The sequence below is a fragment of the Manis javanica genome, chromosome 15, assembly GCF_040802235.1.
Source record: "Manis javanica isolate MJ-LG chromosome 15, MJ_LKY, whole genome shotgun sequence".
NCBI classification, from domain to species: Eukaryota; Metazoa; Chordata; class Mammalia; order Pholidota; family Manidae; genus Manis; species Manis javanica.
The window spans coordinates 55,228,372-55,363,703 of NC_133170.1; the positions used below are offsets into that span (position 1 = coordinate 55,228,372).

The 135,332-nt window shown below is 39.8% G+C and overlaps 1 protein-coding gene across 6 annotated transcripts; it reads left to right on the forward strand.

The window, feature by feature from the left end:
* The first annotated feature begins 24,209 nt into the window (after positions 1-24,209).
* On the forward strand, positions 24,210-119,744 carry CNOT10 (CCR4-NOT transcription complex subunit 10). Of its 6 annotated transcripts, none has more exons than XM_037008639.2 (19): positions 24,211-24,501; positions 43,017-43,111; positions 43,988-44,149; positions 48,467-48,617; positions 51,065-51,207; positions 65,650-65,736; positions 72,545-72,628; positions 74,216-74,333; positions 76,745-76,891; positions 77,891-78,093; positions 90,764-90,885; positions 92,154-92,330; positions 93,268-93,345; positions 110,897-111,010; positions 114,047-114,177; positions 114,705-114,740; positions 114,939-115,066; positions 118,260-118,335; positions 119,296-119,744. In XM_037008639.2, the coding sequence occupies exons 1-19, from the start codon at positions 24,480-24,482 to the stop codon at positions 119,445-119,447; spliced, it is 2,226 nt and encodes a 741-aa protein (XP_036864534.2). In that variant the 5' UTR covers positions 24,211-24,479; the 3' UTR covers positions 119,448-119,744. The 6 variants fall into 6 exon arrangements, 5 of the variants coding, with proteins under 5 accessions (XP_036864534.2, XP_036864532.2, XP_036864536.2 ...); XM_037008637.2 differs by having other exon boundaries at positions 24,212-24,501; positions 93,265-93,345; XM_037008641.2 differs by having other exon boundaries at positions 24,212-24,501; positions 74,240-74,333; positions 93,265-93,345.
* The last annotated feature ends 15,588 nt before the right edge of the window (positions 119,745-135,332 follow it).

Here is a 135,332-nt window from a genome sequence, read left to right on the forward strand (position 1 = left end):
CATTATACCCATGTGGAAGGGAAGCCTTTAAATATACATGTAAAAATATATATGTGTGTGACACAATAAAAAATAAATGGTCTCTACCCTTGGTTCCTGAGGGAGCTCCTACAAACCCCCATCATTTCCTCAGTGATGGGGGTGTTAGAGTATCTTTTACACAGCTCCTTCATCCCTTGGAATTCCCTGAGTGATAGGAGAGTCTTTTGTCCTAATAAGGCAACTCTTGGTAGATCTTTGGACAGCTTCAAAATCAGGACTTGTCACCAGAAACACCAAGCCAGGATTAAAAGCTTGGGACTTTCAGCTCCACTTGCTCTGTCCTCTCAGGAAGGGAAAAGGGCTGGTAATTGAGCTAATAATTGATCATGCCTACCTGATGAAGCCTCCATAAAAATCCCTAAAGTATGAGATTGGGAGAGCTTCCAGGTTGGTGAATGCATCCACATGCCAAGAGGGTGATGCATGCCAAACTCCATAGGCTGCGAGCCATCCCAGAAAATTATCAAACCTGGGGTGAGAGGTTGTGAGAACTGACTTTGTAGCCAAGTTGGACAGAAATGTGGACGACCTGGTGACTCACTACGTGTGACTGACAAGTACATCTAACTAACTCTGGGAAGTCAGTGTCAGAATTTAATTAAGTTATAGGACAGCCAGTAGTGTCTAGTGCATTGGAAAATTTGTTGGTGTGGGGAAAACACACACACACACACATTTGGTATCAGAAGTGTAAGTAGAGAAACAGTTTTTCTTTAATACATCATCCGTATATAGTAAAATCTAGAAAAATCCAAGGCTCCAGGCTTTCTCGGTCCTGGAATTATGTAGGAAGAGAACCCTCTGCTGAGGATGCCATACTGATAGCATGTAAACTTGAAGTTAATGGTATCCATTATGCTAGCATGAGGGAAGAGACTGCCTGGGAATGAGGCCAATAGGCAAGAAGACAGAGGCAAGTGATGAAGAGAGAGCCTCACCTACATCTTCTGAGCAGCTAGATCCGGTCAGCTTCACCTCTGCCCCTTTTAATTATGCGAGCTGATACAGGTCTCTTTGCTTAAGCTAATTTGAGTTGCAACCGTAAGAATCCTGAGTAATGGGGTAGTAAGTGAGGCTTGAGCCAGAGGGTCCTGAGGCTGATTGCTGCCAACTCACAGGGGCCCATTTTACATCTCTCTTCACTGACATCACATTTGGCCATGTATTTATGCCAGGGAAATTACACCTGCTACAAATCAGTTCCCTTCTCTTCTTTAGAAACTGGCTGTTAAGCATTATTCACTGGCTGTTAAGCATTATTCACACACACTACTGTCTTGAGCAAACAGGCTTCAACAGATGCCTCACCAAAAGTACCTCACTTTTCACTGCTGTCCCTGGCTTTTCTCTAAACCAGCCTGGCACTTATGTGTAGGGGAAGCTAATGCTCCATGGAGCAACCTTTAGATTAAGAGGGGACAGGACCCATGGATAAATTTCCTCTTTCATCCCCAAGTTGGACCATTTCGACATGACTTTCATAAGCCTTCTCAGAAGCTTGAGCTACCAGTCACTTTTAGTAATAGTCACCTTGATAACCATCCATGTAGTGGCTTTTCCTCCACACCTGTTTTCACCTATGTCTTCTGAATCCCATTCCCAAATAAATAATTAACACATAAGCTGTAATGGTAAGCTCTGATTTCAGGGGGACAAGGCTAAGATATCCAGCTTCCATAAATATTCTTTGTCTCCTGCTTATGGAATTAGCTTATCAAAGATACACAGTAAAGGAATAAGATTTGTGAAGATTCCTTTCAGAATTCCTTCTCTCGTATGTACATTCTCTCAAGTCTGCTCACCCCAGATCTCATTCCACTGTCATTTCTTGCAGTGTAGTCTTAGTTGAGACCATCCCAGGACAGTAAGCTATAGCCACTTTTGACAGCAGGAAGCCCTAGGCAATCACAAGTGGCACGTGACAGTCACAGTACTAAACAATGGCTATAGTGTAGGGTCCCTGAGGTGGAAGAGTCTTCACTCTGAATAATTTCAGGTAGGTACAAGCCTGGCCAATAAAATTTCATTCAGGAAGCACCTGGAAGGAGCCATTAGCTTCTATGTGACTCAAAGAACAGCCCTGGAGAATTTGGTAAACCCTTACTCTCTAGCATTCAGTCTTTTTTATTCATATATTCCTGGTGGAGAATTATAACCATAGGCTGAGCCAAGCAATTTTGGAAGCAAAATTATCACTTTTACTATGGTATTCTACTAAAAAAATTATGGTTTTCTCACCAAATAATTTTGCAATCATTGGATTTTCAAGCAATTGTTAAAGGATGGTTTTTTTAAATGGGGTACAATCATGACTCTCATACAAATGTAAAATTAGAATAAGCCAAAGATTTTATTTAATTCATTAACAAATTAGAAGACTAATAAGGTTTTATAATTGGTTTCAAAGGATGATTCAAAGAACTACGTATATATAGGCAGTCAGAAATGCTCAAAACAATTTTCAAACTGATGCAAAATTAAAAGAACACAAGGAGAGGGAATTCAACTGCATTTCCACATATCAAAATTGATTTGCATGTCTAAGGACAAGAGTCATTTGCATTCCATCATTTGTCTACAATTTGTAGACTTATAAAAGGGGGGCTCAAAGACAATGAGAAGCACAGATACTCTACAGAATTAGATGACTCAGAAGCCGTGTGTGGAGATATCTGCCTGATTTTCCTTTGAAGACACCCTATATTCAATTTGCTCTATTTCAGTGTCTTTCACGTTTTTCCCCACATTGTCTAGTTTAGCCTCCTTACTTTGCAGATAAAGAAAAGAAGGCCTACACAGCAATCAGACAACACAAAGAATTAAAAGGCTTCCAAATTGGTAAGGAAAAAGTTAAACTGTCACTATTTGTAGACAACAATATATTATACATAGAAAACCCTAAAGACTCCACCAAAAAACTATTGGAACTAATAACTGAATTCAGCAAAGTGGCAGGAAACAAAATTAATATACCAAAATCTGTTGCATTTCTATATACTAACAATGAATTGAGCATAAAGAGAAATCAGGAAAACAATTCCATTTACAATTGAATAAAAGAATAAAATACCTAGGAATAAACCTAACCAAGGAGGTGAAACACCTTAAAAACTGTAAGACGCTCATGAGAGAAATTAAAGATGACACCAATAAATGGAAATCCACCCTATGCTCATGGATAAGAAGCATTAATATAGTAAAAATGGCCATCCTGCCTAAAGCAATCTACAGATTCAATGCAATCCCTATCAAAATACCAACAGCATTCTTCAACAAACTAGGACAAATAACTCTAAAATTCATATGGAACCACAAAAGACCCTGAAGAACCAAAGCAATCCTGAGAAAGAAGAATAAAGCTGGGGGGAATTATGCTCCCTGACTTCAAGCTCTACTATCAAGCCACAGTAATAAAAACAATTTGGTACTGGCATAAGAACAGATCCATTGATCAGTGGAACAGAATAGAGAGCCCACACATATATGGCCAATTAATAAATGATAAAGGAGACATGGACATACAATGGAGAAATGACAACCTCTTCAACAACTGGTATTGGCAAAACTGGACAGCTATATGTAAGAGAATGAAACTGGATTATTGTCTAACCCCATACACAAAAATAAACTCAAAATGGATCAAAGACCTGAATGTAAGTCATGAAAACATAAAACTCTTAGAAGAAAACATACGCAAAAATCTCTTGAATAAAAACATGAGCAACTTTTTCCTGAACGCATTTCCTCAGGCAAGGGAAACAAAAACCAAAATGAACAAGTGGGACTATATCAAACAAAAAAGCTTCTGTACAGCAAAGGACACCATCAGTAGAACAAAAAGGCATCCTACAGTATGGGAGAATATATTCATAAATGACCTATCCGATAAAGGGTTGACATCTAAAATATATAAAGAGCTCATGCACCTCAACAACCAAAAACCAAATAACCTGATTAAAAAATGGGCAGAGGATCTGAACAGACACTTCTCCAAAGAGAAATTCAGATGGCCAACAGGCACATGAAAAGATGCTCCACATCACTAATCATCAGGGAAATACAAATTAAGACTACAATGAGATATCACCTCACACCAGTTAGGATGGCCAACATCCAAAAGACAAACAACAACAAATTCTGGTGAGGATGCAGAGAAAGGGGAACCCTCCTGCACTGCTGGTGGGAATGTAAATTAGTTCAACCATTATGGAAAGCAATATGGAGGTTCCTCAAGAAACCAAAAATAGAAATACCATTTCACCCAGGAATTCCACTCTTAGGAATTTACCCTAAGAATGCAGGAGCTCAGTTTGAAAAAGACATATGCACTCCTATGTTTATCGCTGCACTATTTACAGTAGCCAAGAAATAGAAGAACCTAAGTGTCCATCAGTAGATGAATGGATGAAGAAGATGTGGTACATATACACAATGGAATATTATTCAGCCATAAGAAGAAAACAAACCCTACCATTTGCAACAACATGGATGGAGCTAGAGGGTATTATGATCAGTGAAATAAGCCAGGAGGAGAAAGACAAGTGCCAAATGATTTCACTCATCTGTGGAGCATAAGAACAAAAGAAAAACTGAAGGAACAAAACAGCAGCAGAATCACAGAACTCAAGAATGGACTAACAGTTACCAAAGGGAAAGGGACTGGGAAGGGTGGGTAGAAAGGGAGGGATTAGAGGATTAAGGGGCATTATGATTAGTGCACATAATATAGGGGGGCACAGGGAAGGCAGTATAGCACAGAGAAGACAAATAGTGACTCCATGGCATCTTACTATGCTGATGGACAGTGACTGTAATGGGGTAATGTGGTGGGGACTTGATAATGGGGGGAATGTCATAACCACAATGTTGCTCATGTGAAACCTGAGCATGAGATTGTATATCAATGATACCTTAATAAAATAAAAAATAGAAAAGCAAAACAGAAGGGACAAAATACCAATAGACTCATAGACACCAAGAAGGGACTAGTGTTGACCAAAGGAGAGAAGTTGGGGAAGGTATGTGGGAAAGGAAAAAGGGATTAAGGGGCACTATTATTCCAATTACAATATAGGTAGGTCATGGGGACAGTAGTACAGCACTGATAATGTAATTAATGATTGTATAACATCTTGGTATGTTGAAAACAGTGACTGTAATGGAGGGGGTGAGGTTTGACAATATGAGTAAATGTCGAACCACTGTGTTGTGTATTTGAAACCATCATAAGATTGTGTATCAATGATACTTTAATAAAAAGAAAAAGAAAAGAAAAGGAAGGCCAAGATGGAAATAGCAGTCATATCTGCCACAAAGTAAAACAATCATGTCAGAAGCTCATTGCACTTGCTTCTCCAGGACTGTGCTGGACCTTCACTTCCGACTTTCACTGCACTGTGTTCCTTCATTTCCATGTGGACTGTCACTCCTCCCATTGACCTGTTGCTTTTTATTTCCCAATATCAGTTTGCCAGCCTCCTTCTTACCCTGGGTCAGGGTGACAGTCTAGTTTGCCTGGTGAATTCACAGAGCTAACGTCAGCCACTATCATTTGATTTGCCAAACTCTGAATAAAGTCAGAGCATTTTGTTGTTTCTTCATTGTGTGTACAAATTTCTATGTACAGATAAACCTGAGGTTTGTGATCAGAAAGCCAGAATTGTTTTTAATCCCACAAACCACAAGTAGGTTAACTCTAAGTATCTTTTTGTACCTCCCTGGTTTTTCACTTTCCCTTTTCTCTCAAAATAATCAAACAGAATACAAGCTAATGTGGGGATTCCCACACTAGTTAGCCAGGCAGCTCTCTCTCACTAAAACTAACCCTGCCTGTCTATCCCTTCTCTGCACTTTCCCGATTTTAAAACCCTGTGCATCCTATAATACTGTCCAGGGCAAAGTCCTTCACAGAGTGATCAGTGTATGGTACAGAGGCCTTGACACATACTGTGGGCTGAAAATGCTTTGAATTCAAAATGTTAGGGACGTGAAATAGAGCAAAGCGTCATGACAGGAAATCACATAGCAAGCCTTGTAACTTGCAGGTGCGCCAGGACAAGATGTAGGGGCAGTGGGTCAGATTTCCCAGCATTTCTGCAGTGAAGCAAGGCCCAACTCACACGGGGCTTGTGAAATGTGGCTTATGAAATCACCAAAGGACATTAAACAGTGGTAAAAGCCAGTGCAATCAAAGTTATCCACAAGAGAAGACATCTTGGTTTACTTCCGTCTGCATTACTTGCTATGAATAGTGTGGCTCTGGCCTCCTTTTACACCTAAAGAGAAGGATCTGTGGTCCTACCATTCTTCCTTCTGTTTTATTGAGAAATGAAAGGACAAAGGTGGAAGGCAGACTCCCAGCTGGCAAGAGTTCTGTGACTAACCCGTCTGGATTGAGCAGGAGACACATGAGATTGGCCTGCTCAGGGACATCTAGTACTCCAGATAGAAATAAGTCACAGAAGTCTTCTCTGCAGAAAGACAGTGGCTAATCCATAGTAGACATTCAACAGATACAGAGAGAGTACATAGAGGAGGAACAGAGACCACAACCAGTCTCACTGTATGATTACTTGTTTCTGTCATTCAGCCAAGGTCTTTAAACTCACACTGGAACCATACCCACTCACAATGTGTAAATTTGACACTCTAGAGGGAGGTATTATTATGATCAGATCACACATTATCAAAGAAAGAGGTCTTAAAATGCCTACCCTAAATGTAGTATTATTTGTGATAGGGTACCACCTAGTGGTCAATGGGAAATTTACGTTTTCAAGTTACCTCGTGTTTTCACTTCATTTCTTAGTAAGCAGTCACAAAGTCTAAACTGGCCTTGTGACAAGAGCCATGCATGTGTGTAGACAACTAGGGAACCATACACGGCATTTCCAGAGCCAATTCTGAGACCCCATAGGCTGAAGTCTTGGGACAGGGATAGCATTGGCTGTTGAAATAAGCAAAAGTTATGAAAGGCATTTCCTGAGATGGATGGTGAAAGGTGGTTCTAGATTTTGACCTGAGATGCCTGCAGCTAGGCCATTCATCTGCTCTGAGGACCTGCAGCAGGATCCAGAGACTCCAGGGTCCTAGATCCCCAGCTCTGAGCTCAGGAACGTTTTGGACCAGACTATATTTACCTGAGGTTGGGGTGTGTGGTAAATGAAGACTATCTGTGTTGAGGGGTTGCATAGCGCCCAGTAGCATTAGTACAGTGCATTGTTTAATGCAGGTGGGATGAGAGTTGCCTCGCGTGCACACATTCAGACTGATCTGTACACACAGAAGGCTGGGCCTAGGAGGGGCAGATGAGCTTCCTGGAGGCCCTGGCTTACTCAGATGTTTCCATCTGCAGCTCAGTCCCACCACCAGCACGCACACACACCTACCATGAGATTTTTTAGGTTCCAACACCAGCACTTCACTCTATCAGAAAGAGTGCTGCTGATCCACCTGCTGTTGCTGACTCTGCTCATTTCCTTCTGGATCCCTTAGGTTTGTAAAACCTGTTTGATTTACCCAATGCGGTAACTGGGTTTGGCTTTCCTTCAGCTGGAGCCAACTACTGACATTCATCAGTATAGCCAACAGGCAGTGGTTGGGAAGTGAGGCTCCTCCAGGATGCCTGTGAGCCTTAGACAGAGCTCCTCTCTGTCCTAGGTCAGGGAACTTCTTAACTATCACTGATAGTACAGGATAATACACTCATCGTTCATTTAAAACTGTTGCTTCACCTTACCTCCTAATTTGCAGTGGCCCAGCAGTCCTAAACACAAAAGGAGCTTGAAACAACTCACAGTTCAGATTTACAGGTACATACCTGCCTAATGAACTGGGAGTCTCCAAACGAGGCTGGACTGGAGTAAGAGACAGCAGGCACTGGAAAGAAAAATGACCATAAGAGAAATACCCCATTTTGTTTAGTAAAGAGTGTCTGCATTTGGCTTCTCTTCCATCAGCAGCTTCTGTTGACATGTGTCTGCACAGCTGTCATGTGATGGAAGAGAAGTTACATGTATAAAAATGTTGGTTTTAACACTGTTTGAAATTGCAAAAAATTGGAAAATATCTCAATGATCATTGTGCAGGACTGCCTATATAAATCGAGACACATCCATACCATGGGATACTAGGTAGTCACTAAGGAAAAGGTAGAGAAAACAACAACAGGACAAAAATATATGACAAATAATGGTTTTCAAAACAATGGACATCAAATGATAAATTAAAGTATCACTCATATACAATCTTGTGAAGGTTTCACATGAACATGGTTTCAATATTCATCCATATTATCAAGTCCTCACCCCTCCATTGCAGTCATTGTCTATCAGCATAGTAAGATGCTATAGAGTCATTACTTGTCTTTGTGCTGTACTGCCTTCCCCGTGACCTAACTATATTGTGTGTGCTAATTATAATGCCTCTTAATCCTCTAATCCCTCCCTCCCCAACCCCTTTCCTTTGGTAACCGCTAGTCCCTTCTTGGAGTCTGTGAGTCTGCTGCTGTTTTGCTCCTTCAGTTTTGCTTTGTTGTTATACTCCACAAGTGAGTGAAGTCATTTGGTACTTGTCTTTCTCTACCTGGCTTAATTCACTGAGCATAATACCCTTTAGCTCCATCCATGTTGGTGCAAATGGGATGATTTCTTTTCTTTTTGTGGCTGGATAATATCCCATTGTGTATATGTATCACCTCTTCTTTATCCATTCAATTACTGATGGACACTTAGGTTGCTTCCATTTCTTGGCTATTATAAATAGTGCAACGATAAACATAGGGGTGTATATGTTTTTCCAAATCAAGTGTCTCGTTTTCTTCAGGTAAATTCCTAGGAATAGAATTAGTGGGTCAAACAGTACTTCTGTTTTTAGTTTTTTGAGGAACCTCCATATTGCTTTCCACAATGGTTGAACCAATTTACTTTCCCACCGGCAGTGTTACAGAACCACAATAATGCTTCACATGCCCTTTACATTCCTCCAAAATAAACAAGTCATTCAGACTAATGAGGATGTGGAGGAAATCTAAGAGGGATTTCCTGATAAGACGTCAGAATTAGATGAAACTGAGTGAAAAATAGGTGGGAACTTTCTGAACTATTTTTCTAACTTTTCTGTAAGTCTAAAATTGGTTAAAAAATAAACAGTTTTTTTTTAAAGGTGTGGTTCTTTAAATGTCAGTAGAAGATTTGATGTAAAAAATGAACAATGTATCTTGGTGGGAATACTTTATTATATCCAGCAGTCGTTACTAAACATACTTTATACTTTTTTAAAGTGAAAGGAGTTAAAATTGTTACCCTATGTTTTACTAAGAAACATGTCAAGAGTTCAGCTAAATTAATCCATGTTATTGCTGCCTTGGCATCCACTTTGTTTAGCCATGTAGCCTGCGGGGGTCTTGCTCCTAGCCCCTCAGGCAAGCATATGCCCCATCTAAAGCCTTGCAGAGTCACAAGCAAATGTCAGTTCCTGATCTGACTCCCCAAACAGCCCTTGTGATCAACAATCTCCCCTGCTTCTCAGGCCTTCCTCTCATGCACCCTTTAACTAAAACCCTGGGGAGCTTCCTGGAACCCCTACTCTTTTGGGTTTGAATTTGAATTCCTGGCCTTAGTCCAGGAACCCCAGAGCACACCAGCCACAGAGCCTAACAAATGCCTGTGTGCCCTGGGTCCTGTTGGCCCCTCTGCCTGCACCCTGCCTTGACCTCCCCACATGGTCCCTTGGAACATGCCAGGTGCTTCCTCCATTACTGTGAGTAACACACTTCCCTATTTCAATTTCTCTCATGGTCTTTTGTTGAACTGCAGCCCACCATCCATCATCCACATTCTGTGTTTCTGAAACAAATGTTAATGTAACAAAGTTATAACAAAAACATGTTCTACATTTCTAGAATAAAGGAACGGAACTAAAGAAACAAGGGATGTAATACGAGAAGTCAGGATGGAGGAGATGGCCTTCCACAAGCAGCACAAAGACACTGTGGGGCCACTCATCAGTGAAACTGGAGAAAATTATTTTTTAAAAAACATTCAAAATCTCTAGAAATGGTCTCAAAGACATATAGCAAACAAGGAAACGTTTGCTCTAAAAAGTCTATTAAAATTCAGGAAGAACACTGAGTCTGGTAATTGAGCTGAGATGCACTCCCTTTCTTCCCCAACCCAGCTCAGCAAGATGAACAATCAAGACGGTGCAGCCAAGAACACAGGACTCCCTCCCCTCCAGGCTCCCATTGTCAGAAGGCCGTCTTCCCAAGCAGAGCAGGACACCAGCTTTTCTCATCCTGTTCCCATCAACCTGTTGCCAAAGCTAAGGTCCTGTGAGTGTGGGGGCTCTTTCCTTCTGCCCAGACCCCACTCATGGGCCTGAGGCTCCTACTTTGGACATGGTGCCACTGACAGTCTGGGGCTCTGATTGCCCTGCCTTAGCTCATCAGCAGGTGGTTCCATGCCAGGAGAGGCAAGCCAGGAAGACCTGAGGCTGCTTCCAACCCCCTCTCTACTGAGTACTCAATTCCCATCGCAGGTATGCCACTCAGATAGAAGGCCACTCTCCTCACCCTCAGCTTCAGAGTTAAGGCTCAGAGATTTTGCCTGAGGGAAGAGGCAGGCTGAAAAACAGATAGCTCTCTCTTTCTAAAAGTACTTACTTCATCAGCAGCCCGCTGTGGGGAAGTTCAAGACTGCAGGCTCTCTAAAAAATCATGGAGGTTGTGGTAAAAGGCAATTGGGAGGAGGCTGGCATATTCATTGGATGTATAGGCTAAAGTGTTCATGGATTAGAAGACTTAATATTGTTAAGATGGCAATACTTCCAAATCTATAGATCACAAATTGTTCTATAGATTCAATGCAATCTCTATCAGAATCCCAGCTGACTTATGTGTAGAAATTGACAAACTAATTCTAAAATGCATATGCAGTTATAGGAGACCCTGAAGAGCCAAAAACAATCTTGAAAAAGAACAAATTTGGAGGACGTACACTTCTCATTTGAAAATGTACTATAAGGTAATGGTGATGAAGACAGTATGGTCTCAGCTTAAGATTAAACATCAGTGGAATAGAATTGAGAGCCCAGAAACGAATCCATGTGTCCATAGTCCACTGATTTTTGACAAGAGTGCCAAGACCATTCAATGAGGAAACAATAGTCTTTTCAACAATCGTGCTGAGACAACTGGATATCCACATGGAGAAGAATGATGTTGAAACCTTACCTCTTACCATACACAAAAATTAACTCAAAATGGACCAAAGACCTAAATGTAAGACCTAAAATTATAAAACTTTTAGATGAAAACAAAGATATATCTTCATAACTTTGGATTTGGCAATGTATTCTTAGGCATGACACCAAAAACAAGAGCAAAAAGAAAAAAATGAATAAACTTCATCAAAATTAAAAACTTTTGAAACAACATGCATGGACTGTGAAAGCATTTTGCTGGAAGTGAAGTAAATCAGAAAGAAAAAGGCAAATACTGAATGATCTTACTTATATGTGAAGTCTAAAAAAAAATGTAATTCACAAATACAGAGAAAAGATTGGTGGTTTCCAGAGGGTTGAAGGTTAGGCAAAATAGGTGAAGGTGGTCAAAAGGTACAAACTTCCAGTAAAAAAATAAGTCATGGGTATGTAATGTACTGTATGGTATCTATAGTTAATAATACGATATTGTATATTTGATGTAACTAGACTTATTGTGGTGACCTTTCACAATATATACAAATATCAGATCATTATGTCACATATCTGAAAGTAATATATGTCAATTATATCTCAATTTTTTAAATTGTAAAACTTTTGTACTTCAAAAGACACTATCAGAAAAGTGAAAACAGCCACAGTATAGGAGCAAATATTTGCAAACCCTATATTTAATAAAAGGCTTGTATCCGGAATATATAAAGAACTCATAAATCAATAATACAAAGACAACATAATCAAAAAATGGGCAAAGGATCTTAATACACATTTCTCCAAGGAAGATATACAAATGGTCAATAAACATATTAAAAGATGCTCAACATCATCTTTTAGTCATCAGACACATGACAATCAAAGCCACAAGATGTAAAATAACAGATATAACAAGTGTTAACAATGATATGGAAAAATTAGAACCCTCCTACACTGTTGGAGGTAGTGTAAAATGGTGCAGCTACTTTGAATGCAGCTTGCAAGTTCCTGAAAAGATTAAACATCTGAGTTTGGCTCAGCAATTCCACTCCTAGATATATACATATGAAAACATATGTCCATATAAACACTTGTACATTAATGTTCATAGAAATATTATTCTAATAGCCAAAAATGGAAACAATCCAAATGGCCATCACTTGATCAATTAGTAAACAAAACATGACATTTATATACAGTGGAAATACCAGTCAGCCATGAAAAATAACAAGGTACTGATACAAGCTACAACATGGATGGATCTTGAAAACATGCTAAGTGAAAAAAGCCAGTCACAAAAGGCACACATTGTATGATTCTTTATATATGATATGTCTAGGATAAACAAATCCTTAAATGGTCAACGTGAGACAGAAAACACATGAGTGATAGCCAGGGACTGGGGTTTGAGAGGAATGGGGAATAACAGGTACAGGATTTCTTTTGGAGGTGATGAAAATGTTCGAAATTAAATAGTGGTGATGGTTGTTCAATTTAGTTAATCTACCAAAACCCCCCAAACTGTACACTTTGAGTGGGCAAATTATATGGTATATGAATTACATGCCAATATAGCTATTTTTGAAAAAGGAAGCAAGGATGTGCAAAGAGACTTGTGAACATGAGAGTCTAAAACACATACAAAGCAATCACAGCTAAATTAGGAGATTAAAAGCATGGTGGAATTATAGTAACAGACAACCACGGAGGTTGCATGCTCCCATGGGCACACATGGAATAATTTTAATTTCAAAAAGATTAAGGACTTCAGTTGATTAAAACATACTGAGTATATAAAAAGCCATGAATTCAGAATAATTTTTTAGAAAGGAAATAGTCCTGGAGATTTCTGGGACCTTAACCTATTCTTCTGAAAATTGCTAATTATAGGGGAAGAACTAAATGTTCGTCCTGTCTTTCTGATATAAACGGGATTTAAGTGTAATCAAACTTCCCTGTGGATAAGGAAAAGTTTTTCAGTACACAAGAATTGGGTCTACGACAGGGTAAGGCGAGAAAGGTGCCTAGGGTATGAAGTTCAAGGAGGCACTCACCCAGACCTGATTCTACTTAATAAATGCAAGATATCCAAGTTAGAAAACTGTCTCAACCATCAGTGAAATAAATAATTCAGGCAATGGTCATTAATGCTTCTAAAACCACCAAGAGAAAGGCTGATAGGAAAGGTATAAAACCAGGCTGTCACTATCTGAACCCAGGGATCAATCTTCACATCACAAAAAGTGAGACAACCATCATTATGTGCCTCCTGATGGGGATGCAGAAAACACACAGCACATGTAGGAAGGATTCTCAGGGGAGAAAAATTGAGTTATAATATAATAAAACCTCTAAAACTGACCTCTGATCCACAGAAATATTGAGCATAAAGGATGCAGTCCACAAGGAAGCAATAACCAGATCTAAAAGGAGGAATCTCCTATTGGACTCCAAATTTCATCAACAAGTCAATGAAGAGAAAAATAAAAGGGGAGGGGACTGTTACAGATTAAGAGAAACATAAACTTAAAAGACTTATAAGAAACATAAGAGACATAACAACCAAATAAAATGGATATTATGTGATCCTGATTCCAAAGAGAAATTACAAAAAGAATTTTTTTAGACAATAGAGGAAATTTGAGTATGGCTTGGTAATTGAATGATATTAAGGAATTATTTTGAATTTTGTCAGATGTGATAATGGCATTGTGGTTATGCAAGAAAGTATTTGGATATTTCTCTTTGAGTTACATACTGAAGTGTTTAGAAGTGAATGATATGTCTAGGATTTGATTTAAAATACTCCAGCAATGAAACAAAACAAGGGGGATGGAGAAGATGAAACAAGTATGTGGTGAAATAAAGCTGGGGGTGGACACATGGGGTTTGTTATATTTTCTAGTTTTGAGTATGTTTGGAAAGTTTAACAACAAAAAAACCAAAAAATATGGTTCACAAGTTATTCAGTAAATCCCACTTTGTATTACATATCCTAGAGAAACTCTTGTAATTGTGCACATGCTCTAGAGTAAGCTCTACAGCTGTGTTTGTAAAATGAAAACTGAAAATTATTTCAATGTCAATAGAAAAAGGGATAAGTAAATAGAGGTAAAGTGATAAGGGGTTGTCTGTCAGCAGCCATTCCCCATTCCTCCCGGTTAATAAAATCCTGATTTTATGTATCCTTCATGGAAATGCTTTGTGGATGCACCGCAAAGAATCCAAGGGATATGCTGGAATCTCCCTCTTTTTTTTTTTGCCAGTAGTTGATCCAATGGTGGGCAGGCAACTAACTTCATCAAAGAGAACTAGTGGGAGATTCTGATGACAGTCTTCTAGCAAAGATTCATTGTAGTTCATTGATTCTAGGATATACAGTCTTCCTTTCATTTCTGAAATTGGCAGGCTTCCCACAGTTGATAGCATCTCACAACCACGGTCCATCAGATGGCTGTTGTGGTGTGTTTGTCATTCCCTGTGTGTGAACTCCATCTGGAAACCTACCATCTGTGACATCTTCTGGTAAAATCCAGAAAGTACCAGAATTGAAACCTGCAGAATGGGCCTTCATGGGACAACAGGCACAATCTGTGAAAAGCCCCTTCCTTGCTGGTGCTCCTCATGGCACAGAGGGTGACATCTTGGGGGGAAACACAGACATGGAAGGTCCTGAATCAAACAGTGATTTAGAGTTAGAACTCTGGTGGAAAGCAACCTGAAAGTACCTTAATCAGTTCATTTCATTTCTGTTTTTCCATTTTGTCTACTCAAGAATAATATGTAATTTTTATGTTTAAGTCTAAAAGAGCTATTTTAAAAAGTATAAAGTACAAATTCTAAGGGATAAGAAAGTATTAAATCAGTTTAATTGTTGAAAAAAATTTTAGTAGTAAAAAAAGGGGAAAAAAGGGTACCTTACAATTGATGGCACCTTGGGTTTGATGAAATGTGATACCTATCTGTTAGAGGATAAGGCGAGAAAAGGAAAATTCTTTGCCATTTTCCTCCCCTTCCTGCTTTGGATACTGTTAGGCACAGGCATGATGCTTAGACCTGTGGCATTTATCTTGGGACCATGAAGGGAAGACAAAAAGAGTGGAAGGGATGCCAAATTGCGTCCTGACGTTGCGGATTCACTGATCTAGCAGTGCAACATTTCCTGTCACTAAGATAATTAATGCCTATCTTATTTATGAGACTTCTACTTAGAAATCCTCCTACAAAAGTATACCTAAGAGGTAATCATTTAGTGGAACATTGAACAGTGGTTAAAGTAAACTATATATATAACTGAAGTATGTATTATGAACATTTTATATATTTTTAGATTACATATAAATACATGTTTTATAAAAATATCTATTATAAATATGTATTTCCATCTCAAAAATATAATGGTGAGGGGGAAAAGAGCAAGTTTCAGAATAATACTGTCTGTGATATTTATAATTTGTTGTGTGAATAATATGGTGTGAATAAAACTTTCCGCCAGAGTTCTAATATTCACTGTCTGTGAATAATAATTTGTTGTTTATATGCTTTAAACATGGGTTAGAAGGATACATATCATCTTCAGAAGAGTGGATACCTAAGGGAAATGCAGCCAGGAAGGGCATATTAACTGGACTCATCTGTACCAGTAATGATTTACATACTTTTCAGAAGAAATATCCAAAGCAAATGTGACAAACATTGACATTTGTTCAATCTGAGTTGTTAATAAACTGATATTTTGTACTCTTTTTTGTGCTTTGCAATATCTCATAGTGATAATAATAAAAATATTATCAGCCATGCGATAATACAGGATAATACAATTGTCCTGTATTGATAGTTGAAATAGTCTTCTCAAATTCGTGTTTTAGAGGATAAATAAAGTATGTTTAAAGTGCATGTGATTTTTTTCTTCACTTGTAAACTAGGAATGTCCATAGGAGATGGAGTCAACGAGTCATTGAAAAGCCCTGCACCTTGGCCCTTTGACATAAAATAAGTCTCCTAAAAGCACTAAATGTAATTGTGAAAATCCTGTGTATACTATAAGACTTCTAGCAACAATGTCTTGTATTTGCATAGCAGAGGTTTAGAAATAATGATAAAGACACAAATCTAAGTGCCAACAAACTTTGTAGGCCATCTTAGAAGGAATAAAAAATCCCTTCCAAGAGGGTTTGGGATGAGAGAGAGATTCTTTGAGTTAATGTTTTTCTCTAAGTCTTTAGTCAAAAGATTTATATTGGTCAAGGTCTAACTAGGAAAATAGAAGCCTCTCTATTTTCTATTTATACAGCGAATTGGATGAAGGTGCCGAGAAACCAGACAAGGGAGTGAGGGAATACAGACCTCCGCAAGAGCAGCTCGCCACTACCCCCGTCTGCGGTAGGAGTAAGGGGCGGAAGGAAGGAGGTGTTTCTGGAGTCCGAGGGCTGGGGTCACTGAGCAGAGCCAGAACCACCCTGAGCCTGCTGAGGGATGAAGCCTTTGCCAGACAGACTACCTAGAGTGGAGAAGGGAGGGGAGAATTTCTCTGGCTTCTCCTTCCCTTTTGCCTTCTAATTTCCCAATGGCGCCTCCCGTTGGGCCAGAAGCCAGCTGACAGGGGAGCCTGGGAAACACGGCCTGTGGGAGTCAGCCCTGTGATGTAGAGCAGAGCACATCAATGGCAAAAAATGAGATCTGCGAGCAGAGAGGATCCATCCCACTAATTATAACCTTAATTAATTATAGTTAGGTTTCCTTACTTCTCATTTTATTTTAAAAATTGTCCTCAACTTCCGTATTCCTAGAGTTGCTAGATTTAATGGGGCTGAGGGAGGGGACACAGAATGCTAGTTGAATCTGAATCTCAGACAAACAATGCAATATTTTAAAGATACTTATAACAAGAAAGTATTATTTATCTGAAATTCTAAATTAACTGGGCAGCCTGTATTAAAAGTTGTACCTTATATACCTTATATACTGTATACCAGGTATAACATTAAATGAGACTTACTTTAAAAACAAAACTAACTAGTACACCCAACTACACATAAAACTTGCCCTAATGTGTACCTCTATTAAAGAGCAGGAGAGAGGTCTCTGCAGAACTGGGTGATGTCACTGTGCTCTGAACGTTCTAGTGACATTCATTGCCTTTGGATATAGAGCCAGACATAGGGTAGAGCAAGTGAGGCACTCGCGTTGAGTGCTTTAATCCAGTAAACAAGATAAATAATATTTTAAGACAATATTCTTTAAAATAAAAATTAATGCAAAATGTCCACAAAGAACAAACTATCAAAAATTTTAATACAATGGAATCAGTAACAGCACTCTGCTAAGACATATTAGAACCTAAGGAGAAAGAAAAATCAGTAACACTGATCTTTTATTAAAAATGTTGATAAAGTGCTCATCATGAACTTTTGGTAGTAATATCTGATTTTTTTAAATACTGCCTTAAAGTATTATTGATCTTGATTGATGAATTTTTTGGCACTTCCTTAAATTTTTGCACCTGAGGTGAGTGCCCAGTACTTTTTGGATCCATTTCAGGTCACACAGAATTGCCCAGGTTTGGGTCAAACAGGTACTGTCATGCTTTAAGTTAGCAAATAGTTTTGCCCTAGAAGCTTGAGGGCACACCCAATAGGTAAAAAGTGGAGCCGAGACAAGGGCTTGATGTCTATGTAGAGGTCACTGCTTTGGCAAAACGGGCAGAAATTTGTTCTTTTACACCTTTGTAGTATTTCTTGGTAATTATGTATTCACTGTGATGAATCAGTATTAGAATAATTTGTAGTTTCCATCCAAACCTTGATGGGACTAAGAACACCTCGATTTAACCCTTTGGATCCTAAAACAAGTCACATCTAGAGTCCAAGAACTCTTTTCAAATTCCAGTTCTGACACATACTATCTGAGCAAGTTGATTTACTTCTTGGAGCCTCAGTTTCCTCATCCATAAAATGGGTTTGAATATCCATATCACAAGGATGTTGAGGATAAAAAGAGATAATCATTGTAAACCCTCGTTATGAAACTGTAAAAGACCATATAAAAATTAGGATCAACACCCCAATGTGCTGAGGAATTACCATTATCTTAAAGTCGTTTTGCACTCATAGGTATTGGAGTGTTTACTAAGCATCAATATAATGATGATATTTAAAAACAGTACTTGGAGATTACAGTTGGGGTGATGGAAAGGGGATTCATACCAAGAGATTGTTCCCAAGTAATAGAAGATTTGAACGTTGTCAGTTCAGTCTTTGGCAATCAGGAAAAACTTCTTGAGAAAATATGTTCTTGTATCCTGAGGAGATGGCATTAGCTACAAAGGAGGGTGCCTGTAAGGTGGAGGCTGAAGAGGGATGATAGGCAGATCATAAGAGCCTTAAAAGTCATTTTAAGGAGTTTGGACTTGGTGTTAAAAGCAACGAATTACTTTTAATGGATGTAAACATGATCTAGTAACATTATATCTTTTTCGAGCTAAATGAAGGCATTCTGGAGGAAGAGAGATGAGATGACAAGGGGCCTATGACTCTAGTCTCAGAGATGATAGTGACTTGGAATTAGAGTGGAAGTGGGAATGGAAGGATCCATCATATTAAGAAGGTAGAATCCACAGACCTTGGTTAATGGGTTGAACCAGACAGGGAATGAAGAACTGAGAGATGGTGTTTCAGTTATCTATTGCTACATAATAAAGCATCCTGAAATTTAGTGTTTAAAAGAACAACTTGTATAGCCACATGCAAAAGAATGAAGTTGAACGCCTAATAGCACATGTAATCATTAACTCAACATGCATCAAAGCCTTAAATATAAGAGCTTAAACCATAAAATTCTTGGAAGAAAATCACCAGTAAATCTCTGTGACCTGATTTATTGGATATGTTACCAAAAGCAAAGGTGACAAAAGAAAAAAATAGATAAATTGGACTTCATCAAAATAAAAAATGTGCTTTAAGGATATTATCAAGAAACAGAAATGGTGAAGACAACTCACAGATGGAAGAAAATATCTGCAAGTCATATGACTGATAAAATAGGACTTCTACAACTCAACAACAAAAAGACAATCTGATTTTAAAATGGTCAAAGGACTTGAATAGACATTTCTCCAAAGCAGATACACAAATGGCCAATAAGTCCATGAAGAGAGGCTCAACATCATTAGCCATCAAGGACACACAAAACAAAACCACGAGATACCATTTCACATCACACTACAATAACTATAATGAAAAAGGCAGTAACATGTTGGTGAAGATATAGAGAGACTGGAACTCTCATGCACTGCTGGTGGGAATGGAAAATGGTGCAACCACTTTGGAAAACAGCTTGGCAGTTCACCAAACAGTTAACCAAAAAGTTACCATATGAACCAGCACTTCCACACATAGGTATATATCCAAGAGAAAAGAAAACATTTGTACACCCCAAACTTTGTACATGAATGTTTATAGCAATATTATTCATAATGGCCAAACCATGGAAACACCTAAATATCCATTATTCAATAGATAAAAGGTCACATATTGGATGTTTCCATTTCTACATGTCATGTGCAGAATAGAAATCTGTAGAGACAGAAAATGGATTCATTGGTACGAGTTGGTGAAATGGGCGTAACTGCTAATGGGTATACAATGTCTTTTTGGTGTGGTGAATGTTAGGAAAGAGTATAAAACCTAAATGTGATTTATTCCCATTAGGATGTTTAAACATTTTAACAGTAAGGTATTAATAAAGGACCACATGGTGGAAGCTGCTCAGGCTGAGAGTGGGGGTGGGGAAATTGATAAGGACCTGGCAATACCTGTTTGAGTTTTTTTAAACCTACCAATAAGAATAAGACATGTAAAGGAAAGATACAACGGGCTTAGGCGACGTCCGGGGGAAGACTGTGAACCCTGTAGTACTTAGCCAATGAGGAACCAGGGGAGGGACTCGTGCACTAAGAGATAAATTATTGGCGCCAAATTCCCCAGGTGTGCCTGCCCACCAGACACCCGATCTTGCAAGACCGTCATTAAAGCCTCGCTCTGCTGTTCTCTTTGTCTGTGTCCACTTACTGAATTTGGACCAGTGAGTGTGTTTCTCACAGTGAAGATGTAAGAATTAGGTGTTGGTAATATTTGTACACTTTGTGGATATACTAAAAGCCATGGACTTGTACACTTTAAAAGACTGAATTGCATGGCATGTGAATTATATCTGTTTCTAAAAATTAGATACAAAAAAACCCTAACAGCAATGACTTGTTATTTTTCACCATTCTAGCAGCTGTCTGAGCAGTTTTTCTGCTTCACACGATATTAGCTGGAATCATGTGACTGCACTAAGCTGGCAGCTGGGCTGGGCTGACATGTTCAGGAAGGCTTTATTCTCATGTCTGGAACCTTGGTGCAGGCTATCAGCTGGGGCATCTTGGAGCCCCTTCTAGTAGGACAGCCTGGGCTTCCTTAAGCAAGGTGGCTGAGAACAAGAGAGAAGTAGAAGTCGCCATGCCTTTTAAGGGCTAAGTCCCCCAAACTGGTTCAGCATTACATTCTCTGTATTCTGTTGGTCAGAGCAGTTCCCGCTCAGACTCAAAGGGAAGAAAGAGCATCGCGTGCATACCGGGGCGGGAGGAACTATTGACAATTATCCTCAGAAACGGTCTTGCACGAGCGGCCACAGCCAGGTTGAAGTACCGTGAGCGTGTAGGAGGCAAAGTGACTCAGCACAGCTGGTGACAGAGTAGAGTCGCACCGAGATTTTCCACTTCCCACCTCTGAATTAACTCCGCTCCGACGCTGACGCCACCCCGGCTATGAACAAAGGGGCGCTGCCGATACTGAAAGGTGACCGGACGCCCAAGATGTCTTCCATGTAGGCAAATTCTAGAAACCCTTAAGCTGAAAGTATGGTTAAGATAACAGTCACTTACAAGTCTTGTGACAGGAAGGGGGGTTAACACCTGTGTCCCATCTTCCTCATCTGTGGAGTGGGGGACAAGTATGAACAAATATGACCACACGTGAGAACAGGAAAAATGGCTCTGCCAACAGCGACGCCGTGAAGGTGACTGTCTAGCTGATGGGTTTCAGCCCCAGGCAAGTTCCCTCTTGATTCGGTGAAACCAAAAAATGACAATAGAATGTTCTTGGGGTAAAAGGGTTTACACCCAGCTTTATTCTCATGGTGGCAGGTCAAGAGCTAGAATCCTGTCCGCCCGTCTGCACGCAGCAAGCTGGTCCCTGCCCCTGGGCCTCTGTGCCCCCGCAGCCGGCTCAGTCTCTGTCCTCGGCGCTGCCACCACTCCAGCCTCTGCTCTCCTGCAGCCGTGCAGCCCAGAGCACTGGGCGGAGCTCTTTATACATACTCAGTAATAACGTATTGCCTACGTGTGTGCAGTGGGCAAGCCGACCAGGGTCAGGTGAGAATCCTGACCATAGGAACTTTCACTTTCTCTACAGCGACCAAAGAAATTAAAAAAAACAATTCTGTTAGCAGAATGATCCCTATTGGACATAAACAATACTCACAGAATATGAACAGTGTTCAGAAGTTACACCATGATTGTGTTACGGACAAGACAGAAACAAAGCCTGCCATAACCACAAAAATGGGGAACACCCGTTCTTCTAACACAAGTGATGCTGCCTGTTGACCAATGACAACTCTAGATAATCCTCCTACCTCTGAGATAAAAACTAAGACAGTCACTGAATTGCCTGTTTCCTGACCACAGCCAGTCCAAGATAGCCCTCCAAGTCCCAAATTCCTCTTTAAAACCAGCACAAACCAAAATCGTATCAGCGGTTCCCTCTGACTCCCTTTTATTGAGAGCACAGCAAGATCAATAGACCCGCCAGGTATCTTTTTATATGGGCTCTGACATATTCATCAAAAGACATACTAGAATATTCATATTGGCCTTATTCAATACAGACAAAATACCCAAATACTCAACAATAAAATGAATACATAAATTATAGTACATTCACATAATGGAACATTACATAATGACAAACGACAACTTCACTCAATAACATGGGTGTATCTCATAATGTTGAGGAAAAGAATCCAGACTCTAAAGAAAAGATATTGTATGACCTATTTGTAGTTTAAAAGTTTAAACAGGTGAAACTAATCATTGGTGTTAGCTGTCAGCATAGCGATTACCTTTGTGAAGGGCTGGGCAAGGGCTTGGTATGCAGGTAATGTGTTGTCCTTTCTCTGGGTGCTAGTTATGCACAAATGCTGAGTTGATGAAAATCTAATAAACATACTTACGTTTTGTGCACTTTTCTATGTGCATGTTAACATTAATAAAAAAATTTTTTAATGGGTACCATGTTCAAGGAACATAGGCACAAACCTGAAAAGGCTCCCAATTAACGAAGCTGAAATAATTTGAGCAACAAAATAACGGTTGTATTATAACCATAATATAAAATAAATATTCATGAGTCCATACTGATATAAACGTATGATTGAAAAAGTGACTAAACGGGGGAGAAGAAACAAATCTTGCTTAGAGAAGATCATTTATGTATTTATTCCCCACTGCAGGAGGTAGAGCGTAAAACCACCCCCTCCCTCAGCCCTTGAGTGTGAGCTCCACTTAATGACTTGCTTCCAAAGAGTAGAGTGTGAGCCAGGTGATCAAGGTTAACATCAATGATAACTCATTTTGATAGTATGTATCAAATATACATACTATATTTGATACATCAAAATATATATTTGATACATCAAATATATACATCAAAATGAAGTCATTTGATGTCATGAAAATAGCAAGACTCTTCTGTGGTCTTCTAAAAACCCTTAACCCCAGTCTAACCATGAAAACATATTGGACAAACCCAAATCAAGGTACATTCTTCAAAAATCCTGACCAGTACTCTTCAAAGCTGTCAAATTCAACAAGAGCAGGGAAAGTCTAAGAAACTGCCACAATCAAGAATAGCCTAAAAAAACATGATGAATAAAGGTAATGTGGTATCCTGGACAGGATCCTAGAATGAAAGGAAAACTGGGGGAAAGTTGATGAAATGCAAAAATGTGTTGAATTTAATTAATAGTAATGCACTAATCAAGATAGTTTCTTAGGTGTGACAGATGTACCACAGTAATTCAAAGTGTTCACAACAGGGAAAACTAAGTGAGGAGCGTAAAAGAACTCTGTATTTGCAATTTTCCTGTAAATCTAAAACTATCCTGTCTTGTCAATGGGTTTCAGCCCCAGGCAAGTTCACTATGGATTCAATGTGATCAAAGAAATGACAGTAGAACGTTCTTGGGGTGAAAGGGTTATACCCAACTTTATTTCCATGGTGGCAGGTCAATTACTAAAATCTCGTTCACTCAGAGGGAGTCTGCCTGTAGCAAGCCCGTCTCTGCCTCTGGGCCTCTACCTGTGCAGTCGTCCTTTGGCCTCTTTCCTTGGCGTTGCCACCCCTCCAGTCTCTTCTCTGATCTCCCAGGGCCACCGTGTCGCCCAGAGCACTGGGTAAGGCTCTTCATATAGAGTCAATAACGACGTATTGCCCACACGTGTGTAGTGAGCTAGCCAACCAGGGCCAGGTGAGAATCCTGGCCACAGGAACCTTCTTTTTATCCACATACCCTAAAATAAAATGCTTTGTTTTGTTTTTAAAAGGGGAACTGCAACAGAGACTTCTCACAGTTGTGAGAAATATGGAGTGCACGCCAAGTGTAAGACTCAACGCTGATCACATAAATGTCAGGTGCAGTTACTGCGATTTTATGAAAAGTGCGGAGCAAGAGCTTGGACAGGAACTTGAACCCGGAATAGAGAAAACAAGCCGTCCACCACGCCCCTGCCTCCAGCCCGCGCCCAGGGCGCAAGGGCGCCCACGTCCGCCCCAGCGTGCGCGCGCACGCCGCAGAAGGTGGGGGCGGGGTGGGGACGCCGGCACGGGGCGGGGCCAGTCGCAGTTCCCACGCCGGCCGCGGCCCCCGGAAGTGGTGTGTACGGGGAAGCTGCGGGGCGGAAGCCGTGCCTGGCGGGAGGTCTTGGTGCCGCCGGGGCGTAGACGCTGCTGCAGCTGCCGGACGACTGAGTTAGCCGTCGTCACTTCCTCAGCCCGCCGTTCGCCCACTCCCCAAGCCGGAATCCAGGACCGGGAGCCGTGTGGGCATAGGCTGGTCCTCCGACGGCCGGGACAGCGGCCAACTCGGCAGCTGGAGTTGAGGTAACGCCACCCGCGGGGAAGAACCCGAGCCGAGGCGGGAAGATGGCTGCAGACAAGCCTGCAGGTGAGGCGCCCCGCGAGCCGAGACGGGGGCCCGCGCGGGGACTGGGTGGGAGCTCCCGGGCGGCTTTCACTCGGGCGTGCATTGCTCTCCCGCATCCCCTTCCTCGGGGCGCCAGTATGAGCCCTCGGGCCTCGGATCCGGTAGGTTTGTACCCAAGTGCAGCACGAAGCCGCTGCTGACCGCCTTTGCCCCGCTCTCCAGAATATCAAAGGCGTAAAAAGCTTAAATTTGTTTAGCCGCCTCACAGACTTACCGACTTTCCAGTGGGGAAGGCGGAACAAGGAAAGTTCACCCCGGAGCAGCAGCTGCCTTAATTTCCCCTGTCTCAGGCTGGGACTCCCCTGGGCTGTTTCGGCCACATCTGTCTGCCTGTGATCAACGTCTTGATGTGTCTAGCTTTGTGAACAACCACTTATTTAAATAAATATAAAATTATAGTGTCTCACTTCAGCCGGTGCTCTAATATCTTGCATTTAGAACCTGTTTTCTCTTGGTTCCTGAAAATTAATTTATCTCGATGATTTTCTTTATACATCACTGCCCCCATTCCTAGGATCTTGCCGTTAAGGAGTGTAAAATTATTTCCTGCCTACCTTTGGGACGGTCTGGCGTATGTTTTTCCTGTAAGAAATTCCTGTTCCTTGTGGCATCCACATTTTGATGGAAGAATTTAAGTGACAGGGCTTAGGAGTAATCAGCACTTAGACTTTTTGAGGTGAAATTAATTTTCTTAAAAAAAGGAAAATTTCAGTGGGCTGTAGGTTTTAGTAGGTTCTGATCAGTAACTGACAGATGAACTTGATTTGAAATTAGAGTAAGCCCATCCTGATACAGGTAAAATTAATAAAATCATTAGAGGATCTTTTCAGTAATCTGTTAAGGAGAAAAGCAACAGAGAAAAGGTTTGGAAAGTGAGTATAATAGAGTATGCCATAGATTTTAGGTAGGCTGCTCAGACTAAGCCTCTGGTGAGGTGATATTTGATCAGACAGTGGAATGAAATGAGGGAGTGAGCCATATGGAAGCAAGCCTGCCCAAGGTTGGACCAAGGGACCAACATCTTCCTTCTTAGTTTCAGACAGTGTCTGTTCCCCAGGTTTACCATCCTGACTTGTCCACACCATTCATTGCACTTGCCTTGAGTGACGTATTTAGGCCAAAAAACCCCATCCGGTTTTCAAGTTCTTACTCAGTCATAAAGCATTCTTCCATTTGTTCATTCATTCATTCACAAAGATTGCGGGCCAGGAGCCCACCTTAGATATTAAAGAAGTGGTTATGACGCACTCCCCACCTTTGAGGACCTACTATTCAGTCTGTTAGAGACAGACCTATTAAAGTGGCACTCCCATTTGGTAATATATATGTAATATGTAGATGTGTAATGTGTGTAGCAGAAGAATGAGGTCCAGAGTGTTTGGGGGACTGTTTCTTTGGTTTATAGGCCATTTTAAGACTCTCCCTGCTTAAATAATAAGGTTGAATTTGTGAAGTAGATGAGTGTTTAGTGTATGTGGCTCCCTTGAATCTCTCTGCTGCTTCTATCCATCCCCATTTCAACTGCTGTGGTTCCGGCCTTTATCTCTGAATGTGGTATATTTCACATTAAGCAACCTCCCGGCTCTGTCTCTTCCTATCCATTCTTCTCACTGCTGCCTTTTCATTTTATTTCTGAAACACGAATTAAATCATACCATTCCCATGCCTATAAACTTTCCAACACTGTACCATCTCTTGGGCATCAAATCCTCACTCCTTAATGTCATTTGTGACATTAAGAACCTTCACAATCCATTCTCAGCTGATGTTTCTATATCAACAAATCTAGCTCTTCACACCAGAAATTTCTGTCTTGGAAAGCATCACATTATTTTGTGGTAATGCCCTTCTTTCTCTTCTCTACCTGATGAACACGTCATCATTCAAAGTCGAGTTTATATGCTGCTTCATTTCTGAGCTCCCGAGGCCAGGGTCCTGGGAGGTCTTGTGTACTTGTTCTTCATTAGGGAAGAAAAAGGTCCTGAGAGAGGACTTGAGGGGGCAAGTGACCTGATCACATGGACTGAGGTAGAGCCTGGAAGCCCAGAGGCTGTCCAAGACCAACTAATTTGTGATATTAATTTATTCAGTAAATACATGCCAACTTCATGCTCTGCCAGACGTTACAAAGTCTCTGCCATCACACAGCTTGTAATGTAGTATGAGAGACAGATAAACATGTAGAAGGAAATAATTATGATTTCAGTTGTGATAAAATTGTGAAGAAAAGAAAAATGAGCAAGAGGATAGAGGATAACTGAAAGCAAGGACCCTATCTTGAAAAGATTGGTTAGAGAAGGAAAGGCTCTCTTAAAGTTAACATTTGAACAGAGACGGTAAAAGTAAAAAGCCAGACATGTGGGGGAAGAACGCTCCAAGTAGGAGGAGCAACAAATGTACACAACTCTGGGGAAAGGTTTAAAGACAGCAGGAAGACCCCCTGAATACAGGCACCAGGAAGAAAGGCACTGTTGTGTGTGTTGGTCATACTCTATCTCTGGCATCTAGAATAACAGCTGCCAAATAGGAGGCGCTCTACATATTTATAGAGTAGTGCACAAAGAAAGCATGGCAGGAGGTGAAAGCAGCATTGTGGCAGGGTCCAGCTTGTGTCAGGCCTTGTAGGCCATGGAAGAAGTTTGAATTTATTCTAACTAATGGGAAGCCACTGGGAGATTTCAGCAAGGGCATGAGTGATCTGATTTATGTTTTTACTGAGCTGGGTGAGAATTGATGAAGAGTTAGGAGCATTGAATTTGAAATCAGACTGCCTGGGTGCATCCCAGCTGTTTGTGTTGCCTTGGGCCAGTTTTAAGAAAGCTTTTTTTAAGCCTCACCTTTCCTGTGTGTAGAATGAGAATTATAGTAGTATCTGCCTCAAAGGATTCTTAAAGGGTTAAGTGAGATCATCTCAGGCCTTATTTTTTTAAATGCTTTAGGGTAGTGGTAGGATGCAGAGAAGCAGATGTGAGTAAAATTGGCAGAATTTGTGACTGACAGGGTAGAGTAGGGGAGCAGAAAGCCTTGCTCGTTGGGAAAGGTTGTTAGTTGAACCTTAAGTTTATTTGTAAAAGGGGGTCCTAATAGTTCTAATTTCTTCCTGATAGCTTTCTAATTTATTTACCTCACAAGGTTGAAGCTTGTGAGGATTGACTGAGGTAAGGTGTTACATTTTAGCACCCATCTCCAAGGAAGCAGAACTGAGTTAAGATGGTAACTTTTTATTTGGAAGGTGCAAGCCAAGGGCAGTAAAAGGAGGGAGAGAAGGAAATAAGGCAAAGGAAGATGCAGTACGGTTAACATTCCTGGCTACTAGCTGACCGTGAGCTAGTGCAAGTCACTTGCATATGGGATTTTTCTGAAGGGGTGTCAAGAGAGAGAAACCTCATTCAGAGTAGTCAATATAAGAAAGAAAGGATGATTTACCTGTCCAGCTTCCTCCTATTTCCTGTTTCCAGTTAGTCAAGACTCGTGGGGAACTAAGTTGACCTGTGCTTCTGGGTTGTGGCCACTCAGTGACCGACAGGCTAGCAGTTCTAACACCCTGAGTTCTAATCAACCAAATTGTAGTCATTTATATTTCAACCAACACTGGGTGGAGCACCAACTAAACAGAGATTGAAGGGACAGTGGAATTCACAATGTTAGTGAATTTTCTTTTAGATATTTGTAAGATATTTTATAGAGGAGATGCTGTATACTTTAAAGTACATAATGTCATTTTGTCCACTATTAGTGATACTAAATTTGATTAATTTGTTAAGGTGGTGGCAGGTACATCTTTTTCCACTTAAAATAAGAAGAAATATTTGGGTAATAATTTGGCATTATATAAACATCTGCCATTGATTATCATTGCCTTAATTAGTCATTGAGGGTTGCAAAATTTACTTTTCTTCATTCTATTACTTTCTGCATTTATTAGCTGGTATTCTATAAAGAGTAATTCTCCCATATCAACTGGGGATGAACTATGATTCTTCCCAGAAAGTCATGTTAAATGTTAAAAACTTACTTCATCCTTTCTATTTACTAGTTTCAACATTAGGAGTGACCTACATTTGATATTTGAAATTTTTTTAATGTTGGTCTTATGAGTCCAATTTAAAATGTATAATTGAGTGAGTAATTCATTTATACTTATGAACTGAAGTTAAAACCTTATATATTTATGTAATTGCATATGCATTAAAGGATACATAAGTCACTATTTTCATAAGTTTTATTTTTTAGATTCATAAACTATTTAAGTTCTCACAAAATTTTGTCTTAGCCAATTGTACTTAAATATTTTAATTATTTAAGGTAGTTAAAATTCTACATTTGAAGGTCTTTGAGGTCAAACATACATCACAGCCCTTTAAAACTCCGAAGAGAGTAAGATGTCTAAGTTGAATGTAAGATTTTGAAAACAATCTAGGCTTTTTGAACTTGTAAACATGAATAAATCAGGTATTAATATTTGAAAACTAGAGTAAGTCTCTCTTCTGTGCATAAAAACCACACTCTCAGATATGACAGTGAAAATGTATTCTGCTTGCCTGTCTTCCCCAAAGCTTGCTGATAACTCTTCATATTGTATTTCTTCTGCAGTGCTAGTCAGAGTGCTCAAGTCTGTGGTTTTGCTAGTCGCATGTTATTTCTCTGAGCTATGTAGAAATCAGCCATTATATGTAGGGTTTTGATAAGAAAGGTATACTGCTCAAGTGACAGAAAACCACATGTGAGGTGTGTGGCCTTAACTATATGGTGACTTGGTGAACCCGAATTGTTTTGCTTTGAAATAGCATCCTTTAAAAAGTCCTTCACAAGGGCATCAACACTACGTGTATCAGTAGGTTTCCCTAGGCCTTAAAGCTCCTTTTCTTCTTTAGAAAAAGTTTATTTCCTTGAACATCATTGGAGCTGTACTTTGAAAAGTGACACTTGTATGGAAGATCCTCCTCCAATCAGATTTGAATTGTTAACATTCTGTGTTGGAATGGGTCTTAACATTCTGTGTTGGAATGGGTCTGTACTTTCAGTTAACTGATTTTTTCGGTTTTGAAAAAGCAACATGTTTCTTTAGTACTTAGTTCTAACCTTAAAGCAATTGTTCGGTTCGAAATGAAGCCCGTTGGCTTAAAGGGTGTCAAGTTTTGTGCGCCTAAGAGCTCTGTACACCTAGGTCAGTCATGTTCATTAGACCAGAGTAGTCGGAAAGTCGAGCTTATGGATGAACAATCATATGCTCTTTCAGTTGGCAATGGAAACTGCTTTTGGACAAATAAAGACACATTGTGGAATTATGCACAGTCTCTTTCTGGTAAGTCAGCAGTTATAATAAATGAATGTTTTAAAAACTGATTACAAAAATAATAACCATTCCTTACAGAACACTTGAAAAGTACAGAAAGATAACAAGGAAAATTAAAATAGTAATCCCATTGGAGTGGGTTTTGGTTTCTTTTTTTTAAGTTTTATCTTGAAGTAGAAGTGTAAGTAAAGTAATGATTAACTTGTAAAAGGCTATCTATTGAGCTCAGTTCTCTGAAATGTCTGTAGAAATGGGAATTTCAGTGTCTCTCGTCAGCCTCAGAGTACTGCTTATTTGTTTATTTATCTTAAAGTTGGGTTCTCTCCTGTCCTGGAAAATTTTAGGACACTTTCACAGTTTCTTGAGGATAATGATGAAAAGTGGAAGCTTAAATTCTTCAACCCCTTGGTGAATTGTTGGGCTTCCCTTTGCCTCAGATTTATAATCCTCTTTGACAACTGGACCTAGAAGTCCCATTAAAGAATATAATCTACAGAGAGTATATTTTGAAGAAGTTACAGAAATAACTTGAGGGCAAACTAAGACATTTGGCATTTGGTTTAAAGTGATAAACTCTTAAAACACTTTCAGTTTTCTAAAACATTTTAAGTTATTTATATTCACTGTTAAAATTTTATGACAAATGTGCATGCAATTGACAATTCTTTGGTCTAAGGTAATATTTTCCTTTCTGGGGTCCTGAAATCCTGTGTCCCATTTTTAGTTTTAAGTTTTTACATTTTAAAATAATTGGTCCTTATTGTTATTTTGCACCTAAAAGTTTTGCAAAATAGATGTATCATGTAAACTGTTAAGGATAACCATTGTTATGACTTTCTAAAGAAAAGACGATTTAACAGTGTCCTTTTTTTTTTTAAATCATTTTTTATTGAAGGGTAGTTGACACACAGTATTACATTAGTTTCAGGTGTACAACACAGTGATTCAACATTTATATACATGATAATTCTAGCTACCAGCTATCACCGTACAAAGTTGTTACAATGTTTTGACTATATTCCTTATGCTATACATTACATCCCAGTTACTTATTTATTTTATAATTGGAAGTCTTAACAGTGTCCTTTTAACTGTCTCCAATAAACTGTTAGTTTTTCTTCTTCTGTATAAGGATTTAATTCTTATCTGTATGCCGAAATGGAAACGAAATATTAATTTATCTGTCTACTTTAATTATTAGAAATAACACTTGTAATAAACCCTAATACCAGGATACCTTTTTTAGTAGGGCAGATCTAAACCTTACATAAATTCACTCCAGCACAAATTATATTTTGTTCTTAGTATAAGTGGTGATTCTCAAAAGAGTATGCAATTTACTAGGGGGTTCGCAGCAATTTAAAGAGCTGTCCCATAAATGTAACTCATTGTTAATTTGTAACTTTAAAGTGCAGAAATAAGTATATATATATATATTTTTGTTGTTGTTGTTTCAATCTACAATTACATGAGGAACATTATGTTTACTAGACTCCCCCCATCACCAAGTTCCCCCCACATACCCCATTACAGTCTCTGTCCATCAGCATAGTAAGATGGTGTGGAGTCATACTTGTCTTCTCTGTGTCGTACAGACCTCCCAGTGCCCCACCTCATTATACATGCTAATCATAATGTCCCCTTTCAGCCCTGCCCGCCCTTATCCCTCCCTTCCCACCCAATCTCCCCACTCCCTTTCCCTTTGGTAACTGTTAGTCCATTCTTGGGTTCTGTGATTCTGCTGCTGTTTTGTTCCTTCAGTTTTTCTTTGTTCATATACTCCACAGATGAGTGAAATCATTTGATACTTGTCTTCACTGCCTGGCTTATTTCAGTGAACATAATACCCTCTAGCTCCATCCATGTTGTTGCAAATGGTAGTATTTGTTTTCTTATGGCTGAATAATATTCCATTGTGTATATGTACCACATCTTCTTTATCCATTCATCTACTGATGGACACTTAGGTTACTTCCAATTCTTGGCTATTGTAAATAGTGCAGCAATGAAAATAAGGGTGCATCTGTCTTTTTCAGACTGGGCTGCTGCATTCTTAGGGTAAATTCCTAGAAGTGGAATTCCTGGGTCAAATGGTATTTCTATTTTGAGCATTTTGAGGAACCTCCATACTTCTTTCCACAGTGGTTGAACTAATTTACATTCCCACCAGCAGTGTAGGAGGGTTCCCCATTCTCCCCAACCTCGCCAACATTTGTTGTTTGTCTTTTGGATGGTGGCAATCCTTACTGGTGTGAGGTGACATCTCATTGTGGTTTTAATTTGCATTTCTCTGATGACAAGTGATGTGGAGCATCTTTTCATGTGTCTGTTGGCCATCTGAATTTCTTCTTTAGAGAACTGTCTGATCAGCTCCTCTGACCATTTTTAAATTGGATTATTTGCTTTTTGTTTGTTCAGGTACATGAGCTCTTTATATATTTTGGATGTCAACCCTTTATTGGATCTGTCATTTATGAATATATTCTCCATACTGTAGGATGCCTTATTTTTCTATTGGTAGTGTCCTTTGCTGTACAGAAGCTTTTCAGCTTGATATAGTCCCACTTGTTCATTTTTGCTTTTGTTTCCCTTCCCAGGGAGATATGTTCATGAAGAAGTTGTTCATGTTTATGTCCAAGAGATTTTTGCATATGGTTTTTTCTAAGAGTTTTATGGTTTCGTGACTTACATTCAGGCCTTTGATCCATTTTGAATTTACTTTTGTTTATGGGGTTAGGCAATGATCCAGTTTCATTCTCTTACATGTAGCTGTCTAGTTTTGCCAACACCAGCTGTTGAAGAGGCTGTCATTTCCCCATTGCATGACCACGGCTCCCCTTTCATATATTAATTGGATTAATGTCTGGATTCTCTATCCTCTTCCACTGGTCTGTGGTTCTGTTCTTGTGCCAGTACCAAATTGTCTTGATTACTGTGGCTTTTAGTAGAGTTTGAAGTTGGGAAACGTAATCCCCCCTGCTTTATTGTTCCTTCTCACGATTGCTGTGGCTATTCGGGTATTTTTGTGGTTACATATGAATTTTAAAACTATTTGTTCCAGTTCATTGTAGAATGCTGTTGGTATTTTGATAGGGATTACATTGAATCTGTAGATTACTTTAGGCAGGATGGCCATTTTGACAATATTGATTCTTCCTAGCCAGAAGCATGGGATGAGTTTCCATTTGTTAGTGTCCTCTTTAATTTCTCTTAAGAGTGTCTTGTAGTTTTCAGGGTATAGGTCTTTCACTTCCTTGGTTAGGTTTATTCCTAGGTATTTTATTCTTTTTGATGCAATTGTGAATGGAATTGTTTTCCTGATTTCTCTTTCTATTGGTTCATTGTTAGTATATAGGAAAGCTACAGATTTCTGTGTGTTAATTTTGTATCCTGCAACTTTGCTGTATTCCGATATCAGTTCTAGTAGTTTTGGGGTGGAGTCTTTAGGGTTTTTTATGTACAATATCATGTCATCTGCAAATAGTGACAGTTTAACTTGTTCTTTACCAATCTGGATTCCTTGTATTTCTTTATTTTGTCTGATTGCCATGGCTAGGACCTCCAGTACTATGTTAAGTAACAGTGGGGAGAGTGGGCATCCCTGTCTAGTTCCCAATCTCAGAGGAAAAGCTTTTAGCTTCTCGCTGTTCAGTATAATGTTGGCTGTGGGTTTATGATATATATGGCCTTTATTATGTTGAGGTACTTGCCCTCTATTCCCATTTTGCTGAGAGTTTTAATCATGAATGGATGTTGAATTTTGTCAAATGCTTTTTCAGCATCTCTGGAGATGATCATGTGGTTTTTGTCTTTCTTTTTGTTGATGTGGTGGATGATGTTGATGGATTTTCGAATGTTGTACCATCCTTGCATCCCTGAGATGAATCCCACTTGATCATGATGTATGATCCTCAATGTATTTTTGAATTCGGTTTGCTAATATTTTGTTGATTATTTTTGCATCTATGTTTATCAGAGATATTGGTCTGTAATTTTCTTTATTGGTGGGGTCTTTACCTTTTCTTTTTATTAAAGTGATGCTGGCTTCATAGAATGAGTTTGGAAGTATTCTCTCCTCTTCTCTTTTTTGGAAAACTCTAAGGAGAATAGGTATTATGTCTTCTCTGTATGTCTGATAAAATTCCGAGGTAAATTCATCTGGCCCAGGGGTTTTGGTCTTGGGTAGTTTTTTGATTACCGATTCAATTTCGTTGCTGGTAATTGGTCTGTTTAGATTTTGTGTTTCTTCCTTGGTCAGTCTTGGAAGGTTGTATTTTTCTAGGAAGTTGTGCATTTGTTCTACGTTTTCCAGTTTGTTAGCATATAGATTCTCATAGTATTCTCTAATAATTCTTTGCATTTCTGTGAGGTCCGTTGTGATTTTTCCTTTCTCATTTCTGACTGTTGATGTGTGTAGATTCTTTTTTTCTCTTAATAAGTCTGGCTAGGGGTTTATCTGTTTTGTTTATTTTCTCAAAGAACCAGCTCTTGGTATCATTGGTTTTTTTCTATTGTTTTATTCTTCTCAATTTTATTTATTTCTTCTCAGATTTTTATTATGTCCCTCCTTCTGCTGACTTTGGGCCTCATTTGTTCTTCTTTTTCCAATCTCAATAGTTTTGACTTCAGACTATTCATTTGGGATTGCTCTTTCTTCTTTAAATATGCCTGGATTGCTATATACTTTCCTCTTAGAACTGCCTTTGCTGCATCCCACAGAAGTTGGGGTTTTGTGCTGTTGTTGTCATTTGTCTCCATATATTGCTTGATCTGTATTTTAATTTGGTCATTGATCCATTGATTATTTAGGAGCATGTTGTTAAACCTCCATGTGTTTGTGAGCCTGTTTGTTTTCTTTGTACAATTTATTTCTAGTTTTATACCTTTGTGGTCTGGGAAGTTGGCTGGTAGAATTTCAGTCTTTTTTATTTTACTGAGGCTCTTTTTGTGGCCTAGTATGTGGTCTATTCTGGAGAATGTTCCATGTGCACTTGAGAAGAATGTGTATCCTGCTGCTTTTGGGTGTAGAGTTCTGTAGATGTCTGTTAGGTCCATCTTTTCTAGTGTGTTGTTCAGTGCCTCTGTGTCCTTCCTGATTTTCTGCCTGGTGGATCTGTCCTTTGGAGTGAGTGGTGTGTTGAAGTCTCTTAGAATGAATGCATTGCATTCTATTTCCTCCTTTAATTCTGTTAGTATTTGTTTCATGTATTTTGGTGCTTCTGTATTGGGTGCATATATGTTTATAATGGTTATATCCTCTTGTTGGACTGCTCCCTTTATAATTATGTAGTTTCCTTCTTTATCTCTTACTTTCTTTGTTTTGAAGTCTATTTTGTCTGATACAGGTACCTCAACACCTGCTTTTTTCTCCCTGTTGTGTGCATGAAATATCTTTTTCCATCCTTTGACTTTTAGTCTGTGCATGTCTTTGGGTTTGAGATGAGTCTCTTGTAAGCAGCATATAGATGGGTCTTGCTGTTTTATCCATTCTATTACTCTGTGTCTTTTGATTGGTGCATTCAGTCCATTTACATTTAGGGTGATTATTGAAAGATATGTCCTTATTGCCATTGCAGGCTTCAGATTTGTGGTTACCAAAGATTCAAGGGTAGCTTCTTTACTATCTAATAGTCTGTTAACTCTCTTATTAAGCTATTATAAACACAGTGTGATGATTCTTTATTTCTCTCCCTTTTTATTCCTCCTCCGTTTTTTATATGTTCGGTGTTTTAATCTGTACTCTTTTGTGAGAAATAAGTATGTTTTTTAAAAATTTCTAGAATCCTTAATTGTTCAGTCAAAAAGGAAAGGAGGGAGCTAATGTTTATTTAGCATCTCCAAGCAAAGAGTTAGGTGCCCAAGGGGAGATTGGAATGAAAATGTTACTGATTGCAAGACTTGAGCTCTTTTCATTATACTGTGTTGCCTTCTCAAGAGAGGGAAGTTGCGGTCTTTATTGACTGCTGACATGTGCCAGGCCAGGGCTCCCAAAGTCAACTCTGCCGAGAACTGTTTTGTTTTTTTTTTTAAATGCTCCTGGAATACAGGTTTCTAGGCAGTTATCAAAAAATACCAACATCATGAGTACATACGGTTTAACAAATTCTCACACACCCAGAAGCCCCCTCTGTGCATCTTGCAGTCACCATATTCTTCAAGGCAACCACTTACCTGTCTTCTAAAACCTAATACTAGTTTTAGGCAAGCATTTAAAAATAAATTTAAAAAAATAAAGCATAACCCATGCTCATTGTACAAACTTAAACGAGGAATATGAAGGAAAGTAAAATCTCTTCCTCTTCCATCTCACTCCGTTGAGGAAACCACTAAGAGTTTGATGTGTATCCTTGCAAACTTTATTCTATACATATTCAAAAATACATATATATGTATATAAACATGGGGTTTGGTTGTATAAAATTGCTGGCAGTCTGTTTCTTGTATTTAACAAGGCGTTTTAGGTATTTTTCCATGTCAAAGATACAGATTCAACTTGTGTTTTGCAACTGCTAGTGTGCCGTCATATTTCTATACCATAACTTACTTAACAAATCTCCTACCTGAAGGGTATGTAAGTTACCACAGACACTCACTGTTTATGAATGATATGACAGGGAGCATCACCATGTACTTGCACATGTGTGCTTGTAGGGTAAATGCCTGCAAGTGGGGTCATTGGATCAGTCCTCAGGCATAGATAGGTATTGCCAGTTACTTTCCAGGAGGTAGTTCCAGTTTATACTCACACCCAACAGAGTTCCTCCACACTCCGCCCAAGCTGGTTATTAGAATAAATCTTTTACAACCCAATCGCTGATAATTATGTTTTAATTTTTTAAATTTATATTTATTTAGTAATGAGATTGAATTTCATTTCATACGTCATTTACTCTTCTTTCAACACGTTTCTGGTGTTTGAGGAAAACCACAAAGGACTGTGGCAGTGAGGTTGCCCTTTGTGAAAGGACCAGAAGGGAATAAGGGGACTTTGTTTATGTGTTCATAGAGAGTCACTGGGAAGGTAGTTACACTTCCCCAATGTCCAGGAAAGGTCTTGTGATGGGTGAGGCGTGGGAAGGAGCTATTAGGAAAGTCAAAACTCTGAGGCAGATGCTGGGAGAATATTCTGCTAGCTCTAGCCCCAACTCATGGCAGATCTGTGGGGAGAAGGCAAGAGTGGAAAGGAGGCAGTGAACAGAGCAGTCCTGTGACTAGCATGCTTCTTGACAACTTTCTGGCATGTAGGGAAGATAATGAGGCATTTTGACATGGTGGAAGGAGCCCAGCTTTGAGTTCAAAATTCACCTTTGCTAGTTTTTTAGTAACCTTGGCAAAGGTAGCATTAACATCTGCCTTGCAAGTTGTAATGATTAGTGGTAATTTACATGATGCTGTTAGCATAAGGGATGGCATATAACTAAATGGTTTATGTTTATCATTATTGCCAATAACAAACTGAATGTTCGCTGCTCTCGGAGAAGATAGAGAAGGGATCCAAATCTCTCTTGCTTTCCTTTGAGGGGGATTTTTGCATTAAAATAAGCAAAGGCTGCAAGGGTGGGATCCTACCACCAGTGACTGTCCAGAGCCCTGTCTCCCTGGAGACAGAAGTGGTGAGCTCCAAGGACGTGACTAGCCACAGTGAGTGGTTTGGGCATGACCTTTGAGGAGAGGATGCTGAGCAGAGGAACTGGAAAACAAATTCCTCTGTAAGGCAGCAGACTCTGACCTTGGCAGTCCTCTCCCTTAAGCCAGAGACAGCCCCCTGAAAGGGGGGATGGAAAGGAGCTGGGGACCCCTACAGACCTAAGGCTTCCCATTCCATTCCTAGGTCCTGGGCCAAGGAGAAGCTTGCCTGGGGACAGGGCAGTGTGGTATGCAAGTGATCCAGAGCACAACATTTGAGAGTTTGAGGCTGGCTCTGTAACTGACTAACTTTGTGACCTTGACCAGAGTTCTTAGGTCTCAGTGTTTCAGTCTATTCAGGCACAAAAATGAGAGGTTCCCACCCAAGAGGTACCCACTTGAAGTGCTTAGAACATACCTTACATATAGTAAGCACTCAAGAAATGTTAGCTGCTACTATTGTTGTTAATATTAGGTAGAAAATGCAAGTAGTGTAGGATGGAGAAACAAGTATCCTGAGCTAGACCCTGGCACAGTGGGTCCTTTAATGCATGGTGGGTATTTGAAAGCTGCAAGCACTTTACGTCTGGAGCCCTTTTCCCTCACACTTTCCTGCCTGGCTCTTCCTCCTCATTTAGGTCCAACCTCACCTCCCACCCACAGCCCCCTGTTATTGTCATAGCATTATTCAGATCATGTATTTGTATCCTGTCTCCTCCTCAAGGAGTCTCTGAACTTCACACATACTGGAACTGTTCAGGGTTGAGGTTATCCTCCTAGGTTCTTGTCCCTGCCGCACAAAGAATTGAAAGGCAGAGACACAGTACGGAAGCAGAGTGAAAGTTTTATTTGAATACACTCCAAGGGAGGAGTGGACCATAGTCAAGGTAAAGCGGGCTGCTTACTGTGAGGCTTCTTTTTGTGGGGTTTTTGGCAGAACAGAGAAGTCCTTGATTGACAATCTTTGGCCTTAAGGCCTGGTCTAATTGGTAAAAAAAATATATGGGCTGCCCTCTTACGGTTACTGTCCTTGTCTTCTGATATTTTCTTTATCTGGGGAGTGTTTGGACATTTCAAGTAACTCCTGGTCCTTGAAACCAACTAATTAACTCTGAATCTTTTCTGGCTCTCTGATTTTATCTGGTTAATCCTTTGAGTTGCTTTTAGTGGGCTTTACTGGCTTTATTCTCCCTCCACCCATTTATGTCTACCTCTGTGCCAAACAGAACTGTGTCTCTGTGGTTCATGTTTGCATCCCTAGCATGCACAACGATACTTGACCAGTAGCGTTCTCTCAGCTGTTTATTAATTGAATGAATGGCCTGAGTTTATTATATACAAGCCAAACTAACAAAGTTCAGAAATGCCTCCCAGTCAAGTTTATTGTGTGTCTCTGCATGGCCAAGATTAAAGGGTGAATAATGTCTTCTGGGAAACTTGATGTGATGGTGATGGTAGTAGTTGTAGGGATTATTGAGTAATTTGGCAGACAAGGTGGTCTACCATTTCCCCCCACATGGATATTCATCTTACATCGCTACCTTATTTGGAAATGAGTATTGCTTTGTGAACAGATGCATCTGTTTCTTTATTAAAAGCTTGTTTGGAGTTCCTGCATTTCTTACTTGGAAGGGACCCTAAAGCCATCCAATACAGACCTTCATTTTAGTAATTAGGGAATCTGATTATTTGCCCCAGTTCTACTTTTGTATCATCGACTTAATTTCATCAGTAGACTAGAGTCTTGTCTTTTTATTTCAATTCCAGGTACAGTTGACCTTGAACAACATGAATTTGAACTATGTGGGTCCACTTACATGAGGATTTTTATCATAAATATATTGGAAAATTTCTTGAAGATCTGTGACAGTTTGGAAAAAACATTTTCTGTAGCTTACTTTACTGTAGGAATATAGTATATAATATGTATAACATGCAAAATACATGTTCATTGACAGTTTATGTTATCAGTAAGGCTTCTAGTCAACAGTAGACTACTGGTAGTTAAGTTTTTGGAAGTCAAAAGTTTATGTGGATTTTCGACTGCATGGGGGTCAGCGCCTCCAACCTCCACATTGTTCAAGGGTTAACTTTATTGTCTCCATCTCTCTATGCTACCTCCTCCCATCTGTATGACTCTCCATTTCCATGCCACATATTGGGGACTTACTTTGCCAGATACATACCAATTATTTCACTTGTAGTCTTATTAAAGCCTCCCAATTACTCTAAAAAGGGTTTTTCTTATCCCTGCTTTGCAGCTGGGTTCAACCTTTAGAGGTCTTTGAAGTTGAGGCTGAAGCAACAATTCTATTTGACAACAATTCCCTGCAAAATACAGAATCCAAATATCATGAGACTAAAATTCTTTATACTAAGTCTTTAACAGTGACATCACCTTCACATAACTGTTTGCAGCAAATGGCATTGTATTTATGGAGTGGTCATATTTCTTTTTATTGATATTTCTATTGTTGATGCCTAGAACTTTGGTGGTGAATAAAACCAAGAAAGAGAATATTCTTTAGGAGATATTGAAACAGAAGTCATCTTTTTAAAACAAAAGGCAGATTTTTGTAATAGAACTAAAATATTAACATTAAAAATGATGGACATTCACATCACCTATAAAATATTCTTGCCATAAATGGTAAATTGTGAAAGAAAGAATCTGATATATACAGAATATAGAACATTCTACAAGGTAACTAGGTTAGACTCTTTAAAGAAATAAATAACTTGACAGTAAGCAAAACAATTTTGTACTGGCACAAGAACACCCCACAGATCAATGGAACAGAACAGAGAGCCCAGATATAAACCCACACATATATGGTCAATTAATATACTATAAAGGAGCCATGGATTTAAAATGGGGAAAAGAAAGCCTCTTCAACAACTGGTGTTGGGAAAACTGGACAGCTACATGTAAGAGAATGAAACTGGATTATTGTCTAGCTCCATACACAAAAGTAAACTCAAAATGGGTAAAGACCTGAATGTAAGTCATGAAACTATAAAACTCTTAGAAGAAAACTTAGGCAAAAATATCTTGAATATAAACATGAACAACTTTTTCCTGAACACATCTGCTTGGACAAGGGAAACAAAATAAAAAATGAGTAAGTGGGACTACATCAAACTAAAAAACTTCTGTACAGCAAAGGACACCATCAGCAGAACAAAATTCTCCCATCCTACAATATGGGAGAATATATTCATAAATGAATTATCTGTTAGGGGGTTAACATCCAAAATATACAAAGAACTCATATGCCTAAAGACCCAAAAAACAAATAACCCAGTTAAAAAATGTGCAGAGGACCTGAACAGACACTTCTCCAAAGAAATATGGATGGCCAACAGGCACGTGAAAAGGTGCTCCACATTGCTAATCATCAGGGAAATGTAAAATAAAACCACCGTGAGATATCACTTCACCCCTGTTAGTATGGTCAGCATCTGAAAGGAAAGAAACAGCAAATGCTAGCAAGGATGCTGATAAAGCGGAACCCTCCTACACTGTTGGTGGGAATGTAAATTGGTTCAACTATTGTGGAAGCAATATGGAGGTTCCTAAAAATAGAAAAACTAAAATAAGAAATAAAAGCTGAATAAAAAAAACTAAAAATAGAAATACAATTTGACACAATAATTTCACTCCTAGAAATTGACCTGAAGAAAATGAGATCCCTGATTCAAAAAGAAATATACACCCCTATGTTTATCACTGCACTATACAATAGCCAAGATATGGAAGCAGCTTAAGTGTCCATCAGTAGGTAAAGATGGATAAGAAGAGGCAGTGCATATACACAATGAAGTATTATTCAGCCATAAAAAGAAAAAATCCTGCCATTTGCAAAATGTGCCATAGACACATGGATGGGTCTAGAGGGTATTATGCCCAGTGAAATAAGCTAAAAGACAAATACCAAATAATTTCACTCATTTGTGGAATACAAAAACAAAGCAAAATAGAAGGAACAAAAATAACAGTAGACTCATAGACACTGCGAAGGGACTTGTTGCCAAAGGGGAGGGGTTAGGGAGGGTGGGTGGGGAAGGAGAAGGGGATTAAGGGCACAATTATTCGCAATCACAGTATAGGTAGGTTACGGGGGCAGTAGTACAACATGGAGAATACAGTTAATGACTCTCTAACATCTTACTATATTGATAGACAGTGACCACAGTGGAGGAGTGAAGACTTGGTCAATGTTGAACTACTGTGTTGTGTATGTGAAACCATAATAAGATTGTATATCAATGATAACTCTTTTAAAAATATTTTTAAAAGCTCAGGTCTATTTCTCTAGAACAGGGACTATGTTTTTAAATCTTTTAAATTATATTTTATGGCTACTATGTAATTTACAGTAAAAAGTTTGGAGTTGGTGAGAACTAAGAAGCATCACATTGTCTCTAGGGTGATTTCAGTTTAGGTTCCTGTCACTCTTTTGACACCAAGGCTCCAAATCCCAAGGAGAAAAAAGGTTCCTGTGAACCCCTCCCCCAAATCATCTACCACAATGTATAGACTAGTCCAGAAAGATCCACTGTGAATCAGAAGAGATAAGTTGTGCCCACAAATTTTAGGATCCTTTAGAAATCCACAAAATTTAGGATTTCTTTAGTGAAAGGAAATGTATTGAAACATTTCTCAGAGCATTGAAAGTGTTGCAACTAAGTAGTTTTAGACTTAGTTCAGCTGAGATTTTTATCTTTATTTGGGGATTTTGTTTTCAAATAAAATCTAATTTCAAAAATAGTAAATTGTAGGGAAAGAATCATTAATCTCAGAATGGACACTTAATCATGTAAAGGAAGCTTTTAAATATGTTTATCTTGGCTTTGGATTTCTAAGCATATGAAAGCATTCTTTGCCTGGAAATTAACTATGAGTTCTTATCAGTGTGGTTCCTAATTGTTAAATGTAGCTATGCTACAACTGGATTGTAAACTTCTTGAAGGCATCTTACCTTACATTTATTTTTATATTTTCTTATTGAAGTATTGTTGATATAGTCTTATGTTTCAAATTTACAACACAGTGGTTCAACAGTTACCCATATTAAATTCTCACCCCCTCTAGTGCAGTTACTATCTATCAACATAGTAAGATGTTACAGAATCATTGATTCTATTCTCCATGCTGTACTACCATCCCCAGGACCAATTTATATTGTGTAAATGTATTTGTAATCTGTGTCTCCAAAGTCTGGCATAGTTTCTTGAATATGTGGGACTTTTGTATATTGCTGGGGGCAGATCTATCTTTTAAGAGAGCTCAACATTCTCAGCCCAAGTATCCTGATGGACAGAGCTGTCATCCTTACATAAGTGATGGTGGGTTTTCTATGTGCTGTGCTATGACCAAGGGAAACATCAAGTTTTTAAAGGAATGCCTTCTACTTACAACCCTACCTAGCCATTGTAGTTGAGAGCTCTAACCTTGGCAGCTTCATTAGAAAGAAGACAATTGAAAAGAAAACCAGCAACACCTTTATTGCACAATTTTTATTTCTAAACTGTAAAACTTGTGTGTTTGCAGATCAGGGAGCTGAGAAACATGAAACAACAGGTCAGTCATCTAGAATCACTGATCAAGAGAAGGAACTGTCCACCAGTGCCTTCCAAGCTTTCACAGTAAGAAGTGGTTTCTCTTAATTTGCTCCATTTTTAGGATCTGTTAAGTGTGAATCTTTTCACAGTGGATTTTTTAATTTATAATTTTTGTTCTGTGATAAGTTTAGAGTTACGTTTAGAGAGTCAGTTTAGTTTTAAATTTTTTAAATTAGAATTTAAATATGGTGAAAAGAATGGGAGTAATTTGAGCCATTCCCAAGTTTTTGTGTTCTTATTAACAGTTTTGACTCCCAAGAGTTTAAGTCTTTTACATTTAGATCTGTAAATATGTGGATCAGTCTTTATATTTTACTACTCTGTTCTTTTTCTTGAATGTGCTTTAAAATGGAATGTCAAAGATTTATTGTCAAAACTTTTCTCTGACATTAAGTCATATGAAAGAAAATTTATTTGATTATCAGGTTGCATACATGTAAGAAGACCTTGATACTTGGGTATTCAAAGTATATTTACTAGCAATTAAAAATTGGAGTAATTAATCCTATTACCTTTCTTGGCTAGCCTCAGCGATTATACCCTGCTAGCAATACATACCAATAAAACTGTTACTTTTTATGCATTTTACATATTACATATATCTATATATGTGTACATGTGTCTTATAGATACAATATACATGTATCAACATTACAGTTTACATCTTAGGAAATAACCATCCACAATTTTTTTCTAGTTTTATTGAGATATAATTGAAATATCATAGTTTCTTAATTGACATAAACATTGCTTTATCTTGTGACTTTAATTGGTGTATTTAGAGGGAATTATATATGTCTTTTTAAAGAGTTCTTCAAATAAAGATTAGTGTAATATATTTAGAAATGAATGTATAATTTTTGAAGCTAGTATCTAATTTTGTGTTTGTTTTTGTTTTAGGGTGGAAATTATGATGCTTCCCTGCAACACCTTACCTGCTTACAAGATATAAACAAAGATGATTATAAAATAATTTTGAATAATGCAGTGGCTGAATTTTATAAAAGTAACCAAACAACAACAGATAATTTGAGACATACACTTAACCAACTGAAGAATCAGGTGATACACAAATTAATTTAACCATTAAAATACTGTGATATTCTCTAAAGTGTGGAATAAATAGTTAAGAAAAATAATACGACTTCTTGTTTGATATTGATAGTACAGTTTCTAGTATATTTGAAACATTTGTTGGTATTAATTTTATTTGCATAAAATTATCCCAGGAAATGAAAGCTATGTTATTTGAGTTTATTTTCTTTTTATTTTATTTTTTTATTAAGGTATTATTAATATACACTCTTATGAAGGTTTCCCATGAAAAAACAATGTGGTTCCTACATTCACCCATATTATCGAGTCCCCCCCATACCCCGTTGCAGTCACTGTCCATCAGTGTAGTAAGATGCCACAGATTCACTATTTGCCTTCTCAGTGCTACACTATCTTCCCTGTGAGCTCCCCACACCATGTGTACTAAACATAATACCCCTCAATCCCCTTCTCCCTCTCTCCCCTCTGCCCTCCCACACCCCTCCCCTTTGGTAACCACTAGTCCCTTCTTGGAGTCTCTGACTCTGCTGCTGTTTTGTTCCTTCAATTTTGCTTCACTGTTGTACTCCACAAATGAGGGAAATCATTTGGCACTTGAGTTTCTCTGCCTGGCTTATTTCACTGAGCATAATATCCTCCAGCTTGATCCATGTTGTTGCAGATGGTAGGATTTGTTTCGTTTTTATGGCTGAATAGTATTCCATTGTATATATGTACCACCTCTTCTTTATCCATTCATCCACTAATGGACACTTAAGTTGCTTCCATTTCTTGGCTATTGTAAATAGTGCTGCAATAAACACATGGGTGCATATGTCTTTTTAAATTTAAGAACTTTTATTCTTAGGGTAAATTCCTAGGAGTGGAATTCCCGGGTCAAATGGGTATTTCTATTTTTAGTTTTTTGAGGAACCTCCATATTGATTTCCACAATGGTTGAACTAGCTTACATTCCCACCAGCAGTGTAGGAGGGTTCCCCTTTCTCTGCATCCTCTCTAGCAGTTGTAGTTCTTAGTCTTTTTGATGCTGGCCATGCTAGCTGTTGTGAGGTCATATCTCATTGTGGTTTTTATTTGCATTTTCCTGATAATCAGTGATGTGGAGCATCTTTTCATGTGTCTGTTGACCATCTGAATTCCTTCTTTGGAGAATTGTCTCTCCATATCCTCCACCCATTTTTTAATCGGGTCATTTGCTTTTTGGGTGTTGAGGCATGTGAGTTCTTTATATGTTTTAGATATTAACCCCTTGTTGGATATGTCATTTACAAATATATTCTCCCATACTGTAGGATGCCTTTTTGTTCTGTTGATGGTGTCCTTTGCCATACAGAAGCTTTTTAGTTTGATGTACTCCCATGTGTTCATTTTTGCTTTTGTTTCCCTTGAGTTTATTTTCTATTGGGTTTTTAACTTGAACAGAATAGAATAATATACCAAATTCGAATGAGCTTTGAAGTTCTGAGAAGCAAAGTAGACTATATGAAGAAGCTTAGCTGTGGAGATATGTTCTATTTATAGCTGCAAAAATCTGATTATTAGTGATAATGCCAAATTGTTTTAGCATTTTGTGTCAGGAGGTGAGCAATTGATTAAAGAGAGGATATTCTGATTTATATATCATTTCAGACTTGTCTTGGTCATGGGTCTGCCAATAGCAGCAACATTTCTTCATCACAAGGTTAGGCCTTTGACGTTCAAGAGGACTGATAACAGTGATAATGATGATATGATCAGCTAGCAGACATTAGTGCTTACTATGTAAAAAGGCTCTGCTAAGCAGCTCATATTCAACATCTTATGTATTCTTCCCAGTAGCTCTGTGAAGTAACTACTATAACTTTTCTCATTTTACAGATGGGAAAACTGAGGTACAGATAGCTTATGTAAATTTTGCCAAAGACACTAAGCTCTTAAGTAATAAGAGCTACACTAACCCAAGTTCTGTTTGCCTCCAGGGCCTGCACTTTTGATGACTGCTTTATGCTGTAGAGGATCTTGAGACCTTTGTGCACTCCAATCTTTCGTTCATGAGTAACACTATACCATAAAATATCACCCTAAAATGTGATATAGTTAGACATAAGTGACCCCTTCAGCTCTTCACAGTTCTTTACAGGAGTGAAGTAATTTTTAAACCCTATTAAATCTGTATAATGAAAATGAGAATAATAGCCAACATTTATTAAATGCTTACTTGATTCCAAATTCTGTATTTATTGTATGCTTTATCTCTTATAGTCCTCACATTCAACTCTTAAGGTAGGTACTTGTTATCTCAATTTTAAAACTGGGGTTGAGGGAGCCTAATAATTTAAATTTATACAGCTAGAAAAGAGGGGAGCAGGATTTGAACCAAACCTTCTGACTCTTGAGTCTGCTCTTCTTATAACTACCTCTGTCTTCATAAATTTCTGTGTCATCACATTTCATCATTGCTCTAGTGTTACTAGCTATGACTTTGGGGCTCCAGTATCAAAGGAAACATGATGTTTGCTGATCACAAGTACATGCATCCTATGACTCCATGGACAGTTTTTTCCAGGGAACAGTTATTATTTGGTATTTGGGCACAGGTTCATCTTTAATACTATTTTTTAGAGTAAGTGGGTCCTGCAAACTTCGAGTAAGCCAAGAAAACTGCATTTTGAAATCCTTTCACCAGCCTTTATTCTTACGAAGGTTGGTTTAGTAACTCCTAGTGCCTTCAGCCTTACTGAGTTTACTGGAAGTTTGTACTTGTGTCTCTGGGCTTTCTCTAAAGCACACTTCTGCTCAAAGTTACATGTTCTGAGCACAGGAACACACCTTTTCAACCTATTCCACTTTAATTAATGTTTCATTTCATTTAATGACTAGTTTTTGTTCTGCTGGGAGCAATTACTAGATTATTTTGGTAAATCATAGAATATGTATCAAAGTTCACAGAAGTTGAACCATTGCTGAATCCAAATTCCTTAGTTTATCCAGCTTCCCTCTTTTTTTCTGGCTAAGAATTAACCCTTTCTAAGCTTATTCCCTCTCCATTATATAACTACCAAGACGTGTTGTCTTTCTCTGAAAGTTTTCTCCATTTAAAGTTAAGACGATTTTTAATCATTTGAAAATAGTGACTTGATAAGTGAAGATTATAGAGAACCCCCAAACTCAGAGAGATGCATGTGCTGTTAGTACCAGTTGTTAACGTTTGAACTCCCCACCCACCCCCCATAAAGCTTACCACATGGGTAACTGAAGTCTGCAGAAGTCTGATTACGGATCACTGTGTTTCATGAACCTTCCAGCTCCTTACCATTAGCCAGAGAGAGGTCATTAAGTCTATCAGTTCTACTGATTAACTTAGGGAAATGTCAGTCTTGGAATTAATTAATTAACATTGCTCAATCATTTACTGCACTCCTCAGGACAAACATTAGTTTTAATGCAAGTAGAATTTCAGTTTCGTATGTTACATGGAATTTCCAGAATTATTGCAAAACATTAAAATTTAAATGTCTCTTGCTGCATCTTACAGAAGGGAGTATACAGATAGTAGCTTTAAAATGCAAAGTTGTGATTTTTTTTCTGCTATGAGATGTGGATGTTACGGTTGTAGTAAAGCCATTAAAAGCCTATTTTCACCACTATGTGAAAAAGTATATTTTTATCATTCATTAATCTGTTTTTTTTTATTATGGGAACAAAACCTGAACAACATAGGAAAATCAGAAAATACATTTCCTAACCATATGGCATAAGGCAAGATAGCTTTTTGTGCTGGCTTCCTTATTTATAAAATGAAAATGACAAACATTTATGTCCTCAAGGAATGGTAAGGATCAAATGAAGTGGTCTCTGTAAAAGGTTTAGCATAGAGGCCTGGCACGTAGTGAAGTAGTTAGCTGTCGTTTGTTAATGCTTAAATTTTACTTCATTTTTACAAAATGGAATTAAGTTGATGGCATACTGCATGCATGGCATTCTCATGGAAAGGTCGTTTTGAGTTTTGACCACTCCCCACTTGGGCTAGAAAGTGGCAACCAACTCAGAAGCAGTAAAACGCTGAAGACATCTTCCCAGGGGCAAGGAGGAGCATCACCTTGCCTTGTGCGAGGTGCTTAATATAAAGTCCCATTAAATGTTATACTTAACAGTATTTTATTTTGAATGGAATTGTTTTTAGTATGTGAGAGTAATTAAAATTTTGAGATCCTGTTAGAAATGTAGAAAAATTCCAAGTAAGGAATGTCGGCCTCTGTTCCTGTTTATTTACGTAGATTCTTTTGCTTTGCTCTATATTTTCTTGCTGTTGTTAGAACCAAATCCCTGTTGATTGTTTTATAGGTCCATTCAGCTGCTGAAGAAATGGATGGATTAGATGATGTTGAAAACAGCACGTTGTATTACAATCAAGCAGTCATTCTTTACCATCTGCGGCAGTATACAGAGGCAATAGCAGTTGGTGAAAAACTTTATCAGTTCATAGAACCTTTTGGTATGTTATCTTTCAAGTCAAAAGTTTCCCTATGTCTCATACTTGCAAAGGAGTCTGGTACTTGTACCTAGATAACCTAAGTCAGAGAATTACATGTCAGTATTTAAAGAAAAGAAAAGCTGTGTCAGGTTTTCTTAATGGTTAGAAAAGATAAGAATTACATCACTTATACATGAATCCAGGTTTTCTTTTAGTATCTCACCTGTTCCACTATTTGAAGAAAACTGTTAGGAATGCTGTTTTTAATTGGAAAGACTTAGCAATTTTTATTTTATCTTTGCTGTTTAACCACCACAGTTGTTTAGTATGCCTGGTCCTTGAGTAGCCTACTAAGGAAGGAGTGTTCAGAGTGATAGGGGAACAGTATAGTATTTTACTTTGTCTCTTGCCTAACTGAAATGTTTGTGGGTAATCATAGTACAGAACTATGTGAGCTTTTTTGTTATCTCAATTAGCCTCCCATTATTAGCCTCCAGTAAGTGTAGGAGGAGAGGCTGGGGACGGAGGGAAAAAAAGGAGCAGATAAAGCAGCAGAGCTGGACCCAGGAAATGTTTGAAGGAGAGGGCTGCTGGCTGCCAGCCATGAGCACTCAGATTTCAGTTGTGATTCACATTTTTGTCTTTCTCACTTTGGTTACTTTCTTCTAACCAAAACACTAATGTGAATTCCTGCTTTATAAACACCTGGTTGCTGCTGTGGTCACCACGGGACAGGTGGTGGAATGTGGCAGCACTTCTCTTGTGCTTTGAGAAGAGTTTCAGGGTCATCCCGCTGACAGCTGGTTGAACAGCTGCTTACTGTGGCTGCTGGGACTCATTTTCAAGGTGCTTCTCTTTCCCTCAATCCTGAGGGCATGTGGTTGGACAAACTGGGCAGGAGAGGCATCAGCAACGAAGGACTATGTAATTAGTGACCAGTTCCTTTCTTCTGTAAAGCTAGATGTCAGAATTATATTTCCAGGATAGCACAGAGGAGGTGTTTTTCAATAAAGCTGGTGTTTAGAAATTTCTGGAACAATTCATGAAATCCTATTCATCTGTACTGTGGCTGAGTAGAATGTATTCAAATCCATTTTTCTTCTTTGAAAATTATTATTTTTTAACTTTACTCCTTGGTTCTTCATACAACATGTATTTATTGAGCATATACTATGGGCCAAACAGTGTTCTGGGATCTGAAGATGGAAGTGATTGAAACAGAGAAAAACCTTCCATCATTAAGCTAGAATGGAAGAGAGAGGAAAACAATAAGTATGTATTGTGAGGTAGTTAAATGCTATAAAGAAAAACTAAAATTGGGTAAGAGGATTGAGATTGACTGGGGATGGTATTTTTAGATAAGGAAAACCTAGGATAAGACAGTATTTGAAACAATACCTGAATGAAGAGGTGAGCCATGCAACTCTTTAGGAGGGATGCATTCCAGCCAAAGGTAAAAGTACGTGCAGAGGACCTGAGGCCAGCTTGAGTTTGGTGAGCGAGAGGACCAGCAGAAGGCCTCAGTGCCTGGGGCAGTGAAGTCAGGAGGAGCTGGGGGCAGAACAGGTAAAGCCCTGGAAGCATACAGAAGGACTTACTGCTTTACATGTGTTGTGTGACCTTTGCACATCAGCTGCATTGATTTTAGTTGTAAATGGCTTTTCCTCCAGCCACTGTGTAAGAGCAAGAATGGAATCAGAAAACTTGTTAGGAAGCTCTTAAGGGCTTTTGAAATGTTCTGTTCTTGATTATAACAAATCCTCTTTTAGACATTATTTTTTCTTGTTTTTTTGAAAGGAAAGGAAAATAGTGTTAAACCATACCAGGCTACCCTGCCTCTCTTCACTGGGCTCTCCTTTCTCTGAAACCCTTGTCTTTGTATTTTCCTCATGGTAGTTTCAGTTTTCTGATAGACTCCAATCCATACCTGGCTGCTTTTTCTATAGTCAATTTTGTCTTTTTCCCATCTCTGCCTAGAAAGGAAATCTATTTGCTAGAGTCTGAAACCTTCTTAGAGTTAGAAGTAACTTCTACTTCTGGTCCACCCCTCTGTCCTCAAGCAGGTAAAGTATTCTCCCATTTTTACAAGTCAGCTGGCTGAGGTCTAAAATTAGTTCAGTGATGTGCAGGGACCACACATCTAGTAAGTAGTTGAGCACATACTGGAACTGAGATTTCCTTCCACCTAAAGTAATACTCCTTATTTCATATGCTGGTGTTAGCAGATATTTTGCCAAAGGAGGTTTGGTCACTCGAATCTCTGAAATAAGAGGCCTTGAGGTGCCTAATAATAGAATGGTGGTGGTGGGATTGCAAAGTGCTTCCCTTCATGGTCTAGGTGGCAAACACTCATTTAAGTAAAGGCTTCGACTTGCTCTTCAGAGCTTTTGGTGGGGTGGTCTGGGATCTTTGCCTCACTTTGGATTATGACTTGTCTTTCCTTGTGTTTTTTTTTTTTCTTGCCCTAGAAGAAAAATTTGCCCAAGCAGTGTGTTTTTTGCTTGTAGACCTGTATATATTAACCTACCAAGCTGAGAAGGCTTTGCATCTTCTTGCTGTCCTAGAAAAAATGATTTCACAGGGTAACAATAACAAAAATGGGAAGAATGAGGTGAGTGTTCTGAGGTGATCAGACTAAAATTTAAAATATGATTAGTATTTGTGGTTGATATTGCAACAACTTTACTGAAATAAAATTCACTGTTCAGCATGGTGACACTAGTTAGTGATACTGTATGGCACATTTGAAAGTTGCTAAGAGGGTAAACCTTCAAGTCCTCATCACAAGAAAAATAAAATTTTGTAATTCTGTATGGTGATGGAAGTTAACCAGACTTAACCTATTTCAAAATATAAACAACTAGCAAATCATTAGGTTGTATACCTGAAACAAATACAATGTTCTATGCCAATTATACTTCAATTAAAAAGCATTTTTTAATAAGAATTTTTTGAAAATATAGAATACCTACCTTCAAGCAGCCCACAGGCTAGACAGGAAGAGAGAGATGGATGAAAATTTTGATTAATGAACTAAAGAAAAGAAAAAAATTTACATACATAAAATTTACCATTTGACACATATGGTTCAGTGGTTCTTAGTATCCTCACTGAATTATACAGCCATCGCCATTACCACTAAACTCCAGAACATTTTCATTAACCCAAAAAGAAACCCTGCCCCTCTCTCCCTTGTCCCAGGCATCACTCCCTCTCTCCCTTGCTCCAGGCCCTGGCAGCCACTAACCTACTTCCTATCTCTGTGGATCACTTCATATAAATGCAGCCATATAGCATGCAGCCTTCTGTGATTAGCCTTTTTCACTTAGTGTGATATTTTCAAAGTTTACCATGGTATACCATCTACTTCATTCCTTTTTCATGTATCTCACTCATTTTTATGGCCGAATGATATTTCATTATATTGACATGCCAAATTTTTATCCATTCATCAGTTGGTGGGCATTTGGATTGTTTTCTAAAATTTGGCTATTATAAATAATGCTGTGTAGAAGTTTTGTAGGGGGGCATATGTTTTCAGTTCTCTTGGGTATGTATTTAAGAGTGGACTCACTGGATCTTACGATAACTCTGTTTCACGTTAGGAGAAACTACCAGACTGTTTTCCAGAGTAGTTACACTATTTTATGTTCCTATCAGCAATTTAGAAGGATTCCAGTTTCTCCAATTCCTTACAATCCTTGTTATTATCTTTCTTTTTTTTTAAGTTGTAACCATCCTAATGGGTCTGAACTGGTCGTTCAAAATAATTTTGATTTCCCTAAGGACATATGTTAACATCTTTTCGTGTGTGAGATTAATTAGTTTTATAGAATGAAAGGTTCAAATTAAGACAATAAAATTCCTTAATCTGGATTAATAGGGTAGCTTTCACTGGGGAAAATTTCATCACTAAAGTTCTTCAAAAAGATTGCACATTTATGAAAACTAAGCTCACCATGTTCTGATAAGAGACTTGGTGCACATTACGAATATATCTTTGTTCTGGTGTTTTTCATTTTGTTTGTGCTTCCAGTTGTCAAAGGATGATGCTGCTTCCTTCTGTTCCTGCCCTTTTGTTAAAAAAGGAGTATTTGCAGAAACACACTATTAGTCAATACCTTTCTTTCTGTATGTATAAGTTCTTGAGGTTTAGAAATGAAGATCTAACATTACTTTTTTCAGTCTAACAGTATATAAGAGTTCGGTTACGTAATCAGCATTGTTACTAAACACTGTAGCAAAATATTTCATTTTCATATTCAGTACTTGTAACAGTTGATGAAATATAATTCACTTCAACAGATGATGTGTACTCTGCTAGGTACTTAGGTGACAAGAATGAAAACATTGCAGTTCTTCCCTTTCAAGGAACTGAGGTCTGTGGTTGGAGAAAGATTGAGCAATTTCTGTCTGTGGACTGGGAGAAAGGGCTTTAGGCAGTGTTTCCAAGAAGTTTGAATTTTTGATTTGGGCCCTGAAAGATTTCGGTAGTTTGACAAGTCAAAAGTGGAAGGATGGGGGCGGAGCCAAGATGGCGGCGTGAGTAGGACAGTGGGAATCTCCTCCCAAAAACATATATTTTTGAAAATACAACAAATACAACTAATCCGAAACGAGAGACCAGACGACACAGGACAACACCCAGAATACATCCACATGTGCGAGAGCCCAGCGCCTGGTGAAAGGGGTAAGATACAAGCCCTGGCCCGGTGGAACCCAAGCACCCCTCACCCAAGCTCCCAGCGGGAGGAGAGGAGTCGGAGCGGGGAGGGAGAGGGAGCCCAGGACTGCTGAACACCCAGCCCCAGCCATCCGGACCAGAGCACAGACACAGTGCATGCGTGTGCCCCTGGATACTAGGGAAACAGGGCAGCAAGACCTCTGAGCAGGTCCTGAAGCCGGCGCCCCTGTGACAAAGAAAAGCGAGTGCTTTTTGAAAGTCTTAAAGGGACAGGGACGCAACAGCTGGACAGAAACAACCCAGGTCACAGTCCAGAAGCTGGAAATTCCAGGGAAACCCGGGCCTACTAACCCCCTGGGCAACAGCTCTGAGACACCTCACGGAGGTAAACAGCCAAACAGTGCCCCGTCCATTACCCCTCTGGAGCGCAGCCATACCAGAGAAGCAGCCTGTGTCTGGCCACGCCCTCAGCAAGGGAGCTTGCTCCATACCGGCCGGGCAAGACACAAAGACCCAGTCTACACGCAATTGCCCAACACAAGCCACTAGGGGTTGCAGTTGTCCCAGTAAAGAAAGGCCAGTAGCAAGTGGAAAGTTTGGCTCTCCCAGCTGACAGTCAATACCACCTATCAACATGAAAAGACAAAAAAATTTGATCCAGACAAGACTAACCCAGACAGCTTCAGCATCTCCTACATCTTCCCCTGAGAAGGAACCTGGGGAGATACATTAAACCAGTCTTCCTGAAAAAGAATTCAAAACAAAAGTCATAACCATACTGATGGACTTGCAGAGAAATATGCAAGAACTAAGGAAGGAGAATACAGAAATAAAACAAGCTCTGGAACGACTTCAAAACAGAATGGATGAGATGCAAGAGACCATTAATAGACTAGAAAACAGAGAACAGGAACGCAGAGAACCTGATGCAGAGAGAGATAAAAGGATCTCCAGGAATGAAAGAATTCTAAGAGAGCAGAGTGACCAATTGAAATGGAACAATATCCGCATTATAGGGGTACCAGAAAAAGAAGAGAGAGAAAAAGGGATAGGAAGTGTCTTTGAAGAAATAATTGCTGAAAACTTCCCCAAACTAGGGGAGGAAATGGCCTCTCAGATCACAGAGGTATACAGAACTCCCATGAAAAGGGATCCAAGGAGGACAACACCAAGAAACATAATAATTAAAATGGCAAAGATCAAAGGCAAGGGCAAAGTATTAAAGGCAACCAGAAAGAAAAAAAACGTCACCTACAAAGGAAAACCCATCAGGCTATCATCAGACTGTTCAACAGAAACCCTACAGGCCAGAAGAGAATGGCATGATATACTTAATGCAATGAAACAGAAGGGCCTCGAACCAAGACTACTGTATCCAGCACGATTATAATTTAAATATGAAGGAGGGATTAAACAATTCCCAGACAAGCAGAAGTTGAGGGAATTTGCCTCCCACAAATCACCTTTACAGAGCATCTTACAGGGACTGCTCTAGATGGGAGCACTCCTAAAAAGAGCACAGAACAAAACACCCAACACATGAAGAAGGGAGGAGGAGGAATAAGAAGGGAGAGAAATAAAGAATCATCAGACCATGTTTATAATAGCTCAACAAGCGAGTTAAGTCAGACAGTAAGATAGTAAAGAAGCTAACCCTGAACCTTTGGTAACCACAAACTTAAAGCCTACAATGGCAATAAGTACATACCTTTCAATAATCACCCTAAATGCAAATGGACTGAATGCACCAATCAAAAGACACAGAGTAATAGAATGGATAAAAAAGCAAGATCCATCCATATGCTGCTTACAAGAGACTCGCCTCAAACCCAAATACATGCACAGACTTAAAGTCAAGGGATGGAAAAAGATATTTCATGCAAACAACAAAGAGAAAAAAGCAGGTGTAGCAATACTACTATCAGACAAAACAGACTTCAACATAAAGAAAGTAACTAAAGATAAAGAAGAACATTACATAATGATAAAGGGCTCAGTCCAACAAGAGGATATAACCATTATAAATATATATGCACCCAATACAGGAGCACCAACATATCTGAAACAAATACTAACAGAACCTAAGGAGGAAATAGAATGCAATGCATTCATTCTGGGAGACTTCAACACACCACTCACTCCAAAGGACACAGAGGCAATGAACAACACACTAGAACAGATGGACCTAATAGACATCTACAGAACTCTACATCTAAAAGCAACAGGACACACATTGTTCTCAAGTGCTCATGGAACATTCTCCAGAATAGAACACATACTAGGCCACAAAAAGAGCCTCAGTAAATTCCAAAAGATTGAAATCCTCCCAACCAACTTTTCAAACCACAAAGGCATAAAACTAGAAATAAACTGTACAAAGAAAGCGAAAAGGCTCACAAACACATGGAGGCTTAACAACACGCTCCTAAATAATCAATGAATCAATGACCAAATCAAAATGGAGATCCAGCAATATATGGAAACAAACGACGACAACAACACAAAGCCCCAACTACTGTGGGATATACAGCAAAAGCAGTCAAGAGGAAAGTATATAGCAATCCAGGCATTTTTAAAGAAGGAAGAACAATCCCAAATGAATGGTCTAATGTCACAATTATCGAAATTGGAAAAAGAAGAACAAATGAGGCCTAAGGTCAGCAGAAGGAGGGACATAATAAAGATCAGAGATAAAATAAATAAAATTGAGAAGAATAAAACTAGCAGAAATCAATAAAACCAAGAACTGGTTCTTTGAGAAAATAAACAAAATAGATAAGCTTCTAGCCAGACTTATTAAGAGGAAAAGAGAGTCAACACAAATAAACAGAATCAGAAACAAGAAAGGAAAAATCATGACGGGCCCCGCAGAAATACAAAGAATTATTAGAGAGTACTATGAAAACCTATATGTTAACAACCTGGGAAAACTAGGAGAAATGGACAACTTCCTAGAAAAATACAACCTTCCGAGACTGACCAAGGAAGAAACAGAAAATCTAAACAGACCAATTACCAGCAACGAAATTGAAGCGGTAATCAAAAAACAACCAAACAGAGGGGCAGAGCCAGGATGGCGGCGTGAGTAGAGCAGTGGAAATCTCCTCCCAAAAACACATAGATCTATGAAAATATAACAAAGAAAACTCTTCCTAAAATAGAGACCAGAGGACACAGGACAACATCCAGACCACATCCACACCTGCAAGAACCCAGCAACTTGTGAAGGGGGTAAGATACAAGCCCCGGCCCGGCAGGAACCGAGCGTCCCTCCCCCCGGCTCCCGGCGGGTGAAAAAAAACCGGAGCGATTTTTTTTTTTCTTGGTGAGTGCTTTTTGGAAGCCTTAAAGGGACAGGGACCCCGGTGCTAGGGAGGCAGGGCGGCGGGACCACTGAGCAGGTGCCTGGGACCGGCGCCAGAGGACAAAGAATATCGCGCGTTTTTCCCTGCAGGACCAGTGGGCGGGTGCCTGAGACCGGCGCCTGAGGACGGAGGAAATCGTGTGTTTTTCCCCTTTTTTTTTCTCTTTTTGGCGAGTGCTTTTTGAAAGCCTTAAAGGGACAGGGACCCCGGTGCTAGGGAGGCAGAGCAGCAGGACTGGTGAGCAGGTGCCTGGGACCGGTGCCTGAGGACAGAGAATATTGCGTGTTTTTCCCTGTGGGACCAGTGGGTGGGTGCCTGAGGACGGAGGAAATCGCACGTTTTTCCACTTTTTTTTTCTCTTTTTGGCGAGTGCTTTTTGGAAGCCTTAAAGGGACAGGGACCCCAATACCAGCGAAACAGGGCAGGAAGACTGGTGAGCAGGTGCCTGAGACCGGCGCCTGGGGACAAAGAAAATAGCGCATTTTTCCCAATACTAGGGAGGCAGGGTGGCGGGACCAGTGGGCGGGAGCCTGGGGCCGGCACCTGAGGACAAAGACAATCGCGTGTTTCTCCCATTTTTTTCTTTCTGACAAGTGCTTTTTGGAGGCCTTAGGGGGACACGGACCCCAGTGCCAGGGAGGGAGGGCAGCAGGGCTGGTGAGCAGGTGCGTGGGACCAGCGCCTGGGGACAGAGAGAGTCGCGCGTTTCTCCCTTTGTTTTCATGAATGTTTTTTGGAGGCCTTGGAGGGACGGGGACCCCAGTGCTAGGGAGGGAGGGCGGCAGGACTGGTGGGCAGGTGCCTGGGACCGGCGCCTGAGGACAAACGATATCGTGCGTTTTTGTTTTTCTTTGGGGCGGTTGCTTTTTGGAAACCTTGAAGGGACAGGGACCCTGGTGCTAGTCAGGCAGGGCAGCATGACGAGTAAACGGGTGCCTGGGACGGGCGCATGAGAACAAAAAAAATCGCGTTTTTTCCTTTTTTTTTTTTTTTTTCTTTCCTCTCTCATTACTGTTGTTGTTTTGGTTTAGAGAGTGCTTTTTGGAAGTCTTAAAGGAGCAGGACAGGACACACTTAGACCAGAGGCAGGTAATCTCGGGATCTCTGGGTACTCTAACCCCCTGGGCAACAGGGAGCACAGAGGCCCTTTACAGAGATAAATAGCCTCCTGGTCGCTCCCGCTCCAACGGGGCTCCACCATTTTGGAGGAGCAGCCCCAGCCAGGCCACGCCCACAGCAACAGTGGAGATAAACTCCATAGCAGCCGGGCAGGTAGCAGAAGCCCTGTCTGCGCACACTGACAAGCATAAGCCACTAGAGGTCGCTATTCTCCCAGGAGAGGAAGGCCACAAACCAACAAGAAGGGAAGCTCTTCCAGCGGTCACTCGTACCAGCTCTGCAAACTATCTCTATCACCATGAAAAGGCAAAACTACAGGCAGACAAAGATTACAGAGACAACACCTGAGAAGGAGACAGACCTAACCAGTCCTCCTGAAAAAGAATTCAAAATAAAAATCATGAACATGCTGATGGAGATGCAGAGAAAAATGCAAGAGCAATGGGGTGAGATGCAGAGAAAAATGCAAGAGCAATGAAATAAAGTCCGGAGGGAGATCACAGATGTGAGGAAGGAGATCACAGTAGGGAAACAATCCCTGAAAGGATTTATAAGCAGAATGGATAAGATGCAAGATGCCATTGAAGGAATAGAAGCCAGAGAACAGGAACGTATAGAAGCTGACATAGAGAGAGATAAAAGGATCTCCAGGAATGAAACAACACTAAGAGAACTATGTGACCAATACAAAAGGAATAATAGTATTATAGGCGAACCAGAAGAAGAAGAAAGAGGAAAAGGGATAGAAAGTCTCTTTGAAGAAATAATTGCTTGAAACTTCCCCACACTGGGGGAGGAAATAAATGAACAGACCATGGAATTACACAGAACCCCCAACAGAAAGGATCCAGGGAGGACAACACCAAGACACATAGTAATTAAAATGGCAAGGATCAAGGACAAGGAAAGAGTTTTAAAGGCAACTAGAGAGAAAAAGGTCACCTATAAAGTAAAACCCATCAGGCTAACATCAGACTTCTCGACAGAAACCCTACAGGCTAGAAGAGAATGGCATGATATCTTTAATGCAATGAAGCAGAAGGGCCTTGAACCAAGGATACTGTATCCAGCACGACTATCATTTAAATATGATGCAGGATTAAACAATTCCCAGACAAGCAAAAGCTGAGGGAATTTCCTTCCCACAAACCACCTCTACAGGGCATCCTACAGGGACTGCTCTAAATGGGAGCACCCCTAAAAAGAGCACAGAACAAAACACACAACATATGAAGAATGGAGGAGGAGGAATAAGAAGGGAGAGAAGAAAAGAATCTCCAGACAGTGTATATAACAGCTCAATAAGCGAGCTAAGTTAGGCAGTAAGATACTAAAGAGGCTAACCTTGAACCTTTGGTAACCACGAATCTAAAGCCTGCAATGGCAATAAGTACATATCTCTCAATAGTCACCCTAAATGACTTCATGCACCAATCAAAAGACACAGAGTAATAGAATGGATAAAAAAGCAAGACCCATCTATATGCTGCTTACAAGAAACTCACCTTAAACCCAAAGATAAGCAAAGATTAAAAGTCAAGGGATGGAAAAACATACTTCAGGCAAACAACAGTGAGAAGAAAGCAGGGGTTGCAGTACTAATATCAGACAAAATAGACTTCAAAACAAAGAAAGTAACAAGAGATAAAGAAGGACACTACATAATGATAAAGGGCTCAGTCCAACAAGAGGATATAACCATTCTAAATATATATGCACCCAATACAGGAGCACCAGCATATGTGAAGCAAATACTAACAGAACTAAAGAGGGAAATAGACTGCAATGCATTCATTTTAGGAGATTTCAATACACCACTCACCCCGAAGGATAGATCCACGGGGCAGAAAATAAGTAAGGACACAGAGGCACTGAACAACACCCTAGAACAGATGGACCTAATAGACATCTATAGAACTCTACATCCAAAAGCAACAGGATATACATTCTTCTCAAGTGCACATGGAACAGTCTCCAGAATAGACCACATACTAGCTCAAAAAAGGAGCCTCAGTAAACTCCAAAATATTGAAATTCTACCAACCAATTTTTCAGACCACAAAGGTATAAAAGTAGAAATAAATTCTACAAAGAAAACAAAAAGGCTCACAAACACATGGAGGCTTAACAACATGCTACTAAATAATCAATGGATCAATGAACAAATCAAAATAGAGATCAAGGAATATATAGAAACAAATGACAACAACAACACTAAGCCCCAACTTCTGTGGGACGAAGCGAAAGCAGTCTTAAGAGGAAAGTATATAGCAATCCAGGCACACTTGAAGAAGGAAGAACAATCCCAAATGAATAGTCTAACATCACAATTATCGAAACTGGAAAAAGAAGAACAAATGAGGCCTAAAGTCAGCAGAAGGAGGGACATAATAAAGATCAGAGAAGAAATAAACAAAATTGAGAAGAATAAAACAGTAGCAAAAATCAACGAAATCAAGAGCTGGTTCTTTTAGAAAATAAACAAAATAGATACGCCTCTAGCCAAACTTATTAAGAGAAAAAGAGAATCAACACAAATCAACAGAATCAGAAATGAGAATGGAAAAATCATGACAGACTCCACAGAAATACAAAGAATTATTAAAGACTACTATGAAAACCTATATGCCAACAAGCTGGAAAACCTAGAAGAAATGGACAACTTCCTAGAAAAATACAACCTCCCAAGACTGACCAAGGAAGAAACACAAAAGTTAAACAAACCAATTACGAGCAAAGAAATTGAAACGGTAATCAAAAAACTACCCAAGAACAAAACCCCGGGGCCGGACGGATTTACCTCGAAATTTTATCAGACACACAGAGAAGACATAATACTCATTCTCCTTAAAGTGTTCCAAAAAATAGAAGAAGAGGGAATACTCCCAAACTCATTCTATGAAGCCAACATCACCCTAATACCAAAACCAGGCAAAGACCCCACCAAAAAAGAAAATTACAGACCAATATCCCTGATGAATGTAGATGCAAAAATACTCAGTAAAATATTAGCAAACAGAATTCAACAGTATATCAAAAGGATCATACACCATGACCATGTGGGGTTCATCCCAGGGATGCAAGGATGGTACAACATTCAAAAATCCATCAACATCATCCGCCACATCAACAAAAAGAAAGACAAAAACCACATGATCATCTCCATAGATGCTGAAAAAGCATTTGACAAAATTCAACATCCATTCATGATAAAAACTCTCAGCAAAATGGGAATAGAGGGCAAGTACCTCAACATAATAAAGGCCATATATGATGAACCCACAGCCAGCATTATACTGAACAGCGAGAAGCTGAAAGCATTTCCTCTGAGATCGTGAACCAGACAGGTATGCCCACTCTCCCCACTGTTATTTAACATAGTACTGGAGGTCCTAGCCACGGCAATCAGACAAAACAAAGAAATACAAGGAATCCAGGTTGGTAAAGAAGAAGTTAAACTGTCACTATTTGCAGATGTTATGATACTGTACATAAAAAACCCTAAAGACTCCACTCCAAAACTACTAGAACTGATATCGGAATACAGCAAAGTTGCAGGATACAAAATTAACACACAGAAATCTGTAGCTTTCCTATACACTAACAATGAATCAATAGAAAGAGAAATCAGGAAAACAATTCCATTCACCATTGCATCAAAGAGAAATAAAATACCTAGGAATAAACCTAACCAAAGAAGTGAAAGACTTATACTCTGAAAACTACAAGTCACTCTTAAGAGAAATTAAAGGGGACACTAATAAATGGAAACTCATCCCATGCTCATGGCTAGGAAGAATTAATATCATCAAAATGGCCATCCTGCCCAAAGCAATATACAGATTTGATGCAATCCCTCTCAAATTACCAGCAACATTCTTCAATGAATTGGAACAAATAATTCAAAAATTCATATGGAAACACCAAAGACCCCGAATAGCCAAAGCAATCCTGAGAAAGAAGAATAAAGTAGGGGGGATCTCACTCCCCAACTTCAAGCTCTACTACAAAGCCATAGTAATCAAGACAATTTGGTACTGGCACAAGAACAGAGCCACAGACCAGTGGAACAGATTAGAGACTCCAGAAATTAACCCAAACATATATGGTCAATTAATATTTGATAAAGGAGCCATGGACATACAATGGCAAAATGACAGTCTCTTCAACAGACGGTGCTGGCAAAACTGGACAGCTACATGTAGGAGAATGAAACTGGACCATTGTCTAACCCCATACACAAGAGTAAATTCAAAATGGATCAAAGACCTGAATGTAAGTCATGAAACCATTAAACTCTTGGAAAAAACCATAGGCAAAAACCTCTTAGACATAAACATGAGTGACCTCTTCTTGAACATATCTCCCCGGGCAAGGAAAACAACACCAAAAATGAGCAAGTGGGACTACATTAAGCTGAAAAGCTTCTGTACAGCGAAAGACACCATCAATAGAACAAAAAGGAACCCTACAGTATGGGAGAATATATTTGAAAATGACAGATCCAATAAAGGCTTGACGTCCAGAATATATAAAGAGCTGACACGCCTCAACAAACAAAAAACAAATGACCCAATTAAAAAATGGGCAGAGGAGCTGAACAGTTCTCTAAAAAAGAAATACAGATGGCCAACAGACACATGAAAAGATGCTCCACATCACTAATTATCAGAGAAATGCAAATTAAAACTACAATGAGGTATCACCTCACACCAGTAAGGATGGCCACCATCCAAAAGACAAACAACAACAAATGCTGGCGAGGCTGTGGAGAAAGGGGAACCCTCCTACACTGCTGGTGGGAATGTAAATTAGTTCAACCATTGTGGAAAGCAGTATGGACGTTCATCAAAATGCTCAAAACAGACCTACCATTTGACCCAGGAATTCCACTCCTAGGAATTTACCCTAAGAACGCAGCAATCAAGTTTGAGAAAGACAGATGCACCCCTATGTTTATCGCAGCACTATTTACAATAGCCAAGAATTGGAAGCAACCTAAGTGTCCATCGGTAGATGAATGGATAAAGAAGATGTGGAACATATACACAATGGAATACTACTCAGCCATAAGAAGTGGAAAAATTCAACCATTTGCAGCAACATGGATGGAGCTGAAGAGTATTATGCTCAGTGAAATAAGCCAAGCGGAGAAAGAGAAATACCAAATGATTTCACTCATCTGAGGAGTATAAGAACAAACAAAAACTGAAGGAACAAAACAGCAGCGGAATTACAGAACCCAAAAATGGACTAACAGGTACCAAAGGCAAAGGACCTGGGGAGAATGGGTGGGCAGGCAGGGATAAGGGGGGGGAGAAGAAGGAGGGTATTAAGATTAGCATGCATGACGGGGAGGGAGAATGGGGAGGATGGGCTGTACAACACACAGAGGACAAGTAGTGATTCTACAACATTTTGCTAAGCTGATGGACAGCAACCGTAATGTGGTTGTTAGGGGGGACCTGATATAGAGGAGAGCATAGTAAACATAGTATTCTTCATGTAGGTGTAGATTAAAGATTTAAAAAAAAAAAAAAGAAAGAAAGAAAGGAAAGGGGGATGACTCCTTGATAGGATAAAACTATTGGTAAATCAAGGATCAATGCATGCTTTAAATATCCTTAATGTTGATCACTTAAAGGGTGTCAGATGATCAGCTATGGAGGTACTCTTTTCTGATAATATTCCTTTCTCTTAATAAAAAAAAAAAAGCAGTTCCTGTGTGCTGACCTCCATTGAGTTCTGCACAGTGGTATAGAGGGCATGTCAAAGTGTGGGCAAAGGGTCTGTTTCTTTCTATGCAGAAGATCAAGGCCTAGCTTGGCTACCCAGAAAATGAACTAAGATACGATATGAGGAGGAGCTTCCGGCATCAGCACTCTCCGGAGGACTTGTGCCAGAGGGATGATCATCAAAAAGCCTCCACAGGGATCTGGGCGATGCTGTGGTTGTGGCTGCATCCACCCCACCGTTTCCTGGACTTCCCATTGGAATGGGGAGGGAGATGTCTAGGCTTGCATGTGCATACAGTGAGACAACAAATTTGACCGAATCTGTACTCTTGGAACTCAACCAGGAGTTGGGAGGGGTGCAAGTTGTAGCACTCCAAAATCTTATGACTATAGACTATCTACGGTTAAAAGAACATATGGGATGTGAACAAATCCCAGAAATGGGCTGCTTCAATTTACTGATTTCTCTTAGACTGTTCAAGTACAGTTGGACAATATCCATCATATCATAGACAAATTTTCACAAATGCCTAGGGTGCCTAAATGGTTTTCTTGGCTCCACTGGAGATGGATGGTAATTGTAGATTTGCTTTGTTTATGTCACCGTATTCCTATTATGTTAATATGTGAGCGCAAGTTAGTTGGTAGTTTAAAACCTATACATGATTAAGGTACTCTACAAAAAGATATGTCAAAGAAATAATCAATCCTCCCATGTTTTCTTCCATATGCTACCTCTATAGCTTTCCTTCTTCCTTCCTAATTACAAACCTTAAATAGAATTCATTCCTCATATCGAATTTACTGAGTATCATAATTCCTCCAGGTGGTAAAGATACCTTGAGACAAGTGCTGGGCATAGAAGCCACAGGGCATAAATCTGAAAGAAGTAAAAAGCTAACCTTTTCAAACAATATGGCTTCTCTCTCACTTACCAACTTTACATTTCCCTGTATGGCCCCGGAAGATGACTGGTTAGCCAGAGACGGGTAAGATTCCTCAAGGGAGGAACAACCTAAGACAGGCACATTCGCAGGGGGCCATCAGGTGAGAAATTGGGAATCAACAGAAGTGAGGCTTAGAACCTCACCCCCCCTGTTTTGAGAGAAATCTTCTGCATCCGTGGATGTTTTAAGGCCCTTGTCTAGCTTGGATTAACACTTAGTCTACAGGCACACACCTGATCATTTACAATTGCTCTCTTACAGCACTAAACTATATTTTCTACCTTTATCTTGCCTCTTCCTACCACTTTAGTATCTTATTAAAAATAATAATAGAGAAATGTGGTATCCACATACAAATCAAGTATAAAAATCAAACGAATATTCATATTTGACCTGATTGTTTATAGTTCATAATGCATGATCAAAACTGAAAGTTTCTGTGATGAATGCCCTTGTACTGTTCACCGTATAGGAACTTATTCACTATGTAAGAATTTGTTCACCATGTAAGAACTTGTTCGTTATGCTTCAGAAGATTGGAAACTGATGAGAATTGGGCTTGGGGTGGATTAATGATTGTGCATTGAGCATTGAGTCCCTTATACAGAATTTTATTGTTGTTAACAACCATTTGATCAATAAATATGAGAGATGCCCTCAAAAAAATAAAAGAGGAAGGATGGAACAGGATAACTTTCCTGGCAGAGAAAGTAGCACAAAAGGTGTGAGAGTGGTGAGTTGGAGGAACTTCCTGTAATCTGAAATGAGTAATACCTGAGAAGTGTAATGGGAGGTCAAGAGAGGAGATTGATAACTCAAATGTGGGTCATATTATGGAAGATTTTGAGTACATTACCAGAAATTTAGGGTATGATGTTGGCAGTGTTTTTACCAAAAAAGGTTTTAAGATGGGAATGATATGATGTGTTCTGGGTTTTCAAAATATAATCTGAGTTTTGCCCAAGTAATATGCATGCTTTTTGAACGTGGCACTGCCATTATGCTCAACTGTGAGCTTCTCAGAGACAGAGTTTCCTATCACCCACTAGAGATTAATAAGCGTGAATCTCTGCAAGTGGGACCTGGAGTTCTGAATTTTGAAAATGTTCTCTAGGTGATTCATATTAGCTCACTTGGAAATCACGGATCTAAATTGTGGTCAAAAAATTTAACTTTGCTTAACTTTGTTTCACCACCTTGCAGACTGGTAACACCACCAACAAAGATGGATCTAACCATAAGGCAGAAAGTGGAGCTCTAATAGAAGCTGCAAAGTCAAAGATTCATCAGGTAGTGTAAACTTTACATGTAGGAATGATAAAGAATGTGATCTTTGAGAGCAGTAAACAATTCAAGACGTGTATGTTTATTTGGCTTTGAAGTATTATAGTGTAGAAGGATGTTTATCCTTCTAAATATATTTTGCTTAAGGTGATAATGCAACATCATTTCTTTTAATTACTATCTTGAGAGAAGTGACTTGGAAATGTATTAGATGATAAAATCTATTTGTAGAATTTTAAATTTGTTGTTCATTATTCATGTGCAGATAACAGTCGATAGGATTTTTTTTGGTATCATTAATCTACAATTACATGAGGAACATTATGTTTACTAAACTCCCCCTATCACCGAGTTCCCCCCACATACCCCATTGCAGTCACTGTCCATCAGTGTAGTATGATGCTGTAGAATCACTACTTGTCTTCTCTGTGTTGTGCAGCCCTCCCTGGGTCCCCCACCCCCACATCATACATGCTAATCCTAATGCCCCCTTTATTCCCTCCCCCCCTTATCCCTCCCTTCCCACCCATCCTCCCCTGTCCCTTTCCCTTTGGTAACTGTTAGTCCATTCATGCGTTCTGTGAGTCTGCTGCTGTTTTGTTCCTTCAGTTTTGTTCTTTGTTCTTATACTCCACAGATGAGTGAAATCATCTGATACTTGGCTTTCTCCACCTGGCTTATTTCAGTGAACATAATACCCTCTAGCTCCATCCATGTTGTTGCAGATGGTAGGAATTGTCTTCTTCTTATGCTGAATAATATTCCATTCTGTATATGTACCACATCTTCCTTATCCATTCATCTACTGATGGACACTTAGGTTGGCTCCATTTCTTGGCTATTATAAATAGTGCTGCGATAAACATAGGGGTGCATATGTCTTTCTCAAACTGGGCTGCCTCATTCTTAGGGTAAATTCCTAGCAGTGGAATTCCTGGGTCAAAGGTATTTCTATTTTGAGTTTTTTGAGGAATCTCCATACTGCTTTCCACAGTGGTTGAACTAATTTACATTCCCACCAGCAGTGTAGGAAGGTTCCCCTTTCTCCACATCCTTGCCAACATTTTTTGTTGTTTGTCTTTTGGATGGTTTGGATGGTGGCCATCCTTACTGGTGTGAGGTGATATCTCATTGTGGTTTTAATTTGCATTTCTCTGATGACTAGTGATGTGGAACATCTTTTCATGTGTCTGTTGGCCATCTGGATTTCTTCTTTGGAGAACTGTCTGTTCACATACTGTGCCCATTTTTTAACTGGATTATTTGCTTTTTGTTTGTTGAGGTGGTGAGCTCCTTATATTTTTTGGATGTCAACCCTTTATCGGACCTGTCATTTATGAATATATTATCCATACTGTAGGATGTCTTTTTGTTCCATTGATGGTGTCCGTTGCTGTACAGAAGCTGTTCAGCTTGATATAATCCCACTGGTTCATTTTGCTTTTGTTTCCCTTGCCTGGGGAGATATGTTCATGAAGAAGTCGCTCATGTTTATGTCTAAGAAATTTTTGCCTGTGTTTTTTTCTATGAGTTTTATGGTTTCATGACTTACATTCAGGTCTTTGATCCATTTCAAATTTACTTTTGTGTATGGAGTTAGACAATGATCCAGTTTCGTTCTGTTATATGGAGCTCTCCAGTTTTGCCAACACCAGCTGTTGAAGAGGCTGTCATTTCCCCATTGTAGGTCCATGGTTCCTTTATCGTATATTAATTGACCATATATGTTTGGGTTAATATCTGGACTCTCTTATTTTGTTCCACTGGTCTGTGGTTCTGTTCTTGTGCCAGTACCAAATTGTCTTGATTACTGTGGCTTTGTAGTAGAGCTTGAAGTTGGAAAGCAAAATCCCCTCTGCTTTATTTTACCTTCTCGGAATTACTTCAGCTATTTGGGGTCTTTTGTGGTTCCATATGAATTTTAAAACTATTTGTTCCAGTTCGTTGAAAAATGCTGTTGGTATTTTGATAGGGATTGCATTGAATCATTAGATTGCTTTATGCAGGATGGCCATTTTGACAGTATTCTTCCTAGATCAAGAGCATGGGATGAGTTTCCATCTGTTAGTGTCCTCTTTAATTTCTCTTAAGAGTGTCTTGTAGTTTTCAGGATATAGATCTTCACTTCCTTGGTTAGGTTTATTCCTAGGTATTTTATTCTTTTTGATACAATTGTGAATGGAATTTTTTCCCCCTGATTTCTCTTTCTGCTAGTTCATTGTTAGTGTATAGGAAAGCAACAGATTTCTGTGTATTAATTTTGTATTCTGCAACTTTGCTGAATTCAGATGTTTGTTCTAGTAGTTTTGGAGTGGAGTCTTTAGGGTATTTTATGTATAGTATCATGTCATCTGCAAATAGTGACAGTTTGACTTCTTCTTTACCAATCTGGATGCCTTGTATTTCTTTGTTTTGTCTGATTGCCGTGGCTAGGACCTCCAGTACTATGTTGAATAACAGTGGGGAGAGTGGGCATCCCTGTCTTGTTCCCGATCTTAGAGGAACGGCTTTCAGCTTCTCAATGTTAAGTATGATGTTGGCTGTGGGTTTGTTATATATGACCTTTATTATGTTGAGGTACTTGCCCTCTATACCCATTTTGTTGAGAGTTTTAATCATGAATGGATGTTGAATTTTGTCGAATGCTTTTTCACCATCAATGGAGATGATCATGTGGTTTTTGTCCTTCTTTTTGTTGATGTGGTGTATGATGTTGATGGATTTTCTAATGTTGTTCCATCCTTGCATCCCTGAGATGAATCCCACTTGATCATGGTGTATGATCCTCAATGTATTTTTGAATTCGGTTTGCTAATATTTTGTTGAGTATTTTTGCATCTATGTTCATCAGGTGTATTCGTCTGTAGTTTTCTTTTTTGTTGGGGTCTTTGCCTGGTTTTGGTATTAGGGTGATGTTGGCTTCATAAGATGAGTTTGGAAGTATTCCCTCCTCTCCTATTTTTTGGAAAACTTTAAGGAGAATGGGTATTATGTCTTCTGTATATGTCTGATAAAATTCAGCAGTAAGTCCATCTGGCCTGGGGGTTTTGTTCTTGGGTAGTTTTTTGATTACCTTTTCAATTTCGTTGCTGGTTATTGGTCTGTTTAGATTTTCTGTTTCTTCCTTGGTCAGTCTCGAAAGGTATTTTTCTAGGAAGTTGTCCATTTCTTCTATGCTTTCCAGTTTGTTAGCATATAGATTTTCATAGTATTCTCTAGTAATTCTTTGTATTTCTGTGGGGTCCTTCGTGATTTTTCCTTTCTCGTTTCTGATTCTGTTGATGTGTGTAGATTCTCTTTTTCTCTTAATAAGTTTGGCTAGGGGTTTATCTATTTTGTTTATTTTCTCAAAGAATAAGCTCTTGGTTTCATTGATTTTTTCTTTTGTTTTATTCTTCTCAATTTTATTTATTTCTTCTCTTATATTTATTATGTCCCTACTTCTGCTGACTTTGGGCCTCTTTCTTCTTCTTTTTCCATTTTCAATAATTGTGACTTTAGACTATTCATTTGGAGTTGTTCTTCCTTCTTTAAATATGCCTGGATTGCTATATACTTTCCTCTTAGACCTGCCTTTGCTGCATCCCACAGAAGTTGGTGCTTTGTGTTGTTGTTGTCATTTGTCTCCATATATTGCTTCATCTCTATTTTAATTTGGTCATTGATCCATTGATTATTTAGGAGCATGTTGTTAAGCCTCCATGTGTTTGTGGGCCTTCTTGCTTTCTTTGTACAACTTATTTCTAGTTCTATACCTTTGTGGTCTGAGAAGTTGATTGGTAGAATTTCAATCTTTTTTAATTTACTCAGGCTCTTTTTGTGGCCTAGTGTGTGGTCTATTCTGGAAAATGTTCCATGTGCAGTTGAGAAGAATGTGTATCCTGCTGCTTTTGGGTGTAGAGTTCTGTAGATGTCTGTTAGGTCCATCTGTTCTAGTGTGTTGTTCAGTGCCACTGTGTCCTTCCTGATTTTCTGTCTGGTGGATCTGTCCTTTGGAGTGAGTGTTGTGTTGAAGTCTCTTAGAATGCATGCATTGCATTCTGTTTCCTCCTATAATTCTGTTAGTATTTGTTTCAGATATGTTGGTGCCCCTGTATTGGGTGCATATATATTTATAATGGTTATATCCTCTTGTTAGACTGCTCCCTTTATCATTATGTTATGTCCTTCTTTATCTCTTGTTACTTTCTTTATTTTGAAGTCTATTTTGTCTGATACAAGTACTGCAACACCTGCTTTTTTCTCCCTATTGTTTGCATGAAATATCTTTTTCCATCCCTTCACTTTTAGTCTGTGTATGTCTTTGGGTTTGAGATGAGTCTCTTGTAAGCAGCATATAGATGGGTCATGCTGTTGTATCCATTCTGTTACTCTGTGTCTTTTGATTTGTGCATTCAGCCCATTTACATTTAGGGTGATTATTGAAAGATATGTACTTATTGCCATTGCAGCCTTTAGATTTGTGGTTACCTAAGGTTCAAGGGTAGCTTCTTTACTATCTAATAGTCTAAGTTAAGTCTCTTATTAAGCTATTATAAGCACAGTGTGATTATTCTTTATTTGTCTCCCTTCTTATTCTTCCTCCTCCATTCTTTATATACTAGGTGTTTTATTCTGTACTCTTGTGTTTCTTTTGACTGCTTTTGTTGATAGCTGATTTTATATTTTGTCTTTAGTTTGTATTTGGTTGGTCTGCTTTCTTTGCTGTGATTTTATTTTATCTGGTGACATCTATTTAGCCTTAGGAGTGCTTCCATCTAGAGCATTCCCTTTAAAATATTCTGTAGAGGTGGTTTGTGGGAGGCAAATTCCCTCAACTTTTGCTTGTCTGGAAATTGTTTAATCCCTCCTTCATAGTTAGATGATAATTGTGCTGGATACAGTATTCTTGGTTCAAGGCCCTTCTGTTTCATTGCATTAAATCTATCATGCCATTCTCTTGTGGCCTGTAAGGTTTCTGTTGAGAAGTCTGATTATAGCCTGATGGGTTTTCCTTTGTAGATGATCTTTTTTCTCTCTCTGGCTGCCTTTAATACTCTGTCCTTTTCTTTGATCTTTGCCGTTTTAATTATTATATGTCTTGGTGTTGTCCTCCTTGGGTCCCTTGTATTGGGAGATCTGTGGGCTTCCATTGTCTGAGAGACTACTTCCTCCACCAGTTTGGGGAAGTTTTCAGCAATTATTTCTTCAAAGACACTTTCTTTCCCTTTTTCTCTCTCTTCTTCTGGTACCCCTATAATATGAATATTGTTCTGTTGGGATTGGTCACACAGTTCTCAGTATTCTTTCATTCCTGAAGATCCTTTTATCTCTCTCTGCCTCAGCTTCTCTGTATTCCTGTTCTCTGATTTCTATTCCATTACCAGTCTGTTGTACCTCATCCAGTCTGCTCTTAAGTCCTTCCAGAGATTGTTTCATTTCTGTAATCTCCCTCCTGACTTCATCCCTTAGCTCTTGCATATTTCTCTGCAGGTCCATCAGCATGGTTATGACCTTTGTTTTGAGTTTTTTTTCAGGATGACTGGTTTTATCTATCTCCCCAGACCCTCTCTCTGGGGTTGTCTGTGTGATTTTTGACTGGACCAGATTCTTCTGCCTTTTCATGGCTATAGAGGTGGTCATAGGCAGGTGGTGCATGTGTCAGCTGGGAGAACAAAGTCCCTTTCTGCTTGCTGGTCACTTTGCCCTTCTCCGCTGCCTGTGCTGGTTACCCACACACCAGGAGCAGCCTCTGGGTAAATATTCTGAGCTGCCATGGGCAGGGCAGCCCTAGAGGGTAGCCCAGAGTCCTGCAGGGAGTGGCAGTCGCACTGTTTGTGTTCTCCTGCAAGAACGGCGCCCCTTCATGCCTTGCGCCGGCTTCCTCTCTGTGCGCCAGGCAGCTGTATGCTGGCAGCAGCCTCTGGGTCTGACCTGGGTAGCTGCGCTCTGGGAGGAGACTCTGGGCAGTTGCTATAGGCGGGTCCGCTCTCTGGCTGCCACTGTGGCAGGGCAGCGCCGGCTGGGGGGAATGAATGGCAGACTGCTTATTGCTGTAAGGAGCTTCAAAACTGCGTTTCCACCCATGGGGTTAGGGCGCCTGAAATTCCTCACAATTCCCGGCCTTCTGGGCTGAGTGTGCCAGGACGATTCCATCCAGCTGTTAAGCCCCTGTGCCTTTAAGACTTTCAAAAAGCACCTGCTTTTCTTTTGTTCCCGGGGAGCCAGCTGTGGGGACCTGCTCGCAGATTTTACTTTTCCATTTCTCTAATACCCAGTGCATCATGCAATGTGTGTCTGTGCTCCCCGTGTAGATTACTAGGGCTGGTTATTTAGCAGTCCTGTGCTTCCGCTCCCTCCCCACTCTGATTCTTTTCCTCCCACTGAAGAGCTTGGGTGGGGGGAGTGCTTGGGTCCTGCCAGGTCACGGCTTTTTATCTTACCCTTTCCGTGAGCTGCTGAGTTCTTGCAGATGTAAATGTGGCCTGGCTGTTGTACTGTATCTTCTGGTCTCTCTGTTAGGCGTAGTTGTACTTGTTGTATTTTCAAAAATATATATGGTTTTGGGAGGAGATTTCTGCCATCCTATTCATGCTGCCATCTTGAGCCTCTCTCTTCAGTTGATAGAATTTTTGCTTGGAACTTAAGTATAAATATTATTCCACCTGTTTCTAGTTTTTTAGAGTATGTTTCAAGAATATAGTAAAAATAGATTATTTAAGATAATTTTAAACTTGCTTTTGCAATTAACTGGTATAACTATGTTGTGAACAGACTAGCTTTCATTGTAAACCCACCATAGTTCTTACATATCAGTGTTTTTCCTTTGACACAGTATAAAGTAAGAGCTTATATCCAAATGAAGTCCCTGAAAGCCTGCAAAAGGGAAATCAAGTCAGTAATGAACACAGCTGGAAATGTAAGTTTCATCTTGACTTGCCTTATTTTTTTCAATCTGTAGCATTTGTGTCCTAAAACTTCCTTATTTGGATAATAGGTATTTGTCAGTTTTAAATAATTTATCTTAGTCTTTCATAGGGCATATATGCTATCAGATGGAATCCTTGATATAGAGTTGGGAAGTAGCAATCATACCATTTAATATAGTATTATATTATACTATATTATTTAATATAATATTAAATAAAAATTTAATATAGTATTTTTCTCACTTAAAATTATAACAAGCATTCCCCTTGGTAGGTAGCCTTCAAAACCAATGTTATAAATAGCTATAGTATTCTGTGAGTGGTTTCTCACAATTCACTTAAAGATTTACCGTTATGAGACACTGGGGACTTTTTTTTTTTTTTTAGATTCCTAAAGATTACCTGTCCTGTCCAGTTGTAGTCCAGACCTCCCCTCCCCCATGACCTCTGGCTTCATAGCATCTACAGTGTGTCCAGTGCTAGAGTGTTTGAGGTACAGGTCCTCCTTCCCTGCATGCGCTCCACCCCAGCCCTCCACTGATAAATAATTTTAGGGCTGTAGAGGGAAGAGAAGAATTGTGAACATTTCTTGATCCTTTTAGGAAAACTGTTAATTAAAAGTATGAAATCATAAGAGATACCATTTGTAGTAGGAGTAGTTCAGGAAAATTGATCTTGGAAATCTCAAGCAGGATCCAAATTAGCCACTTGGTCAGTACTCAAGTGTTTTTTGAGAAGAACTAACATACCCTAGACCTGAGCCGGTAGGCTTGGGACTAAGAGGGAAAGGTCTAACTAGCTGGCTAGGCATTATGAGTCTTTTTTATGATGGAAGACATAACACCTGCCTAAAGGATTCCGAAGTCACAGGGGAGAGAGCCAAACAGCAAAAGAAACCATTGTAATACAGTGTAACAGTCATACATAAATCAGGGGAAACGTCCCTGTGTCACTGCTACCTGGATGAAGCCTTGAAAGCCCTCATTTCCTCAGTGATCGGGGGCAGAGCCAAGTATAAATGAGGATTTAGAAGGAAAGCCTGTAGCTAAACTAAAGTGAATAAATGACGACACAGGATTCCACATGTCCTCCTGGGTGGATGTTCAGCCCCCAGATCTCTGCGTGCTTTTGCATTCTAAATAGAATTTAAACCGAAATAGATGGCCCTCTACTATAAGGATCCTTAGAAGTGAAAGGTGGTCTGCGCTCCAAAACAGGATCTTTGTAACAACAAGAGTAGCTCCAAAAATAAGACGTTCTGTGAGGAAATGTTTCTGTTCATAGCCAGACACAGCTTTTTTTTCATAACTGAAAAAACATTTGATTACTTGTCCTTCTTTGAGTCTTAATGAAGGTAGGTACATTTGTATCCTTAAACATAAGGGAGATCACCAGCCTCTCTAACAGGTTTCATTTTCTTAAGATTGTGAGAACAATGAAACATTAGAGAATAGTGTATTATGACCATGACTTAAGTGGCTTTTGTATGCTCTTGCACACATGCCAGCACAACAGTATGGTATGATCCCACATTGGGTATCTGAAAACAAATTATAAGTAACATATTTTCTTTACAGTCTGCACCCTCTCTGTTTCTTAAGAGCAATTTTGAGTACTTAAGAGGCAATTATCGAAAAGCTGTGAAGCTGTTAAATAGTTCAAACATTGCTGAGCATCCAGGATTCATGAAAACAGGTAAAAGAAAATTGTGAAATCTTAATTATTTTCTTCCTGGCTCTTGTTCCTTTTTTTTTGCCCCTAGACTGCTTTGAGTGTGATTTCTGCTAATTTATGTTTTTTAATGAAAATGTTTTATGATTTCTCCAGAAAATTCCTGGCATTTTATTTTATTGCTTGTTTCCATTTTAGAAGAAGCCTCACTTTACTTTTTTTTTCACTTCACATGCTCTTTCATTTTATTTCTTAATATGAGCTTAGAAATTTTGTCCAGGGCACAAGGTCCTTGAGCTTTTGCTTTGTGAAATGAGGTGGTGTTTTTACTTTTCCCTTTTGTTCCGTAAAAGCAGTGAATGATATAATTTCTTTAGACCATTGACTGTATCAAAGATATTTCTGTGAAGTTAGGAAGGTAAGTACTGTTATCTATTCTTGATTCTATTTAGAAAGTTTTAATGAATTGATATTAATAGTAAAGTAGAAAGTAAAACTTACGGCTGTCATTTAAATTCATATCATTGCTATTTTATGGGAAGGAAGGAAGATCAGTTTATTCAAGAAATGAGGTTAACCTATTGAAAATGTTTTGCGCCAAGTTTAAAATGCCAAGAATGAGTATGGTTTTTTTGGTTTAATTTTTTGTTTCTATTCGGGTACATGTGGCAGAATATACCTGCAAACTCCACTCAGTTCAGTGGAGTCATAGAGGATGGAGAAAAGAAGTTCGTTCCATTATATTTCTCTTGAGTATTTTGTTCTCAATACCCATTTTTAGTTCTGCTGAATTTTTATTTTTGGTGTTTTTATTATCACAGTTTCCTCTCAGGCCCACTAGCAGCCAAACACTGAAACAATCTCCAACTAAAACTTTATATGTTTCGTGAAAATTTTGCTTAGGATTGTCTTAACATATATTTCAGAGCTGATATTGTCAACCCCTAGAATGAGTGAGGAGTGAGGAGCAAGGCATATAGTTGGCTAATCAAGAATTATGGTAATCTAATAGGAAAGATTTTCATATGGTTGTATATTTCACATACTGATTTTTTTCATAGGTATTAATTTTGAAATCTTCAATTTGCTTCCCATATGTAAAATTTAGTTTTTGCTGCAAATAAAATATGCTTATTAGTGAAGATTTAATAGTATGTTTCTTAAATTTTTCATCGTGCCACTGCCCAGAAGCAACGTTTTAACATTTTAGTGTATTTCCTACTGTCATTTTTCCTACCTACTTTTTCTCTTTTTAAAATATTATCATTGCTTAGTTTTAAAGTACATCAGAAGCCATCCTTTCATTGTTAGTATTAAGAAACATTGAATATCCTGGTTACTAGTTTTGCCAGCGTAGTCAGGCATTTTATGTCATTGAGGAAAAAGTGGACTATTGTAAATTGTTTTGAAATGTTTGAGAAGCCATTTAGAAAAAGAAAACCAAAGCTTGAATTGCTTTCATCACGCCAAAATAAAATCCAGACAGATGAAGGGTTAAAATGTAAAAATAAAATCACAAAAGCAGCAAAAGAAAACCTAGAAGAATATTTTAATTTTGTAGTGGGGAAGCCTTGATTAAGCACTATCCAAAATCCAAGAGCTATGGAATTTAGAAAAGATTATGAAATTTGACCACATAAAAATATAAAGCTTTTTATGATTAAAAACATAAACACACACACACACACACACTCTCTCTCTCTCTCTCTCTCTGAACCAAATCACAAGACAGATTACAACCTGGCACTTGGAGGAAATATTTGAAATAGATGTGACAGGTTTCTATAACATCTCCCTAACAGGTAACGAATGGGAAAAACATCTATAACCAAATAAAAAATGGATAAAGAACAGAAAGGAGCAGTGTGCAAGATGAGAAATACAAATGCCCGACAAACAGGAGACAGATGCTCATCAGTAGTGATATTTAAAGTGTGAACTACAAGAATAATGGAGACTTAATAGTTAGCAAACAAGAGCAGGATTTTATATATTGTGTACTATATATTCTTGTTATTTTTAATTTAATATATTTTGATTGTTGCCACATATACTGGCTTCATTCTTTCCAGTTTCTACATAATGTTTTGTTGTGCAGATGCAATGCATATATATTATGTTAGTAATAAATATTTTTGTCCTTTGCATTTTTATATCATTTACCTATAATTGTTAAATATTAAATTTAAAAAAACAGGCTAACCGAATCAGTATGCAGGGTTGGTGTATCACCTTTAGTAAAATAGACTTGATAAGAAAAGGATTTCACAGAATTTTCAGGTGTTTCCTAAATTTCAGATGCCTTGTAAACTTCTCTATAGGGACTAAGTGGAATTGCATATAGGATTAACTTACACTAGATAAGCGCAGTTCCTATATGACATGCATCAACAGTAGAGTGTGTATGTGGACAAATGTTCTTGTTTTTCTCTCAGGTGAATGCTTGAGATGCATGTTCTGGAATAATCTTGGCTGCATCCATTTTGCCATGAGCAAGCACAATCTGGGAATTTTCTACTTTAAAAAGGCTCTGCAGGAGAACGACAATGTCTGTGCACAGCCCAGCGCAGGCACTGACCCAAGTAAGCCCATTGCTAGAGGGCAGTTTGCATTTTAGTACTTGAGGAAATCATGATATTAAAAAGCAAGTATCTGGTCAAAATGCATGTCATATGTACCTCCATACAGTGAACACACTGATCCTGCCACAGGTCTGACTTGGGATTTTTAGTAGATGTTGCTACTTCGAATAGCAAGGTATTAGGAGTAATTATCAAAGAAATTCAAATTATATTCACTTTTTCATGGATTTGAAAATCAGTACTGTCATACAGTAATGTTATAATAGTGATATTTTGCTAAGATTTCTTGGCTATGCTGAACTATTATAGCTTCTTCTCAGGGTTTCGTGTTTGGTACTGTTGGCAGCATCTGACCACCTTTTTGCAAATTCCTGAAGTTTATTGCTTCAGTATTCCTATTATATGGCTCCTTGGTCTGAAATGCTAAAAATCAAAGAATGGTTTAGCTTTAAAAATATAAAAAACTATTTAATTTATGAAGAATGTATCCGAAAATGACAAGTGGTCTTACTTTGTTATGGACGGTGAAATTTGAATGAGTGAGTGAGTGAACCATAGTCATTGTATACAGCACATTAATTTTTATTTCCACAGTAGAGTCCCATAAGGCCTAATATTAACTGAATACTCCTGGTTAAGAAAGCACATGACAATAAAATGGTTAATCAAACTGAAAGTCAAGAAGAATAGAAGCATTTTACAGGCTCTCAAAATGTGGAATAGTAGTTTAAGGTTCAGAGGAGTGAGAGTAGGTTCTATCCCTTTTCTTTGCCTTCCTGGAGCATTGTTGTCTGCGGCCTGGCAGATGAGAAGAGACATCCCTGGCCTCACTAGCAGACAGCTGAGGTGACTCTGTAGAATATTTATGGGGTTGGGAATGGAGACCGACACTAGTGTTGGTGTTAAACAAGGTAGTGTTTGTAGTACTTAGTAGAATGTTTTCATTGTCACTGTTATCTTCAATCTAACGATTTGTTCTCATCTAATTTTTACCATTAGGCAAAAAATTTTCAGGAAGACCCATGTGTACATTACTAACCAACAAGAGGTATGAGTTGCTATATAACTGTGGAATTCAGCTTCTTCACATTGGAAGACCTCTTGCCGCCTTTGAGTGTCTGATTGAAGCTGTTCAGGTTTATCACGCAAATCCCCGCCTGTGGCTACGGCTGGCTGAGTGCTGCATTGCTGCCAATAAGGGGGTCAGTGCTGCCTGGGTATCTTTGAACTCTTTCCCCACCCTCCTCCACCCCACCCCAGCCACTTGTTACATGGAAAGCAAAATGTACTTGGAAACATAAAAGACCTCGTCCCTAATTAACACATAGGGAATTTATAGTCTTCTGTTCTTTACCAAGTAGACAAAAAATTTAGTTTCATAAGGTCATGTGTTAACATTCTGTTTCTTGTTTAGTATGGCAACATTTATGAGCAGTCACATTAAAGAGTTGAAGCCAGTATTAAGGCCGTATCTGTTGGAACGGTGGTCTTCTAGCTGAGGGGATGGGGCCATGCCATGTGCTGGCAGGAGTGTAGAATGCACACCGGTGAATAGAGGGGGATTGGCTGTCATGGTAAGGTGGACAGAGCTGCACTTTCTGCAGCGTCTGGGGGCTTTGCTTGTGACTTGGTAGCTGCTTTAGAGTTTATGACTTACTAGGCTGTGTCGCTCTGACACGTTTGTCCACAGTGACTGTGAAAAATAGGTCAGCTTGCATCTGTATCCCTGCCAGGATTATCTCCAAGTGGCAGTTGGTGGAAGCCTTTTGAATCTCAAGTAGGGAGAGGTCAGTGGGAGGTAGGGGAAAGACAGGTTCTGTCAAAACCTCCAAATGTCTGCATCACCTCATTTCCTACCCACCCCCACCCTTGCTGGGCTCTTTGGGTATTTGAAGACTGGGGCTATAACATTCCCATGTCTTGGCCTGGCATCCCTGCCATAGGGATACAAGATGTCTAGGTTCTCTTCCTGCTGCTGGACAGCACTTCCTAGGAACAACTGCTAGAACTAAAGAGTTTAAAGAAGTATGTTTGCCTGTCAGTTTTCACAAATGATACCTAAGTAGTTTATGATTTGAGTAGACCACTGCAAGAAGAGATGAATATTGTCTTTAAAAAGCTTTAATGATTTATTTAATTGTACTTTGCCTTCCAAAAGACAACTTTCTTGTTGGATAATTCTTAAATGAACTGACAATTCTAGTCAGAATTTATACTTTTTAAAAGGATTTCAGAAACTGCTTATTCTCTTTAATCCATTCATGAATTTAAGTATTGGAGGCCTTTGTACTGTTATTGGAAACCAGGGGTTACACCTTCCCAGAAGTAGAGAAGAATAATAAGGTTTAATATTTTCTTTCAAAATTACTTGTTTTTAGAAATAGTGCTTTTAGGGTTGTCTTTGTAGATTTCTTTATGAGGTTTTTTTCCCATTTTCTTAGAAAGTTCTAAATTTTGTAATTTTTTTTTTTCACTCAACAAATTTATTCATTATCTATTACATATCTAAATGGCTATGAACTATATGGGATACCAGGAATGCAAGTCAATAAGGCTTAGGCCAGAAGCCAGGAATCTAGCAGGGGAGTTTAGCAAGTAATGGTAAATATGAGTTGAACAATGATAAAATCAAGATGATAAGTATCTGAAATGTGATACAGAAAACAAACCCTCTTGGAGTTTAGTAGGAGAAATGCCTTAACCAGGATGGAACCTAATGACCAATGCCTCTTGAGACTTCTGGTCTAATTCAGCCGTTAACAAATAATGATGCTAAAACCTTTTCCCTGAACTTGTTTCCATTTCTGCAAAATTAGGTGGCTGGACTATGTAATAGAGAAAGTACCTTCTATCTCCAACCTTCTTATATATATCAATGTTTAGATTTCAATTTAGGCCAGTCATAAAATATTAACCATTTGTCTATATTGGATATCTGGCCAAGCTAAACTGTCAATAGAAAATGGAAAGTTGACAGGAAACAAAGTAAAACTACATTTGTTTCACTGTTTAGTCATTTCTACATTTTATAAACCCTACAAGGAAGGTGTAGTCCACAGAGCATGACTACTTTTGATACATTTCACTGAATAAACTGTCACTTATTTCCATGTGAAATGTGAGGCTCATGTTTATCCCATGAAGCAAGAGTTGGCCCCAATCTTTACCTGTTAAATGTACACAGTGTAATTCTCAATTTAAAACAATCTATAGTCCTTAAATTCACTTCTTTGTCAAATAATAAGTACTTGTGCTGACCTTTATAAAAGATGAACTTTTTTTTTTTTAGTTTCTTAAATTTATTTATTTATTTTTTTCTTGAGAGGGCATCTCTCATATTTATTGATCAAAATGGTTGTTAGCAACAATAAAATTCTGTATAGGGGAGTCAATGCTCAATGCACAATCATTAATCCATCTCAAGCCTAATTCTCGTCAGTCTCCAATCTTCTGAAGCATAACGAACAAGTTCTTACATGGTGAACGAATTCTTACATAGCGAATAAGTTCTTACATGGTGAACAGTACAAGGGCAGTCATTACAGAAACTTTCAGTTTTGATCACGCATTATGAACTATAAACAATCAGGTCAAATATGAATATTCGTTTGATTTTTATACTTGATTTATATGTGGATCCCACATTTCTCCCTTTATTATTATTATTATTTTTATTTTTAATAAAATGCTGAAGTGGTAGGTAGATGCAAGATAAAGGTAGAAAACATAGTTTAGTGTTGTAAGAGAGCAATTGTAGATGATCAGGTGTGTGCCTGTAGACTATGTGCTAATCCAAGCTAGACAAGGGCATTAAAACATCCACGGATGCAGAAGATTTCTCTCAAAACGGGGGGTGAGGTTCTAAGCCTCACCTCTGTTGATCCCCAATTTCTCACCTGATGGCCCCCCTGCGACTGTGCCTGTCTTAGGTTGTTCCTCCCTTGAGGAATCTTACCCGTCTCTGGCTAACCAGTCATCTTCCGGGGCCATACAGGGAAATGTAAAGTTGGTAAGTGAGAGAGAAGCCATATTGTTTGAAAAGGTTACCTTTTTACTTCTTTCAGATTTATGCCCTGTGGCTTCTATGCCCAGCATTTGTCTTGAGGTATCTTTACCACTTGGAGGAATTATGATACTCGGTAAATTTGATATGAGGCACAAATTCTATTTAAGGGTTGTAATTAGGAAGGAAGAAGAAAAGCTATAGAGGTAGCATATGGAAGAAAACATGGGAGGATTGATTATTTCTTTGACATATCTTCTTGTAGAGTAGCTTAAGCATGTACAGGTTTTAAACTACTAACTAAATTGCGCACACACATTAACATAATAGGAATACAGTTACATAACCAAAGCAGATCTATAATTACCATCCATCTCCAGTGAAGCCAAGAAAACCAGTTAGGCACCCTAGGCATTTGTGAAAATTTGTCTATGATATGATGGATATTGTCCAACTGTACTTGAACAGTCTGAGAGAAATCAGACAAATTAAAACAACCTATTCCTGGGACTGTTCCCATCCCATATGTTCTTTTAACCGTAGATAGTCTGTAGTCGTAAGATTTTGGAGCGCTACAACTTGCACTTCTAATTCTTGGTTGAGTTCCAACAGTATAGATCCAGTCAAATTTGTTGTTTTACTGTATGCACAGGCCAGCTTAGATATCTCCTTCTTCATTCCAATGGCAAGTCCAGGAAACGGTGGGATAGACAACTGTAGCAGCGCCTGGATCTTCATTGAGGTTTTTTGATGATCATCTTCTGGTATGAGTTTTCCAGAGAGTGCTGATGTTGGAAGTTCCTCTTTATATCATATCTTAGTTCATTTACTGGGTAGCCCAAATAGACTTTGATCCTCTGTATAAACACAAACAGACCCTTTGCCCACCCTTTGATATGCCCTTTATACCATTGTGTAGAACTCATTGGAGGTCACCACACAGGAACTGCTTTTTTCTTTTTTTAAGAGAAAGGAATATTATCAGAAAAGTGTACCTCCATAGCCGATCATCTGACACCCTTTAAGTGATCAAAATTAAGGATAAGGATATTTAAAACATGCGTTAATCGTTGATTTACCATTAGTTTTATCCTATCAAGGAGTAATCCCCCTTTTCTTTCTTTCTTTTTTTTTTAATCTTTAATCTACACTTACATGAAGAATATTATGTTTACTAGGCTCTCCCCTATACCAGGTCCCCCGTATAAACCACTTTACAGTCACTGTCCATCAGTATAGCAAAATGTTGTAGAATCACTACTTGTCTTCTCTGTGTTCCACAGCGCTCCCCTTTATCCCTCCCCCGCCATGCATGCTAATCTTAATACCCCCTTTCTTCTTCCCCCCTCTTCTCCCTCCCTACCCACCCATCCTCCCTAGTCCCTTTCACTTTGGTACCTGTTAGTCCATTTTTAGGTTCTGTAATTCCGCTGCTGTTTTGTTCCTTCAGTTTTTCCTTTGTTCTTATACTCCACAGATGAGTGAAATCATTTGGTATTTCTCTTTCTCCGCTTGGCTTATTTTCACTGAGCATAATACCCTCCAGCTCCATCCATGTTGCTGCAAATGGTAGGATTTTCCCTCTTCTTATGGTTGAGTAGTATTCCATTGTGTATATGTACCACATCTTCTTTATCCATTCATCTACCGATGGACATTTAGGTTGCTTCCAATTCTTGGCTATTGTAAATAGTGCTGCGATAAACATAGGGGTGCATCTGTCTTTCTCAAACTTGATTGCTGCGTTCTTAGGGTAAATTCCTAGGAGTGGAATTCCTGGGTCAAATGGTAGGTCTGTTTTGAGCATTTTGATGAACCTCCATACTGCTTTCCACAATGGTTGAACTAATTTACATTCCCACCAGCAGTGTAGGAGGGTTCCCCTTTCTCCACAGCCTCGCCAACATTTGTTGTTGTTTGTCTTTTGGATGGCAGCCATCCTTACTGGTGTGAGGTGATATCTCATTGTAGCTTTAATTTGCATTTCTCTGATAATTAGCAATGTGGAGTATCTTTTCATGTGTCTGTTGGCCATCTGTATTTCTTTTTTGGAGAACTGTCTGTTCAGTTCCTCTGCCCATTTTTTAATTGGGTCATTTGTTTTTTGTTTGTTGAGGCATGTCAGCTCTTTATATATTTTGGACGTCAAGCCTTTATCAGGGCTGTCATTTTCAAATATATTCTCCCATACTGTAGGGTTCCTTTTTGTTCTATTGATGGTGTCTTTCGCTGTACAGAAGCTTTTCAGCTTAATGTAGTCCCACTTGCTAATTTTTGCTGTTGTTTTCCTTGCCCAGGGAGATATGTTCAAGAAGAGGTCACTCATGTTTATGTCTAAGAGGTTTTTGCCTATGTTTTTTTCCAAGAGTTTTATGGTTTCATGACTTACATTCAGGTCTTTGATCCATTTTGAATTTACTCTTGTGTATGGGGTTAGACAATGGTCCAGTTTCATTCTCCTACATGTAGCTCTCCAGTTTGCCAGCACCATCTGTTGAAGAGACTGTCATTTTGCCATTGTATGTCCATGGCTCCTTTATCAAATATTAATTGACCATATATATTTGGGTTAATTTCTGGAGTCTCTAATCTGTTCCACTGGTCTGTGGCTCTGTTCTTGTGCCAGTACCAAATTGTCTTGATTACTATGGCTTTGTAGTAGAGCTTGAGGTTGGGGAGTGAGATCCCCCCTACTTTATTCTTCTTTCTCAGGATTGCTTTGGCTATTCGGGGTCTTTGGTGTTTCCATATGAATTTTTGAATTATTTGTTCCAATTCATTGAAGAATGTTGCTGGTAATTTGAGAGCGATTGCATCAAATCTGTATATTGCTTTGGGCAGGATGGCCATTTTGACGATATTAATTCTTCCTAGCCATGAGCATGGGATGAGTTTCCATTTATTAGTGTCCCCTTTAATTTCTCTTAAGAGTGACTTGTAGTTTTCAGAGTATAAGTCTCACTTCTTTGGTTAGGTTTATTCCTAGGTATTTTATTCTTTTTGATGCAATGGTGAATGGAATTGTTTTCCTGATTTCTCTTTCTATTGATTCATTGTTAGTGTATAGGAAAGCTACAGATTTCTGTGTGTTAATTTTGTATCCTGCAACTTTGCTGTATTCCGATATCAGTTCTAGTAGTTTTGGAGTGGCTTTAGGGTTTTTTATGTACAGTATCATATCATCTGCAAATAGTGACAGTTTAACTTCTTCTTTACCAACCTGGATTCCTTGTATTTCTTTGTTTTGTCTGATTGCCGTGGCTAGGACCTCCAGTACTATGTTAAGTAACAGTGGGGAGAGTTGGCATCCCTGTCTTGTTCCCGATCTCAGAGGAAATGCTTTCAGCTTCTCGCTGTTCAGTATAATGTTGACTGTGGGTTTATCATATATGGCCTTTATTATGTTGAGGTACTTGCTCTCTGTACCCATTTTGCTTAGAGTTTTTATCATGAATGAATGTTGAATTTTATCAAATGCTTTTTCAACATCTATGGAGATGATCATGTGGTTTTTGTCTTTCTTTTTGTTGATGTGGTGGATGATGTTGATGGGTTTTCGAATGTTGTACCATCTTTGCATCCCTGGAATGAACCCGACTTGGTCATGGTGTATGATCCTTTTGATATACTGTTGAATTCTGTTTGCTAATATTTTATTGAGTATTTTTGCATGTACATTCATCAGGGATATTGGTCTGTAATTTTCTTTTTTGGTGGGGTCTTTGCCTGGTTTCAGTATTAGGGTGATGTTGGCTTCATAGAATGAGTTTGGGAGTATTCCCTCCTCTTCTATTTTTTGGAACACTTTAAGGAGAATGGGTATTATGTCTTCTCTGTGTGTCTGATAAAATTCCGAGATAAATCCGTCCGGCCCCAGGGTTTTGTTCTTGGGTAGTTTTTTGATTACTGTTTCAATTTCTTTGCTCGTAATTGGTTTGTTTAACTTTTGTGTTTCTTCCTTGGTCAGTCTTGGGAGGTTGTATTCTTCTAGGAAGTTGTTCATTTCTTCTAGGTTTTCCAGCTTGCTGGCATATAGGTTTTCATAGTAGTCTTTAATAATTCTTTGTATTTCTGTGGAGTCTGTCGTGATTTTTCCATTCTCATTTCTGATTCTGTTGATTTGTGTTGATTCTCTTTTTCTCTTAATAAGTTTGGCTAGAGGCTTATCTATTTTGTTTATTTTCTCAAAGAACCAGCTCTTGGTTTCGTTGATTTTTGGTACTGTTTTATTCTTCTCAATTTTGTTTATTTCTTCTCTGATCTTTATTATGTCTCTCCTTCTGCTGACTTTAGGCCCCATTTATTCTTCTTTTTCCAGTTTTGATAATTGTGATGTTAGACTATTCATTTGGGATTGTTCTTCCTTCTTCAAGTGTGCCTGGATTGCTATATACTTTCCTCTTAAGACTGCTTTCGCTGCGTCCCACAGAAGTTGGGGCTTTGTGTTGTTGTTGTAATTTGTTTCTATATATTCCTTGATCTCTATTTTGATTTGTTCATTGATCCATTGATTATTTAGAAGCATGTTGTTAAGCCTCCATGTGTTTGTGAGCCTTTTTGCTTTCTTTGTACAGTTTATTTCTAGTTTTATACCTTTGTGGTCTGAAATATTGGTAGAATTTCAATATTTTGGAATTTACTGAGGCTCTTTTTGTGAGCTAGTATGTGGTCTATTCTGGAGACTGTTCCATGTGCACTTGAGAAGAATGTATATCCTGTTGCTTTTGGATGTAGAGTTCTATAGATGTCTATTAGGTCCATCTATTCTAGTGTGTTGTTCAGTGCCTGTGTGTCCTTACTTATTTTCCGCCTGGTGGATCTATCCTTTGGGGTGAGTGGTGTGTTGAAGTCTCCTAAAATGAATGCATTGCAGTCTATTTCCCTCTTTAGTTCTGTTAGTATTTGCTTCACATATGCTGGTGCTCCTGTATTGGGTGCATATATATTTAGAATGGTTATATCCTCTTGTTGGACTGAGCCCTTTATCATTATGTAGTATCCTTCTTTATCTCTTGTTACTTTCTTTGTTTTGAAGTCTATTTTTTCTGATATTACTACTGCAACCCCTGCTTTCTTCTCACTGTTGTTTGCCTGAAATATGTTTTTCCATCCCTTGACTTTTAGTCTTTGCATGTCTTTGGGTTTCAGGTGAGTTTCGTGTAAGCAGCATATATGGGTCTTGCTTTTTTATCCATTCTATTACTCTGTGTCTTTTGATTGGTGCATGAAGTCATTTAGGGTGACTATTGAGAGATATGTACTTATTGTCATTGCAGGCTTTAGATTCGTGGTTACCAAAGGTTCAAGGTTAGCCTCTTTAGTATCTTACTGCCTAACTTAGCTCGCTTTTTGAGCTGTTATATACAGTGTCTGGAGATTCTTTTCTTCTCTCCCTTCTTATTCCTCCTCCTCCATTCTTCATATGTTGTGTGTTTTTTTCTGTGGTCTTTTTAGGAGTGCTCCCATCTAGAGCAGTCCCTGTAAGATGCCCTGTAGAGGTAGGTGGTTTGTGGGAAGCAAATTCCCTCAGCTTTTGCTTGTCTGGGAATTGTTTAATCCTGCCATCATATTTAAATGGTAGTCGTGCTGGATACAGTATCCTTGGTTCAAGGCCCTTCTGTTTCATTGCATTAAAGATATCATGCCATTCTCTTCTGGCCTGTAGGGTTTCTGTTGAGAAGTCTGATGTTAGCCTGATGGGTTTTCCTTTATAGGTGACCTTTTTCTCTCTAGCTGCCTTTAAAACTCTTTCCTTGTCCTTGATCCTTGACATTTTAATTATTATGTGCCTTGGTATTGACCTCCTTGGATCCTTTCTGTTGGGGGTTCTGTGTATTTCCGTGGACTGTTTGATTATTTCCTCCCCCAGTTTGGGGAAATTTTCAGCAATTATTTCTGCAAAGAGACTTTCTATCCCTTTTCCTCTCTCTTCTTCTTCTTTCTTCTCTCTTCTCCTATAATATCGATATTGTTCCTTTTGGTTTGGTCACATAGTTCTCTTAGTATTGTTTCGTTCCTGGAGATCCTTTTATCTCTCTCTATGTCAGCTTCTATACGTTCCTTTTCTCTGGTTTCTATTCCTTCAATGGCCTCTTGCATCTTATCCATTCTGCTTATAAATCCTTCCAGGGTTTGTTTCACTTCTGTGATCTCCTTCCTCACATCTGTGATCTCCCTGCGGACTTCATCCCATTGCTCTTGCATTTTTCTCTGCATCTCATCCCATTGCTCTTGCATTTTTCTCTGCATCTCCATCAGCATGTTCATGATTTTTATTTTGAATTCTTTTTCAGGAAGACTGGTTAGGTCTGTCTCCTTCTCAGGTGTTGTCTCTGTGATCTTTGTCTGCCTGTAGTTTTGCCTTTTCATGGTGATAGAGATAGTTTGCAGAGCTGGCACGAGTGACAGTGGAAGAGCTTTCCTTCTTGGTTTGTGGCCTTCCTCTCCTGGGAGAATAGCAACCTCTAGCGGCTTGTGCTGGGCAGCTGTGCGCAGACAGGGCTTCTGCTTCCTGCCCGGCTGCTATGGAGTTTATCTCCGCTGTTGCTGTGGGCGGGGATTGGCTCGGGCTGCCGCTCCAAAATGGTGGAGCCCCGTTTGATGGGGAGCAGCCGGGAGGCTATTTATCTCCATAAGGGGCCTCTGTGTTCCCTGCTGCCCAGGGGGTTAGAGTGCCCAGAGATCCCCAGATTCCCTGCCTCTGGACTAAGTGTCCTGCCCTGCCCCTTTAAGACTTCCAAAAAGCACTCTCCAAACCAAAACAACAAGAGCAACAACAAAAGAGAAAAAATTAAATAATTTAAAAAAAAAGAAAAGAAAAATGCACGATTTTCTTTGTCCTCAGGCGCCAGTCTCTGGCACCCACTCACTGGTCTTGCTTCCCTGTTTCCCTAGTATTAGGGTCCCTGTCCCTTTAAGACTTCCAAAAAGCACTCACCAAAAAAAAAAAAAAGGCCACTCCCGTTTCTTTGTTCTCTGGCATCGGCCTCAGGCACCCACTCACCAGTCCTGCCGCCCTGTTTCCCTAGTATCCAGGACCCCACACATGCACTGTCTGCGCTCTGGTCTGGATGGCTGGGGCTAGGTGCTCAGCTATCCTGGGCTCCCTCTCCCTCCCTGCTGACTCCCAGGGAGCTGGGGGGAGGGGCACTCGGGTCCCGCCGGTCCGGGGCTTGTATCTTACCCCCTTCGAGAGGCGCTGGGATCTCGCAGGTGTGGATGTCTGGATGTTGTCCTGTGTCCTCTGGTCTCTATTTTAGGAAGAGTTGTCTTTGCTATATTTTCATAGATAAATGTGGTTTTGGGAGGAGATTTCTGCTGCTCTATTCACGCCGCCATCTTGGGTCCACCTCTAAATTTTTTAATTTTTAATAAATGGCAAAGATGGCTTGGTTGCCATAACTTAGTGACTACCAAAACACTCACAGTCTGTGCTACTAATGGGAAATTTGCCACAAATAATTATCTGTCTATCCTTGTGTGTCCTCTCTTCCTAAAAAGGGATCTGAGTTGGCCTAAAAAAATAAAAAAAACCCATATACTCCTGAATAAAATCAGACAGCAAAATCCCAGTAGGAGAAATGATAAATACCAAATAAAATTCCATAAAATTTATTTTATTTAGTTAGGACTGAAGGGATGCTCAACAAAGTTGGTACCCTCAGAAATTAACTTTTTTTTGAATAAAAGAAAGTCATGAATTGTTAAATTGGTGATGCCGAGGAGATCATTTTCTCCCTGTTTATCTGATGCATGTTGCTGTAGACCCCTTTGCAGAAACAGGGCTAGTGTTTACCTGGGTAGTATATAATATATGAGAAGAGATCTGTGAAATAAAAAAACATAGATTCCGTTGTAGGGAGCGTAAGCAATATAAGAGAAGCCTATTTAAAAAAACAAACAAACTACCATTTACTTTTCTGGAAATGTACTGTTTATTTTTCTGAATTCTGAAACTCACATTCATTGAGTGCTGTTACTGACAAGGCACTGTCAAATAATATTTTAACTACATATGATTCTTTTACATTAAAAGTGATTTGGCACACTTTCTGGTTATCAGTGTGTTGTTGAAAGTGTGGTGTATTAGTGTGGATTTTTAGTTCCATTCCATCATTGTTTTCTCTGTTGCATCTCCAGATCTAGTCATCTAATCACCTTGTACATAGATAGTCACAAGGATCAGGGAAGAGACAGTATAAATGAATCATAGATTTCTCACCACCACTAGGAAAAGAAGTTGGAATGGAAGCCCTTCCAATATGGTTCAGAATATCTGCTTTTTCTTATTTTTCTTTAATACTATTTAGCTACCTTCTTTTTTTTGTTGTTAAGATTTACATTTTGTTTTTAAAACTTTCAAACCTACAGGTATGTTGAGAAAAATACAAAGAACACCATAAAACCTGAAGAGTCACTTGTTAACATTTTGTCATACTTGCTGTATCTTTCTTTTTTTTAATTTTTTATTAAGGTATTATTGATATACACTCTTTTGAAGGTTTCACATGATAAAACAATGTGGCTACTACATTTACCCATATTATCAAGTCCCCACCCATACCCCAATGCAGTCACTGTCCGTCAGTGCAGCAAGATGCCACAGATTCACTGTGTGCTTTCTCTGTGCTACACTGTTGTCCTGGTGATCCCCCACACCATGCGTATAAACATAATACCCCTCAATCCCCTTCTCGTTCCCTCCCCACCAACCCTCCTACAACCCTCCCCTTTGGTAACCACTAGTCCCTTCTTGGAGTCTGTAAGTCTGCTGCTATTTTGTTCCTTCAGTTTTGCTTCGTTGTTACACTCCACAAATGAGGGAAATCATTTGGCACTTGTCTTTCTCTGCCTAGCTTATTTCACTGAGCATAATGTCCTCTAGCTCCATCCATGTTGTTGCAAATTGTAGGATTTGTTTCTTATGTGTTTAGCTACCTTATTGTCACAACGTTTGTTCCAAAAATTGGGAGCAATAAGTAGCAGTACAGAAACATTTCGTTTAGAAAAGGGCTTTTTGTAGGGCAGAGTTTACTCTGCAAATTCATATGGATTGGCTCCAGATTGTTAACACATGTGAGAATCTGCATGACTTTATAAAGTGACTAGCTGGAATTCCACCTGCAAGTAAATCGGAGACCTAGAGGGAAGGGAGAAGATAAATGAAATTGGCACCATCAAGCTCCTCTAGTGAGATAATACATCTTTAGTGAGATACCCTAAAATACTATATGAGCTTTAAGTAGCTTTTATTGTTTTCAATTTAATCTTTACAGGGGGCAATCCTTCTCGGCCTTATGGCTAATAAGATCAAGTATAATGTCTACAGATTAAACATTAGGAGTTTAAACTTGAGTTTAATTTCCTAGAAGGTAAGAGTTGTGCCATGTAAATCTTAACATTTATAGGTTAGAGTTGGAATGTTGCTGGAGTTTAAATGTTGTTGAAAATTTAATACTTAAAATTAAGAAGGAAAATACCTGTGTTTTAGGAAGTGAAGCTGCTTCCCTTCGTTTTTTCACTGTGTTTTTGTGGCTCTGTTATTTTCCTTATTCTGATGTCAAAGTTCTCATAGTATGCAGCATGGTCTTTGAGGTGTAGAATGTTCTAAATAAATGCTTGAGTTATCCTGGAATTGCCTTTTTTCTTACAATTACCTCAACCTTGTATTAATAAAATGTATCACATTCCACAGACTTCACCTTCACATACTTTTTTCTTCAATACTGAATTTATTTCCTTTATCACCAAAACTCCACATTGATGGATCTTATCAACTTCCTTAGAGTAGTTGGAAAAGTATTAGATTATTTTTCATACCCTGTCTCAAAATTCCATTAAATTAATTGGAACTTATTTATATTTTGTAGACTTCTGAACAAGAAACTAAAGGTCTTCCAAGTAAAAAAGGAATTGTACAGTCTATTGTTGGTCAAGGCTATCATCGTAAAATAGTTCTGGCATCACAATCCATACAGAATACTGTATATAAGTAAGTATTTTGCAAAGAGAAAGGGCATGTTTAATAGAATTTACATAATGTTACTTATGTATAAAAATATGCTTTCAACGTATCATTTCATAGGAGGAGCCACTTTGTGACTAGGTTTTATTGCTGCTTCAACATAGAGACCCCTATAGATGTGTGTCCAGAGTGAATGCTTCCTGACCCAGGTGTCAAGTTTATTAGGTCCATGGATGCTGAAATTGTTGATGGCCTAAGAAACCCTCGTCTGTTCTGTGCCATTATTCAGAGTGTCCTGAAGAGGGCATCTTGATGTTTCCTTTTTATATAACTTATCCTTGATACTTTTCATTTAGGTATTTTCTCATAGTCCCTAAAGCTACTTCTTAGTGTTAGGAGAAAGAAGTACTAATACATAAAGTAACCAAAGTAATATAAAGCTGTCACATGTAGAACCTTAGGGACCTTCAGTGGGACAACTTTAAATATGAATATCTTTGTCTTGTATGAAGATGTCAATTTGGAGTTGCTGTTACTTCTAAAGGAGTAGGCTTTGTAAAAACGTTTTTTTTTCCCTTTTCCAAAAAATAAAATTGTTCACTACCACTTAAAAGTTTCCCAAAGTTTTAAAATAATATCTGGTACACAGTATTGTGGTCTTAATTTATTTCAACTATAATGCAGATTTTTTTTTAAGACTTAAGATAAAGGGTCATTTTCCTACAATTTCAAAATTGTTACTACTTTTCACATTTTTCCCCCTTTAATAAAGCTCAGTTTGGTAATCAAATGAATTTAAAGTTATATAAAACCTCAACAAAATTGTAACACAAGAGGCGATGCCAGCTTTTCAAAACTTACAAATAAGCCATTATCAAAAGCAAGCATCAACCCAAACAAGGCTCAGATGTGAAGATCAACCGAACCTTCTTCCCAGCTGTTACTGATTTGGCCGTCATTGTAATTTTCCTTGCCTCTCACTTCCCTATTACACTAACATTAGCATTGCAGACCATTGTCAGGTTGTCTCCCATCCTTGGTCCCATTCCTAGAGACACAGTGTGTCTGTGCATACCCTTGCAGTCTGTTATTTATACTTTTTACATCTGCTGTGTAGTAGTTAGGATTTAGGTCCTTTAGCATTCTCTTATTTTAAAACTGCTTATTTAAAATTTTTTGTTATCAAAAGGCAAAGTTTTCATTTACATTTATATTGCTTTTTTTCCTGACAGTAGACACGTCTCATTTATTTATTTTTGTTACTTACTTAGCTAATTTGGTTTTGTTCTTTTAAGTGATGGACAATCTTCAGCCATTCCTGTAGCCAGTATGGAGTTTGCAGCCATTTGTCTCAGAAATGCCCTGCTGCTGTTACCGGAAGAACAGCAAGATCCAAAGCAGGAAAATGGGTCTAAAAATAGCAATCAGTTAGGCGGGAACTCGGAGAGCAGTGAAGGCAGTGAAACTTGCAGGTATTTAGTCTCCTTGACCCTCTCTGACCAAGTCCCCTCAGGACTTGGTTAGTAAGCCTCTTTGTCCTGTAGGTGAATTCCTAAAATCTTCAGTCTCAGTTTCCTAAAGTTTCTCTTTTGAGTAATAAGAAAGGAAAGTATGAATATGTAAGTATTTCTGGAAGAGAGTAATTAGGGTAAAGGCTACAGGAGGAGAGAACCTTGAAAGAGAAAAGCAGAACTGTGAAATTGCTTTGCTTTGCCAGGAGAAATAGTTGCAAGAAGTCAAATTAAGGCATTTTTTTACTTTTATGAGAATAAGTTCTTCAATCCTAAAAGTTCTTATTTCTTATCTTCTGCTTTTTCTCTTAACATACTGTAAGCCACCAACCTCCAGAATATTTCTATATATATCTAGTTGTGTAATATAAATTATATGTTATGCCAATATATAGAAATTAGGAGAGTGTATCTAGTAATGGTAAAACACCATTATATATAGAAAGTTCTTTTTACACGTGGCACCTTTAAACTCAATTCTCCCATCCCTGCATTTTGTCTTAATTATAATAGAAACATGTTTATTATAGAAGATTTGAAACAAAATTGTGGAGTTTTTTTCTTCCATCTAAGAGTTATATTTTACTGTAGTTGTTACAAGGCAATCGGAAGGATGAGAAATGTGTGAAAATATTAGAGTGGGATTCCTTGTATAGTAAAGGTAATTGTTTTCAGTTAGAGACTCTTAAAAAGCTGTATATATACAAAGGAAAAGAAGCTAATACACACTATAGCTTTAAAACGTTATGATTACCAAGTCATAAAACATTTTTCATTGTTTTGTCTCTCACATTTTTGTCGTAAAAATTGCATGGGGGAGGGATAGGGAAACAATATTTTACATGTAACTGTTTATTTGTTGCTCTTCATATTTGAGAGTCTGTCTTTATTTTAGCAGTAAAAGCCATGATGGAGATAAATTTATTCCAGCTCCACCCTCTTCTCCACTGAGAAAACAGGAATTAGAAAACTTGAAGTAAGTATCTCAACAAAACTAGCATTGTGTCTATTTAAATGAACACATTGTTTTAATCTCCTTTATTCCATTCATAGTATGAATTACATCAAGTGAATGTCAGATGTTAAGCCAATCTTTCAGTCTTGTGATAAACCCATCTAGTCAGAATGTATTATCTTTTTTTAATAAGTTGTTGGATTTGATTTATTAATACTTTGTTGGAAACACTTGCTTCCATGTTTTCAGAAGGTTAATGCTTACTTTTCTTCCCTTGTAATGTCTTTTTCAGGCTTTGGTTTCAGGGTTGTGTGGACCATATAAATGATCTGGGAAGTGATTCTTCCCTCTCTCTTTTCTGAAAGAGTTTGTATAAACTAGATACTAACTCCTTTTTAGTGTTTGATAGAATTTACCCGTGAAACCATCTGGCTTAGGCTTTTCTTTCTGGGAAATTTTTTATAATGAATTTAAAGTCTACATTAGATGAATGCTGTTCAGATTTTCTATTTTATCTGCATCAGTTTGAGTAAGTTACATTTTTGTCTTTGTACATTATAAGCTCCTTATTTTTGCTTTGAACAGTCGTATGTATGTTTAAAGGCAACAGCATAGTCTTTTATGTTTAGCCACATAAGTACTGTTTCCTGATGAATCTAGTTGTCTATAAGATATCATTTCCCTTCAGTCTGAAGATCTCCCTGTAACATTTCTTGTAATACAGGTCTTAGTTTTCCACGGTTTTTTTTCTTCTTCTTTTTAAATATGGAATTGTCTTTATTTCATCTTCATTCATGGAGGATATTTTCACTGAAGATCGAATTCTAGGTTGGTAGTGATTTTTTGTTTTTCGGGGTTTTTTTTTTTTTTTCTTTCAGTCCTCTTTCAGGTCACTGAATTATCTCCCAGCCTCCACTGTTTTTGATGGAAGTTCACAGTCACTGTAAACAGGTGTCATTTTTCTATCAAGATTGATTGTCTACCTTTGTTTTTTAGCAGTTAGACTATGATGAGTGTAAATGTGATCTTTGTTTTTAATCTTGCTTGGAGTTAGCTAACTTTCTTAAGAGTATAAATGTATCTTTTAACAAATTTAGGGTTTTTTTTTTTTTACCATTATGTCTTCATATTATTTTTGGAACTAGGCTTAATGTTTTGGTATCATTAATCTACAATTACATGAAGAGCATTATGTTTACTAGGCTCACCCCTTCACCAAGTCCCCCCCACATACCCCATCTCAATCACTGTCCATCTGCGTAGTAAGATGCTGTAAAATCACTACTTGTCTTCTCTGTGTTGCACACCCCTCCCCGTGCCCCCCACACTATACATGCTAATAGTAATGCCCTCTTTCTTTTTCCCTGCCCTTATCCCTCCCTTCCCACCTATCCTCCCCAATCCCTTTCCCTTTGGTAAACTATTAGTCCATTCTTGGGTTCTGTGATTCTGCTGCTGTTTTGTTCCTTCAGTTTTCCTTTGTTCTTATACTCTACATATGAGTGAAATCATTTGGTACTTGTCTTTCTCAGCCTGACTTATTTCACTTAGCATAATACCTTCTAGCTCCATCCATGTTGTTGCAAATGGTAGGATCTGTTTTTTTCTTATAGCTGAGTAATATTCCATGTTACAGCATTACTTTTAAGAATAATTTCAATAATAGGACCACAAATTAAAACAGAAAGAAAGAGTCATTATTGCTTATATTTTTGCCTACTAAGTTGCAAAAGAATGACAAAGTACACTCAAATTTATATATTGCTGGTTGTATGGCAAACTGATAGATTACTTTTTAAAACCATTTTAAAACCATTTCATGTATTCACATACATGTTTTTTCCAACAACATTCGTGCAGGTCTTGGACAAAGTGCAGGGGAATCAGAGACAAACAAAAAGCCCTGCATTCCAAAGCAGATGGCAAACTCTTAGGAGGAAATAATACTTGTTAGAAGATTAGTTAGTAGATGGTTTTCTTCTTGTGGTAATTTTATCACTCAGATAAGTAGATTTTTTCAGTCTGCTCAACGTGCTCAATCTGATTACCTATATTTGTTTTTCTGCGAACATCCACCCAACTTGCAGAATTCACCATTTTCATATTGGGTTTTCCATCTGTTCCTTTTTTTTTTTTTTGAGAGGGCATCTCTCATATTTATTGATCAAATGGTTGTTAACAACAATAAAATTCTGTATAGAGGGGTCAGTGCTCAATGCACAGTCATTAATCCATCTCAAGCCTAATTCTCATTAGTCTCCAATCTTCTGAAGCATAACGAACAAGTTCTTACATGGTGAACGAATTCTTACATAGTGAATAAGTTCTTACATGGTGAACAGTACAAGGCATTCATCACAGAAACTTTCAGTTTTGATCACACATTATGAACTATAAACAGGTCAAATATGAATATTCGTTTGATTTTTATACTTGATTTATATGTGGATCCCACATTTCTCCCTTTATTATTATTATTTTTTTTATTTTTAATAAAATGCTGAAGTGGTAGGTAGATGCAAGATAAAGTTAGAAAACATAGTTTAGTGTTGTAAGAGAGCAATTGTAGATGATCAGGTATGTGCCTATAGACTGTGCTAATCTGAGCTAGACAAGGGCAATAAAACATCCACGGATGCAGAAGCTTTCTCTCACAACAGGGGGTGGGTGTGAGGTTCTAAGCTTCACCACTGTTGTTCCCCGATTTCTCACCTGATGGCCCCCCTGCGACTGTGCCTGTCTTAGGTTGTTCCTCCCTTGAGGAATCTTACCTGTCTCTGGCTAACCAGTCATCTTCCGGGGCCATACAGGGAAATGTAAAGTTGGTAAGTGAGAGAGAAGCAATATTGTTTGAAAAGGTTAGCTTTTTACTTCTTTGCATATTTATGCCCTGTGGCTTCTATGCCCAGCACTTGTCTCGAGGTATCTTTACCACCTGGAGGAATTCTGATACTTGGTAAATTCGATATGAGGCACAGATTCTATTTAAGGGTTGTAATTAGGAAGGAAGAAGAAAAGCTATAGAGGTAGCATATGGAAGAAAACATGGGAGGATTGATTATTTCTTTTTTGACATATTTTCTTGTAGAGTACCTTAAGCATGTATAGGTTTTAAACTACTAACTAACTTGCGCACACATATTAACATAATAGGAATACGGTGACATAAACAAAGCAAATCTATAATTACCAGCCATCTCCAGTGAAGCCAAGAAAACCAGTTAGGCACCCTAGGCATTTGTGAAAATTTGTCTATGATATTATGGATATTGTCCACCTGTACTTGAACAGTCTGAGAGAAATCAGACAAATTAAAACAACCCATGCCTGGGAACTGTTCCCATCCCATATGTTCTTTTAACCATAGATAGTCTGTAGTCGTAAGATTTTGGAGCGCTACAACTTACACTTCTCCTAATTCTTGGTTGAGTTCCAACAGTATAGATCCAGTCAAATTTGTTGTTTTACTGTATGCACAGGCCAGCTTAGATATCTCCTTCATTCCAATGGCAAGTCCAGGAAATGGTGGGATGGATGCAGCTACAACTGCAGCATCGCCTGGATCTTTGTGGAGGTTTTTTGATGATCATCTTCTGGTATGAGTCTTCCAGAGAGTGCTGATGTTGGAAGTTCTTCTTCATATTGTATCTTAGTTCATTTTCTGGGTAGCCAAATTAGGCTTTGATATTCTGTATAAACACAAACAGACCCTTTGCCCACACTTTGACATGCCGTCTATACCACTGTGTAGAGCTCATTGGAGGTCCATCTGTTCCATTTTTATAAGAGATTTTTTATATGAAGAGTTGGCATTCATCATTTCTCTTGTGATATTGTTAATGATACTTAATTGTCAAGCAGAATTTCATTTTTAAGCATATTTATCAATCTTCTTTAGTTTTTATCCTTTCATGTGATGTTTAGAAAGGTCTTCTTGCCTCCAAGATTTTGAAAATACCTTACCCACGTTTTCTTCTAGCACTTTGTCGTTACCATCAATCTCAATTTTTGTTTCATCTAGAATTTATCTTAGCATAAACAAATAAAGGGAGTCTATCCTTACTTTGTGTGATTTTTCATAGTATAGTCCACTTGATAAATAACTTCATTTAACATTAAAAATAAAACGTGGAACCAGAACTGTAAAATCTTTGAATTTTATGTCTAAACAGTTTTAAATTACATTTGTGTAAAATAGCGTATGTATATTTCTACTTGTTTAAAAAAAAACCTAGAGAGAGCTCTATGTTAAAACCTTCACAGTGGTTATCCCTGGAAGGTGAAATAACTGATGATTTTAATTTTCTTGTTGTATATCTGTTTTTCTAAAAAAAAAAAAAAATGAAGGTATTTCACTAATGTTAGTGATAACACCTCCTTGGGGTCATGCCTAGTGTCTCTGGGGAAAGACTGGCCAGCACATGTGTGCTTTTCTGATCATGTATTGTCAGATCAGGGTATTTATGGCAGGGCACTGCTGTCAGCAAACTCAGGGCTCCAGGCACCTTGCTCAACAAAACAACTTTTTATCTCTGTTTTATTCTGTCAAAGTATACCATAAATTCCCACATTGCAGTAATAGCTTCTCTGCCCTGGGTTTTATGGTCAGGAGGAAAGTTAATCCTCTGGTTATACAGAGGAAAATTTTAAATACCAAGTTTAGTTAGAAATGAGGAGTTGGTCATTTGACGTTTTGAAAGTAGTTTTAAGTCTTAGCACTTAATTTTCAAACTTGACAAAATTAGTTAAAGGTTTTATTCAGTTATCTCCAGTTATATTAAAACTTCTTGAGTTCTTATTCCTTCTGTGATTTATAAGATACCAAGAAAATAAAAGTACAAGACAGATTACCGACAAAACGGCAAAAACAAAATAAACAGAAGAACATGCTGTTGAGTGAAATAAAATTGAATTCTTAAAAAGCAGTCAAAATTCCAACCATGTAACTAAAATTAACTCACTGGGCTAGATTTTTGTCCTAAGTGTAAATGTGTGAAAACAAAGCAAATTAAATAAAGCTAAACTGTACTTGCTATAAAGTGAGCTGGCAGGGATGCAGTGGATTGTAAAGTTTAGCCTAGACAATATTTGGGAAAATGCTTTAACTTGCCAAAAAAATACCATTTTCCACCATTTTGCTAAATGTTTTCTAGAAATATCTCTGTTTATGAAGTCACCAGCATTTCATATTTATCTAAGGGCTCAACTTTTTTTTTTAGGTAAATTGAATTTTTTATTTATTAAGGTATCATTGATATATACTCTTAGGAAGGTTTCACAAGAAAAACAATGTGGTTACTACATTCGCCCTTATTATCGCGTTCCCCCATACCCCATAACCCATAGCAGTCACTGCCCATCAGTTTCATAAGATAGGGCTCACCTATTTTTAATAGACTATTTTATGTGGTAAAAATCCAAGTAGTACAAAAGGTTATGTAGTGTAAAGTAAATCTTGTCCCATCCTGGTCCTGTTTCCTCTTCCCCAAGGAGCAACCACTGACAGGTTTCTTGTATGTCCTCCCAGTGAGATTTCTTATTCCTATGCCAGCACATGTATATATATATGGTGTTTGTTACAGTAGCAGTTGCATGGTGTCCACACTGCTCTATACCTTATTTTTCCCATTTGACAGTATATCTTTAGATCATTTTATGTAGTACAAAACTGTTTCATTCTTTCTAATAGATGCATAGAATTGCATTCTATAGATATGACATCATTTATTTAACATTCCTTTATATTTAGCTGTTTATGTTTTCAGTCTTTGCTGTTACAAATGATGTTGCCGTGAATATCACTGTACACATTTTTAAGGTGCATCTTTAATGAAGAAGGTATTTTAAACAATTTTTTAACTTGATTTAATTTTTACAAACTTACTTGAATGAGTACTAATCTTAGGGATGCTTTATATATGCAATTTAAGAAGCATATTATATCAATGGTTGAACAGCTGCAGTTGTGGAAATTAACTGTAGCTACTGAAAATGGCATTAAAGAGGGGGTTATGTGCAGACTGGCATACTTCCTGTCAAAGAGCTTTGTGCCTTTTGAAGCACGACTCTTTGCTTTCCACAGGTCCTAGCAGGAGGATTGGCTATTTTCAGAGAAAATAAAATTACTTCCCTATTTTTGTGTAAAGAAGTGAAGGGTCTCCATAGGGAATTCCATCATCATAAAGTGAGGCAAGGAGGAGTTTGCTGGTATATATATTAACCTTTTTTTCCTTAAGTAACAGATGGGAGAAAGGAAATGGAACAAACTGAAGGAGCCTTAGAGTAGATTTATAAAAAGAACTGCTGTGCAGGACAGAAGTATGGTAACGTGGAGACAAATGGTGCAGGGAAGGAGTCATAAAAGATTTGCGTGTAGTCTTCAAAGCTATAAAAGCTGACAGTGCAGAAGGGTGTGTTAAAGGGCAGGTCTGTGGCAGGAGCCAGCTGTCTTCTATAGAAGGAAGGAGCCTGAGCACACTGGTTCTCTGGGAGGGTGGTGGGATTCCTGGAGATTTCATCTCTTTCTGACCTAAATTCTTTTATGTGATCAGAAATGGTGGTGACTAGTATATATTTAGTTTTTATGGACTATTATATCTGACCCCTTGTGCTCTATAATACCCAAGACACCAATGCAAAACCTCATTTCCTAATTCCAGCATAACGAACATGCAGTAAATTTATCAGAACTGTTCTGATGGCTACTTCTTATGGTATATGGGTTCACAGCCTCTTGAGTATTCTTAATTTTTGTACGTAAATGAAGATGGGTCCAAAAAATTCATTCTAACCAGGTTCAAGTATGCTTTTACAAGACAGATGACACCTGAAGCAATTGTGAGATTCTGTTTAAGAATCAAGCTAGTTTTCAGAAAAATACTCTCATACTTAAAGCAGAAATTTGTCCCCACATCTGGGGAAAGGTCTCAGAAATCACCTAAATAGTTTAATTTGTGAGGCTCAGATAAACTTAAGAGTAGTGTAATAATGGCTCAGGAAAGGCATACATATATAATGACATTGTTGCAATATTGCTTCAGTTCCTGAACCTCTCAAAGCTCTGCAAAGCCATCAGTTTCATTCAGTGAGAAGCACACATGCACATTTGGCAGCTTTAAATAAATGCTAAGACATGACGTTTTAAAAATAAAAGGTGATTGTATTTCTAGGTATTTACTTAAGAGAAATGAGAACTTGTCCATACAAGAACTTCTTAGCAGCTTTACTTATGACAGTCAAAAACCAGAAATTGCCCAGATATCATTGATTTGTAGTCCACTTTATATGTTGGAATATTGTTCAGCTATAAAAAGGAACAAATTTCTAATGGCGTAAGTCAACATGATTGAATCTCAAAATATTTTGTGTTTCTTCATTTACTCAGGGTAAGGTATATACTGTATGATTCCATTTATGCCATTTATATGACAGGCAAAACTAATTCATGTTGATAGAAATCCAAGCAATGATTGAGGGGCTTGACCAGAAGGAATCTTTCTGAGGTGATAGGAATGTTCTGTTATCTTCATTGGGCTGGTAGTTCCATGCACATAGTCAAATTCATCAACTGTATGCTTAAAATGATATATTGTGATATAGATAAATAATACCTCATTTAAAAATTTTAAGATATTTTGAAATTTTGCAAGATTGTATAATTCTGTGTTCTTTTGGGAAATCGAATTTAACCATTAAGATTTATAAATGGTCCATTTCCCTTGCATATCATTTATGAAGTGGCATGACATGGAAAATTTAGTTCCTTAACCCAAAACAAAACCGTCTACTTCTGTTTAACATGTATTCTTTAGGCCTTAAGGCTGCAGTATCAAATACCAAACCTACCTCATCACAAGTCACTACTGAACACATGAAATGTGGCTGGTAAAAGGTATAACGTTTAAGTGTATGATACACACTGGATTTCAAAATCTGCTACCCACCAAAATATAAAAATGTCAGTAATTCTTTTTTAATTAAGGTATCATTGATATAAAATCTCATGAAGGTTTCACATGAGCAACATTGTGGTTTCAACGTTCACCCCTGTTATCAAATCCCCCCCCAACCCCATTGCAATCACTGTCCACCAGTGTAGTAAGATGCTATGGAGTCATTACTTGTCTTCTCCATGTTATACTGCCTTCCCCAATTCCTACCTATATTGTGTGTGCGCTAATTATAATGCCTCTTAGTTCCCCCATCCCTACCTCCCCAACCCCTTCCCTTTGGTAACTTCTAGTCCCTTCTTGGAGTCTGTGAGTCTGCTGGTGTATTGTTCCCTCAGTTTTGGTTCATTGTTACACTCCACAAATGAGTGAAATCACATGGTACTTGTCTTTCTCTGCCAGGCTTATTTCATTGAGCATAATACCTTCTAGCTCCATCCATGTTGTTGCAAATGGGCGGGTTTCCTTGCTTTCTATGGCTGAATAGTATTCCATTGTGAATATGTGCCACCTCTTCTTTATCCATTCATCTTAGGTAGCTTCCATATCTTGGCTATTGTAAACAGTGCTGTGATAAACATAGGAGTGCATATTTTTTTTAGTCAGAGATCTTGTTTTCTTCAGGTAAATTCCTAGGAATGGAATTACTCAGTCAAATGGTATTCCTGTTTTTAGTTTTTTGAGGAACTTCCTTACTGCTTTCCACAATGGTTGAACTAAATTACATTCCCACCAGCAGTGTAGGAGGGTTCCCCTTTCTCTGCATTCTCACCAGCATTATTTGTTCCTTGTCTTTTGGATGTTGGCCATCCTAACTGGCGTGAGGTGATACTTCATTGTGGGTTTCTTTTTTGGTATCATTAATATACAATTACATGAGCAACATTGCGGTTACTAGATTGCCCCCATTATCAGTCCCCACCACATACCCTATTACAGTCACTGTCCATCAGCATAGTAAGATGCTATAGAATCACTACTTGTCTTCTCTGTGCTATATTGCTTTCCCCGTGCCCTCCCCCAACCACATTCACTGTGGTTTTAATTTGCATTTCCCTGATTATTAGCGATGTGGAGCATCTTTTCATGTGCCTGTTGGCCATCTGAATTGCTGCTTTGCAGAAGTGTCTGTTCAGATCCTCTGCCCATTTTTTAATCAGATTATTTGCTTTTTGGGTGTTGAGGCCTGTGAGCTCTTTATATATTTGGGATGTTAATCCCTTATTGGGTAAGTTGTTTATGAATATATTCTCCCATACTGTAGGATGCTTTTTTGTTCTGCTGATGGTGTCCTTTGCTATACAGAAGGTTTTAGTTTGATGTAGTCCCATTTATTCATTTATGCTTTTGTTTCCTTTGCCCAAGGAGATGTGTTCAGGAAAAAGTTGCTCATGTTTATATTCAAGAGATTTTTGCCTATGTTTTCTTCTATGAGTTTTATGGTTTCATGAGTTACATTCAGTTCTTGGATCCATTTTGAGTTTACTTTTGTGTATGGAGTTAATAATCCAGTTTCATTCTCTTACATGTAGCTGTCAAGTTTTGCCAACATGAGTTGTTGAAGAGGCTGTCTTTTCCCCATTGTGAGCCATACTCATGGCTCCTTTATCATATATTAATTGGCCATATATGTGTGGGTTTATATCTGGGCTCTCTATTTTATTCCATTGATCTCTGGCTCTGTTCTTGTGCCAGTACCAAATTGTCTTGATTACTGTGGTTTTGTAGTAGAGCTTGAAGTTGGGGAGCATAATCCCCCCAGCTTTATTCTTCCTTCTCAGGATTGCTTTGGCTATTTGGGACCTTTTGTGGTTCCATATGAATTTTAGAACTATTTGTTCTAGTTCACTGAAGAATGCTGTTGGTATTTGGATAGTGATTACATTGCATCTGTAGATTGCTTTAGGAAAGATGGCCATTTAATATGTCAGTAATTTTTATATTGATCATATTTTCATATAATATTTTAGATACATTGGATTAATTTAAACATGTTAAAATTAACTTCACCTGTTTTTTTCTACTTTTTTTTAATATGTCTACTAGAAATTCGAAATTACACTTACGGCTCCAGTTACATTTCTTTGGGGACAGTGCTGCTGTAAGGTGTTACAGCTGTGGAGTATTTCCGTTTGTTGATACAGAGTTTCTACAAATGTGTGATATTATTACTATACCAGTGTTCTTACATGTCACAAGTCTTAGCTGAATATCTCTTCATAAAAATTTGTCTTTTAAAGACCTAATGTCTGCTACATGCAAGAGAATGAAACTGCATTATTGCTTAACTCCATACACAAAAGTAAACTCAAAATGGATCAAAGACCTGAATGTAAGTCATGAAACCATAAAACTCTTAGAAAACAATATAGGCAAAAATCTCCTGAATATAAACATGAGCAACTTCTTCCTGAATGCATCTCCTCGAGCAAAGGAAACAAAAGCAAAAATGAACACATGGGACTACATCAAACTTACAAACTTCATACAGCAAAGGACACCATTAACAGAAGAAAAAGGCATCCTACAGTATGGGAGAATATATTTGTAAATGACATATTCGACAAGGGGTTAACATCCAAAATATATAAAGAACTCACATACCTCAACACCCAGAAAGCAAATAATATGATTAAAAAATGGGCAGAGTCTATAGGGAGACAATTCTCCAAAGAAGAAATTCAGATGGCTAACAGACACATCAAAGATGTTCCACATCACTAATCATCAGGGAAATGCAAATTAAAACCACAATGAGATATCACCTCACACCAGTTAGAATGGCCAGCATCGAAAAGACCTAAGAACAACAAATGCTGGCGAGGATGCAGAGAAAGGGGAACCCCTCCTACACTGCTGTTGGGAATGTAAGCTAGTTCAACCATTGTGGAAAGCAATATGGACGTACCTCAAAAAACTAAAAATAGAAATACCATTTGACCCAGGAAATCCACTCCTATGAATTTACCCAAAGAATATAAGTTCTCAGATTCAAAAAGACATATGCACCCCTGTATTTATCACAGTACTATTTACAGTAGCCAAGATATGGAAGCAACCTAAGTGTCCATCAGTAGATGAATGGATAAATAAGAGGTGGTATATATACACAGTGGAATACTATTCGGCCATAAGAAAGAAACAAATCCTACCATTTGCAGCAACATGGATTGAGCTGGAGGATATTATGCTCAGTGAAATAATCCAGGTGGAGAAAGACAAGTGCCAAATGATTTCCCTCATTTGTGGGGTATAACAACAAAGCAAAACTCAAGGAACAAAACAGCAGCAGAGTCAGAGACTCCAAGAAGGGACTAGTGGTTACCAAAGGGGAGGGGTGTGGGAGGGCAGGTGGGGAGGGAGGGAGAAGGGGATTGAGGGGTATTATGTTTAGTACATATGGTCTGGGGGGGTCATGAGGAAGACAGCACAGAGAAGGCAAATAGTGAATCTGTGGCATCTTACTACACTGATGGACAGTGACTGCAATGAGGTATAGGGGGGGACTCCGTAATATGGGTGAGTGTAGTAACCACATTATTTTTTCATATGAAACCTTTATAAGAGTATATGTCAATAATACCTTAATAAAATAAATAAATAAATAAAAGGCCTAATGTCCAAGTGAATGCTAGAATGTAGAAACTTGGCAGAACTGATATTTTGGCTATATGCTTTAAATATTAAGGTTGATTGCTACATGCACTTGGAATATAGTGATTTTCTTATGAGCGACTGATTATAAGGATATACTTTTGAGATCATATCTTTTTTTTTAAAGTCAAACAATGACTTACTGTCTACTGGTATCTTATATTTTAAACTGCTTTATTAAGATGTCATTCACATGCCTATACAGTTCACCCATTTAAAGTTTACTACCCAGTGGTTTTTAGTATATTCACAGATGTAACCACCACCACAGTCAATTTTAGAACATTTTCATTGCCTCAAAAAGAACTCACTCCCCTTTAGTCATCCCCTTGTATGCCCAGTCTACTGCCCAGCTCAAAATAATCTACTTTCTATCTCTATAGCTTTCTCTATTCTAGACTTTCTTATGAATGGAATTATATAACATACAGGCTTTTATGACTGCCTTCTTTCACTTCAGATGTTTTTAGGGTTCATACAAGTTACAGCATGTGTCATATGTCATTCCTTTTTATTGATGCATACTATTACATTATGTGGATATCCCATGTTTTTTGCCATTCATTCATTGATAGGCGTCTGGATTGTTTCCATCTGTAGGCTATTATGAATCATGCTGCTAAAACATTCTAGTACGAGTTTTTGTGTGGATGTGTTTTTGTTTTCCTTGGGAGTATACCTACAAGCTTGGTCCTATAGTAAGTGTTTAATCATTTGAGGAGTTGCCAGACTGTTTCCTCAGGTGGCTACACCTTTGTACAAACCCACCAGCAGTGTATGAGGGTTCCAGTTACTTCACATCATCACCAACACTTGTTTTTGTCCATCTTTTAGATTTTACATTGTATTGAGCATAAAGTGGTATCTCATGGTGGCTTTGATTTCATTTCCCAGGAGATTAATTATGTCAAACATCTTCTCATGATTTTTTGGGTATCTGTGTATCTTCTTGGAGAAGTATCTATGTAGATTCTGTGCCTGGTTTTTAACTGGATTATTTATTTTTTTATTATTGAGTGGTAAGAGTTCTTTCTGTATTCTAGATTCAGGACTGATCAGATATATGATTTGCAAATATTTTTCCCATCCTATGGGTTGTCTTTTCACCTTTTTGAAGGTGGCCTTTGAATCACAAAAGTTTTTCATTTTGATGAAGTTCAATTTATCTCTGTTTCCTTTTACTGACTTGCTTTTAATATCATGTCTAAGAAACCTTTGCCAAAGCCACAGTCATAAGGGTTTACTCTGTTTTCTTCTAAGAGTTTTATGATTTTAGCTCTTACATTTAGATCTTTGATCCATTTTGAGTTAACTTTTATATATGGTATAAGGTAAGGCTCAACTTAATTATTTTGCATACTGGTATCTTATTAATAGTAATGAAACAAGTTCATAGGATCAGTCACATACTAACATGTCATTGTTGCATAGTGGTTTAATAATGGTCATGGGTATACACTGAGTCTTACATGTTGCATGTTATAGGATATCTTTGTTATTCATTCTGAGATTGTGATATTAGCTGAACATTTAATTTTTCTAAAACTAAAATGGAGACTCCTCCAGAAACTGGAAAAGAGTGTAACAGAACTGGAAAAGGGTAGGAAATAATGTGGGGGCCAACATAGGAAATGTCTACATGAGAAATTAAAGCATATAAAATAAAAGTGAAATTTCAGTTTTTCTTTTCAGTAAGAGTCTCAAAAATGGATAAAAGGAAATGTTAGACCAAATTTAATTAATACCAGTTAAGTTATTCCACATGTATAAATTATGGAACCTTAATTAGTTCTGTTAGCCTCTGATGTGACATTCAGTGAATTATTTCCTACTCAGTTCAGAGACCTCCCACTGTTTATAAAAGAAAATTAATCATGCAAATGGTGATAACGTAAATATTATAGACAGTTTTAGTGTACTTAAGGAATCACATGTCTTTTGGTTTAACCTAGTGGTTATATTGTAGCTCGTGACATACCTAAAACAGGATTATGGGTGATAATCTTTTAAATCCTCTGTTGCTCTTGCTAAGGACCCAGCTCTGTTTCAACCTTACAACTGAAATTTGTCTATCTAATAAACTACTGAAGAAGGAAACTGCCAGTGTGACATTTCCTTCATGGCATCAGCAGTTTGTGTTCACACAGGCATGATTAACATCTGTGTCCCAGGGTCCCATTTAGACAAACTGGGAGATCATATTGATCACAAGCCGGGGTTAAAATAATTCTTCAGTGGTCTACCATTCTGTGGAAATCCCTCAGGACCACTGCTGACATTGGACAAATCATTTAACCCCTCTGGGTCTTACTTTTATGTCAAATAAGTGAATTGGATTGGGTGATCTTAAGGGTCTATCCATGTATAAAATGCTATGTCTGTGACCTTATACGTTTTATTTGCTCCCTGGGGTAGGACTGGGTTCTTAGAAATGTTAGATTTGGTTGAAGAGAAAAATGTTTTCAGATTCTCTGTGCTGGGCTTCTGTTTGTTTGAATTTGGGTGTGCTTGTCAGTCAGATTCTTTTGGTACAGAACTGTTGCTGGAGGACAAAATGTTTACAGGAGATGTGAAGTGAAAAATTTATCTAATTTAACTCTTAAACTAAGAGGTAAAAGTTGACAAATTTAACATTTTCTAGGTTGTAGATAAATGGAAACAGCTTGCAATGTTTTTTCTTGTTATAAAATCTAGTACCATATTCAATTTGTTGGGAGAAATTACTGGATTTTTTTTTAGCCAGTTTTTCTAATATTTGCTGTTGTGAGTTGGCTTTGAACATTTATTTTCCTTTGACAAATGGTGACTGACTATATTTACCCCTGTTTTAGACTCTTTTAATAGGGGTTAAACTATTTCAGACATGTGGTTTAGATTCATTTAACTCACAATATATGCTTTACCAAATTTCAATGCCCAGTCTTATATGGCTTATTGTTGTGATTTGGTGCTTATTTAAGGCAGGTTTTTTCCTCCCGTTTCTTTCCTTCCTTTATTTTTCTTCATCATCATTTTTGTTCTTTTCCAAGGAATGGCGTTCTGTAGGCCTAGAGCTACCTCCTCCAGCATGTGGAGGAGACAGTGTGGTATTGTGTCGGATCCTCCACAGCGGGGAGAAGCTAGTGGGTCTTTTCCCTGGAGGTATGAACTGTCTGATGAACTTCCAGTCTGATGAACTGTCAGATCCACTGAGTGGTTGATAAAGCAGATTGGACAGTAACTCGAGGAAGTGGTGGGGGTCACTTTTTTAAGCAACAACTATCAAAAGTAAAGTGTCTCCAGAGGCTTAGTAGGCAGAGCTGGGTATGTTTCTGGTGTTCCCAGTGCATAGGAATTATGCAGAATGGAGTGTTGTTTCCTAAGAGGAAAAAGAGGATGAGTGAGAGAATGAAGAGAGGTGAGTTGGGATGGGTTGTAAAGCATTGGAGACGAAGAACATAAATGTTAGTTTCAGTTTTACACAATGAGACTTGCTTAAGCTCAGTGGCACTTGATCAGAATGCTACCCCCAAACTTTTGCATTCACATATTTGGGTGTTTTGAATAGAAAGATTATTTTATTATTAGAGCTTCCTACCCTGTTGTGATTTGATAGGATATTTTAGGGGAAAAGAGGTAAAAGTTAAGGAAATTGATTTTTACTTTGTATATAATTATAATTTGGACTTCCTGGGAAACAGAATTCTACTACAACTCTTACATGACTGATTCCTGGACCCAGAGTGGGCTTGACAGAGGGCTGGAACAGTAATAGCCCCCTACTGTCACAAGAGGCAAGGGCAGGCTTTTCCCAGCAAGCCTGCATGAGGTGAGGTTTGTCTGAGGATGATTCCCCTGCCCCAAGAGCCGGCAAAGGGTCAGTTTAGTCAGCCAGGTAGCCTACCACCACAAAAGGTGGGATCTGGGTATGTGGAGAAGTAAATCAAAACATTAAAAGCTGTGCTCTTCAGCAATTACCTGTTAAACACCTACTGCAGACGGTGAGAAACCGTTCTGTTCTTTGTGTAGGGAGTAAGAGATGCTGGCTTCTCCTTTCAAGGAGCTTCTGTTTTGCCCTGACCTTTGGCAAAGTCACAAATGAAAATGGGTATTAAACTTTGTGACTGTCATTCATACATGGGCCCTGGGCTGATGGTATCATTGGGCTTCTGGAGACTTAGGTCTTTAAAAGTTATTCTTTTTCTTCAGAAGCAATGCACTACCTGGGTGATGAATGAATGTTTGCTACCATTTTAAAATAAAAACTACAAATAAGCCAGAAGAGGAAAAAGTAAATCACCCTAATCTCACCATGCAGAGCTAACCACTGAAGTGCTTCTGAAAATGGGTGATAGCTAGCCAGTGCCTGTCTCTTTTGGGCCCTTGAGTCTACCTCCAGGGAGAGGACTTCCCCCACAGGTTGTGACCACAGGGTAGCCTCACTTGGTGAAGAAGTTCTTGGGTCCACGGGCATATTGACAGTTGGTTTGTCAGGAAAATCCCTTTGGAAATGACACTAACTGTCCACCCTTAAATTACTGTCTTCTGTTAACAGGGCTCAGATTTTAAATTGTGAGCTTAGTAACAAAATGTAAACTCATTTGGATTAAATTCTGTTTTCTTCCTTTAGAAAGTACATATGTATGCATTAGAAAAACCAGAATGTAATTTTTTCTTTCTGGTTTATTTTTAGGGCAGTCTTGTAGTCAACAGCATTGTGACAAGATGGGGAAGAAAAGTGACTTGGGAGTCCCCAGTGCAGAATGGAAGTCCTGACTCTGATCACATACCCTAAACTAGGGAATGTATTTAATCACTCGGGATCTCAGTTTCTACCTTGACAAAACAAGGAGCCACGTTAGGCAATCTCTCAACCCCACCATCATCACCTGAGGCCATAAATCTCGATTTCCTTGTGACTTCTCCGGGGCCAGCTACCTTACTGTGCTTTTAGGAGTTGAAGGACTGCTTTTCCTCTCACAGATAATTTTCTAAGATACCAGCTTCAGGAGCCGAAAGGCCATTTCCACTCAGAGGATTTTGGAGTGTTAGAAAACTCAGTAGTGATATGATGCTTACACTTTTCCTTAGGCTGAAATTACAACCCGAGATGCACTTAATAATATACATATGTATTGTAATTTGTAAACATAACTCAAAACACCATCTAAGTCAGGTCATTTGCGGTCGGCCATTCAGACCTCATTCTGTTTGACAGGGGTTTATTTTGAGATTGCTTTGTGGAGCAGTTGTTTAACATTGAAGTGATCTATTAGTGTCAAGTCTTTGGCTAGACCTGTTTTAAAGGAGCTGTCTGTTACATAGAAAACCAAACAGAAATGTAGGTATCCAAGCCAACTAAGCAAAATCAGTGTTGTTTAAATTTTTTATCTTCACATATATTTATATTCAGCCCAGTTTTTTTTTTTTTCTGAAATATTCGTTTAGTACAATAGTACCTGTGTGAGTGAGATTCTTTTAGTTACTCTTGGTATTGTTGCTAAGCAAGAGCTATAGGCTGCTTAATAGGGGCAGGCAATCACTTGACAGTGAGCTAAGATGAGTGGACTTTTTAGTAAGCTACTTGTGTTAGCAAAATCACAGAAGTGTGTAGAATGAGTAAGGTGTTTATATAGCTTTACCTCTAGGATGTTAAAAGAAATGTTCTATGAAAGTAAACTCTCACTAGGCCGTTAAATTATATAATCTTTTCATAGGCTAAATATATATTCTAACTTGATTTGGCTGTTTTTTGGAAATGGGGACCGGGCAGACTGGAAGCTAAAGATGGTTTAGGTAAATGGCTAAACTGTGCCTCAGATGGTCGTTGTATGCATCATTCTAATCCTTACTGTTAGTATTGTAGCTTCCTCTCCTCTCCTGGTGTCCAGACTGTACAGCTATGATTAGGGCATTCTTTCCTATTTAACAAGTATAACCACCGTCAGCTTTATAACTCGGGCTTTCGGCCCTTCCCTTTTCTGTTGCAGGTGCTCCATACTTGCGTGTAGTGCTTACGTGGCTCTGGCTCTGGGTGATAACCTTATGGCTTTGAATCATGCAGATAAACTTCTTCAGCAGCCCAAGCTGTCAGGATCTCTGAAGTAAGTGTGACCTGCCCCATGTATCCTTGGTTTGTTGTGTTTGGAGGTTTTCTGTTAGTTTGTGGTGAATAGTGGTGCTTTTACCTCCACCAGTGGAATCTATATTATTTATGGAAAGCAACTGATTAAAAGTTTCTTAATTTGGTAATTTCATGTTGGGTAGAGAAATTATTTTTCACTTGTGCCTCAAGGATTAATGGAAATGGCATTTACTGTACTGAGCATTAGGAGGCAGAAAATGGGCTCTCTAGTGTCTGCCTAGGTCTGACTGGAGCCTGTTATCACATAGAGCCCTCAAATAAGACGAGTCCTCAGAAGGAAGACCCACAGAAAAAGGAGTTTGAGCAACATGATAAATCTGTTGTGAAAAATGTAAATTATACAGACAAAATTAGAATTTTAAAAATATTTTCCCAAACTACCATACCATTTCCTGAACACTATTTAGTCACTCTCCAGTTGCCACTTCAGTATTAGTGTCATTGTTATTCTAAAGTTTTCTAAAGTACATCATCTCTTCTTTTATGGAAACTGAGTGAGATGCAGGATTCCTCGAATCTTTGTGTGTTGCTGATGCTAGAAATTTTATCCAAAGACACAAGGACTCTGCATAACATTAGGGCAGTTGTTGTTTCCATTCATCCTGTGGGTATATACTTTATAATCCCCAAAATATAACTACTCACACTTTTGCCTCATAGTGGCCTTTGTAACTTGCAACACTTAGAATTGGAAATTATACTTTGAGGAATAACTCTAAAAATGTTTCATTATTTTTATCTTCTTTAAAAAAGCATTAATTTATATAAGCTTCCAAAATTAACATTGATTAAGCTTGTTTCAGGACAGGGCTCTCCAAAAATAGCTTGTTTTTTGTTTTTGTTTATTACTGTTTTTAAAAATATTTAAGAGAGCATCAGTAATAAAAGACTTTGCCACAATTGAAATATAAGAGAGCTCCTGCTCTTCTGTGTGAAGGCCTGTCTAGTGGTCAGGCCTGGGGGGTGGGGTGGGGTGTCCCGAGAAGGCCTGTGTAGTGGTCAGGCCTGGCGGCGGTAGGGGATGCATCCAGAGAAGGCCTATCTAGTAGTCAGGCATGGGGGGTTGGGAGTGGGGTGTCCTGAAAAGGCCTTTCTAGTGGTCAGGCCTGGGGGGTGGGGCGGGGGATGCGTCCTGAGAAAGCCTATCTGATGATGAGGTCTGGGGGGCTTGGGTCCCAGCACTCGGTAGCTGGGTCCTGTGAGGCACCTTCCACCCTTACCATTCCCAACTCCATGAAATACCAGGCAGGGAATGTGGCTGCTGCCACCCCTGGGATTGCAGGGTGCAGATTGTGTCTGTGGCCATTACTAGAGCAGTGTTTTATTTGTTTTTCTTTTTAACAAAACAGACATGCAAATCCTCACTGCCTTTTTCGGTCCCATGGTTGACACTGTGGTCACTTTCCTCAAATAAGTGCAAGCATGTTCTTCACAGGGCATTTGCTGAGGGGCTTTTAACCTCACTTTTCAGCTGCTTCCCTCCAAACACCAAAGAAGCAAGATTACTAGGTTAAGGGATTTCTTACGGACTGGCCAAGCCAAGTGTAGTAATTTCTGTTTTGATTTTTCTAAGTATCCGATCCTAAGCATGGTTCCTTACTTAGTAAGGCCGCTGTTGCCTTTCCAGCGAAGGTAAGCAAGGCTTTCTCCATTTGGCAGCGCAAAATGGATCGCTGCTCTGCCCATTGCTTACTGCTTTCTGCACACTCAAGCAGGGATTTCTAGGCTTTCAGTGTCATCAAGGTATTTCATTTGGTAAAAAAAAAAAGTTTTTAAGTAAATTCACAGAACACAATTTGAACTAGTTCTTTGAATTTATGTGACTGTGTTTTATAATGGTTATTGGCTTATAGATAGTGCTTTAGTGAAATTTTTAAATTATCTTATTTCAAAATATACTTGAAGTTACTTATTTTTTAAATTGTCATTTCTGTTAGGGTATGTGGTGAGGAAGCAAAATAAAAGATCATTACAGCCCCTGCTAGTTAGAAGAAAGAAATCGATTGATAAAGAGCTCTTGAGTGATTAGTATGTGTAAATCAGTCAAACTGTAAAAAGTCTAAGATGTGAGGGTCCAAGATCCATGTGGACAGACTCAGCTGGGGCAGGCTAGCAGGAGGAAGGGAGGCCTGAGCTGCCCATAAAGGAAGGAGTTAGAGATTGGCTTGTGGAGAGGAGGCCAGGCTTTGAGCCCAAGAAGGCAGGGGGAGCAGCAGACACTGGGACAATCAAAGGAATCTTTGGGGGAGTGAGAATATTGACTGGATATAGGAAAGTGGGACCAAACTGGACAGCTTTGAATTATACAAGTTTAGTTTGTTTTGTTCTCATGTAGAAAAAGTCATTAAGATTTTGAGCAAGGTTATAACATATCTGAACTTGTTTTAATTTTGGAAAATCAATCAAGTGGTCATCAGGGAAATGGCTCAAAGTGTCAGAAACTGGAAGAAGCAGGCTATTATATGCCAGGAGGATATGTGTCTGCCCTAGCGGCAGCGGGCATAAAATAGATAAATTGAAAAGCAGGGAATCTTTAGAATAGAAATTAAGTTGGTCCATCCCAAATCTGATGTGAATCGGATCTAGTGCTCCAGTACCTTTCAACTGTTCCTGCGGCACAGATCGGAGGACTCCAGTCATGGTGCTCCACTGTGGACATCCAGCCTCATCCCTGCCTCTTAACTCAGAACTTTGTTGCCGCCTTGTGTTAATGTTGTTTTCTATATAAATAGAACATCATAACTTGCCAATTTTGAGCTTTCTTAATCAATATGTGTAATTTGCTCCTGTATAGCTAATATAAAAGTTAGCATTATATATTTTAAGATATTTTTTAAGAGATAAAATTTAAGTGAGCTTTCAGTTGATCCATTTATAAACTTTGATTTCAATTCAAGGACTTAAAGTATGTGAAACATACATCAGATCTTATGGTACATCAGGAATTTCTCTAATGACCTACTTTTCAGTTTGGAATCTGTGTTTTTCATTTTAGGTTTTTGGGCCATTTATATGCTGCAGAAGCCCTCATCTCTCTGGACAGAATATCTGATGCCATTACTCACTTGAACCCAGAGAATGTCACTGATGTTTCCTTAGGGATCTCTTCAAATGAGCAGGACCAAGGTTAATGAGGACACATATGATCAGAACTAGTCACCATTTCTACCGCCTTCTTGTTGTAACTCAGAATTTGTAGAGATGCAAAGGCACGGTTGTGAGGGGAAGGAAGTTCTAGGTCTGCTCTCTACATTTTTAGTTGTAGATAAGTTTTTGTAGCAATTGCTTACTGCTAGGAGTTAATTATCACATGGTCTAAATTCTCACTTTGAAAGGCTGAGAGTGTTAAAACAGTTCATTTGATTCTCATTCTTTTGGAGGGATTCTACAATCCAGGAAAGAGTAAAAATACTGCATTCATGGCTAAGTTTTTGAGGGAATGAGAGTGGCGTTCACTTTATTTCAGATTATTTCTCAGGCATGGGGTAGTGGTGGGTTAGCATTTGATCTTTTTTAACAGAACCCCCACTACATGCAAAGCTAATACTGTGACAGATTGCTTTGATACTAAGTTTCCATTTCATGAAGAAAATTTGGTTTTTAGAATATACTCTGTTGTCCTACCCACTCAGATTTATTTTCTGTCTTTGTAGGATCAGAGAAAGGTGAAAATGAGGCAATGGAATCCTGTAAGTAAGAAGTTCTATAAACACTTAAGTAGCCTGGCCTGTGTCCCAAAAAGTTGGATTTGAGCCTTTTGTGTCCGTGTGTCAGCCTGGAACTAGTGCAGTGTTTCAGGGGCAGCAGCTCATTGGAGGTGGTGGACTCGGTCGCTCCCTTGCCCTTGGCCCAGCCTCCCCACCAGGGTCTGTGCTCTTGTTCTCCAGCTGGGAAGCGGGCCCCCCAGTGCTACCCCAGTTCCGTCAACTCTGCCAGGACTGTGATGCTGTTCAACCTTGGCAGTGCCTACTGCCTACGGAGCGAGTACGACAAAGCCCGAAAGTGTCTCCACCAGGTGAGGCTGGAGCAGGCACTGCCAGGCGCTCTTGTTTCTAAAACAGCCAGCAGAGGGTTTAGAGTTTATAGAATTTGTTATTTTGTTTGAGGCTTCTGGTCAGTTTGTTAAAAACTGGGGCGTTACTTTTCTAAGCTTAAAAATATTTTCACAAGGTAAACAATTGATCCACATTGCCAGTGAGCCTAGACACTTAATGGGGATTCTTCGTGATGATGTTAATAATTAAAATTTCAAAAGGTTAGAAACCATCTAAGTAAGGGATCACTTACATAAATAAAGGTGCCTCCATATAGTTGGATACAGTGCAGCTGTAAAATCTATGTACTAAAATGGTAAGATATCCAAGACACAGTAAATTTCAAGAGCAAGATATAAAACAATTTCCATACAATCCTGTATGTGCAAGAAAGATCTCTGAAAGAACACACCCGAAACTGCAACTGGTTACAGGAGTAGCAGGATCAGTACTCTGAGGCTACAGCACTCAAATGGTGGTCATTTCACTGGACACGTGTACTTTTTAATTTCAAATTGTATAACTCTACATCTATGTTAAAAGTTAAAGTACACCTTTAGAAAGGGTTCAGAAAGCCAGTACCAGAGCAGCTGCATGTACGCTAAAGAAAGCTGCTGGCAGGGTGTGACTAAAATAGACCCCTGGATGCCACCACTGAGTGGTGTGTCATCAGCAGGTCTCAAGAGAGATTCAGATTGGGCCTCCTTAGGCCACCTGCCCATCTCTGGACCAGCCATGGGCATGGACCCCCTCATGTAGTAGGGGAACAGGTACCACCCTTGGCAGCCCCAGAGAGATTTCACAGAATCGGAAAGGGGTATTAATTCAGCAGGTGTCTGTGTGAGCGTTTGGCTCTGTGCTGAGCCATGGGAATAAGACAGTAAAGAAGCGGGCATGGTGCACCCTCGCCCCATAGGCTAAACATTAGGGCCCCTCCCCCCTCCCCCCAGAGGGTGTGCAGGATTCTGAGACTGTTCCATAGAAAGATGTGCCAAATGGTGTATGACAGGCAGCACCTGAGAGCTCATCCCCATATGCTTGTCAGAGTAACTGAAATTGAACTTCTCGGCAGATATACAGGGTTTCTGGAAATTACCTTCCTATGAAGGTACCTTGTTGTGTCTGGCCGTGACAAAGCTTACCATGTGAAAGTAACCACGAGGGGTATTCAGTGGCCTCGGGTCAGCATTTCTGATCCCAAATCAGAAAAGTTGAGTGGCGGACTGTCCAGGAAAGATGTTTGGTATCTAGGAGTTGAGTACACAGGTTAAGTGGGTCAGAGCTGAAGAGTTCATCTGTCCTCAGGGGCACGGCTGGGGTGTTTAACAGCCCTCTGACAGTGCCCGTGGCCCCCGTGGCCACAGCAAGCAGCTTTGGTTGACAGCTACAGTAGGCGCAGCCCAGCGCAGGTTCTGGCACAGCAGGTGGCCGTGGCAGCCACCGTGCTGGCAGACAGATGGGTCAGAGCTGGTTTAGGGTCTGAAGAGGGGTTTGTTTTGGTCCCTTGGTTTTTAGGTTAATCCAATAGCTGGACCTTTGTTAATTGGGAGGCCACCTTCCCGGGAGGGCAGAACAGTGATGTAAAGAGTTGGAAAGGACTCCGAGTAGATGTTTTGAAGTTGCCTACCCACTACTAACCATTCTGAACAGCCTGTAAGCAAAATACCATTAAGTCTCATAAGGTTGTTACTGTGAATTCTCATGTTTTAGAAGTAGCTGCAGACTGTGCTCAGTGCAAAGAATATAAATGACCTGTGTTAACTAGCCGCTTGGAGAGTGGAGGTTTTAAAGCCACAAAATGCTGTAAAGATTATTTTACCTGCATAAAGCAAGGCTTAGAAGTGTAAGATCTCATTTTCTGAGCTGACTTGTTATGCCTCAGTATTGTTGTGAGAGGAATGAAAACCTCTCTGCTTCTTTAAGAGGAACTTGGGAGGATGTGATCTGGGCAAGAGTCCCCCTAATCCAAGATTTCTTCTAATGCTGCCAGGAACTGACCTTGTGCAGGTTGCTGGTCCCCAGCCGTCTCCTGCATTCACACCTTGACATGCAATGCCATTTCTCCCCCTTTTCCGCCTGTCAGGTATCTACCCTGCAGGACCTCAGGCAGGTGTCCCTGGCCCCACAGTTCTCCACTGGAAAGAAACTTCCCTCTCTCTCTTCAGACTCACAATACATTCACTCTCCTCTCTCCCTAGTATTTAGGTCAGATTGTTTGGTTTATTGTTAGCTGTATGCGTGCTTGTTCATAATCAGGGTAAGTTCCTTTCTTACCCTCACCCTCACCCCTGGCCATTAAACATTTGTAGAAGTGCACTTTCTGATGACATTAAGGGAAGAAACAAAGCAGTCTGGCAGCCTGAGCACCTGAAACTGGGTGGGAAGCATGAGGTGAGGAAGGTGAGGGAAAGGCTGCAGCCCAGGGAAGCCCCGTCTGAGGAAACGAACCTGTCACTTCAGCCCCTTTGACCACAGCAGTCCGGCCCCCTTTTCTCAGGACTGGATCATAGGGAAACTGTGGCTCTCAGATCTAGGAAAGCACAGCATGTTGCCTAAACAAATTATTTTATTTGACTAAATTATACTGTTTCACTCCTTAAGAATGAGGGCATCAAACATGCTTAGTGGTACATTTTTTTCTGTATTACCATCCTTTTAAGTTTTATTCTTATTGCTAACCTTGGGAACTTGCAGTTTACAGCACTGAGTTGTTAGGCAAACAGAAGGACATACAGACTTAGTGTAAGTGCAGCTATGTCTGGTGAAGAGCCAGAGCAGACCTGGACGGGTCACAGGAGCAGTGAATCAGGAGCATCTGACCGCCCATCTCAGAACCGGTGTGGCCAGGACATAGATGAGCCCCAGGCAGGTGGAGGCCAGGAGGGAAGAAGAGCATTCCTCTACTGGGAACTCATGGGTCAGGCAAGGGAAACCAATATTGAGTCGTTTAACTGAAAATTAAACTATTTTCCACGGTAAGAACCAGGACAAAGGCAGCCGAGGGCCACCAGAGCAAACTGTAAGTGGCCCCCAGGGGGCCCTGTGGGAATGAGTGCCCGCTGTGTCACTGCTGGATGGGCACTCTTTTTTTTTTTTTTTTTTTCCTGGCATTACTTGGAGTTTGTATCTAAAGCTGTTGGTTTCTGATGGGTGTCTTTTTTGTTTTGAGCAAAGGCGGCTTCAATGATCCATCCTAAAGAGGTGCCCCCGGAAGCCATCTTACTGGCCGTCTACCTTGAACTGCAGAATGGTGGGTAATACTTCACTGCTTAGGACTGTGTCCCAGCAAAGAGCCCAAGATTTTTGGTGTCTGCTTTTCTGGTGTCTTCGAAATTGAAAATTGGCTTTCCTTAAAGATATTACCCATCAAGTTCTTATAAACAAAAATGTAGCCAGGGAGTTTTGATAAGTTATAAATACCTAATTCTGGCAAGTTAAGCCTGTTCCTTTCATTGGTGAAAATGCAGACCACTGTAACTGCTGACACTTAATTATAATTGATCCCTACTAATTAACCTTCCTCTTAGACACACAAATGACTCTAATTGAGAACATGAGTCAGAATGCCAGTTGTGAGTTGTACACCATGGTATTCTGAACACACGAGTCATTAGCAAGTTACACAGTAAGCCAGCGTTTGTGAGATTTGTCCCCACCCCAATCCAGGTCGCACCTGGGCAGCACCATACAACCTCTGGGAGGTGGCTCCCTAGAGGAAAAGGCTCTGGGCCCCACATGTGAGGCAGCATGAAGTAGGAAAGGGGTGTGCATGGGAGAAAGTAGAAATTTTAAGTGTTCCAAGTCACCTCCTTGTTGATCACGGGAATCCTTACAAGGCTCCCTGCTCTTCATAGCTGAAGAAGGGGCATAAAGTGCCTGGCACCCAGCAGACTTTGGCCTCCTGAAAGGTGTGATTAGGGTTAGTGCATGATTCCTACCTCCCTCTCTGTGCAGCGTACCTGTGAACAAGTTCTCAACCTAGGCTAAACCCAAGAATCACTGGGGAGCTTTTAGAAGTCCCATTGTCCAGGTCTCACCCTAGATCTCTTTGATCAGAATTTGGGGGATGAGGCGAGGTGATTCCCATGTCTGTCACAGAGGTCGCAGGCACTGTTCCTCCAGGTCATGTCTTAATTCTCTCGCAGTATCCTGATGGCTTGCTTTTGTCTGTGGCAATATGTGCTTTTTTTTAATGGAAGGTGTTTTTTAGGTAATGCCCAGCTGGCCTTACAGATCATCAGAAGGAATCAGCTGCTCCCTGCAGTGAAAACATTCTCTGAAATGAGAAGGAAGCCAGTGTTTCAGCCTGTGCACCCGAGCCAGCCCCTCCAAATGCCAGCTTTCACTGTACAGAGAAAGTGACGTTTTGCTCTCAGAAAACTGTTACCTGAGATCCAGGGGAGTATTTTTGGGCCTTTTTACTTGTATCACAGCAAAATGAATAAAAGACAGATGTGAAGGGTGCTAGTTTTGAAGAAACAATTTTGAAACGATTCTAACCCTTGATTTTTTTCCCAAAAGCTTACTTAAAATTAAGGATTCACAGGCTCATTTTTGTCTGTTTTTGTTAATCTTTGCTAGACTATTTGAGCCATTATGTGATGTATCTGCGTCATAGACAATTAAAACATGGTCTTATCCAAACAGTCATGTAAAATACATTTTGTCTCTTCCAAATGTTACTGTATTTGGCATCTGAGATTTAGTGTTAAAGATCTGGAAATTGAGAGAACGTCAGCTGTCAATGAGCAGCCAATCCAGGAGCTGAGTCCAGGAACAGAAGGGAGGGGAAGCTGATATGCTTTACGCCTAGTTATGACTAAAAGGACCAGAAAATGCAGAATAAAACCCACAGGTATGCTAGTAAAATTGGGTTAAAAAGAGGTGTTTGATCTGATAGGAACCATTTGCTTAAAAAATACAAATGAAGACAGGGTTTCAGGCTCCGGTTTTATTCACCTTCCTGTACACTTAGGCAGAATCAGTCATTCTCCAGTCTAAGCCAGGAGTTCAACGTTCACTGCTAACTCCTTTGCAAATGCAAACAAAAAAAATTTTTTTTGATACACGGTCTTATTTTAGTTTCAAGTATACAGCACAGTGGTTCAACAATTACCCATATTATTAAATCTTCACCCCAACTAGTACAGGTACTATATCTGTCATTGTTGAAAGATGTTACAGAATCATTGGTTGTATTCTCCATGCTGTACTACTGTCCCCATGACCAGCCGACATTATGATTGAGAATTATTGTGCCCCTTTATCCAACTCACCCTCCCCTCCCACCCAGCCCAGCCCCTCCCCTTTGGTAACCAACAGTCTCTTCCCATTGTCTGTGAGTCTACTGCTATTTTGTTCCTTCTGTTTTGCTTTGTTTTTATATTCCACAAATAAGTGAACCATATGGTACTTGTCTTTCTCCTCCTGTCTTATTTCACTGAGCATAATACCCTCTAGATCCATCCATGTTGTTGCAAGTGGCAGGATTTCTTTTTCTTTTATGGCTGAATAATATTCCACTGTGTATATGTATCACTTCTTTATCCATTCATCTACTGACGGACACTTAGGTTCCTTCCATATCTTAGCTATTGTAAATAATGCAGCAATAAACATAGGGGTGCATATATCTTTTCCTATCAGGGATTTTGTTTTCTTCAGGTAAATTCCTAGGATTGGAATTACTGGGTTGAATGTATTTCTATTTTTGTTTTTTGAGGAACCTCCATATTGCTTTCCACAGTGGCTGCACCAACGTACATTCCCACCAACAGTACAGGTTCTTATTTCTCCACATCCTCGCCACCACTTGTTGTTTCTTGTCTTTTGGATGGTGGCCATTCTGACTGGTGTGAGGTGATATCTCATTGTGGCTTTGATTTGCATTCCCCTGATGATAAGCAATGTGGAGGGCCTTTTCATGTGCCTGTTGGCCATCTGTATTCTTTGCAGAAGTGTCTCTTCAGGTCCTCTGCCCATTTTTTAATTAGGTTAATTTTTTTTGGTGTTGATGCATATGAGCTCTTTATATATTTTGGATACAAATTTTAAAGCTTCTTTACAAGAGACAGGTATTTTGCAGGATTAATAAGGCCGAAATTTGTCCATAGTATCAATACACTAAGTAGGGGGCAGAAAAAAAGAAGATAAAAACATAATACAGACTTGCTTTAGAAAAACTGGGTGACCTAGTTAAGATCGTGTCTGGTAGGTTCATCCAAGCTTGCCATTTAGGTGAATCCCTTGCTGTTTGCATCTCTTCAGTTCCCTAATTTGGAGGCCATGTTCAGCTAGTAACATACCAGCTGAATCTACGTGGTTCCTCAGTTTCACAGCTAGAGGGGGGAGTATTTGGATAAGCACAGGATGTATCCAGAACTTTATGTGAATTACTATGTTGCTGAAATCAGTTTAGGTAGGGACTATATACCAAAACAGTATGTGTGATATAACTAAACAGTGCACACAAATGACTTAGAGAAGAGGACATTCTTCTCCCACATAAACATGGAATGGATTTGCATGGTGGCTCTACTGTTTTTTTTGCCACATCTCAGTTATTTTATACACGAAGTAGATTCTTCCCAGGTGGATACAGAAAACAGATGTCCTCGCTTCCCTGGGCCTCGCCAAGCCTTTTCCAGATGAGATGAGAGAAGGACCCTTCAGCTGCACTGGTGTTGATCCACCTCTGCTCTGCCAAGACTCAGAGAAGCAGCAGTGCTGGGGGACCCACACACGTGCTGCAGGGTGGTAGAGGTGCACAGCCTGGGCAGGTTCTAGAAAGTGAGTCCACAGATGTCATAAATTGCTAGGACCCCACAGGGTCTTGGTAGTGTGAAGTGGAAAAGGCCTGTAATTGTACTCGAGGGCAATAGTCTTTGGAGAAATCTCAAGAAATTAGAGCTTTTCCTGCTCCTGGCTGGTTTATGGAAAACCAAGAATAGCTTTGAGGCAGGTTAGGCCCCTGTTTCTGTGTTAAATTAGAATACATTTGGCTGCAAGTAGCAAAAAGTGGATCCATGATTAAGTGAGGATTGTTACCTCCCACTGGAGAAAGGGTATGTTGGCATCTGCTGACCATGCTCAGTGCCCAGTGATGCCATCAGGGATGTGGCTTTGTTCTCCATACCACTATCCTTAGCATTTGGGCTTTTGTGACCATTGTCATCAGCAAGAAGAGAGCAAAAGTGGCCTCTCTATCTAGACTAGTAGGAACAAAGCTTTCCCAGAAACCCCCAGCAGATCTTAGCTTTCCAGCTCCTTTGTCGGATCATCATGGAACCATCCTCAGCTACAGGGAAGGCTGGAAAAGAGGATTAAGTCGCTAACAGTATCTGTGGAGGTCACTGGGAGAGTCCTGTGCAGCTTAAGAGGAAGCCAGTTAAGTGTTCCCCAGCCTGAAAACTATGGTGGCTTGTTGTTAAATGAACATTCCAGCAGCTTTTCCACAGCCCACCCTTGGATCCCAGCACAAAAAATAGAAGCTTTTCACCTCTGTCACTCTATTCATACTGGTTGCATCAGCCCAGATGCCTTCTTCCCACCCCAATTTGTTAACGGCACCTCTGCTGACTAAGGTAATCCTATCTGTGCTGAAAGATTTTAAGTGTTGCTTCCCTAAAGTTTCCTAGCTGCCTCAGTTTCTTCCCCATGTTACGTCTCTCCTGATACATGCCTTTTCTTCTGCGGTGGGCTTTTCTGTAGTCAAACAGTGTCAGCATCACCCTCAAAGGATGGCCTTCATTTGTTGGCACTGTAAACTCTAAGAAGAGTCCCAGGAGTGCCACTACCCATTCAGCTGCCACATCTGCAGCAGGGGCAAAAGTCACCTCAGATCCCTTCAAACCCAATGAGAATGTGATTGCAAGTGTCCCCCAAACTGCAAGGCATGAACCCTGGGGAGCTGGAGCAGTCTTCGTTGTGCCCTGGGCCCTTGCCCATGGATGGCCCTGAGCAGAGCTCTGCTGAGCCAAGTCCTCCACTGGTGTCTCCACCCAGCAACCTTCAACCGCCTTTCCTGTTCAGCTCCCACTTGCCTTTACACACACACACTCTCATAACAACATGCCCAGATAGTCCTACCACTTGTCCTTTTCCTGACCAGTTAGCTGGGAGCTCTGCCCCTACTCAAAAGTGACTGAGCAAATGACTTGATCTCTCTCAAGATTTTTGACCAGTGTGCAAAATGAGAGTGACTTTCCTCACAGTATGAGGATTAAAACAAGGTGATGAATGCCAAGTGCACCTGGTGGACATACACTCCAGGTGACCTCAACTACTCCACCTGCCTAGAGGAGCTGCTCAGTCACCACCCTCTGCACTGCCCTTGCCTCGGTGTCAACCTCTCAGCCTCTCCATCCATTCCTTTGAAGCAAGCCGCCTGGAAAAAAGCGACTGGGTACATTGCAGACCTGGAGTCGACTCTAACTGGCGTCCAGTCTCGGTTCTTCTGTGGGGACGAGTTTGAGCTGAAACAAAGTAGTGTTGCTTCTTTGCCTCAGTCTCTGCATCTGTAAAATAAGGATACTAGTACATATCTCATAGGGTTAGAGTGAGGTTTAGAGACCTGGCTGTTGCACTGTTGCTGGAAGTGCCTTGACCTGCACCTGTTCAAAGGGGATCTCCATAATTCCCACTGGGTGATATGGAGGATATCAAAGCAGAGACTGTCCTAATCCTGACTGTGGAGGTGACACTGCGGGGTTGGTGGAAACAGGCAGGGGGACCCCCTAGGTAAATTCCAACCCGCCTTCACTTTGGGTATGTCCAATGTTACAGAAAGGTTGAGGCATATTTAAGTTTTCAAGAGTTTACTTGGAGAAAATTGATTCAAATCGGGCAGCATCCAGTCTGGCAGAGAGAACAAAGCCCCAAGGAGCAGCACAGAATGAAAATTTACAGGCAGCACGAAGCAGGAACAAAGAAGTTACACTCGGCAAAAAAGCAGGTTGGTTATTTCAAGGTCACTTTCCTTTAGGAGATAGTGGCTGGGGTCTGTCAAGCAGATTACCTAACCAGTGCTGATCAGGTGATTCTTGACTGACCAGTTTTTAAGATTCCATTCCTAAAAAAAAAAGACTCAGAAGATTCCATTTCTGGGAGAGCCACAGTAAGTCAAGTCTCAGTTTGGTGCCATGGAGCTTAGCATAAGCGGCTCCATTTTAGACCTTGTGGGTAAAACACAATTTTTCCAGAATCTCTCACCTGGCCTTAGTACACCTCCTTATCAGGTGTTTCCAAGGGGTGGAGAGAAGAAGGCCATCTCCATATCAATAGGTAATTACAATGGCCAGTGAGAGCTCATCTGGACCAGAGAGGTTGGGTGGGGGTCTGTTCTGCAGCTGGGTCAGAAGATACACGGGAGACCAGAAGTGGATGACTGCTCATAAGAAATGAGCAGGTTTCTCTCACTTTATTTCTCCCTTTGAATGATTCTGGCTTCCAAGGGATTTTACCCCGGGATTTTTTCCCCCAGAGTTACAGACCTGTTGTCTTGTTTTCAACTCCAGGGTCTGGTCTATAGTAGTTATTCAATAAATACTGGCATCCTTTTTTCTGACCCCATTCTTACCTACCGGGCCGAGCCCTCATCCTGTGATGACAGGTGGTCCCAAATCTCCCTGCCTCAGGTTCCTTCTCCCACATTTCCTCCTCCCCAAAGTCTGTGCCAACCTAGTGGCTATCTTCTGCCTAGAGGTTACTTCAAGATGACCTTAGGGGTCTCTTCATGGATGCTGCTCCACTCTTCCTACTTCGCTTTTATTAATCCCTCCCTTACACCCGTGTGATATTCAGACTGGACTCTGCCAGATCCTGGAAGGGGTCACCTTGGGACATGGCTTCAGTCTCCACTCCCTAGAAACTTCTCTTCCACTTTGAACAAGTCACCACCTAAGCCCTATCAGCTCCCTCCCCATGGCCCTGATATCAAGGGAGATACCCCTCATGTCCCAGCTCTTGAGTCCACACCAGAACTTTTGGTGAGTTTATTTCTAGGCCTGGCGATGTCACAGGACCTACTTCTTTCAAGGTTGGGATGGCCTATTAACAAGCCCAAGGTCATAGGGCCTCAGCATCCTTGACCCTCTGAGTCTTAACAAGAGTTAAATAGTGGCCCAGGATGGGTGGGTTACTGATCAAACTCAAATGGCCCTGCTTGAAGTGAAGAAACCCATACATACACAGCGGAAGCAATATCCACATTGGGCTCCCTGAGAGGAAGAGGGCAGAAATGCAGGCTCAGGGGTGGGAGTGGGGGTACCTCGGGAGGAGGTAGCGCAGTTCATTAGCCCCCTTATTTGGGGCAAGGAGGATCCGTGTGGTGACAAACAATTGTCCTGGAGGATTTAGGCGGATTTGGCCAAGTGTCCCTGTGGGCCCCAAGCCTCCTCCTAATCCCGTCCACATTTCAGAGTACTTAGGATCGCATTAAATGTCAAAGCCGGCGTTTAGGGAAATATCTACATTTCGTATGCATCTGCCCGGTCTAAAGAAAAGCTGCAGCGAACCTTCGAGCATTTGGCGCGAGAGACGCCCTGTGTGGTCCTGAGGGTGAATGGGGCGGGGGGCGGGGGGCGGCGCCCTCGCGGCCTCCCGCCCAGGAATGCGGGCTTTTCACATGTAGAAAATGCTGATGTTTTGTTCAAGCCTTGGCCTCCCGGAGGCGCGGAGGCGCCCGGCCGGATTGTCACAGCCACATTTGCATATGAGCGGCCCCTTGTCCCCATCCCACCCCCAGCAGTCCCTTCCCCCAGCACAGCTCTGCGGAGGGCTTCTGGGCCTGGTGGGAAGGCCGCCTTGCAAACATTCTCCCCCGTCATTTAATCGCCGCTAAGGCCACAGGTAGCTGTTCTGGAACTTTCTAAATGAACGTCCTTTCCCCTCAGGCCCCAGGCAGGCGAATTTTCTTACTCCAATTTCAAGATGCTATTTAACACTTCCAATTATTTGGTGTGAAACGACGTACTCCCTGCAGGAAGATGAGGGCGTTGGATGCACCGCCCTGCAGCCGCTTGCCCTGAGGCTGTGGCCAGCGCGCTGTCTGCTGGGACGCTCCCGGGGGCTGCAGTCTAAGCCTGACGGTGTCCCTGCAGAGGGGGCCGCGGAGGCCGCAGGTAGCCAAGGGGGCCACCGTCCGGAGGGCTACGCGGCGACCCCAGGTCACAGCGGGGGCGCGGGCGCCACCTGTCGGCGGCCCGGGCGGCTCGGCCCCCTGGACGCGGACCTTGTCTTGCTCGCCGCCCCCACGCCACCCGGCTCCACGCTCCGGGCGGGAAAGCCCCCAGCCGTCCGGGCGCAGCGCGCGGCCCCGCGTCTCCGCCGAGCCCGGCCCGGCGCGCCCCCGCAGCCGAGGCGCCGTTCGGCCCCGCGGTTGCCTTCGGTGGTTACCGTGTTCACGCGGTCAGCTCCGGTTCCTCCCATTTCACTGATTTTCTTGTATTTACTTAGTTACTTTACTTAACTTTCAAAAATCTGTGTTAGTTATTTTTATTTCGTTTATCCCACTTCGTTATTTTAGTTGGTTTATTTCATGTTCATTAGCTTTATTTCATTAAATTTCGTTTTTCTTTTGTTTTCTCATTCCATCATTGAATTTAATTTCATTCGTTTTATTTATTTCATCTTTCCTTTTATTTCTTTATTTTTAATTTAGAAGAAAAAAGGGGGATACCTTCTTCATCTTATTCTGAGGATTACGTATTTTCCTGTCTCTGAGTTTCGAGAAGCAGTGAAAAGAAATACTATCTTGGCTGATTATTCAGGGTGTTTTGTCTCAATTCCACAACTAAATTTGAAGCACTTGAAAGAGACAAGGTTTCATGTCATCGTTGGTCCAGGGAAATGCGTTCATTGATTGAAAGTCGTGAATAAATATTTCTCCTGTGACACAATGTAAAACACTCGTTGGGTGTCCCGTCAATCAGAAAGACACCTGCTCTGGGCAAGGCTCACTGCCAAGTATATAGAGCAAAATCAAGGTCAGAGCACACAGTCCTAATCTCAAGAGCTCCAAGCAAATTGAGGACAGAGACGGAGACCCAAGAATTGGAACAAGGCTTCATGGAAGAAGTGTCATTATATGTGGGCAGAGAGGGACTGAAGGCCCCTTGCAGGTGGTGACAGGGCCACACGTTCCAGATAAGTAATACTAGGAAAAAAGGTCTGTCACACTGCTGGTGGGAGAGTGGTCTGTAATTTGAGGTGGGGATGGTTTGTCAGAGAAGTGCATAGTTCTGTGGGCTCCAAGGAGGCCCTTAGCACTCTGTCTCCCCTGAACCACGTACAACACAGTGTGTCCCCGGTATCGCTTGGGAGAAGGGGAGAGTGGGTCACTATTGGCTATTGATTCTCTGGAAAGCAGTATGAATTATATTTCTAAATTCTCACCTTATCTTCCCCAAGACTTTATTTTGAAAAATTTTAAACATATAGAAAAGATGAAATTGTGGTTTAATGACCACCTTTATGGCCTAGATCCATCGATTAACACTTCACCTACATTTGCTTTAGTGTGACCCCCACCATTACCCACCCCACACCCCATACACACACACGTACACTTGTTATTTATATAGTGAACTTTTGGGAGTAAGTTGCAGACATGACAACACTTCACCCCTGAATACCTCAGCCTGTATCTTTTAGAACAGGGCCGTTCTTGACATAATCGTAACAATTATAACTCCCACAAAATTGAACATTGATGCAGCAGTTTTATTTGATAATATGTAGTCCATATTTAAATTTCCTCTGTTGACTCCCAAGTGCCCTTTAAATGCTGTTTTTCCCCTTGGTCCAGAATCCACTGCATTCAATTGTCCTGAGTCTTCCCCAGTCTTTTATGAGGGTTACAGGAACAGCACCTCCACCTAGATTTACCTGAGTATCGCCTGAGGACTGTGTGGGCATCTTCATGAGGAGGGACTGTGTTTTTTATTCCTAACACCCAGCTCCCCCAAACTGAACAACCTCCTCTCAGAGGCCAGCACTGCAGTTTCCTGGAGTTTTCTGATCTTGCTTTCCTCTCTCTTTAGATTCCAGCACCCCTATCCCCATACCACTCTCAACTCAATAAGTACCAAGACATCCAAATTTCCTTTTCTAAAAATGACATGTTTTCCAGGTTGAAAACTCAACTTTCTGTTGCCATTTATCTATAGTAGCTTTCATTAGCACTGGAGGCTGGGAGGGAGGAATCTGGGAGATACATGACATGGTTGCAGACCCAGGCAACAGCCAAAATGCTGGTGGTGAGACAGGGACCACGGGCTTAGACAAACTAGAGTTAAGGGCCTCCGGAAAAAGCAAGGCAAGAAATTTACAGTCAAAGCAATCTAACAATGTAAAGTCCCTATCGAAACTCTGCATTCAGCATTATGCAAAGTCAAGGTCACACTAATTCTCTAGGTTAAAGATACTAGACTAGGAATATAGACATCTTCAGTGAGATCAGTTAAAGGTCAAAAGGCCATGAGCAACTTGGCCTGGAATATTTGAGTGTTCCGCAAGGGTATCTCAGCATAAGCTGTGACTTCACTGTACAGAGCCCCAGCAAACAGACAATAGCCTAACCCACCTTGAGGGCAGGGCAGGTGGTACAAGTCCACACCCTAAGCCTTTAATTCCCCAAAATCCTCAACTGCCTATAAATCCCCTAGACATTGCACCACCTGGGGCTCTCTTGTCCCCTCCCAGCAAAAGCCAGGAGATCTTTCCTCTCACTTTATCGCTAAATAAAAGCCTGTACCTTGCTCTCCTACCTTGAGTGTTTGTGAAGCTCATTCTTCGGCTCTGCAAATGAACCCTGGCATCAGTGGGAGGACCAGTTGAGATCAGGAGAAGGACCACAGTGGTGAGAAGCAGTCAGCCATGGCTGGTCATGTTCGACCCACGTCTGGTGAATGCAGGTGGACAGCAGTCCTGAGTTGGGGATTAGCCCACCTGCACATGGGGGCAACTCTTTGGAGACCCCTGGCTCACACAGGGCTTTGAGTCTAGAGAGGGGCAGGATAGGAAGGGTATAAAGAAGACTCCTTCCAGCCCTTGGTTACCCATGGGTTTCTTTTCAGTGAATTTGGGGAGGTATCCCATTTTGCTTTCTTTCACATTTGTTTGTGATGTACGTGCTCGTACAGGCTCCTCTCTTTCTGGATCTGGCTTCAGCGAAAGCAGAAAACACCTTGACTCTGGAACCTAGTTGCCCCAGGCCAAACCCCAGTCCCACTACTTCCGGTGTGCCTTGGGCAATTTCTTGGGCCAGTGTTGCAGTTTCCTCATTTGTCAAATGGGATCGTAATAATGCGACCCTGATGGTCCTGATACGAAGCTTAAACAAGGTATTTGTAAAGCTCAAGGAACAGTGCCTGGCATCTACTAAGTACCAGGTCAGTGAAGGAAATAAGTAAACACAAGGGCTCTTATTAATGCCATGTGGTGACCCTGAATTCAGCCCTCTTCTATAATCTGGGAAAGAAAGTCGGATGGGTTCATGGGAAACTCTTAGGCACTGGAATTAGGCATTCCTGGATTCAAATCCCAACTTTACCACTTCTGGCTGTGTGATTGTGTGCAGGCTGCTTGCCTCTCTGGACTTCAATTTCCACTGCTGCAAAATAAGGGTATGCTCACTTTGCCCGGCAGTGTTGAGGAGAAGTGCTACCTTAGCAAATGCTGCTCAGTGAACGGCCACTTCAGGAGCAGTTCCCTGAGTTTCTAGTTTCTGCCTGTCAGCCTGTTGTCCAGCCTGCTCAGGTATAAGGAGTAGAGGGAAGGGGCCTCCCCTAGGGCCTGCCCTTGCGTGGAGCCTCTGACTTTTCCAGGCCTTCCTCCCCAGAGAAGGAAATAGACTTTTTCTTTCCGTGTAAAAGAACAGTGTGAAAAATCCTGAAAAACCCAGCAGTGGCTTCATGGGTCAGGAATCTGAGGTCCATAGCTGCCTCTCATGTGGCCTATGTCAGCCCGTCAGAGGCCACAAAAGTGGAGTGGCTATTGGCTAACCCAATGTTCCTGCAATAATTGTCCTCTCCACCTAAAGTAGGAATGTTTGCTAGAACTCTGAATATGGGTTGTTTTATCTATCTTTGTAATCTATCTGTCTTTAACTGAAACCCAAGCAAGGCTGATCACAACAATAGAGAACAGGACTGGGAGGCAATAACAAGCTTTGGTCCCTTACCCACTGATTCATTCCATAAAATTCATACAACAAAAGGATTTCCTTCCCTGGCACTCAGAAATAGCTAAGGATGGTGAGATTGAGGGCAGCTTTCAGAAGAGAGCAACCAGACCTCTCTTGGTATAGTCTTTAGTATTTGGGGAAACTTAGCTACGTTTAGCTGTTCAAAAATGCTTTAATCAAAATGAAAAGTGGAGTTTTGTTTGTTTATTTTTAAATAAGAGTGAAGTTCCAAAAAGGGCAGGACAAATGAAGAACATGGGACTAACAGGAAGCTACCAGCCACAGAAGAGTGGGCTCGGGCCCTCCACCCCCACTGAATCACAGGGAGAAAAATTGAATTTGAGAGGCGGGTAGATGGTGCCCAGGAAAGCCCCGGGGGTGGTTTCCCTTCATAGGCTGTCCAGACTTTCCTTTCTGAGAAGGAAAGGGGATTTTCTCCTTATGCTCCAAAGCAGAGGTGAGTTTAGGCTGCTGTATGGCTGGATTTTCCACCCTTCAAAGCCCCACTCTGCTTGAAAAGGCCTTAATTAGGTCTAACAGCCTGAATTCGACTTGTATAGCCAGTGTTTCTTTTTTTTAGAGGGTGATCCTACTGAATTAAAATTCAATTAATCCGACTTTTAGGGCAAGAAAAACTATTTGTGAAAAATCATTAAACAGCATGTAAAACCCTTTGAGGAACAGTGAATACTAGAAGAAGTACAGCCTGGCTTTTGTTAAGGTACTTTGGGCCCAATGAGTTAACTTTTTTAAGGAATTTTAACAAGATAGTGGTCAAAGTGGAATTTGTTCATGTAGTTTATTTAAGGTTTTACAAGGCCCTGCAGAGTCCCTCCCCTGAGTCTGGATGCGAGGAGTGCTTGATAACGTGGTGAGAGGTAAAATCTGAGGGGGCCATTGTGAGACCTGTGAGGAAGCTCAACAACTGGCCCGGGAGCTTCAAACATGTCAGGGTCCTGAAAGACTGAAGGGGGCTGGGATCTGTCCCAGATGAAAGTGGGGAGGAAGGCAGCCTGGGAGCCCGGGCGGGGTCCTGGGAAAGAAAACAGATGTGTCCAGAAGGGACGTTATTGGGACAACTGGTGAAATGTGGATACAGCCTAAGGATTAGATAACAGTGCTCTATCAATGCTGAATTTCCTGATTTAGATTATTGTGCTTTGGTTATATGAGATAATGGTTGTATTCGTAGGAAATGCACACGGACATGATTAGGAATTCATGGCCATCATATTCCCTTTCAAGCGATTCAGAAAAACATCTTCACACACACACACACAAAAAAAAATCCATATATAATATACATACCATATACATGTAATAGCATACATATTACATGTATATATATAATATATATACCTATGGGGAAGGAAGAGAGCAATAATGCAAATGTAGGAAATGATAACATTTAGGGACCCTGGGTGATTATTATATGGGAGTTCTTTGTATTGTAGTTTTCCTCTATATTTAAAATTATTTCAAAATACCAAGTACACAAAAATAAAGATAACTAAAACTAAATAAAATGTAGGAAGAGATCAAAGTGAAAAAGAAGGAAACGGGGTGGTATGTCAGGAAATAAACCAAATGTCCGTGTCCGATAATAGCGTTTATTGGTTTCCTCCTGCCTGATAACGCCCTGAGATAGGTGTGAACGGACTGCATGAGAACTGGACGGTCCCCTAAGAGAGAGGCTTGGTAGCAGTCTGGGAAGGCCAAAGGTGTTTGCCATCATTGAAAACCCATGCCCATCCTCAAGCATCACCCAGCAGCGAGTATTCAACAAAGTTGCCCAGGACCACGGATGCCCGACCAGAGTGTATGACTTAGCACCCGCCTCTGAGGAGCTGGCAGTTTCATCAGGGAGACAGACATGTAAAACCACTGCGGTGTGCTTTGACAGGGGCCCCATGGCAGCATCAGTGTGGGAGTTGTTGTCTCAGGCCAGGGAAGGAAGCTGCCAGAAATGACTGAACCCCCACAGACGAGACACTTGAAGTGAGTTTTGCAGGCTGAGTTTTCCAGCAAAAGGGTGTTGTAAGCAATGGTAGAAGGGACAGTCTGCCAAGTGCAGGAGGAGACAGTTTGCAACAACTGAGCAATACCTCAGAGAGTGTGCCCCGAGCAAAGGCAGCAGGTGGGAGGCTGGGCAGGTGAGTCATTGCTGAAATGCTTACAGGAGGTGAGGTTTTCTGCGCTGGGATTTGAAGAGGAGATATTGCCACAGTTGTGTGAAAACCGTGTATCACAGATGGAGGGAATACCCGGTACAAAAGCACAGAGGTCAGGAATGAGCAAATCCTAAGGCAAGGGACTGGTAAACACCGCGGAGCCCAGGAGTCTGCATGAGGTGGGGTTGTGCAAGGCGATGGCCTCTCTCCTGAGCCTGTACATTTTCACGTGAGTCCTCAGCCTGGACGTGGTCGCACTATTTACCTGACAGCACAGGTGAGACTGTGGTGTCATCCCCACTCCCACCTCTTGACTTTTATCCTTCTCTCACCCAACCCACTGCCAAATCTCACTGGCTCTACTTGCAAAATAGAGTGCATTTAGTCAGTTTGAAGAGGCATGTTTTTTCAGCTGATAATGTTTCTGGAATTGGGATAGAGGGTGCAGAGTGTTAAACTGGTAGTGTTCTGTTAGTATTGGGTGGTAATTGTATTTGCTCTGGTTATCCACTGCTGCTTCAAGAACCATTCCAAATTAGCTGCACAAAGCCACTCACATCTTACTCGACTCCCAGGTTATGTGTGTCTGGGATTCAGACAAGGCACAGCCGCTGTTTGTGTCGGCACACAGTGCCTGACGTTGCTGTGAAAGTTTGCGTGACTGGGTGACTCTAATGGAGGTTTGAGGCTAGACTCATCTGAAGATGACCTCACTCCCGTGTCTGGCTCCTTGGTTGGGAGGACATGAATAGTTGGGGCTCACTGGGTTCCCATCTATCCATCATCTATCACTGTATCTTCTCCGGACTTCTCCATGTACACTCTCCACGTAGCCTATTGTGGCAGCTCAGGGTTCATAGGGTGAGTGTGCCAGTGAGCAGGGCAGAAGTCACATGGTCATTTATGACTTAGCCTCCGAAGTCCCTTCTCATCACTTCCATTGTGCTGTATCTCTTGAAGCAGTCATAAGCCCACCCAGATTCAGGGGAAGACCCATACACCCCCGACCTCTCCATAAGTGTGGCACAGAATTTTGGGCTCTGTTTTAGATGGCCATAGTGTATCTTACAATCAGTGGGGTCTCCAAGTCCATAAAATACAGTGTCTTGAACTTGACCACCCAGAGCACCACCACTGCTGCCACCCTGGTCCAAGCCACCAGCAGTATCCATTTGCCCCTGGGCTTCCGTGCTTTCCCCTCCTCCCACCGCCCCCCATCCAATCTCCACACAGCAGTCAAAGTGATCCTTCTAAGACAGAAAGCACATCATGTGACTCCCTGGATCTTGACCCTCTATTGGCTTCCCATCATCCAGAATAAAAAACAAAAGTCCAACTTTGATCTATGAGGCCCTACATAATCAGGCCCCCGACTTCATTTCTGACTGATTTCCTACCAGTGTCCTCCTTGTTCATTGCCACTTTCACTGGCAACATTTCTGTTTCTTAGACAGGTCTACCATATTCCCATCCCGGGGTCTTTTCATTTGGGGTTCCCTCTGCCTGTTGCTCTCCTCCCCTAGATAGGTACATGGCTGATTCTCTCACCTCGTGCTGGTCTCTGCGTAGATGTCACCTCCTCAGAGAGGCCTTCCCAGACCTCTCCATCTAAGACAGCACCCCGATCCCATCATGCTCTGTCCCCTGACCCAGCTTTGCTTTACAGCATTGATCACAGGACACTCCACATTCATTTATGGGTACATTCATGTGTCTCCCCTTAAAGGAGGGACTGTTTGGTTTACTGTTGCATTTCCAAAGCCCGGCACATAGGAGGTGCATGAGAAATATTCATTGAGTGAATTCACCTGTTGCCTCATTCTCTCCCTGTACTAACTTAGGTAAGTCACTCTTATGGTCAGTCGGCAGCTAGCTGTTCCTGCATGGCCACACTTGTGATCATTAGTTGGCCTGCCGTAGCTGGGTGGCCTGCTGTAGGTGGGGTGAAGGGGCTAACAGGGCCTCCTGTGTCTCATCCTCTGGCAGGTTGGTCCAGGTGGCCACAGGGGTTTAACCGCAGTACGAGGGCAAGCTCTAAATGCTCAAGAAGTGCTTTTGGTTTTCTGCTTCTGTCATGTTTGCTACCGACCCATTAGCCAAAGCAAATCACATCTCTGGTCCCAGAATCGCTGTGAGAGGGCGCTGCCAAAAGACATGGACACAGGGAGGCATGGACCCGTGGGACCAGCACTGCCACACTACCCCCAGCAGAGCACATGCTGAATTTCTGAGTAGAGTTAACGGCTGAAGTGCAGTGAGGGCGGGAGGTGGCAAGGGCCAGAGATGACTTCTGACACAGGGTTATGGAAAAGCAGTGGACTCTGAGGGAGCCTTTAAAGGACAGGTGGGTTTAGATGGATGCAGAGGGTAAGTAAGGGCATCTCAGATAATACAGGATCAAAGTATTTACAGGAAGAAGTATCATTAGTAAAATAACATAGATCACCATAATTTCTTGGGCTTTACCATGTACGAGGCTCTGAGCTACATGCTTCAAAAGCATTATGCCATTTAATCCCCTTAGTCATCCAGAAAGTTAAGATACAGTTTTATAGAACAGACATTTTATAGAAAAGGAAAACAAGGTCGAACAGATGCTTCACCAAAGAGCTATGAATTGCAAATAAACACATGAGAAGGAGCTCAACATTATTAGACATTAAGGACATGCAAATTAAAACCACAATGAGATCAGCCCATACACCTATTAGGATATAAAGTTAAAAAAACAAACAAAACTGACTTTACAAAGTCTTGGTAAGTATGTGGACAAAACTGGATTCTCAGATACCACTGGTGGAAATGCAAAATGGTACAGTTACTGTTTAAAACCGTTTTGCAGTTCCTCAAAAAGTTAACATACACCTACCATAGGATCCCGCCATTCCACAC

Bases quoted from the DNA above. Each gene is read 5' to 3' on its own strand.
- CNOT10 (XM_037008637.2), top strand. From the start codon at position 24,480: ATGGCTGCAGACAAGCCTGCAG. The intron at 76,892-77,890 runs GTAAGCCCATTG...TTTTACCATTAG, and splicing joins CAGCGCAGGCACTGACCCAA to GCAAAAAATTTTCAGGAAGA. The intron at 114,741-114,938 runs GTAAGTAAGAAG...CTTGTTCTCCAG, and splicing joins AAATGAGGCAATGGAATCCT to CTGGGAAGCGGGCCCCCCAG.